The sequence below is a fragment of the Lycium barbarum genome, chromosome 5 (genome assembly GCF_019175385.1).
Source record: "Lycium barbarum isolate Lr01 chromosome 5, ASM1917538v2, whole genome shotgun sequence".
NCBI lineage: Eukaryota > Viridiplantae > Streptophyta > Magnoliopsida > Solanales > Solanaceae > Lycium > Lycium barbarum.
Window position 1 is genome coordinate 33350362 of NC_083341.1, and position 144179 is coordinate 33494540.

A 144179-nucleotide genomic window follows, 5' to 3' on the forward strand; every position below is an offset into this window, starting at 1 on the left:
TGAAATTCATGAAAGGAGGTGTGTGTGAGTTGTGGCCGAACATAGAGAGTATGTTGATAAGATGTGATGAAGTGATTTAATTTAGTATTTTAATTGTTGTTGTGGTAGATTATATGATGAAAAATGAGGATTTAATGGTTGGAAATGAAGTTGTAATCGTTTGTGGATTACGGAAGGAGTTAATGTGACATTAGTATGGTTCCTTATAATTATAAGAATAGAATTGCTAATGTGTAGGTTGTAAATATAATTCATGAATTTGGAAGTAAGACATGTGTTTGGAAGATTGTAAGTTGGGTTGTTGTGATTGAATTTGAAAGAAGGAAATGTGTCGCTATTGTTTTTGTTGAATTTGGAAGGTTTCGGGTGAAGTAGTATGTTGAATGGGTTGTTTTGAATATTATGTGAATTGTTTGAAGTATTCTTGAACCATGTTAGAATGATTTCGGATTAATATTTGAATGTAGGATCATTGGTGTTAGCTTGAATATATGTGATTAAATTGGATATAAATGAAATGCCGTGAATTGTGTGACAAGAGTTGTTAATGTTAGAATATATTTTGGGATTGGTTGTTGAAGTTGTTAGTATGATTGTTGGTAATGTTGTTAATAATTTGGCCGAGTTGAATTCTCGGATTGTTAATTGTTGATTTGGCCGAGTTGGATTCTCGGGGATGGTGTATTTACAGGGGAAATACTGCCGAAATTTCTGTAGACAAAGTGTTAGTTCAGGATAAGGTTCTTGGACATCTACATCTAACGTTTGTCATTCACTAATATTGTTATAGATTTTGGAAAGGCCAAGACTTAAGTTTGGATTAGCTAAGGAAGGAGACAAGGTATGTAAGGCTTACCCTTTCTTTCTTTTGGCATGATCCTTATGAAACGAGCAAATGACGTATATGTATGATTTTAAAGAAATTCCTATTCTTAGAGCCACTAGGATGGCTAACGTTCTTGATTTCCATAAGCTATTTCATATGATTTTGATGCGTATCTATGATGTCCGAAGTTCTGTTTGATATGTTTCCGAATGGTATTCGAAAGATAATCGATATGACTAAAGTCTTGGTTTTTCAAATGCTAGCACGTTCGACTATTCCATTGAGTCTTTGATATATTTCGACATGTACATATGGTTCCAAAGGCTCTATTTGATTTGATCCGTAACAATATCCGAAAGGTACTTGATATGATTGTTGCTTTGATTTTCCAAAAAAGGCTTCTAAAACGTTCGTAGAAGGTTCTGTACTTCAAACGCTCATAACTTTCTTATACTAAATCGGATTGACCCGAAACTTGTTTCAGAGCCTTCAGATATCGGTAAGTATACTTGTCTATCGAGTCTTGATTTATGTGCATATGGTTTCACACTACTCTGTTCGTGCAAGTCTCAGTATGTCCTTCACTGCGTCCCGGGCCAGGGTATGTTCTTGTGCGTACTTCTCTGCATTGTTCACCGCGTCCCTCTCACTTGCGGGCCGGGGCATGTTATATATGATATGATGACATTATGATATGATGACGGGGTGGTGGCCAGGATGACATATGATGACTCTATTCACCGCGTCCCGCAAAAGAGGGTCGGGGCACGTTACATGCATATATGATACATGACATTGGCATACATGATTTCATTCACCGCTTCCCTCAATGGAGGGCCGGGGCACGATATATGCAAATATGATATATAATGATGACATACATGATCCCATTCACCGCGTCCCTCAATGGAGGGCCGGGGCACGTTATATGCATATATGATATATGGTGATGACATGCATGAATTTACTCACCGCGTCCCTCACTAGAGGGCCGGGGCACGTTATATGATATATGATATACGATGATGGTATACATGATTTGCATTGATGATTTATGATGACATACATGATTTTCATTTGAAAAGGCAAGTGCTTTGATGTTTTAAAAGTTCGTACTTAATTCTGGTAGGTCTCTGTTCCAGCGATGATTCTCTTTTACTGTAAAGGGCATTGCTAGAAGATTGGCGAGCTCCACTTCCCTCCGGAGTGTTGCCGAGTCGGAATTTGTATGTCATGATTTCTGGATTTATGTTAGAGACTTTGCAGACAGAGTCGTGGGTATAGAATGTCAGTGTTGTAGGTGGCTCCATCAGCCGATATGTCATTCTGTGTTGTGTGATAGACTCTACATGATTATAGATTTTGTTTGATTTGAGAATAACGACGAAAAAGAATATTTCTGAAAGTTGTACTATGTATTTCATCTTAATTTGATTTAAAAGTTTAAAAAGATTATGTGTGCACTAAGGGTCAGAGGGTTCGCTCGGCCCTAAGTAAGAGTCGGGTGCCCATCACACCCTAGGGAATTAGGGTGTGACATATAAGAACCTGAGGTAAATGTTACGGGTATTGTGATCGCCCTGTGAGGCATTGGATGTGTTTTCTGGGCTGTGTGCATGAATGAGGTAGTAAGAAGTATAGAGGAAACTCTGCCGAGATTTTTACAAATTGAATTGTTTGAATGTCTAGGCTATAGAGAAAGAATAAAGGGAAACTATGACAATCGGATGTTTGGTAAGTTATGATTGAATGAACAAGTATAAGACACTTTCAAAGAGAAGTTTTAGAATGATTTTAATTCAAGGGAAGAACCCTGGAGGGGAAAAATTATTAGTAATTAAAGGAGCTGGAATGAGTGCATTCGAGATTTCAGAAAATTAAGATTTATTGAAGACATTGACACTAAGAATTCAAATGCAGTATTATGACTTATAGATTGGTGAGTAAGAGATAACAAAAAGATATTGATATGGGAAAGGAAGTTAACGAGTGGGGGAAAGTTTTACTCTAGAAGTTTATACATACATAAGACCAGGACGGGTTGATGACAGGCGCACAGATTCGTTTTATCGGACTTTCCTATATTATGTGAGTTTACATTGGGATTCAGAAGTAATCAGTCATTCGACTTCAAGGGTTTTTTTTAGTATTTGATAGTTGGTACAATTCTGAGAATCATTATGGCTAAGTTACTTCGGGTATTAATGATGACCTTGAACTCAAGAATTAGAAATGGATTGGTAAGTTGGAATGTACTTATGATTGTCTTCTAGATTGCTTATATAACTTGAAAATGTGATGTTGCGTGGCCGACGAAGGAAGTAGAGATTGTATCAACCTTAGGAATATGTGGTGTATTTCTAGCTAATCCTTATAAGAAGGATTCACCTTAATTTTTTTAGACGGGTGTTGTGAAGGTTATTTGAGGATAGAAAAATTAGGTGCGATGTCAGCATATGTGTAAGGAAAGAAGAGAGTAGGTGTACAAGTGAAGATAAAATATCGCAAGGATCGATTCGGTTACTACAGGAAAGTAAAGGATGTGAGGTTGATTATTTTAGACAAAAAGGCAGGGTACAAGTATGAGTAAAGATTTTTAAGTAAAGTTATATCGCCAGGAGTTACAATTAGGACGTAGGAAGTATGCTAGGAAGGCTTACAAATTTAGACATACGAAAAGATAATACGAGAAAACCAGAATAGCCCGAGGAAATTTAGGAGCATATGAGCTTTATAATTAGAATTCCCAAGCTAGCTGGACAAAAAGAGAGGGCAGATGTATTAAAGCCATTGATTTAGGATAAGATCAAATGGTAATGGGATATCTGGCAAGAAAAAGGTGTTGAAAAGCGATAAAAAAGATAAGTCACGAGTAGCTACATCGAGTATTATGTATATCCTTATGATTGATGTTACGACATGTTAAAAATATTGATTGTGCTGTATGTCAAAATTGAGGTAGCAGGCGCTACAGAGAGAATCAGGATTGGGTTTTCTCGAGAATTAAAGTCAGATAGCGGTAACACGACCAACAATGTAAGAAAGAGCATTAGGAAAAAAAAAGTTATGATATCATAAAGGGGAGAGAAACTTGGACAAGGATAACGTATACCCATTGAGGGTCAGGTAATATATATTTGAGGAAAAGGTTAGGATGAAAGCAGAAAAGCAGATGATAGGATCAAATTTAAATAAATCAACGGGAGGTAGAGTAATATTATAAATGATAAGGGATGAACGTGAGGACCCTGGAACCAACCTACACGTCTTCATAATTAGAACCAAGAAGGTTGTAAATAATAAATAAAGGTGCATCCTTAAGAAGAAATAAACAGGATTTATGAGAGCGACGAGGAAATTTTAAACTCTTGAGCTTTAACCAGGAGAATGGATGTGAACCCATGATTGGTATGCCTATTTAAGGGAAGAAAGTACCTCAAGAAAAGATTTTCAGCGTCAAAAGGGATTCGCACTCGTAACGAAACACTCCAAAGTTTCCTAACCTAAGAGTAAAGGATGATGAATGGAAACAGGCGTTTTGTGAGTAAAAGAAAAAAAAAGAAACTATGAGGACTAAACAGAGGATGAGGTGTAATGAAATGGTTAAAGGGAATTATGTGGCCGCCAACAACAATGAGAAGGTTAATGAGTCAGTAGACTTGCCTAAAGGATTTTTTTTTAACTATAAGACAATTGTTGTGTGAAAAATGCAAAAATGCGATCATGAAGAAAACCGAAAAAAATTCGAGATATATATCTATATATGTGTGCACAAGTTGTGGTATCATAAAAGAAGATTAAGACTCGATGAAAGAAGAAAGGAAAGGGTGTACTTTGTGAGGATTTCACGATAAGGACAAGAACCAACAGAACACTAGAAGGACTATGACGCATAGCTTTGATACAAACAAGTAGTTAAGAAGAATTACAAGGCAAAATGAGCAAAGCTAATGAAAGGACGAGTCGTCGGAATAGATGGTGTGGAATATAAACGTTTAATGGTATATTATAGATATAAATCGGAATTGGGAACCCAGCGTAAGGAGAATTTCAATGATATTAAGAAGATAGTCGTGGAGAAAGACTAGGGCTAAAGGAACGTGGTATGGTCGGACACTCACCTAATGAATTCTGATGTCCCCTTTAATTCATTAACCTAGGGGACTACTAGTCATGAGAGGTAAAAGTTAAAAGATAATAAAGAAGGCATTTGCATTGTATCTGATATGTATATGCATTTTGATTTAATACAAGAACTCAAGTAGCAAAAAGGAAAATAAGTTAAACCATGCGATGAAAAGAACTGCAGCGTTATATAGAACAGAGGAGTTGATGGATCGCTAAGGTCGGCCAGATGACTATCAAAGATGGTTAACACTCAAAGGTTACGGTATATGAGAACATCCTTTAAAAAGGGGGAAGAACAAATTCAGTTCTAAGATGAACTACAATACTCCAAAGCTCAAGAGAGGGAAATATATTGGGCTGAAGGAGTCAAATTTCGAGATGAACCAATGTGTCAAGAATGTGCTAAAGAAAAGTGAGACTGGATTAAATGCAGGTATATCATGAGACAAATCTAAGAAGGAGAATGAGTTTCGTCAATGCAACATGTTATGTCTTCGGACTATGGTTCAAATCGCTCGTACATGAGAAATTTTGGTTACATTTAAGTATGCAGTAATGTACCCCGAGAGGTAACGAAAGGAAGTAAGCTGACCAAGGAGTAGTATAAAGGACAATCTGGTTTACAAAAAGGGAAATCTTAGCACTAGAAGAGATGAAAGTTTTAATAAGAGGAGTAATTATAGGGGATTCAATGATCTTTAAAGGAAAGGAAGAGTGTGTCTATGGATAGCAAGACAGCGGTGCTACTTAAGACTAGAAAGTACCTCGCAAGTCGTGGAGTCACAAGTCGCCAATCATATCAAATGTGAGAGTATATGTTATAGAACCATGTCGACAATTGTCATGATGCAATGGCCGACAAACATAGTGTAAGGACAACGATAGGAGTCAAAGAAGAACATAAGCTAATTTAAGTCTCAAATGATCACCGGTACAAGAGAATCAAAGACTTAAGAAGAAAGCATACTCGTATCAAAAGGAAGTTATCATTAAGTAGGATTTTATCTTAGTTCCATGTTTATGAGTTTATATTGCAATTATGCTAAAACTGAGGAGAGGAAATTGTATGAAAAGTTCAAGTATGAATAGGATGATATTGTAAGGAATTAAAGAGTCCGACCAAGGAATTAAAAGAAGATGATATGGTATGTATATAAGGTCGACGTGTACAAAAATGGGTAATCTAAAATAGCACCAAAGAAGCAAGCAAGGAAGGGTGCCATATCTAAACAAGAGAATTTGTCTACTAGTAGAGAAATAAGGAGCAAGGCAAAATAGTACAACAATTAAGAGTGCTCACAGATTGGCAGAGAGCCGTAGAAATCATAAGTTAAGACCATCTTAATGGCAACAGGTCCAAGGACAGTAACTAGATATCAGTTGATCACTGAGTACATACATAAGAACATGAGGATATGGAACTAATGAATGAATTCGACAGAGAATTGGGAGGATATGAAAGAAGACTAATGAGCCCATAGTATACGAGCATAGAGATCAGGAACTAAAGGAGGACAACCATTTCAAGAAACTAATAAAAGCGTCGTAAGCTCGTAAGCTACAACATTCGAGGATGAATGTTCCTAAGGGGGGAAGGATGTTACACCTTGCATTTTAAGAGATGAGCATTCCACGTACTTCACCATATTATTAGAGTATCATAGACGTCCCATGAATTTTTGGAAGGTACAAGCCATGGGAAGTACATAACAATGAAGTAAAGGATGAATTACAATCTCGTAAGTCGTAACCGGGAAGGACAAAATTGGAACCAAAGGACATGACTATTATCAAGTACAATTAATGATAAATATCATGTATGGAGAGTTTCGGAGGATTCCAGGACCAAGCAAATCGAAGAACATAAGTTTGTCCAAAATTTGGAAAAACGTTGGCAGAATTTCGGACAACATTTTGAGTTAACTTTAGAGGGATATATCTCTAGGTATATTAGGAGTTTTAAGGTGTTTCAAAAGCCTAAACTGAAGTTCGTCGAGTCTAGTTTCCAACTCAATAAACCGCTCATCAAAAAGACATCGGAGTAAGGAGTTATAGCCATTTTAAGATAACCCATCCAAGCTGCCAATTGGCTTTGGCAGGTCCCACTTAGGAAAGTCGGTGGAACCGACCTATGAGGGGTATAAAAACACCATCAACCCCACTTTTTCAACATTTTACATTCTTATGAGTCCTAGAAACTTCCTAACACATACCCTAAACATTTATAGCCCATTAAATCAAGAATTTAACAAGATTACACCAAACTAGTCTATGAAAAGTGATTGTTCTTGCTTCTACTTGAAGTTGTGGTGAGTATCGTCTTATATAAAGTTGGTGTGGCTAAATTTATTCAAGTATAAAGTATGTTCTTCATCCTATCTCTTATGTTGAGTTTATTTGAAGGTTTAGCAAGTCTTATTAGTGAAAATAGTTATGGAGGAAAGGTCATAAAGTGTTGTGTTGTAGTTGTTGTGTTTATGGACTGTTTTGAGCATGTTGTGGCCGTGTGGTTGGGATGATTTACATGTATATGGATGGTATTTAATGTTGTTGGTGTGTTGATGAGATTATGCTCCTTGATTGGGAAGAAAGGAAGTGTATATTGTTGTTGTATGTTGAAAAATATCGTGTGGGATGTTTTATGAAATATTTTGGTATTGATGATGATGTGGTTGATATTAGTATTGCTATTGTTGTTGTTTTGTTGGTATTGTGATTTCTGGCTAGGAATATAAACAGGAGAGATGTTGCCCGAATTTCGGCAGATTTTAAAAGGAATTAATTTGAGGGCTTAAGACAACCATATGACGATAAAGCCTAATGATAATATGAATTCTCTTGAATGTAGATTTGCGAGCTTGGGAGGATAAGCATTATATATTTAAAGTTAAGGCGACCGAAAAGGTATGTTAAGGTTAAACCTTTTCTTTTTAAAGGCATGATTCCTTTCTTATGAACCTATACATGTTTTCCATAATGTCCTTGTTCCCAAAAGCTAGAGATTCATGATTCTTAGAGTTCTTATGATGCTAAAGATAAATATGTTTTATTATGATATGTTGATGATGATGATCCTATTTCTAAAAATTCCAAAGTTTATGGTTTTGATGCTATCATGAGATTGTTGAGTATATTTCACGATTTCCTTCATTTTACTCATTGTTGTTGATCTCACCTCACGATATTGTTCCTTCAAAGTGAGATATAGCGATGATGATTGTTCCATAATATAAATCGGAGGTTACCGACCTTACGTCACTCTGATAGAGTCGTAGCTTTTATTTGGGCTCTCATGCATGCTACTTATATGGGGAAAGGTGCGGCATTATATATGCATAGCTACCTAATCAGTTAGTATATTATGACATCGTCTCGGACGCGGGATATATGGGTATGGATCGGGCTGCACGTTCCGCAGCAATATAAAATATTTATGGATCGGGCTGCACATTCCGCAGCACTATTAAGTTATACAAGTATGAGAATGGTTTTTATGAAATGACTAAGTATGCATGATATTCGCCCTAAGAAGCAATCAGACATACATGTTATCCTTATCTCATGTTTTGTGTTATATTTCTTATTATATTGTTATTCATGCCTTACATACTCAGCACATTGTTCGTAGTAACGTCCTTTCTTGTGGACGCTGCGTTCATGCCTACAGGTAGACAGGTACACGGATTTGACCCGTAAGTTATTTATTAGCGGATTCTCAGGAGCACTACCCTTACTTCGGAGCTGTAGTCTATTGGTATTGGTCCTTATGGTCACTTGTATTCTATGTAGGGGCACGTAGACATGTGTGTATAGCTAGACATTTCATGACCCTACCGGTCCATAGCATTGTATAAGATTTTAGTAGCCTTGTCGGCTGGTGATGCTGGATAAAACTGTTGAAGATTATATAGACATGTGTCGTTATATTGTGCTATATGTCCTTACAGATCATGATATCCAGGAGATATCTTTATGGTCCACCTAGAAATAATTATAAGATGTATGTTTACAGGTGCTCAGTGTGTTAGCTCCAGGTGCCCGTCATGGCCTTCTGGTTGGGTCGTGACAAGAATCCACAAATTATTAATGGATTCAATATTGTTAAAGACAGAAGAATTAGAACAAAGAAGAGGAACAAGTTAGGAAGGGGAATGACAAAGAGGCAAATGCAAGCATTAAGGAAATAGCTAGGAGAAATAGTTGTGTGCAGATAACAAACTCTTTTGATGCCTTAAATGGAAGGGATGAGGAAGAAGGAAATTCTGAAAGTAGTATGGTTGAAAATAATGGAGTTGTTAATCAGAAGCAAATTAGTATTGCCAATGAAACGACTAAGCCATGGGTGGAAGCATCATTTGGTAAACTGTTGATACACTGGTTTGATACATTGGCTGAGTGGACGTAAAAAAATCTAAAAATTTAAAATGACGCGCTGATATCGGTATCAAAATGTCGTATTCACAATCGAGTCTAGTCCTTTTTGAAGATGTGAACCCTGTCGACGGGCGGGTATTCTTCCCCGGAGTCAAAAAAAGGTGTCAGTCTTGCCACTGAGGTAAGCTTCATTCCTCAAAATTACGATATGGATTAAGCGACTAAGTACCGAAAGGGATGAGTCGTCATCCATATATAGCCTAAAATATGTAGCATAATTCTGAGGTTGATGTCCACATTCGTTGAAATACGAATGTGATTCCTACATCAAGATTTGCGGTCGCTATCGCAGTCTATTTCAAGTTAATGTAATCATGTTTCAGGGATAGTGATAGTCATAAGAAAAGGCTCCACACTTGAATATGTAGTATTTAAATTGAATATTTTGACTGAATGAAGTAATTATGAACATCAAGATAAGCGAGTATCATGAAGGAATATGAGAAAGCATTGCGGTGGACAGTAGTCATTTGGGTATTTTTACTATGGGTGATGTTAGACCAACTAGTATACCGCGGTCACCGTATACGGATAACAGGACATGCGACACCAGATTTGGACAGTCATCACGATATGCAAACATGATGTGATGCCAAATATTTTAGGGTAGCGGACGTCGTAAGAAATAAAAATGGCCCCGCATAAGAAAACATGGGTTTCATGATTAACATATCCACTACAAAAACTGACAACCGGACTGGGGTGTGTAGGTTCGCAGAAATGCGATATAGCCCGACCTAGATCCCAACAGAAGTTATCATTGAACAATGAAAACATCTGAAAACGATGAAAAAAGAGCTGGTCAAAGTATCGTGATTATTATCTAGAGTAAGTCACCTTTTCAAAAATATATATACACACAAACACACACACATATAGGAAAAGAAGAAAACCGACAAAGCATTCGCAAAAGACGGATACGACATCAGAAGTTGACGAATTGACATCGAAGAATTAACATTGACGAATGGCGAAAAATGCCGCTCAAGTATGACCACCTCAAAGTTAAATTCTTTAAGACTAACACGCAGGACTTAGCATTTGGAGACGAGCTGGAAGCTACTAAAGAAGGAAGAAAAAGCCAGACTCAAAACATGCGGAGCAACGTGGAACTTTTTATCGGCAGTGAATCGGGGCATTTCAGAAGAGAGGAACAGACTCTTCGGGCGAGAGTTGATGAACACCTTTTACCAACATCAAACTACACCCCTGTAGAAGGCGTGTCGGTATTTTCTTCAAAGTCAAAAGCACTTTCCAAAATGCAAGAGTCACTGTCTTTGAGTTTTGCACCCAGTATCTACACTGGGGCGTTATGATTCTTTTAAAATCTAGGTGACAACATACTTAAGATGTACGAAATTATGTTTGTGCAAGGACTTTATTATGAGTGTGAAGCATGCCACATTCATAACTTAAAAAATGCAACCCTCTTTCCGTACTCAAAAGTTGGATGTCATCTATCCCAAACCAAAGAGTACTTCCGCATAAGGAATACCCTTTTCTACTGATCGAGTCGAACTACATACGGCCTAATTCACGAGGGTAGGGATATGTAGGCAACCTCAATATCAGAGCTCGGCCGTGATCCAAACTCCCTCCAATCATGTTCCAAGCTGCCAATCTCATAAATCCCACATTGGGCCAATCTTTAAAATGTTTTCAAAATATGGTCAAACTACAAGTGGCCTGAGTTCTCGTATAGCCCGAGATATGTAGGAAACCCAGAGACCAGGGTCCGGCAATCATTTTTAAAAAAATTACATGAAAAAGAAAGGATTTTGAGTCGTTCGGTCAAAAATCAGGGTTCGTCAAATTTCATTGCCCGCAGATGGCTCTGCCATCCCCGCATAGTGAAGAAGCAGATGTTGACACCTAGTTTTTGACCTCCAATATTTTTTCTCAATTACTTGGAGTCCCTGGATTACAAACGGAGTAGAATATGCATTTTTATGAGTCAAATCGATTTTACAAAATTAACCGGGTGTCATTTTGCCATTATTTGGCAAGACACCGACAAAGGAACAACCACATGTCATTTTTATGTTTTTAGCATAATTTCAAGGAAATAAAAGAGTATTTATTTATTTTCATTTATGTTTTCTCCAAAAATAGTTAATTACAAGTTATTAGTTTTAGGCATTTACAATCCGTCATCATTTAGTGTTCTACTCCGTCAAAGTCGAGGGCTTTTAATTAATCAAGTAATTAGCAGTTTATTTTGGGTGAATTAAGTGTTAAAATAGAGTTTAATTATGTTTGGGGGAATATAACTTAGTTTTAATTAAAATAATTTAAGACAAATGAAAATGCTTTTATTTTACATTTGTGGTATTTAAAAGTTTGTTAAAATATCGTATATATACCATATATATATGCATGTATACACCGGTGATATACATTACGTATATATGGGCATATATGCAAGAATTGGGCCCCCTTTTAAACTTGGCCGGGTCCAGCCCAATAGGGACTAATCCGGCCCGCTTCCATTAAAATCCCCTCTTTCCCCTACTTCAAAAAAAAAAAGGGAAAAGAAAGAAGGGGCAGAACGCTACTATACCAACATACACATCAAGCTGGTCTATCAATAGTAGCATGTCCTTTTTCTTTTGAAATTGCAACGGATTATAGTTGGCCTCTCTTGTAAGTTTTGGGGATTTTTGAATTTCAATTTTAAAAAGGGCATGTTTCATTCGGGTTCTATAAATAGAAACCCTTGCTCGTCATTTTAAGGAGGATTTTTTTTAGAGTTCTGAGGCCAAAATTCTGGTCTTTGCACCTCAAAAGTTTTTTTTTTACACCTCTTACGGGCAAGAACACTCAGAACCCGGCAAAGCTGTTGAGTTTCGAGGGCGTTCTCGCTTGAATATAATATTTGGAAGTCGTTTCCATTCATCAGAAATGATTTGGTGAAAGGTAATTCTCCATCAACTCTCGTCGCCCCCATCGCTGTTCGACGAAAAGGCGACTTTCTTTCCACGTCTTAGTTTTGGTTGCGTATTCTGCGTTTAGATTAGTTGGTTTAAATCAGTAGGCTAAGTTATTAATTTTGTGATGAAATTGTCCCTTCTGTGTTTTCATCTTAGTTTTTTATGTTGTCTTTTTGTTGTGGTGTTGTAACATGAACTTGTATAACTCTACCCCTCCAATATTAAAAGCAGATAAAATCAGTACTCAATCAATTTGGTTCAAATCAAGTTTAGCTTCCTGATTAACCTTTCATATAGTTAAAGAAGTCCCTGTGTCTGGTTCTATGTTGGTTTATCTCTGAAGGAATCCTAATCAAAGGATTGTTGGTCCATTAATTCCTGTTATAGCTTACCTATTGCATTAGTATTTGGTTAATATGAGTCGTGACGATTGTAGGATGAAGGTAGTCTAACCTTCGGAAGTAAGAATATGAATATGATAGAGTATGAAGATTTAATTATATGTTTTGACAAGAATTAGTAAGTTTCAGAATTTAGTATGTTTGTTTGTTTGCTTTCCATAAAACCAGCAGTTTAGACTCTGAAATCCGTTATTTAATTAAATTTGTTGGGGGGACTTTGAATAGCTAACCTTCGCCTAGCTAAGTTTCAATAGGAATTGTCATTGTGCCTGTATTGATTGGAAGGAGAGCCTGATGAACACAATACTTCCTTTCATATTATATTGTGAGATTAGCTTAGGGCATGTCTATGTATAAGTGCTATTGGGTTGAAATTATTGTTTGTTGTACCTTTTTTGTTCTGATCATTTTTATCTCTTAAAGAATAGCCAACTTTGGCTTGAATGACTTCCTCTCAAACCTAGTTTAAGCTTCATATCTCTCCTTTTGAATAAAGTAAATTTGTAAGCTGGGGAATAACATCTGATTTGAAGTTAGTAAATGATTTCTATACTACTAGTCATTTCTTCTTTGGATAAACATTTTTTTCTCTCTCTCTCTCTCTCTCTCTTTCTACATCAAAGCAATCAAGACTTTAAGTTGCAACCTCATGTTCAGTACTATTTAAACTCCAGAATCTCAATGAGAAAAACTCTTAAACTCAACTTTCACCTATTTGTTTAAAGCAGTAAACAAGGGTTATTTCTGAATTTCACTTTTTTTTCGAAGGATGAATGATTTTTCAAGATATTTGTCCTCAAAGTAGTAAAAAAGTGTTTACCTTATTCAGGTTGTTTTGCTTTGAACTTTGGGGATTAGTGATATTGTGACATTAATCTCTCACTTTTAGTATAACTTTTAAGGCGCTTTAGTTCTTTTTTTTTTTTAATTAAGTTTAAGATAATAATTCTGAAGAGTTAAATGGTTTAGTGTATGTTTAAGTATGAACATGCAACACTGGTTTGAATCTTGTGTTTAGTATTCATACCACTGGTTTCTAAACTATCTGAGTAAATAATGACTTCTCAAAGTGTGTCTCACTTATTCGAATCATAGTTTGAAGCTCTTAATCTATTTAGGATATCTCAAAATATTTCTGTTAGAGTAAACACATAGCTTGAGGTTCTTTTAAAGCTCAAAGCTGAAGTAATTCAACCTTTCGCTGTAGTGAGACCCCTCCTCGCTGCAGCGGAAATCATTCTGCTGCAGCGATGCATTTTAGGCAGTGAGCACGAAATTTTTTACATTTTTATATTAGTCTCTCAAAATCATTCTAAGGCCCTATGAACACAAGCCAACAAACAAACCAAGTTAAAAACACATCACAGAGTCATTTATAAGTCACAAAACACAACATAAAACACACCCCAATTTATTTAGGTCTGCTCATTCCTAACCTCGGGAAAGTACTAGCAAGGGTAGAATGGTAAAATTAAGCATAATGACCAAGCGAGTCGTTACAACCTCAGCCTGAAATCTCCCTTATAAAGGCCTCGAGATCACTCGCGAGGCTGAGATGTGGATCCTATAACAAACTCTGCACTCAAAGTAAGAGTGCAACAAGACAAATATCAGTAGAACACTAGTACTGATAGGTATCATAGGCTGGCAACACTTAGTTCACACATATAATAGACAGAAAAGAACATGTAGACAGATAAGCAATCAATAATAGCAGCAATAATCAAGAAATTCCACCAAAACGGTAATTGCGAAGACAATTAATACCAGGAATCAGAAATAAAAATTCCATATGATGAAGTGGGATGAAATATAATGATATGCATGCACTGGCCAATTTTTGTTTTTTACCATACACACATGCGAAGGACAAAGTCTCATAGACATGACCCATGGGGGACCTGCGAAGTCCATGTACAGCTCGTCCCGGTTAATGGCCTCAGGTAGCGAGCACTCTCTCGTTCCCAGCAAGAGACCTCGAGCAACATGCACTCATTCCGCTCCGGTAACAACCTCGGATGACGGGCTCTCTCATCTCTTTTACGCTCTATGGCAAAGACCTCGGAGGCTACACTCTCTCACTTATTATCATTTCAAACCATAATTCATATCATATCAAACATATGGAAATAAGAATGTATGGCATGCATGATATCAATCACCAACTGTAAATCACATCATGATCTCATCCGTACAAGTCATAAAGTACACATCACAATATCATCCTTTTCCATTATGTTTCCTTTTCTGATGTTAAGTGAGATATTAAGAGAGAGATGAATGTAAACACATATCATAAAATATAGCACAAATGACGACAAGCTCACATAACAGTTGATGGAACTAACCTAATTGGATTTCATCTCCACGCCATACCTGAAGGCCTATCATGCTTTCCCAGTCAATTACTACTTGTACATATGGTTTACTAATTGAAGTCTAATCATAAGATAAACCGTAGCTTACCTCAACGCCGAGCAGGCACCATGAACTATCCAGTTGTCACGACCCAACCGGAGGGCCATGACGGGTACCCGGAGCTAACCCACGGTGAGCCACATGGCCTGCTAACAATTTCTACCCATCAATAATGCCATTTCCATTGGGCTAAGGCACTTTTATATCAACATCAACAAACATGCCCATATACATATATACAATTCGACGAGGCTGGCAAAATGATATACAAAATATTAGCCGACAAGGCTAAAAGACATCTAACTGTACACAGCTGTCTACGAGCCTCCAGAAAGAGTATGAAACATCATATAGATCGGACAGGGCTCCTCCATGCCCATATATACACAAAATAATAGTACCAACAGCTGCATCTACGAATTAAGTGGAGCTCCTCTAAGTAGTCTTTGAACAAACAGCCTAAGGATCAAGTCTATCTCCCAGTCCACCTGCGGGCATGACGCAGTGTCCACAAATAAAAGGACATCAGTACGGATAATGTACTGAGTATGTAAGGCATAATTAATAACATAATAGAAGCATGAACGATAACATAAGAAAGAAAAGTCATCGGATAATAGAGCCATTTATACCTCTAGCGACGTTCATCATGTTCACTTACCCTTTATCTAATGGGAACCTTCCATTACATACACTTATATATATAGTAGTATCATACCCGACCATATCGGTTCGGTGTCTTACATACCCGACCATGATAAGGTTCGATGTTATGCATACCTGGCCCTACCAAGGCTCAGTGTTATCCGTACCTAAATGCAGTGGTGCGCGCGCGATAGATATCATACCCGGCCATAGAAGCTCGATGTTCTTAATAGTCATACTTTGATACATGAATATATATACATAGGAGGACATACTTGTCCTCAAAATCATCATCATCATTATCACTTTCATTATATCCTTCCTTAGAAGATCAACTATCATAGGATGAGACCAATGGTATCGTGAGAATATCAAAATCATGAGCTTTAGTGATTCTAGAAATGAAATCATCATGGAAGATACTATGGATTTCACATGAAGGTCTGCATCAATGGGATCATGCCTTAAGAAAGAAGGGTTAGCCTCACATACCTTTTCGTCTCCTTAACTACTTAACGTTCCTCTCCAAAGCTTGAGAGATCTATATTTAAGAAGGATTCATATCAAGATCAAGTCTAGAATAATTCATGAGTTAACGAAAATTGGGCAGCATTTCCCCTATTTCATCGACTTCCACCATATGGCAAAACAACTCCCAAATTACTTCAATAACATCCACAATAGCATAATCAAGTAGTCATATTCCATTAAGTCTTAAAATTCATTCTCATATTTAACTTATATCAACAACTCTACACCAACCCTTTGCACAATTGCATACAACACTTCCTTTCATCATTAACACCTTTCATAACAAGATTATATCCATAGCATACTAAGAATCATGACGCAAGTTAGTTTACTACTCAAACTATCATAAATTCTACATTTGAGCCCCATTTTCTACTTTCTTCCCTCACCCAAGTTATTCAACAACCAACATGCTTAAAAACATGAAAACTAACCTTTTATCTCATAGGAATGAGATTTGGATCAAGTTACCAACTTGTATGAAAACCCTAGCTTCAATACCAAAGAAATTCTTGAAGTTTACAAACCCGAGTGAGTCTCTCCACACTTGATTCTCTTGACTCTTGGTATTTAATCTTTGATTTCTCTTTGGTTGAGTGGAATATATTTGGGAGAAGGTTCTAGAGATTTTAAGAGTTTGGGAGAAGTGGGAAATGAAAAATAGAAACAAGGGTCATCCATATATAAAAAGAAAAAAAAAACTGACCCGACCGATTATACGGCCACTTAAACGGTCCATATAACTTATACGGTCCGTATAAGTGGTCGTATAATCCCACCTGGGACTGTCCCTTCTCTGCAATGTTATACGGACCATTATACGGATCGTATAAAGTTATATGGACCGTATAAGTGGTCGCATAACCCATTTTTTTCCGAACTTGCTCTCGTTGATTCATTTGACTTCCAATTGTTGTGGAACCTTATTGACACATATACACTTCATTAACCATACAAGAGGCCCCATAGCCCCTCCTCAAGACATTACTAAATAAATATTAGCTCAATTATAGCGAAAACCTTTCCAAACATGACTTACATTTCACTTCCTTCGATGAACTTAGTTTCACATGTTCATATGACTTCAAAATCTTATGGTATTCACCTTAAGCTATCTAATACTCTCCTTAATCCCGTAAGGACTTCATATTCATCTTAAGCTCGCATTAATATACTCACAATGCAACAATCCGAAATCTCTGAGATGTAACACCAGTACGAGCCTTCCCTCTGTGAAGAGCTTCCGGATTGCCGATGTCTAATATATAAATTAATATACGTTAGAAACCGAGTCTAATGATACTCATATTACCATAATACGATTCAAACAAAAAATAACCCTTAAAAGGAAAACCCGGGTCCACAAGGGTAAAAACGAAAATTTCAAATTGGAAAAGGTCAACTCCAAGCTTAAGAAGCCCAAACGCTAATTATCAACACCAACTAGTCCCAAATTAACATCAATTGCATCATTAATTGAAAATCACTAATTTTCCATAATCAAAACCCTAGAAATTTAGAGAGATTCAACTTAGCAACTAGTTTTCCTGCAAGGTTTAGATGCTTGGACATTAAGAAACCTTCCCACAAAACTCATTAGAATTGAAAAGAATTCATAAAAACATCTTAGGGCTTTTAACCCATCTTCCCTACCTAAAAGATGAAAACTACCATGGATTCCAATCTTAATTCTTAAGTAAAACCCAAAGCGACCAATAAGAACTTACCCAAGGAAGAAATCACCCAAAAACTCTGCAAATCACCCACACCAACACTCTCTAAGTTCAGATTTTGGTGAATGGAAAGAATGGTTCGAAATTAGGAAAACATAGTTTTTTGTTCAGTGATTCTCGCATCCACGGACACCTTGTCCGCAGACACGGACTAGCCTCCATGAATAGTCGCTCGCATACGTGAAGCTACTTGACACCTCACTTCCTCGCGTTGCGGGCCAAGTCCCGCATAGGCGGGACTGCAGAGGCGAATACACATCAGCAGAAGCGGAACAGAAACAAGAAAAATTTGGTTTTCCAGCAAGTTCAACCCAAAACTCGACATCGATCCAAGACCTTCTAGATACAAACCAAACATGCATACTAATGTAAAAACACGCTACGAACTCACCCATGCCCTCAGAATTCCCAACAGATATCATATTGACCCGGTTGTCCCCCAAAACCCCAAAATTAAGTTTCCAGCCAAGTGACCAAAATGCTCCTGAGCACTTCGGGAACCAAACCAACCACCCCACTAAGTTATAAACGACTCTTCAGACTAATTGAATTGATAAAAATCACAAAAAAGTTCATTTACACAAAAGTCAACTATTGGTCAAGGGTTTTTACTTAAAGCCTCTAATTTCCTCAATCTTCAACCAAGACTCGCCCGACTACCTCGGGAACTGTTCCACTTGCCCCCACAAGTCAACCAGATTTTAACGAAGCTAGAAGAAAGGTCAACAGGGATAAAAGGGTCAACATGGCAAAATGACCAAATGGGTGGTTACATCAGATACTAATTAAATGACCGTTCGTTCTCGAACGGAGAAGAAGTGCAATGAAAGAAAGGTACCTGAGTCGGTAAAGAGTTTGGGATATCTGGTATGCATATCAGACTCAGCCTCCCAAGTAGCCTCCTCAACTGGATGGTGCTTCCATTGCACCTTAACTAAAGCTATCTCTTTTGATCTTAACTTTCTAACCTGCCGGTCCAAAATCGGTACCGGCTCCTCCTGGAAAGACAGATTTTGATCAAACAATACCAAGTCCCAATGAATAATATATGATCCGTCTAAATGGTACTTCTTCAACATGGACACATGGAACAGCGGATGAATGCCTGACAAACCTGGTGGCAAAGTTAAATCATAAGCCACCTCACCAATAAGACGGAAAATCTCGAAAGGGCCAATAAACCTAGAGCTCAACTTGCCCATTTTCCCAAATCGCATCACAACCTTCTTGGTTACCAACCATGAACTCCAAATCCCAAACCTTCCAATCTGCATACCTCTTTTGCCTGCTCTGAGCTGCAAGAAGCTTTTCTTGAATTAGCTTCACCTTATCTAAGAAATCTTTCAACAAATCAGTACCCCAAGGTCTCATCTCGAAAGCATCAAACCAGCCAATCAGAGAACGACATCTCCTACCATATATAGCCCTGAATAGAGCCATATCAATGCTCGAGTGATAACTTTTGTTGTACACAAACTAAGCCAAAGGTAAGAACTGGTCCCAATGACCACCAAAGTCGATCACACAAGCCAGCAACATATAGAGAATAGTCCTCTCGGACTGACCATCGGTTTGCGAGTGAAAAACGGTGCTAATATCTAATTGAGTCCCTAATTCCTTTTGCAAACTCTTCCAAAAATGATAGATGAATGGAGTGCCTCTGTCTGAAATGATAGAAATTGGCACACCATGTGATATGATAATCTCAATGATATAGATCTTTGCCAACCTCTCCGAGTTATAGGTAATCTTACATGGAATGAAGTGTGAGGACTTAGTTAACCTATCTACAATAACCCAAATGGCATCACACTTGCCCAAAGACTTCGGTGGAACAACAATCAAATAACTACCATACTCACTGCCTTTTGGCTCAACGCATCAACTACCACATTAGCTTTTCCCAAATGATAAAGAATGGTGATATCATAATCCATGAGCAACTCCATCCATCTATGCTGCCTTGAATTAAGATCCCTCTGACTGAACACATGTTAAAGACTACGATGATCTGTGAAGACCTCATAATGGACTCCAAGTCAATCTTATAAAAGATTGACGCACCCTGAATCTGATCAAACAAGTCATCAATGCGGGGTATCAGATACTTTTTTCTAATGTTAACCTTCTTCAATTGTCAATAATCGATACATATTGGCATAGAGCCATCCTTTTTCTTCACAAAAAACACAGGAGCACCCCAAGGGGAACACTAGGTCTGATGAACCTCTTACTCAACAAATCTTACAATTACTCCTTCAGCTCCCTCAAATCTGTCGGATCCATACAGTAAGGTGGAATAGAAATAGACGGAGGCCTAGCTCTAAGTCGATGCAAAAGTCAATATCCCGATCAGGCCACATACCAGGAAAGTCTATAGGAAAGACCTCCATAAACTTGCTAACTACAAGAACAAATGCCATGGAAGGAGTATCCACACTCGTATCCTGAATATGAGCTAAATAAGATAAACACCCCTTATCTACCTACTTGTCTGCCTGCAGAAATGATATAATTTTCTTAGGAGCAGGGTTAAGAGTACCTTTTAATTCTAATCTGGGAATGACGAGCATCGCTGACGTGACTGTCTTAGCATGACATTCTAGAATCGTGTGGCAGGAAGACAACCAACTCATACCCAATATCACATTAAAATCTACCATATCAACGATCACCAAGTCTACCCACGTACCATAACCCATAAAATAATTGACAAGACCGATAGACTCGATCTACCACCATAGAATCCCTGACCGAAATACACACATGAATAGGCATGCTAAGTAGATCACAAATCATATCCAAACTAGTAGAGAAATAGGTAGACACATATGAGAAGGTAGAAATCGGATCAAATAATATCAAGGCTGCTTGATGACAAACTGAAATAGTACCTTTAATGACAACATCGAACGTCTCCGCCTCTGGTCTGCCAGGGAAAGCAAAACAATGTACTTGTCCGCCCACCGATTGTGTGCCTCCACGGCCACCCTGGTTCGACTAATCTCCACCCCTCAATACCTGAGAACTGCCTCTACCGGACTGATGGCTACCTCACCCAGAATGATATCCGCCTCTACTAGGCTGGGACTCACCTCTACCTGAAGATCCACCTCGGCTAACTGAAGCTACTTGAGTCTTGGGAGTTTGAAACTTGGAACCTGGACCCCACTCTGTCTGGGTATGGGTCAATCTCTCACAAGATGTCCCGGGTCATCACACAAATAAAATAGTACTGTTATTTTCAAAATAAAATGTGCACTTGAGTTATGAAATTACCAAAAAAATATACTAATTTATAGTTAAAAGCTCAATAAAAAATACAAATTATATAGTATCTCTTGAAGAAAAAATAGTACTGTTATATATAAATATCATATTTTGCAATTTTTATTTATTTTTATAAAAATGAAAATTGAGTTATAGAATTACAAAAAACATAATTTTTATATATTTAAAGCACTACATAAGACAATTAATTTAGGAAAAAATATTGTTTAAATAGTGAAGGTGGGAAGGTGATTTTAAAGAAGAGAGAATCTAACCAAAAAAATTAAAAGGAAGAGAGAAGATTGAAATGGAACTAGGGTCCACATAAAGAGATTCAATGACTGAGTATTTAATAGCTTTGAATTTACTATTATGCCCTTGGTCGTTCCCTTACCACTCTTCTATATAATAGAAATACAAGTACTAAATAAGTGTGGAAATACAAGACATAACCCCAATAGATCTGGTCTATAATACAGTACAAGAGCCACTAACATAAGCAAGTCTAAATAATACTAAGTCTGAATATAGATAACCAAATCTGTCAATGAAATTAAAATTGACAGATAAGCAGAAGAGGGGATCCAGGTGTTATATCCCGCATTTTGTACATTCGGATAATTCAGGATAATTGCGGGGAGCTAAGAGTAAGGCTATATTTCGATCTTGTTTAATACACAAGTTGTTTATGAATATTATTATGAATATTATTGGCATGGAATATTGAGAAAGGCAAAGGCGAAAAGGGAAATTCGCAAGACGACTCATAGAAATATTGAGGAAGGCTAAAGGGAAAAATTGGAATTTCGGAAATTAGTTTCGTGAATTACAAAATGAACCAAAATAAGTTGGGCTTGGAAAAGAAAAAAAAAAGAACAAGAGAGGCCCAATTTTTGGTGGTGGCCGGCCATGGTCCAAATAAAATGGGCCAAGCCCATAAAAATCAAAACCATGTGATAAATAAGAGAAAAGGGGCCATAATTCTTCATTGCTCAAGAAACTTCAAGAAAACAAAAGATAGACCAAGAAAAAGAAAGGCCATTCAGCCATAGACAAAAAAAATTGAAGTTTCCAAACTTTGATCCAAAAATTCCTTTCTTCTTGAATCCTTACTAAGTTCAAGGTCCTCTACAACATGGAGTAGTTGTTGGAGCAAGAGAACCACTATTTGTTGCAAGTTCATGATTCTAGACAAAAGAAAAATGGAGGGAAAAAAGGTAAGAATTAATTCCCTTTTATATGTTATGGATGAATTATGTATGTTGAAGTGTGTAGAAAAGGATTAAATTCATGAAATATGTGTGTATATGTGTTGGCCGAATATGGTGGTATCATGTAGAATAAATGAAATGATTTTATTTAGCATTTTGATTGTTGTTGTGTTGTGAATTTTATGATGTTAAATGAAGATTTAATGATTGGAAATGAGGTTGAAATCGTTGTGAATTATGGAGGAGAATAATGCGATATTAGTATGGTTTCTTATGATTATAAGAATGAATGATATTGCTAAAGTGTAGAAAGAACGGGTTAATTTTATGTAGTGTGTTGGTTGTTGTGATGTATAGAAATGGATGGAAAATTCATGAAAAAAATGCATGTAGTTGTCGTGGACGAATGATGGTTGTTTTGGTAAGTTATGATGAATGGATTCTATTTGACATCTTAGTAGTAGTCGATGCGGATTCTATGATGAAAATGATGGTTTGGTAATTCGAAAGAAAGTTGTCGACGTGTAGGTTGTTGATCTAGTTCATGAATTTGAAAGTAAGGAATGTATTATTGATGTTTTTGTGTAATTAGGAAGGTTGCGGAGTGTGTTGTGATAATCGGTTGGAACCTAAATGAAATGCCGATGAATTATGTAAAGCAAGTTATTAATGTTAGAATGCTTTTTGAGTAAATTGTTGAAGATTGGAGATATGATTGTTGGCATTGTTATTGATATTTTGGCCGAGTTCCATTCTCGGGTTTGTTGTTGATGATTTAGCCGAGTAGACTCTCGGGGATGATGTATTTACAGGGAAGATGCTGCCGAAATTTCGGCAGAATATAAGCGAATTTATTTGAGAAGTTAAGATAAGTGAATGACGATAAATTTAATGATCATGTGAATTCTTTTGTATGTAGACTAGCAAGTTTGGACAAATAAGCGTACCTAGTTGGTCGTGGCACAGGTATGTAAGGCTTACCCTTTCTTTCTTTGGCATGTCCTAGAGCCACATAAGGTATGATATGAAATGCACTTTGGGGAAATTCTACTCTTGAATTCTGAGTTTTGTCCCTAAAGAGTTCTGTATGCGTAAATGTTCAAAGTTTTGTTTGATATGTTTCTGAATGGCATTTGAAAGACAATTGGTATGATTAACATTTTGATTTCCAAATGATAGTACGTTTAACTATTCCATTGAGTCTTTAATATATTTTGATATGTACATATGATTCTAAAGGTTATATTTGATTTGATCCATATGATATCCGGAAGAGATTTGTTTCTGAAGTTCTATTTAATATGTTTCCGAGTCTGCCTACGATTCTGATTCACTTCTGATATAAGTATGTCTGATATGATCCAGTTTGTTATACGATTGAGTAACGAGATAAGTATAAAGAATTTTGTAAGTCATAATGTCCCTAACCTTCGGAAAAGATCTCAGATTTGCTCTAAAATGCTTATAGAACGTTCTGTACTTCAAACGCTTGTAACTTTCTCATACGAAGTCGGATTGACCTGAAACTTGTTTCTGAGCCTTCAAATGTCAGTAAGTGTACGTATCTATTGAGTCTTGATTTGTGTGCATATGGTTTTGCACTACTCTGTTCGTGCAAGCCTCAGTTTGGATTTCACTGAGCCCGGGCCAGGATATGTTCTCGTGCGTATTCCATTGCATTGTTCACCGAGACCCACCAGTAGAAGGCCGGGACACGTTATATGATGATGGCGCCAGATCCGGACCGGATCCCCTCTACCGAGTCCCTCGTTTGAGGGCCGGGACACGTTATATGATGATGGCGCCAGATCCGGACCGGATCCCCTCTACCGAGTCCCTCGTTTGAGGGCCGGGACACGTTATGCATATGTGATATACGATGTTGACATACATGATTCTATTCACCGAGTCCCTCACTCGAGGGCCGGGACACGTTATTTGCACATGTGATATGTTATATGGATCGGGTTGCACGTTCCGCAGTGATATATATGTATATATATATGTATGGATCGGGTCGTACGTTCCGCGACATTATTATATTACGTATGACATTGGCATCCATGTTTTGTGTCTGGAAAAACAAGCCTTTTGATATTCTGGTGTTTTGGTATTTTGGATCTATACTTCTTCTGATACATGATTCGCGTTTGGAAATTAAGTATTTGGTGTTCTGGGTAATGTACGTACCTTTTGTACTGTTTGTTTCGATTATGGTTCCGTTTTCTGTATCTTATGCCTTACATACTCAGTACATATTCCGTACTGACCCCTTTTCTTCGGCGGCTGCATTTCATGCCACGCAGGTACCTACAGATGAATAGAAGATTTGTCAGAAGATGTTTCAGCAGGATTGGCGAGCTCCATTTACTTCTGGAGCGTTGCCGAGTCAGGGTACATGTATGTTCTGATTTCTGGATTGATGTTGGAGGCTTTGCAGACAGCGTCGTGGGTATTGGTTGTCAGTCTGTAAGCGGCTCCATCAGCCGATATGTCATTCTGTGTTATGTAATAAATTTTATATAATTACAGATTTTGTTTAATTTTGAGAACGATAAAAGAAAGATTTCGAAAGCTTAATATGTATTTTACTTTTATTTGATTTTCAGAGTCCGAAGAAATTATGTGTGTAATAAGAATCTGTGGGTTCGCTCGGCTCCGGATATGGGGTCGGGTTCCCATCACACCCTAGGGACATTAGGGTGTGACACCAGGGCTGCGGATCTGGCAAGGTTCACCCTGAAATCTCTGGTATGAAGGCCTCGGGATCACTCGCGAGGCTGAGACAGGAATCCTATAACAAACTCTGCACTCAAAGAAAGAGTACAACAAGAGTAGTATCAGTAGTACACTGGTACTAGTAGGTATCATAGGCCGACAAAACTTAGTTAACACATATAAAAGGCAGAAATGAAAAATTAGACAGATAAGTTTTTACAGTACACACATGCTAAGGACAAAGTCTCATAGCCATGACCCATACGAGACCCATGATGTCCATGTACCACTTGTCCCTGCAAATGACCTCGAGCAACAAGCACTATCTCATTCCCAACAAGAGACATCAGGCAACATGCAATCATTTTGCTTTGGTAACAACCTCGGATCACAGACTCTCTCATATCACTTTTACACTCTCTAATAAAGAACTCGGAGGCTACACTCTTTCACTTATCATTATTTCAAACCACAGTTCATATCTTATCAAACATATGGAAATAATAATGTATGCCATGCATGATATCAATCAGCAACAGTAAATCACATAAAGATCTCATTCGTACTAGTCATAAAGTACACATCACAATTTTAGCCTTTTTTGTTATCTTTCTGCTACCGATGATAAGTGAGATATCAAGAGAGAGATGAATAAAAACAAATATCATGAAATATAGCACATATGGTGATAAGCCCACATAACAGCTGACAGAGCCAACTTAATTGGATTTCACCTCCAAACCATGCCCGAACGCCTATCATGCTTTCCCCGTCAATTATTACTTCTTCATATGCTTCACTAATCGAAGTCTAACCATAAGGTAAGCTGTAACATACCTCAATGCCGAGAAGGTTCCATGAACTATTCAACACGAGCCTTCCTATTACACCCCATACTTTTATACGTTAAGTTTCGTCATGAGTTGGTTGCTAATAGATTAAGAGAGCCTTTGAGGTCATATGGGATTTTACATGTGTATCTTAAGTGTATAGAGTTTAACATCATATTTAGTAGGTATTGGAAGGTTTCAAAATCAAGCGAATAGAAGAAATTAAGTTTGTCAAAACTTTGGGAAAATTTGGCAGAATTCTGGATAGGATTTTTGGTACAACTTTGGGGAGATATATCTTCTAGCATATGATGAGTTATGGAATGATTTTCAAGTTCAGAGAGTTTTCTTTCCAATGCAACTGACAGATAGCAAATCCAATGTTACACCTCTCATTTTCATTGTAATGGAACCTATGGTTTCCTAGTCGGGTATGCCTTTGAAATAGAGACCCGAGCTCGAGTTTGGAGGTAGAAGGTGTCTTGCCCCATGTACAACGGTACCAGCAGGTATTCCTGGCAATTGCAGGATTAGAAGTTGAGCGAATCGAATCCACGCGATCCAAACTGAATCTGAGAAAATCTGCAGACACTAATCATCGTCTATGGGTCGTCGACATGGTCGACGGACCATTGATGTGTGGCATCGACAGGGTTCCACAGCCTTGCATCTGCAGGCACAGGTCGACAGAGCAACCCGTTCGTCGAACCGGACCGCTGTAGGCTTTTTATTCCAAATATAAATATCACAGCCACAACCTTATTTGTCATTTCCTCTATTCCAAATTAGAAAAAACTGTAATGTTTTCACTTACCAATATATCCTATCATAATAATGAAGATTTGGTAAGATTCGAGCCCCGTAAAAACCCGAGCTTGTGAAGAAGAAGGTTGCTTCTAGGGTTTCTTCAAGGTTGTGAAGCTTAGGGTGTTAGAGTTGAAGTGATTCTTGGGATCTTAGACCCCTCAAGGTATGTAAATAATTTCTACCCTTATATTTAAGTTGATTACCAAGAGTTTTAGTGATTTTAAGTAAAGAGCGGGTATTTGTTGGAGTGGTGAGTTGATGAAGGGCAAGATAGTGATTTGAGGTTATTTTAAGAGATGATTGGGGATAAATTTGAGTATATATTTATATATAAGTGTTGTCTTTGCTATTGTGGTTGATGTTGGATCAATTGTGAAGTTGAAGAGTTGTTGAGCTTACAAGGAAAATATTATCTACAATTCGTTAAGGTTTATATATATATGAGGATGGTTAGTAAGCGAGGTAAGTAGTCTAATTAAGGCCTATGTTATCTTAATTGTAAATTTACAAGTTCAAGAGGTAGAAGTTGGGAGATTTGATATACGTCGAGGTATGTAACGCTATCCTTTTCTTCTTTCGGCATGATCTTACGATATGAACCAACAAACGAGTAAGAGAGCTTCCATATTACTCCACTCTTATAAGCCTAGGGAGTACTGCAGTCTTTGATGTTCATGTACCCTGTTTATGATTGCTCCTTCTGTTCATGGGTCTAGCTTTATGTATTTAGTTATTCATGAATTACATTCATTCATATATATATATATATATATATATATATATATATATATATATATATATATATATATATATATATATATATATATATATATATATATATATATATATGTATGTATATTGACCTATGACCAGAAGGCGTTATATACGCAAGTGTTATATGTATACGGGGTATGGAAAATAGGTAGGCGTTATATACGCATTACCACCTGATCAGCTAGTGCACCTTGATGAATATATATGGATCGGGCAGTATGTTTCTCGGCATTACTATTATGTGATATATGGATCGGGCCGTACGTTCCGCAACATTACTATTATATGATATATAGATCGGGCCGTAATTCCTCGGCATTACTATTATATGGGATATGGATCGGGCTGAACGCTCTTCAACACTATGACCTATATTTATGTTTATGAGCATTGTTATCATTAAGAGCATGCATATTGTTCGCCCACTGAGGCATAGTCAGTTATACAGGTTTATGCAGATACATACAGATACTAGTTCATGCAAATACATACGGACAGTTATTTTAGCTTATGAGTTCAGATCCTATTCATGATTATTATATGTACATGATTGTTCTTATGCCTTCTATACTCAGTACATTATCCATACTGACTCTCCGTTGCTCGGGGGGCTACGTTCATGCCCGCAGGTTCAGGTAGACTGACAGGTGGTCCAACTTAGTAGGACTTCTATCCAGCAGTGGTCAGTGCGCTCCATTAATCCGGATTTGTTGTTTATTTTCGTATGCTAGACTTTTTGGATGTACATGCATATGGGTATGACGGGGCCCTGTCCCATCCTTTTTACTGCTTTCATTCCAGTAGAGGTCTATAGACAGTTGTATGTATTAGTCAGATGATGTAGCCTTGTCGGCTCCCATTCTTTTGTGTACATTATATGTAGCGGCCTAGCTGGCCTGCACTGTTCTTCAGTATGTATGTGTATGTACAGATTGTATGGAGTCTTGATGTTTCCCTTTTATGAGATCAGTTTATGCCAATTACGGGTCTATGATGGTCAGTATGGTTCAGATATGTATTTAGGGGTGTTTGGTCGCTAGAGGTCAGACACTCGTCATGACTCATTGGTTTGGGTCGTGACAGGAGTGGTATCAGATCATTCTATCTTAGGGTTGTTTACAACACGTGTCTAGTAGAGTCTTGTTTATGAGCGTGTTATGCACCACACTTATAAACAGGAGGCTACAGGACATTTAGGATGATGTCATTCTTTCTCTCTTAGATTGTGCGATAGAGCCCTGTGTTAAGCGTTCGCTTCTAATGAATTGTTCTGATTTCAGCAATGCCCTGCAAGAAAGCTATAGCTGCCCAGAAGGGAAAGAGAGCGATAGGTGAAGCCACTAGCCACACTCGACAAGCTACAAGGGCCCAGGATGAGATTCAAAGTGGGGCCATTTGAGACATCGAGTACCCCGCCTCCTGCACCTGCCCTAGTTTCTCAGTCGGATGCACCGGGACAAGATATGCGGGATGCTATACAATTATTAACCAGATTAGTAGCCGCCCAGGCTCAGCGGGAGGGAGTTGGTGCAAACCAGGCAGATAGGACTGGTAGTTCGACGGTTAAGACCTTCCTTGGGTTAGGTCCTCCCGAGTTTTCTGTGGTAAAGAAAAATATGGACCCTCAAGATTTCATTGATGGTATGCAGAGGACCTTGAGGGTTATGCACGTGGATGAGGTCGAGTCTGTGGAGTTGGCTTCGTATAGGCTTCGTGATATTGCAGTAAAGTGGTATCAGACTTGGTAGTTATCTAGGGAAGAGAATGGCCCTCCAGCTGTATGACGAGAGCTCTCAGATGCTTTTCTTCGCCATTATTTACCTCGAGAGGTCCGATGGGCCCGAGCAGACAGGTTTCTACATATTGAGCAGGGAAGCATGAGTGTCCAGGAGTATTACGTGTATTTTGATTCTATGACCATATATGCTCCAGCCATGGTGGCTGAGATAGAGGACAAAGTTCATCGTTTTGTGGCTAGTCTAGGGCCGCATTTGATAGATGCTTGTATGACTGCTGCATTACAGCCAGGCATGGATATCTCCCGTATACAGGTATATGCACAGAATCTAGAAGATCGCAAGCGTCAGAGGAGGACAGATCATGACCGTGACCGGGGCCATGGTAAGAGGCCCAGATCTTTCAAGATCGGAGGTGAGTCTAGGGGAGGACAGAGGCCGCAGTATACCCGGTATCCATTCCATTCGGCAGGGAGTGCACCTCCGCGATTTTCAGGTCTGACGTTTGACCGGCCTTCTTATTTCGGAACGGGCCATAGTTCCAGAGCATCAGGCTCTCAGTACTGACCGGAGTCAGGCCCCGCGGTGTTCCTAATGTAACAAGTTACATGCTGGTCAGTGTTGGCTGGGCTCAGATGTTTGTTATGCTTGTGGCCAGCCAACTCATAGGATGCGGCAGTGTCCGATGAGAGAGAGTGGGGGTAAGGTTCAGCCTACAAGATCTGTGGCTGGTTCTTCTTCTGTGGTGCTCCCTTCAGGGCATGTTTCTCAGACACCAGCAGGACGAGGTAGAGGGAGGAGTGTCACGACCCAAACCGATGAGCCGTGACGGGAGTCTGACCTATATGTGACACCTCGGAAATTTCATGTCGTCGTGTAATGAATGAACCAATGCGAGCTTAAGGGTAACAAGAAGTTCTTAAGACTATAAGACGGATATTTAGTGGTCTTAGAATGCATACGTTAAGATTTTGAAGTTATATGAATTGATGAAATAAGGGTTGATAAGGACAAGAGGAGTATAAGTGGGGTTTGGGAAAGGTTTCGTAAATGAATGCGTTAAGGATTGTTGGTAAGGCCTTGAGGAAGAGCTATAGGGATGTTTAGATTATTAATGAAGTATTAAACAAGTGTCAAGAAGGTTCCATAAGGATTGGAGATCAAACGAGTCAACGAGAACGAACTTCGGAGAGCTGGGCATTATACGACCAAACATACTGGCCATTTAAAACACGGACCGTATGTCCAACCATATGTTCTGCCTAGAATGAGGGTCTTCACTGGATCAAATATACGGTCCAGACATACGGTCAGTATAAAATATACGGACCGTATGTTCAGGTCGGGACAGATTTTTAACTTGATATAAGGACCCTCTCTCTCATTAATTCATTTCATTTTCTCCTCTCCACACTTCAAGAATCCTTTCCACTCTTCACCCACAGGAACCCAAGAGAAATCTATGATCAACTTCATCAAACCCACAAAATCAAGTGTATGAAACATATCGAAGTTCATCTAAGCCAAGAAATCCCAAAGGAGGTGGACTAGGGTTTTTGTGCAAGAAGAGAATTCGCACTCAAGGATTATTCTTCCATTATCTAAGGTGAGTTGTACGATCATTCCTTGTTGTTTAAGGTGTTGAAAGTTAAAACACTTGGATTGTAGAAAGATATAGAAAATGGGTCATAAATGTGGGAATAGTGTCATTGTTGGGTAAAGGCTTGGATTGAGTCATGATTATCGATATGTTGTGATTGTAAGTATGTTATGAACGACATTTAGAACATGGAATAAGTATTATATGTGAGAAAATGCAATAATGAACTATGACTATGATTATGGAGAAATTGGAGTGAAATTGTGAAATATGGGTAATGTAGATGAATGAAGATTGTTGCTTGTGATATTGTGAATGTTGTTATCGATGTTCGGGAGTTGATATGGAATATGGGGAAAGTTGTATAAACAAAGGAAATGCTGCCCAATTTTCTCTAGAAATAGTAATACGTTCTTATAATCGATTAACTGATGTTAATGCGAATTCTCTCGAAGGCAGAAATGTGGGTATTAAAGAAGAACAAGTAAGCGATAGATTAGTTAAACGAAAAAGGTATGTGAGGCTAGTCCTTTCTTTCTAAGGCATGAATCCTATGGCATGATTTTTCCTTTTTCCCCATGAATCTCCTACATCCCAGAAAAAACTATGAGTCTATATTCATGAATAGCCATATGAGATAAGAGATACATTATGAGCCCAATAATGATGATGATGAGCTTAAGTCTAAAGATTCTAGAGTTCATGATATGATGTTCCTAAAAAGCTAATGATGTTGTTTATTGTATACACTTACCTTATATGCTATTTCCTTCAAGGTGAGGGAGAATGCTTATAAATGCTCCATAATTGGATCGGGGGTTCATGACCTTATGTCACCCTGATAGAGGATAATTGTCTTAAGTTTCAAGTCATGCATTATGATAATAGTATGATGAGAATATGATAAGTCTATGAGATGTACATGAAGCTATCACACCGCGCCTACATGGACGGGCAGACACCGCTAAAGCGGGCAGCGTATACACCATGTCTAGATGGCATGGGCAGACACCACGAGTGGGCAGCATGAGATGGTACCCCGGACGCGGGAGGCCTGGACGCGGGCTAATGATTATCACACCGTACCTACATGGTCGGGCAACTTATACATATATGCATACATGATATGATGATGATTATGAAGTAAGTTGCATGCATTATTTCAATTCTAAGTGACAATCAGTTACAGATCACTCTTCATTCGATGTGTCCGTATTTCATTGATATATCATTATTGTTTATGCCTTACATACTCAGTACGATATTCGTACTGACTTTCGTTTTCTTTGGACGCTGTGTTCATGCCAACAGGTAGGCAGGGAGACGGTGTAGATCCATAGGTGCTATTAGCTGACTTGAGAGCACTCCATTGTTTCGGAGGTGCCTTTGATTATTCTTTTGTGTATATATGTAAATTTTGGGAACGACGGGGTCCTGTCCCGTCCCTATGTCTAGTGTTACACCCCGCGTTTTCAGAGCAGGAGTATGACATTTACCTCACCGTAGTAAGGGAGTGTCGGAGACGTCCCATAATATTTTGAAAAGCACAAGCCATGGAAAGTACGTAACAACGAAGAAAGAGGGTGAATTACGATCTCGTAAGTCGTAATCGGGAAAGAGTATTTTGAAACACGAGAACATGATCATTATTAGTATAATAAGTGATAAATATCATGTATGGAGAGTTTCGGAATATTTCGAGATCGAGCAAATTGAAGAAAATAAGTTCGATGAAAATTTGAGAAATGCTGGAAAGATTTTTAGTCAAATTTGGAGGGGTATATCTCCATGTATATTTGGAGTTTTAAGGCGTTTCAAAAGCCTAAAATGAAGTTCGTCGAGTCTAGTTTGTAATGCAACAAACCGCTCATCGATAGGGTGTCGGAGTAGAGAATTATAGACGTTACAAACTGAACTGTCGCGCAGAAACAGAGCTGCTACAGCTGCTACAGTACCGCTACAGTACTGCAGCAGTACTGTAGCTACAGTACGTCGGCCCACCCTCTATAAAAGGGCTAAAAACACCCATTTTGATCACAAAAAATGCTACAAAGTTCCAGAAAATTCAGCCATTAAAAGGCTCTTAAGCTCACATAAAAGTGAAGATTTTGGGCGAAATTTCAAGCTACGAAGTACTAATCGAAGTCCGGGCAACGCATAGTCACAAATATGATTTCATTTTGGAGTTGGAGTGGCTTGGAAAGAAGTAAATGTTGAAGATTTGGCTACCTTCATGAAAAACAAGGTATGAATTTGTTGAATCTCTTTCTCTATCAATATGAATTAAGAAATAATGGCAAGAACAAGGTGATAGTTTGTTGTATTGATGTTGTTAATTTGTGGGTTGAGCTTTGAAGAGAAATTGGACGAAATATACATATATCTATCTTGTAGGATGTTGGGGATGTTATTATTGATGTTGTTAGTACTAATTTCAACTTCTTTACGGAAATAAAGTTATTAAATAGTTGTATCACAAGTGGGTTGGTTGAGAAATTTGGAAAATAGTGTGTGGGTTGTTTTATGGCATATGTTGGTGTTGGAAATGATATTACGACTATTGGTATTGTTGAAGAATAATGAGCAAGTTATATTTAGTGTTTTAGTTGTTGTGTTGTAGATTGCATATAGCAAGTAAAGACTTGATAAGTGTGGTAAAGTATTGGTAATTGGAAGATTATGTATATTGAAGAATAATGTTCTTGCATGGATAGTATGTAATGATATTGGTATGATGTCGTTGGAATATATACTATAAGGTTGTTATCGTGTTCATTGGAGTCGGAAGGTTTTGAAGAAGGTAATAAATTGAAATCATGCATCTTGGATGAAATATGTGAATTGCTAGTCCGATTGTTGATTATGTTAATAGTTTGGCCGGGTTTGAATTCCCGGATTGTGATTGATGAGAATTTGGCTATGTTGAATGTTGAGGATGGTATATTTACAGAGGAAGTGTTGTCGAAATTTCGGTAGCCAAGTGGTTCCTTAAGATTCTAACTCTAAGTACCCTAATGAAAGTTTGGGTAAATGTGACCAATTTGCAGATTTTGACGAGATTGCAACGTGAATTCGGAATAGCAAAAGAAGCGGAAAGAGGTATGTAAGGCTTCACTCTTCTTTCTATGGAATGTCTTAGTTGAAATAAGTTGGGTATGAGCCTCGGGGACAACTCGGTTCCCCGGAATCCGCACCTAAAGTTTTCCACTTTTTGTTCAATAGAATTGAACTAGAAAGTGTGCAAATGATGGAAAGACCTCTTAAACCCTTAGAACTTGCACGAGTGGGACCTGATTACCCTAGAACCCTCACAAGTAATGACATGACATGTAATATATGTAAATAATATACATCACCCCATCTGGCCCGAGGTGGGCCCGTTACTCTCGGGTTTTTCCTTACAGTCTTGCTTGACTTACTTGAAGTGAATCCAAAGGGAACCTTTGATCCCGATTTCGATACCAAATGATAAATACTATGACTCCTCTAACGAGGGCACTTCCATGACGATAATGATAACAATGATGTTAGATAAGAGAATATGCCTATGATACGTACTACCGGAACGACTCTATGACTAAGATGACTAAGCTAAGTATCTTATGTAAACATGAAAATGATAAACTAATTTTCGAATCTTATTTATATTTCCTAGCTATGACTTTATTTTCTAAAAGATTTCAAAGTCTATGAACTGTCATCTATGATGCCCCGATTTCATTCTACGTTTACTTTAATATTATTCCCCGTTGGTAGTCTCACCTTAAAATACTCGTTCCTTCAAGGTGAGACAAAGCGATCACGAGTATTCTATAATATAATTGGAGGTCACCGACCTTACGTCACTCCGATGACTACATGATTCTTCTTTGGGCTTTCCTGCGTGCCTATGAGACATATGTATATAGGATACGTAAATGCATATAAGACATGTAAATGTATGTAAGATATGTGTATATATTTTTAAAACATGCACATGACGAAAGAGCTAGAGCGCTATAGACGCTGATACATGCACATGATACACGTATATGTATATGATAAAAGCACCAGAGCGCTATAGACGCTGATGTACCTACATGACACACGTATATGTATATGATAAAAGAGCTAGAGAGCTATAGACGTTGATATATGTACATGATATATGCATATGTATACGGGGGAAATGGAGGTAAGGGCAGAGCGTTATGAACGCATATCCACCTGATCAGTTGGCATTACATGATATGATATAGTCCCGGACGCGGGATGCCCGGACGCGGGATGTGTATATTTATGGTTAAATGGATCGGCTGCCGACGCCTCGACAATATGAGATGTCCTATTTTATATGTATATGTATATGAACAAGGAAAGATTCTTAAAGGAAAGCTAAGTACGCATAGCACCTGCCAAGGGTATATATATATACAGGTTATGTTTCTATCCCAGGACATGTGTTGTAACTCTCTTATGTCATTATACATGATTCATATTTTCTGTATATTACTATTCATGCCTTACATACTCGGTACACTATTCGTACTGACGTCCCTTCTTGTGGACGCTGCGTTTCATGCCGCGCAGGTCAGCAGACAGGCGGATTTGATCCTTAGAAGCTCTACCAGCAGTGTTGACAGTGCTCCAGATATTCCGGAGCCTCACTTCCTTGGTACTATTTTGTGTATATATATTGGGGCATGGCAGTACTCAGCCCTTTCTATGTATAAGTGTACTACGTCTAGAGGCTCGTAGACAGTTATGTACAGTCAGTTAAGTACAGTTAGATATATGGTGTTTTGGCATGTTAATGTTGTTGTATAAAGTGATAACGAAGTTTACTAGTCTATGTTCATAATGACGCTGCTAATGTTAATGTTCAAAAAAAAAATATGGCACCGTTCATACGGCTTGCTAAGAGGTAAAGGCAAAACGATAGACAAGGGGTGCTCGGTACAAGAATCGAGTACTCGTCACGGCCCCTAGTTGGGTCGTGACATCTAGCACTCTAGTAGAGGCTCGTAGATATGCATGTGTGGGTAGTATGGTCTCACGATGTTAATATTGTATCTATACTACTATTTTGATAGCCGAAGGGCTTATGTATATAAAAGTGATTATGTTTCCAAACGAAAAATGATTTTTCTATGATTTGAGTATGATGAGTAAAAGAATGAGTGGTGCTCGGTGGTTAGCCCCGAGTACCCACAATGGCCCCTAGTCGCGTCGTGACAAAAGTGGTATCAGATCAGAGCAGTTCTGTCCTAGGAAGTGTCGACGAGCCGTGTCTAGTAGAGTCTTGTTTATGGTGTGTTGCGCGCCACACTAATAAACAGGAGGCTACAGGGCATTTTGGAAAAATGACCATCTTTCATCTTAAGAGATCGTGCGATAGAGCTGTATTATAAGATTTTCTCCTCTCTAATAGTGTGCTATGATTTAGGAAATACCGCCAAAGGGAAAAGCTACAGCCGCCCAAAAGGGCAAAACTACGACGAAAAAACGGGTAGAAAGGGAGCCGCCAATGAATGTAGAAGAGGGTGAATCACATAATGAGGCTCCATCTAATGCTTCTTCCACCCCACCTATTACAGAAGAACAAGAAGGGGCTTCAGCTCCGGCTCCTACGCCTCCAGTTCCCCTACCGGCTACTTCGGGTCAACAAATGACCGAGACTATCCATTTATTGACGCAATTAGTTGCTGCCCAGGCACAGCGGCAGACTGCCGGTTCAAGTGATATGGCAGGTAGTACTAGAGCCCGTGATTTTATGAGTTTGAATCCTCCGGAGTTTTGCGGGTCAAAGTCGGATGAAGACCCACAAGGTTTTATTGATGAGATGTTGAGAACATTGAGGATTATTCATGCCTCTAAAACTGAATCTGTGGAGTTGGCATCATATAGACTCCGAGATGTGGCGGTATTGTTGTACAATAATTGGCTAGCATCAAGAAAAGAAAATGTGCCTCCTCCCGTGTGGCAAGAATTTGCAGATGCCTTCATTGGCTACTATTTTCCACCCGAGGTTCGCCGAGCTAGAGCGGATAGGTTCTTAAATCTAAAGTAAGGAAATATGAGTGCCCAGGAATATAGCCTTCAGTTTAATTCATTCGCTAGATATGCCCCGACTATGGTGGCCGATATGGGAGATAGGGTACACAGGTTTGTGAGTGGCTTAGGGCCACATTTATTTCAGGATTGTTTGACGGCTTCGTTACAAGATGGGATGGATATTTCCCGAATACAAGCCCATGCCCAGAATTTAGAAGGACAACAACCTCCGCAAAACGGTGATCGTGATGTCGATAGAAGGCAAAGTAAGAGGGCCAGATCTATCGGGGCAGGAAGTAATTATAGAGGGGGATCAAGGGAGACACATTCTAGACACTCAGGCAAATCGGTGACTAGTGCACCTCCACGATTAACGGGTAGAAGATTTGGTCACTCCTTTCGTTCAGGACAGGGTCAGAGTTCGAGGGCCTCAGATTCTCAGTTTGGGGGAGATTATAGCCAGAGGAGACCCCAGTACCGCGATACAGCCAGTGCGGTAGATTGCATTCCAGACAGTGTCGCCAAGGTTCAGATACTTGCTATTCCTATGGCCAGGTTGGGTACATGATGCGAGATTGACCGTCGATAAGTTGTAGAGTTGGGATTCATCCCATGGGATCAACGGCTGGTTCATCTTCAGTGTGCTCGGTAGGGTAGACTCCCCAGATTTCAGTAGGTCGAGGTAGAGGCAGAGGGGGAGCATGTAGTTCAGGTGCCACTTAGCCCCGTGTGTATGCTTTAGCCAGATGACAGGATCTCGAGTCCTCCCCGGATGTGGTTACAGGTACATTATCTGTATTTTTCCATGGTGTGTATGTATTGATAAATCCGAGTTCTACCTTGTCTTATATTACTCCGTATGTTGCTAGTTGTATTGGGGTGAAACCTGAGCCAATTAAACCTTTTGAGGTATCTACTCCAGTTGGTGATACCGTGATAGCTAGACAAGTGTATAAAAATTGTGTACTTGTGATATGCAATCGCCAGACCAAAGTTGATTTAATTGAGCTGGAATGTTAGATTTTGATGTGATTATGGGTATGGATTGGTTGGCCTCATGTTATGCTAATGTTGATTGTCGGATGAAAATAGTTTGATTCCAATTTCTGGGAGAGCCTGTGCTTGAATGGAAGGGTAATACTGTATCTCCAAGAGGTAGGTTTATTTCCTACCTTAAAGCAAGATAGATGATAGCTAAGGGATATATTTTTCACTTAGTCCGACTTCATGACACTGAAGCAAAGTCGCCAACTTTCCAATCCGTTCTGGTAGTGAATGAATTTCCGGATGTATTTCCAGATGAACTTCCTGGCCTTCCTCCAGAAAGAGAGATTGATTTCGCTATTGATGTGTTGCCGGATACCAAGCCTATTTCTATTCCTCCTTACCGAATGGCTCCGGCAAAATTGAAAGAATTAAAGGCGCAATTGAAAGATTTTCTTGAGAAGGGGTTTATTAGACCCAGTTCATCACCGTGGGGAGCACCAGTCCTATTCGTGAAAAAGAAATATGGTTCCCTACGAATGTGCATCGATTATAGGCAATTGAATAAGGTGACGAAAAAGAATAAATATCCTCTCCCAAGGATTGATGATTTGTTTGATAAACTACAGGGAGCCAAGTGGTTTTCCAAAATAGACTTGAGGTCAGGTTATCATCAAGTGAGCGTTAAGGAAGAAGATATTCCCAAAACGGCTTTCAAAACGAGATATGGCCATTATGAATTCCAGGTGATGTCGTTTGGGTTAACTAATGCTCCAGCAGTGTTCATGAATTTGATGAATAATGTATTCAGGCCTCACTTGGATTTATTCGTAATATTGTTCATTGACGCTATTCTGGTATACTCTCGCACAGAATCAGAACATGCAGATCATTTACGTATCATCCTTGGAATTCTTCGAACCCGAGAATTGTATGCAAAATTTTCAAAGTGCGAGTTTTGGCTGAATTCTAAGGTATTTCTGGGCCATGTTATTTCAGATGATGGTATTCGAGTTGATACTCAGAAAATTGAAGCCGTGAAGACTTGACCAAGGCCTACGACGCCTACAGAAGTCCGTAGTTTTCTAGGATTGGCAGGTTACTATAGAAGGTTCGTAGAGGGGTTTTCCTCTATTTCAGCCCCATTGACGAAGCTGACCCAAAAGTCAGTTAAATTTCAGTAGAATGATGCTTCTGAACGCAACTTCCAAAAGTTGAAGGACAGATTAACCTCAGCTCCAGTCTTAACACTTCCAGAAGGGCCAGATGGTTATGTTGTGTACTGTGATGCTTCCAGTGTTGAGTTAGGATGTGCGTTAATGCAACACGGTAGAGTCATTGCTTATGCTTCGAGACAGCTGCAGAAACATGAAAAGAACTACCCAACTCATGATCTCGAATTGGCTGCAGTCATTCATGCATTAAAAATGTGGAGACATTACTTGTATGGTGTGCATGTCAATTTTTGTACAGACCACAAAAGTCTTCTATATATTTTCAAACAGAAGGAGTTAAATCTGCGGCAGAGGCGGTGGTTAGAGTTATTGAAAGATTATGATGTGAGCATTTTATACCACCCCGGAAAAGCAAATATAGTAGTTGATGCGCTTAGCCGCCGATCAATGGGCAGCCTATGTGAAGGTCCTCCGGGAAAGAAAGAGATGATTCATGAGCTACACCAACTAGCTAATCTCGGAGTACGTTTAATTGATTCAGGTGGTGCAGGAATCGATATTAATGATCCCACAGTTTCGTCCTTGAATATGGAAGTGAAAGAGCGACAATATGAAGATCCTCATTTGAGCCATTACAGAGACACATTTCATGATAAAGAGAAGTCTCCATTTGAAACTTCTATGGATGGAATTCTTAGATACCGAGGCAGGCTATGTGTTCCGAATGTCGCAGAATATCACCGTTGAATCTTAGAAGAAGCTCATTATTCTCGGTATTCTATTCACCCAGGCGCAACAAAGATGTATCATGATCTCAAGTTGATATATTGGTGGGATGGAATGAAGAGAGACATAGCAGAATTGGTAGCTCAATGTCCAAATTGACAGTAAGTGAAAATCGAACATCAAAATCCAGGAGGGTTATTGCAAGCAATGGAAATCCCTACTTGGAAATGGGAGGTGATCAACATGGATTTTATTGTGGGGTTACCTTGTTCCCGAGGCAAGTATGATTCCATATGGGTGGTCGTTGACAGACTCACGAAAACGGCTCATTTTCTTCCAGTCAGAACCACATACTCGGCACAAGATTATGCAAGGTTGTATCTCAAAGAAATTGTGCGACTCCATGGTATTCCGATATCCATTATCACAGATAGAGGAGCGCAATTTACAGCCAAGTTTTGGAAATCCTTCCAAAAAGGTCTAGGTACTCAAGTAAAGCTCAGCACGGCATTCAATCCACAAACTGATGGGCAAGCCGAACATACTATTCAGACCTTGGAAGACATGCTATGGGCATGTGTACTAGATTTCGGTGGTAGTTGGGACGACCACTTACCTCTTATTGAGTTTGCATACAACAATAACTATCATTCCAGTATCCAAATGGCTTCGTATGAAGCTTTATATAGAAGGAAGTGTAGATCCCCTATTGGATGGTTTGAAATAGGAGAAGTACAGCTAATAGGCCTTGAGTTGATTCAACAAGCAGTAGAAAAAGTCAAAGTCGCCAAAAATCTTATGCGGACAACCGCCATCGAGACCTAGAGTCTCAAGTTGATGATTAGGTGTTCTTAAAGGTGTCACCAATGAAAGGGGTAATGATATTTGGTTAGAAAGGAAAGTTAAGTCCTCAATATGTTGGACCCTATAAGATTATCCGCAAGGTTGGTCAAGTAGCTTATGAATTGGACTTACCTCTAGAACTGGAATCAGTCCATCCAGTTTTCCATGTCTCCATGCTCCGCAAGTGTGTTGGGGATCCTACGAGAATTGTCCCAATAGATGATGTTCAAGTGACAGAAAAGCTAGCATATGAAGAAGTGCCCATTGCCATATTAGACAGGCAAGTACGAAGACTTCGAAATAAGGAAGTAGCCTCAGTTAAAGTCTTATGGCCGAATGACAACCGAGAAGAAATGACTTGGGAGGCGGAAGAGAAAATAAAATCCACATACCCGCACCTATTCCAACCCCCAGAAGAGATCTAAGATGGAACACCAAGAGTATGAGGTATGTATGCTTTCTTTTCATGCTTTTGGTCGTGTGTGGCCAATTTATATTGTTATTATGTTGTTGCCCTGTGAGGAAATGTTATTGTAGGCTGTTGTCACAGGATGGTAGTGCCATATTACAGGGGAAACTCTGGCGAAATTTTTGTAGAATTCCCGAGTGCTTAACATTCGAGGACGAATGTTCTAAAAGGGGGGAAGAGTGTTACACCTCGAAAATTTGTCGTCGTGTAGTGAATGAACCAATGCGAGTTTAAAGGTAACAGGAAGTTCTTAAGACTATAAGATGGATATTTAGTGGTCTTAGAATACATACGTTAAGATTTTGAAGTTATAAGATGAAATAAGGGTTGATAAGGACAAGTGGAGTATAAGTGGGGTTTAGGAAAGGTTTCGTAAATTAATGCGTTAAGGATTGTTGGTAAGGCCTTGAGGATGAGCTATATGGATGGTTAGATTATTAATGAAGTATTAAACAAGTGTCAAGAAGGTTCCATAAGGATTGGAGATCAAACGAGTCGACGAGAACGAACTTCGGAGAGCTGGGCATTATACGGCCAAACATACTGGCCATTTAAAACATACAGACTGTATGTCCAACCATATGTTCTGCTTATAATGAGGATCTTCAATGGACCAAACATACGGTCCAGACATACGGTCAGTATAAAATATACGGACCGTATGTTGGTCCGTATGTTCAGGTCAGGACAGATTTTTAAGTTGATATAAGGACCCTCTCTCTCATTAATTCATTTCATTTTCTCCTCTCCACACTTCAAGAATCCTCTCCACTCTTCACCCACAAGAACCCAAGAGAAATCTATGATCAACTTCATCAAACCCACAAAATCAAGTGTATGAAACATATCAAAGTTCATCTAAGCCAAGAAATCTCAAGGGAGGTGGACTAGGTTTTTTGTGCAAGAAGAGAATTCGCACTCAAGGATTATTCTTCCATTATCTAAGGTGAGTTTTATGATCATTCCTTGTTTTTTAAGGTGTTGAAAGTTAAAACACTTGGATTGTAGAAAGATATAGAAATGGGTCATAAATGTGGGAATAGTGTCATTGTTGGGTAAAGGCTTGGATTGAGTCATGATTATCGATATGTTATGATTGTAAGTATGTTATGAACGACATATAGAACATGGAATAAGTATTATATGTGAGAAAATGCAATAACGAACTATGACTATGATTATGGAGAAATTGGAGTGAAATTGTGAAATGTGGGTAATGTAGATGAATGAAGATTGTTGCTTGTGATATTGTGAATGTTGTTATTGGTGTTCGGGAGTTGATATGGAATATGGGGAAAGTTGTATAAACAAAGGAAATGTTGCCCAATTATCTCTAGAAATAGTAACACGTTCTTATAATCGATTAACTGATGTTAATGCAAATTCTCTCGAAGGCAGAAATGTGGGCATTGAAGAAGAACAAGTAAGCGATAGATTAGTTAAACGAAAAAGGTATGTGAGGCTACTCCTTTCTTTCTAAGGCATGAATCCTATGGCATGATTTTTCCTTCTTCTCCATGAATCTCCTACATCCCGGAAAAACTAAGAGTCTATGTTCATGAATAGCCATATGGGATAAAAGATACATTATGAGCCCAATAATGATGATGATAAGCTTAAGTCTAAAGATTCTAGAGTTCACGATATGATGTTCGTACAAAGCTAATGATGTTGTTTATTGTATACACTCACCTTATATGCTATTTCCTTCAAGGTGAGGCAGAATGCTTATAAATGCTCCATAATGGGATCGAGGGTTCACGACCTTATGTCACCCCGATAGAGGATAATTATCTTAAGTTTCAAGTCATGCATTATGATAATAGTATGATGAGAATATGATAATTCTATGAGATGTACATGAACCTATCGCACCGCGCCTACATGGCCGGGCAGACACCGCTAAAACAGGCAGCGTATACACCATGACTAGATGGCATGGGCAGACACTACTAGTGGGCAGCATGAGATGGTACCCCGGACGCGGGAGGCCTGGACGCGGCCTAATGATTATCACACCGTACCTATATAGTCGGGCAGCTTATACATATATGCATACATGATATGATGATGATTATGAAGTAAGTTGCATGCATTATTTCAGTTCTAAGTGACTGTCAGTTACAAATCACTCTTCATTCGATGTCTCCGTATTTGATTGATATATCATTATTGATTATGCCTTACATACTCAGTACAATATTCGTACTGACGTCTATTTTCTTTGGACGCTGTGTTCATGCCCACAGGTAGACAGGGAGACGGTACAGATCCATAGGAGCTATGAGCTGACTTGAGAGCACTCCATTGTTCCGAAGGTGCCTTTGATTATTCTTTTGTGTATATATGTATATTTTGGGCACGACGGGGTCCTGTCCCGTCCCTATGTCTAGTACTCTAGTAGAGGCTCGTAGATACGCATGTGTGGGTAGTATGGTTGCACGATGTTACTAGTATATCTATACTACTATTTTGATAGCCGAAGGGCTTATGTATATAAAAGTGATTATGTTTCCAAACGAAAAATGATTTTCCTATGATTTGAGTATGATGAGTAATAAAATGAGTGGTGCTCGGTGGTTAGCCCTGGGTACCCGTCATGGCCCCTAGTCGGGTCGTGACACTCTGGCAACAAAATACCCCTAAACAAGTATAAGGAACATACTGAACATCAAATCCCATAAATGGCATAAACTGGTCTCATAAGAGAGAGACATCAGAACTCTGTACAATCTGCATATATATACAGGACATGTGAAAGAACAGTGCAAGCCCGCTAGGCTGCTACATATACTGTACACAAAAAATTGAAGCTGAGAAGGCTACATTATCTAACTACTACATACAACTGTCTACAGACCTGTACTGGAATAAAAGCTGTAGAAAAGACGAGACAGGGCCCCGTCATACCCATATACATACATATCCAAAAAGGGCATACCAAAACTAACTGTAGCTCCGGATCAAATGGAGCATACTGACCACTGCTAGATCTAGAGGTCCTACTGAGCTGGACCACCTGTTTGTCTCCCTGTACCTACGGGCATTAACACAACCCCCCAAGCAACGGGGAGTCGGTACGAAAAATGTACCGAGTATGTAAGGCATAAGAACAATATATATACATAAGAATCATGGATAAGATGTGAAATCATAACTGAAATGATTGCCTGCATGTACTTGTATGAACTAGTATCTGCCTAAATATGCATAAATCTGAGTAACTGACAATGCCTCTATGGGCACATAATATGCATTCTCATACCTATCAATGATGATAGTGCATCTATATGAGTGCGTATATAATGCCTCATGTATGTGCGTATATAATGCCTATATCTCTTCTCACACTTTACATATATCTAATATTCGCGTATATAACGCCTGATATGAGTTCGTATATAACTGTTACACCTCAAAAAAATTTCCGTTCATGCACAGTGAATAGACTGACGAAGGGCACGACGTATGCGATGTTTTGATAAGTAAGAAATAAAATTTGATGATTCTAAATGAGATTTCAAAGACATTCGAAGTAACAGAAGAAAGTTTGCCAAGAGGAGGCAAGACATACGAGATGTATCAGAAATGATTTATGAGTAACGAGTTAATGATGACTTAGTGTTGCTTTGGAAAAGATTTATAACGACCCTTAGATTGGTATTGAAGTGTTAAACAAGTGTTAAGAAGGTTGTATAAGGATTGGAGATCAAACGAAACGACGAGAACAACTTCGGAAAAAAGCTCTGAGTTCCACGGCCATGTTTCACGGACCGTGAAACCTTCCACAGACCATATACTGGTCCGTAAAATACCCAGTAGAGATGATGTCTAGCCAGTGGTGAACCACGACCACTTCCACGAACCGTGAAGTGTTCCACGGACCGTGAAAGTGTCCGTGGAAGTCCCGACCAGTTAAATAAGTTCTGATTATATATATGTGTTCCCACTTCATTAAATTCATTTTCCCACATTCCTTCATCTCTCTCGAGACCTCTAGAAGGTTCCATACATTTCATCCACAAGAATTCAAAGGAAATTGATGATCAACTTCATCAAGCCAACAAGAATCAACAGTATGAAACCCATCAATGTCATCTAAGCCAAGAAATTTCAAAGGAAGTGAGTTAGGGTTTTTGGTGCAAAAAGAGTATTGCTACTCAAGGCTTGATCCTACAATATAAAAGGTAAGTTTTATGATATTTTCATGATATTTAAGATATTGAGAAGTTGAAACACTTGGATTGTTGAAAAATATAGAAAATGGGTCATAAATGTGGCAATAGTGCTATTGTTGAGTAGTAGTTTGGAATGAATCATTAATATGGATATGTTGTGATTGTAAGAAGATTATGAATGACATTTATAACATGGAATGAGCATTATACGTGAAAGAACCTAAAAGTGAATTATGACCATGATTAAGGGGAAATTGAAGTGAAATTGTGAATTGTGGATAATGTAGATAAATGATGATTGTTATTTATGATATTATGGATGATGTTACGGATATTTGGGAGTTGATATAGAATATGGGAAAAGTAGTAGACAAAAAGGAAATTCTTCCCAATTTTCTTTAGCCTTAGTAAGCACGTTTAAGTAATCGATATGCTAATGTTCATATGACTTCTCTTGAAGGTAGAAACGTGGGCATCAAAGGAGAACAAGCAAGTGATAGATTAGCTAAACGGAAAAGGTATGTAAGGCTAGTCCTTCCTTTCTAAGGCATGAATCCTATGATATGATATTCCCTCCTTCTTCATGATTTTTCCTACATATCAAAAACTATGAGTCGACGACTATAAAAAGCTTCATCCAAGGTAAAGAAAAGAGATACGTTACAAGCATGACAATGTCGAAGATGAATCTAAGTCAAGAAGTCATAAAGCTCATGATATGATATTCCTACGAAGCTAATGATCCTTATATGATTCCTATGATAGTATTTTCCTTACCTCTCCATGACTTTCCTACCTTCCGGAAAACTAAGAGCCTATGTTCATGAATAGCCATATGGGATAAGATAAGAGGTAGGTTACGAATGCGATAATGATGATGATGAGTCTAAGTCTAAAGATTCTAACGCCTATAATATTATGGTTCTACAAGGCTAATGATCCATATTATGATCCTTTGATGTTGTTCCTTGACTATACTCACCTTATATGCTAATTCCTTCAAGGTGAGGCATAATGCTTATGAATGCTCTATAATGGAATCAAGGGTTCTCGACCTTATGTAACCTCGACATTGTTATATATTTATAAGTTCTAGTACATGTCCTATGACCAATGTTCCGAAAGTTATGAGTCTATGTTCATAAGGGATTCCATATGTGATTAAGGTAAGAGATATGCCATAGATACGATGATAGTAATGATGAGCCTAAGCTAGACATTATAAAGTCTATTATGCGATATTATTACGAAATTCATGCTACGAATACGATGCGATTCTCATAGATTGTCTTTAAATCCAAATGTATGTTCTATGAATGGATATGATAAGTTTATGAGATATATGTGATGATAATGATGACGATGTTGATAGTGATGATGATAATGATGACGATGTTGATAGTGATGATTATAATGATGACGATGATAATAGTGATGACGCTAAAGATATTTATGGGCATTTATGTATATATCTATATATATATATATATATATATATATATATATATATATATATATATATATATATATATATATATATATATATATATATATATATATGCCTATGTATGACTATTATGAAACCCCGAGCTTATAAGGCCGGGTAGAATATGTATATATTTATGTAACGCACGCATACCTCTACAGTTGAGTACGGATAACACTGAACCTTGGTAGGGCCAGGTAGATATAACCCTGAAGCCTTGGTAGGGCCAGATAGATATAACCCTAAAGCCTTGGTTGGGCTAGGTAGATAGAACCCTGAAGCCTTGGTAGGGCCAGGTAGATATAACCCTGAAGCCTTAGTAGGGCCAGGTAGCTATAACCCTGAAGCCTTGGTTGACCAGGTATGTATATGATATAAATATGTATATGCTATGATTATATATATGATATATGTATGAAAAGCCCGGAAGATATGTATGTGATAATGTCGAGCCACTACGTGGCCGAATACGGATAATGTTTTATGTGTATGAGCAGATACTGTACTATGATGACGAATGACATGACATAATGATGTATACGCTATGATGATTCATGTACGACGATTATGTATATATGATACATGTATGAAATGTATTCATCCTTAAAGGTCGCGCAGGTTTTTCCTTCACCTTATGACTTATGATTTCTCTATCATGTTTATTTCTTTCATGCCTTACATACTCAGTACAATATTCGTACAAACGTCCGTTTTCTTTGGACGTTGTGTTCATGCCCACAGGTTGACAGGGAGACGGCACAGACCTTTAGGAGCTATCAGCAGATTTACAGGAGCACTTCATTATTCCGGAGGTGCTAATCGGGTTATACTTTTGTGTATATATATATATATGTATATGTATTTTGGGCACGACGGGGTCTTGTCCCGTCCATATGTCTAGTACTCTAGTAGAGGCTCGTAGATACGCAGTGTGGGTTATATGGTCTCACGAGGTTGCTATTATGTATGTATATATGTGTATAATTTTGGTAGCCTAAAGGCTTATGTCTATAGAAGAATTTATGTTCTCAAAAGAAAATGGTTTTCATATGCTTTGAGTATGAATTTGATAAAAGAATGTTTAATAAGTATGATGAGTAGTAGAACGAGTAGTGCTCGGTGGTTAGCCCCGGGTACCCGTCACGGCTCTTGGCCAGGTCGTGACAATAACGCCTTCTAGTCACGGGTCAATATACATAATATATAATGAATGTAAATGCATGAATAAATTGTATGCACAGAACTAGCCACATAAGACTGGACCCATGAACAGAAGGATTACTCGTAAATGGGGTACATGAACATCAAAGACTGAAGTACTTTTAATGCTTCTAAGAGTAGAGTAAACGTGGAAGCTCGCTTATTCGCTTGTCGGATCATATCATATGAGCATGCCCAAAGAAGGAAAGAATGACCTTAACATACCTGGAAGTATACCCAATCGCCCAACTTCTACCTCTCGAACTTGCAAGTCTACAATTAAGATAACGCAGGGCTTAATTAGACTATTTACTTTGCTTACTAACCATCCTCAAATACGTATAAAGCTCAACGAACTATAGACAATAATTTCCTTTGTAAGCTTACAACTCTCCAACTTCTCATTAGATCCCACATCCACTACAATACTCACATCAGCAATGCCAACACATATATATATCAAGATATACGTAAACCCACTTCCAATCATCTCTTAAAATAACCCTATATCACTACATTTCCCTTCATCAACTTAACACTTCCACAATTACCTTCTCTTCACTTAATATCACTAAAACCCTTGATACTCAACTTAAATATAAGGGTAGAAATCATTTACATACCTTGAGGGGTCAAGAATCCAAAGAATCACTTCAACTTCAACTTCAACTCCCTAACTTCACAACCTTAAAGAAACCCTAGAAGCAACCTTCTTTTTCACCATCTCGGGTTTACGGGGTCCGGGTCTTGTCAAATCTTCGCTAATATGATGGAAAATATTGGGAGAGAATATATTAGGGTTTTTCTGATTTTTTTGAAGGAGGAAAATATGAAATAGGGTCATGGACCACCTATTTATACTTAGAAGCCAAAAAGGCTACAGCGTCCAATTCGACGAGCGGGTCGAACGCCCGTCGACGTGTTGTCGGTCAGTCGACTTGCCCCGTCGACCTGTGCTTGCAGATATATGGCTGCGGGATCCTGTCGACACCGCACGTCGACGGTTCGTCGAACATGTCGACGACCCATCAACGATGACTGGTGTCCTGGAGATTTTCTGATTTAGTTCAGATCGCATCGATTCAATTCGTCCAACTTCTAACTCTAAATTGATAGAAATATCTACTGGTATCCTCGTACAGAGAGTAAGATATTTTCTTCTTCCAAATTTGGGCTCAGGTCTCTATTCCAAGGGCATACCCGACTAGGAAAACATAAGTTCTACTACAACGAACACGAGGGGTGTAACAAGTAGTGGAGCATCCAGCTCGAGCGGTCCTCAACACCGTGTATATGTACTAGCCGATAGACAGGATCGTGAGACATCCCCTGATGTTACAGGTATATTATCAGTCTCCTCCTATGATGTGTATGCATGCACTGATTGACCTATGTTCTACCTTATCATATGTTACGCCTTTTGTTGCTGGTAAATTTGGGATAGAGCCTGAGTTGATTAAACCTTTTGAGGTGTCTATGCTAGTTGGTGATCTAGTTATAGCTAGGCGAGTATACCGGGACTGTGTTGTTATAGTTTGTGACCGCCACACAGTAGCAGATTTGATTGAGTTAGATATGATTGATTTTGATGTTATTATGGGCATGGACTGGTTGGTTTCTTGTTATGCTAATATTGATTGAAGAGAAAAGATGGATCGATTTCAGTTCCCAAGCGAGCCAGTCCTAAAGTTGAAGGGAAATGCTGCTTCGCCTAAGGGTAGGTTTATTTCCTACCATAAGGCAGAGAAGATGATCAGAAAAGGGTATATTATTCACCTATTTCAAGTTCAAGATGTTCAAGCAGAGTCATCGACTCTTCAGTCTGTTCCTGTGGTTAATGAGTTCCCAGAAGTGTTTCCAGACGAGCCTCCAGGCATTCCCCCAGAGAGGGAGATTGATTTCACTATTGACCTATTGCCAGACACTCAGCCAATATCTATCCCTCCTTATAGGATGGCACCTGCGGAGTTGAAAGAATTGAAGGAGCGGTTGAAGGATTTGCTTGAGAAGGGCTTTATTAGGCCCAGTACATCGCTGTGGGGAGCGCCGGCGTTATTTGTAAGAAATAAGGATGGCTTTTTGTGAATGTGTATTAATTATAGGTAATTGAATAAAGTGACTATAAAGAATAAGTATCCGCTCCCGAGGATCGATGATTTATTCGATCAGTTGCAAGGCGCTAAATATTTCTCGAAAATAGACTTGAGATCGGGATACCACTAGGTTAGGGTGAAGGAAGAGGACATTCCAAAGACGACATTCTGGACTAGATATGGCTACTATGAGTTTCGTGTTATGTCGTTCGGGCTAACTAATGCCCCAGCCGTATTCATGAATTTGATGAATCGTGTATTCAGACCCTTCCTAGATTTGTTCGTGATTATGTTTATAGATGATATTCTGGTTTATTCACCGTCAGAGGCTGGTCATGCAGAACATCTACGAACAGTGCTTGGAATTCTTCGAGGTAGAGAGTGGTATGCCAAGTTTTCCAAGTGTGAGTTCTGGTTGAACTATGTGGCTTTTCTGGGTCACATTACCTCAGGAGAATGAATTAGAGTGGATGCCCAAAAGATTAAGGCCGTGAAAAATTGGCCAAGGCCCGCAGCACCAACAGAGATACGTAGTTTCTTAGGCCTGGCAAGATATTGTAGGAGGTTCGTAGAAGGATTTTCCTCTCTTTCAGCCCTATTGACTAAGTTGACTCAGAAATCGGCTAAGTTCCAATGGACAAATGCCGTGAGCAAAGTTTTCAGACGTTGAAAGATAAGTTGACTTCAGCACCAGTTTTGACTCTTCCAAAAGGAACAGATGGCTATGTGGTATATTGTGATGCTTCAGATGGATTGGACTGTGTGTTGATGCAACACGGTAAGGTTTTCACTTATGCTTCTAGGCAGTTGACGAAACACGAGAAGAGTTATCCAACCTATGATCTTGAGCTAGCGGCATTGATTCATGCTTTGAAGATATGGAGGCACTACTTATACAGTGTCCATGTAGATATCTATACTGATTAAAAGAGTCTCCAGTACATCTTTAAGCAGAAGGACTTGAACTTACGTCAAAGGTGATGGCTAGAGTTGCTAAAGAATTATGATATGGATATTCTTTACCATCTTGGGACAGCTAATGTAGTAGCTGACACCCTTAGTTGTAAATCCATGGGTAGCTTTTCATATGTGCCGCTAGAGTAAAGAGAAATAGTCCATGAAGTTCATCAATTAGCTAGCCTCAGAGTTCGATTGATAGATTCAGGTGATGTAGGAGTTACCTTTCAAGCCACAGTGGTGTCATCATTGGTAGTAGAGATAAAGGAGCATAAGTATGAGGATCCTGTTATTGTTCATTACCGAGATACAGCACCTCAGAAAGAAAAGACACCCTTTGTGATTACAAGTGATGGAGTACTCTGGTATCCAGGTAGATTGTACGTGCCTAATGTTGAAGGGCTCCGGCAGTAGGTTATGGGGGAGGCACATTACTCCCACTATTCTATTCATCCAGGCTCAACAAAGATATACCATGATCTCAGGGAAGTTTATTGGTGGGATGGCATGAAAAGAGATATTGCAGATTTTGTTACTCAGTGTCCAAATTGTCAGCAGGTCAAAATAGAGCACCACAAGCCCGGAGGTCTATTGCAGGCTATAGAGATTTCGACATGGAAGTGGGAGGTAATTAATATGGACTTTATTACAGGGTTGCCCCGTACTCAACGAAAGTGTGATTCGATATGGGTTATAGTTGATAGGCTTACAAAGTCAGCTCATTTTCTGCCTGTCAGAACTACTTCTGCAGCTGAGGATTGCGCGAATCTTTATCTCAAGGAAATTGTACGACTTCATGGTGTTCCTACGGCCATTATTTTAGATAGGGAAGCCTAGTTCACAGCTAAATTCTAGAAGTATTTTCAGTAGGGATTGGGGACTCAAGTGAGTCTTAGTACTGCGTTTCATCCACAGACAGATGGACAAGCAGATCGTACCATACAGACCCTTGAAGATATGCTTAGAGCTTGTGTGCTTGACTTTCAAGGCAGTTGGGATGATCATTTGCCCCTTATCGAGTTTGCATGTAACAATAGTTCCCATTCCAGTATTCAGATGGCTCCTTATGAGGCCTTATATGGGCAGAGATGTAGATCGCCCATAGGATGGTTTGATGTCAGGGAGAATCAGTTAGTAGGCCCAGACTTGATTCAGCAAGCAGTTGATAAGGTGAAAGTGATTAGAGAGAGATTGCTAACAGCTCAGGGTTGACAGAAATCCTATGTAGATAATCGGCGATGTAAGTTAGAGTTTGAGATACGCGATTGGGTGTTCCTGAAATTTTCGCCTATGAAAGGAGTGATGAGGTTTGGCAAGAAGGGTAAGTTGAGCCCTCGATATATTGGGCCATATAAGATTATTCGTACAGTGGGCACGGTGGCATATGAGCTAGAATTTACTACTGGGTTAGAGTCGGTACATCCGGTATTTCATGTATCTATGCTTCGTAAATGTATCAGAGATTCTTCAAGAGTGGTACCAGTGGATGATATCCAGGTGACCGAGCAGTTGTCATACGAAGAAGTTCCAGTGGCTATATTGGACAGGCAGGTCCATCGGTTGCGAACTAAGGATGTGACCTCCGTTAAAGTCTTGTGGAGAAATAAGAATGTTGAGGAAGTGACTTGGGAAGCAGAAGAGGCAATGAAGACTAAGTACCCGAATTTGTTCCTAGCAGTACAGGAGGTGCAGTCAGAGGTATCATATCCCCCAGGTATCATTTCATTTCGGTTATCGTGATTGGTCGTGTGAGGCCCTAGTTTTGTATGTTATAGTATATGGCCCTGTGTGGCCTTATTTTTGGGTTGTTGTGTACAAGACGGATTGGTATAAGTACAGGGGAAACTCTACCATAATTTTTACAACCCATGACTGTTCGAACATTCGAGGACGAATGTTCCTAAAGGGGGAAGAATGTTACACCTCTCATTTTCATTGTAGTGGAACCTATGGTTTCCTAGTGGGGTATGCCTTTAGAATAAAGACCTGAGCTCGAGTTTGGGGGTAGAAGGTGTCTTTCCCCATGTGCAAGGGTACCAGCAGGTATTCCTAGCAATTTGCAGGATTAGAACTTGAGCGCATCGAATCGACGCGATCTGAACTGAATCTGAGAAAATCTGCAGACACCAGTCATCGTCGACGGGTCGTTGACATAGTCGACGGACCGTCGATATGTGGCATTGACAGGGTTCCACAGCCTTGCATCTATAGGGGCAGGTCGACGAAGCAAGTCGACGGATAGTCGACACGTCGGCGGGCCGTCGACCCGCTCGTTGAACCGGACCACTGTAGCATTTTTATTCCAAGTGTAAATATTGGAGCCACGACCTTATTTTCTCATCTTCCTCCATTCCAAATTAGAAAAACCCTAATATTTTCACTCCCAACATATCCTATCATAATAGTGGAGATTTGGTAAGATCTGAGCCCCATAAAAACCCGAGCTTGTGAAGAAGAAGATTGCTTCTAGGGTTTCTTCAAGGTTGTGAAGATTAGGGAGTTGCAGTTGAAGTGATTCTTGGGATCTTAGACCCCTCAAGGTGTGTAAATGATTTATACCCTTATATTTAAGTTGATTATCAAGAGTTTTAGTGATTTTAAGTAAAGAGCGGGTATTTGTCGGAGTGGTAAGTTGATGAAGGGCAAGGTAGTGATTTGAGGTTATTTTAAGGGATGATTGGGGATAAATTTGAGTATATATTTATATATAAGTGTTGTCTTTTCTATTGTGGTTGATGTTGGATCAATTGTGAAGTTGAAGATTTGTTGAGCTTACAAGGAAAATATTGTCTACAATTCGTTAAGCTTTATATGCATTTGATGATGGTTAGTAAGCGAGGTAAGTAGTCTAATTAAGGCCTACGTTATCTTAATTGTAGATTTACAAGTTCTAGAGGTATAAGTTGGGCGATTTGATATAGGTCGAGGTATGTAAGGCTATCCTTTCCTTCTTTCGGCATGATCTTACAAGATGAACCAATAAACGAGTAAGCGAGCTTCCATATTACTCCACTCTTAGACACCTAGGGAGTACCGCAGTCTTTGATATTCATGTACCCCGTTTATGATTGCTTCTTCTGTTCATGGGTCTAGCTTTATGTATACAGTTATTCATGCATTACATTCATTCATATATATATATATATGTATATTGACCGATGACCAGAAGGCGTTATATACGAAGTATTATATGTATACGGGGTACGGAAAATAGGTAGGCATTATATACGCATTACCACCTGATCAGCTGGTGCACCTTGATGATGATATATTGATCGGGTTGTACGTTCCTCGGCATTACTATTATATGATATATGGATCGGGCCGTACATTCCTTGGCATTACTATTATATGATATATGGATCGGGTCGTAAGTTCCTTAGCATCACTATTATATGGGATATGGATCGGGCTAAACGTTCTCAATATTATGACCTATATTTATGTATATGAGCATGATTATCATTGAGAGCATGCATATTGTGCGCCCACGAGGCATATTCAGTTATACAGGTTTATACAGATACATACAAATACTTGTTCATACAAATACATGCAGACAGTTGTTTCAGCTTATGAGTTTAGATCCTATTCATGATTCTTATATGTACATGATTGTTCTTATGCCTTCCTTACTCAGTACATTATCTGTACTGACTCCCCGTTGCTCAGGGGGCTGCGTTCATACCCGCATGTTCAGGTAGACCAACAGGTGGTCCAGCTTAGTAGGACTTCTATCCAGCAGTTGTCAGTGCGCTCCATTGATCCGGAGTTGCTATTTACTTTGGTATGCTAGACTTTTTTTATGTACATGCATATGGGTATGACGGGGCCCTGTCCCGTCCTTTTTACAGCTTTCATTTCAGTAGAGGTCTGTAGGCAGTTGTGTGCATTAGTCAGATGATGTAGCCTTGTCGGCTCCCATTCTTTTGTGTACAGTATATGTAGCAGCCTAGCTGGCCTGTACTATTCTTCAGTATGTATGTGTATATACAGATTGTACAGAGTCTTAATGTTTCCCTTTTATGAGATCAGTTAATGCCATTACGGGCCCATGATGTTCAGTATGGTTCAGATACGTATTTAGGGGTGTTTGGTCGTTAGAGGTCAGACACTTGTCACGACATATCGGTTTGGGTCGTGACATTCAAGAAGTACGGTGCAAAATACGGCCCGTACAAATATATACGATTTTAAGTACGGATCGTATTTCCTTAGGCAGAATGTGAGATTTTTGGACTGAGAATTGCGGCCAAGAAATATGGACCCTATTTAAAAATACGGTCCATACTTTTGGCTGTATTATTAGGTCGGCTGCAGTTTTTTTTTTTTTAATATAATTCGTATACCCTTCATTTTGTTTCATTTTCTCCACTTCCCCTGATCTCTAACCCTCTAGAAAACTCTCTCCAACATACTTATCAAACCCCTAAGGGAAATCAAGGATCAAAAGAGAAGATTAAGTGTTTAAGGGTTCTGAAGAGAGTATGGAAGCTTGTTTCTCCTCTTGGTAGTAGTTTTGGAGGATAATTCAAGGTGAAGCACTCTTGGAATTGATTTATTCTTGAGTTTTGAGGTAAGATTCCATCGTATTTCTATGTTTATGAGTCTATATGATGATTATGTTAGTTTTGGAAAGAAAGGAGTTGGAGGGAAGGTTCAAACATGAATTTGGGTTTATGTTGAGACGTAATCTAACTTGAGTAATGCTGTAAATGTGTTTTTAAGCTAAAAACTTGTTGTAAGGATAGTAGTTGGTATTGAGATTGTATTGAGGATGTTATACTTCATATAATTGGAAGAAGAAAGTGTAAAAGTGTTGTATACAAAGCGTATATTGGTCTATTTTGATATAAATCTTGAAGTGTGTAGTAATGTGGAATTGAAGGGACTTATATGAGGAGGTTGTTATGCTGTTGACTATTAGATGTGCTGTAGTGATGAGGGATATTGGAATACTAGTCGACAGTTTCATTGTGGGATTTTGGTGATTACTTGAGGTATGTTAAGGCTAGCTTTCCTTCTTTTGGCATGATCCTTATGAACGAAATCTAAAGGTAACGCTATTCCATAATGATTCTATTCTTAGTAGCTACGTATGTTCCATATTGATTCAGGTTCTAGAATGTTGTTTTCAGTAAGTCTTTCTTCAGATTCAGTATGATTCATAGAGTCACTTGTTGATGAAAATGCTATTGCATAACGATGTTCGTAGGTATAACGGCCTTATGTCACTACGATAGATTCAAGATGTGCTCTTATCATATTCATGCATTGCCTTATATATATATATATATATATAAACCTATGACCTCTCAGGCGTTATATATGCGTATATGATGTATGATATCTATATATACCATAATCTGCAGGATTGCACATAGGGATGGCTCTACTGGGGGACTTTTATAGGTTAATAACCCTGGCGATGGGTTTGTTCAGTTCCAGAAAAAGTCCAAAAACAAGCCCTTAACGCCACCTCGGCTAAGCGGGCATAATAACAGGACCACTGCCTGGATATGAACAGTCCGCCTGGGTTATTCTCTCCCTGACCTCAACACCACCTTTAGTGAATCCTTGCTAATTAAAGCATTTTCACCATAGTATATAGTAGTCTAGTGTGACATAGTTCAACACAGGGTATTTAGCCTTTCATTTAGGCTAAAGATATAAAGATAATTTATTTAAATAAAACAAAAGAAAAGAAAATTACCTAGATGAGTTAGGTTGTGACCAGAGGAGAGAGATATCGCAAACTTCAAACTTCTGCAAAAAGGGCTGGTAAACCATCTATAAACTTGGATTTCCAATGGTTATCATTACATTCGAGTTATTCCAAAACTTGACAAAAGAATATATCCTTATACCATCTGAACGAAGTAAGGGTTTTACACCTCAAATTTTGAAGTAAAATTCGAATGGTCTCATTATTATCTGACCATCTTCCTGCAAAATGTTCAATAATATTAAGTTAGATTTTTGGGTCATAATATTGAAAAAAGAAAAATTATTCCTATGAATAGGAGCATAGAATTTGCTTCTAAATTTCCTGATATTATTACTGATATGACTTAGCTTTAACGATTTCTTTGGAATTTAAATTATATTTCCACATTTTATAAAGATTTAGCAAAAGATATAGCTATTTTATATGATAGATTAAACAAGATTCCAAAGCCTTGGATTGATGATCGTACCCAAGACATTCATAGGATGAAGGAAAAAGTTCATAATCTTCCTTGTCTTACTTTAGCCAATCCTACTTGGAAAAAAAATTATTGAAACAGATGCTTCTGATATTGGCTATGGAGGAATATTAAAACAGTATTCCCCAGATGATAAACAGGAATACCTAGTTCAATTTTACTCTGGTAAATGGAATAATAGCCAGAAAAATCATGCTACTGTGGCTAAGGAAATCCTTGCTATAGTAAAATGTATTCTTAAATTTCAAGGAGATTTATATACTCAAAAGTTTTTGATAAAAACTGATTGCCAAGCTACAAAACTTATGTTTTCCAAAGATTGCAAGCATGATGTTTCTAAACAAATGTTTGGAAGATGGCAGGCATTATTAGCCCCATTCGATTTTGAAATTCATTATAAAAAAGGAACAGATAACAGTCTCCCTGATTTTTTTAACAAGGTATTATTTGAGCTCATAACTTTGATTCATCTTATTTGCAGGATGCGACCATAATTTAACCCAACTCTAATAGAGGACGGGGAAGGGGAACAACATCAAAAGGAACAGGTCGTGGAACTGTTCTTGCTCAAATGGGCAACCAAAGGCTAATAGCTGCTAATATTGCAGAATCCTCTTCCAATAATACTAAGGAAGAAATGACGTATCAACAACATTTGGATTATATCCGATCCCAAAAACAGAAGGATAATATGCCTCCATCATACTCGGGTGTTCTTGCAGATGATGATCACGAAGACACAGATTCATATGAACAAAATGATAACCGAGAATTAATAATTCTCAAATGATGTTCTCCAATGGAGAAATGAACCTTGGAAAATAATGTGGAGGTATTTTGATCAAGCATCATATGCTACAGTTACTTATAAATACCGCATGAATTATGAAATGGTCCTTTCATCTTTAGGATCTGCAGAATTTCAACATTTTTATCCTGCTACTACCAAAAAAGTTTATAACTTTTCAAAAATTATCATAAAAAAAGATTTTCTCTCCCAATGAATGAAGACTAAGTACTTTAAAAAAAAAATTATATTCGTCCTAAACAAAAGGTTCCAGTTAAATTTAATTACTGGGATTATGTTGAAGCTTTTAATAAGGTCTTTTTATATGAAAATCCTAGTAAAAAGCATTCTTGGTTTATAAAGCTTTGTATCAATGTTTATAAACAAGGCATACCTCATTGGTTTTGTTAGTGGTGGATTAATTATGGTCCAAACACAAAGATTTTACCCGAACCATTCAAAAGTTTGTATAATGAATGGGTTGAAGTCTCTCCAAAAATCATAGATTTGGAAACTATTAATGTTTTCTTTGAAGGAATTGCTAATATGTATTTCTTCATTGAATTTTCTATCCCATGGATAATGAAATGGCCAGTGGAAGTGGGTAATACCTCGCACAATATACCTTGTCTTCACATAATTTTTTATACAAAATTCGGGAAGAAATTGCTTAACAATCACATGATAGGACTATTCCAGGCGTTAATAGACCAGATTGAAACTACCATTGCAAGTTATAGAGAATCCATAAATTCCAGAAAAAGGGAAGTTCTTAGCCCTTTCCAGCATATTGCTCGAAGAATTAAAATGAGGAAACGGATTATATCCAAAGAAGAAATGATTGCTCTTTATATGGAGGAATTTAAAAAAGATTTATCTAAGAATCTTGGAGTTGATATCTCTCAAATTTCCCAGATATATCTATGGCATCGGTTGGTCATACCACTGATAATGAAGAAAATGACGAAGAAGATGAAGAAACAGGTGATAACCATGTCTTAGCTGGAGAATCTCAGAGTCCTAAAAATACGGAGGACTTTTCACAATTTTTGGCACAATTCAGCAGCTAATAGGAAGAATTTTCTAGCCCCAATAAAATTAAGGCAAGACCAAAAAGAAGTAATAAGGTGATGGACCCCGCCACAAGGAATCAGCTTTTATAAAAGCAGAGCTTTAATAAAGCGAAGTAGTTTGTTTTATTTAATTATTGTACTTTTGCTTTATTAAAAGTAAATTTTTCTTTTTACTTTGTCGGCCAGACTTGTCGGCCATGTTTACTTTATTAAAAGTAGCTTTTCTTTGTCGGCCACTCTTATCTTTTTAGTTTTGTCGTTTTGTGTTTTGATCCGTTATAAAAGGATCACTTGTAATTAAGATGAGGTAAGCTTTCATACACTACCTGCTCTCTTCTGTAAAAACGTCTCTCCTAAATAAAAGTTTGAAGTTTGCGATATCTCTCTCCTCTGGTCACAACCCAACTCATCTAGGTAATTTTTTTTTTTTAATTTAAATAAATTATGTTTATATCTTTAGTCTAAATGAAAGGCTAAATACCCTCTGTTGAACTATGTCATACTAGACTACTATTTACTATGGTCAAAATGCTTTAATTAGCAAGGATTCACAAAGGGTGGTGTTGAGGTCAGGCAGAGAATAACTCAGGTGGATTGTTCAGATTCAGGCGGTGGTCCTGTTGTTGTGCCCGCTTAGCCGAGGTGGCGTTAAGGACTTGTTTTTTGATTTGTTCTAGAACTGAACAAACCCATCGCCAGGGTTATTAACCTATAAAAGCCCCCCAGTAGCGCCATCCCTAAGTACGATCCTGCAGATTATGGTATCAGAGCCCAACAATTGGATCTTCTTAATAAATGGACAATTCCTAAAATTCAGCCCAGACTAATATATCAAATGGGTACTTTTGAGAAATTAGGACTCAAACAAGAGGTTAAAACCACTGAAGAAACTATTACGGTTGATAGTGACCATGCTACGTTTAGATTATTATCTGAAAGTGATTTAGCCCCTTATAAGGACACCCATAGATTTATGCATATTGGGTTGGTACAAGTTGCATTCAAACCACTTACATTAAGAGGTTTACAAGAAAGTTTTATAGTAGCATTAAGAGATGGGAGAAATACAAATTGGAAAAAATCCCTTATAGGGACAGTACAAACTAATTCGGCTTATGGTCCTGTATATTTTAATGCTTATCCTAATTTGTAGGTATCATTGCAGGATGATAATTCTTTAGATGCTTTAATATTAAGCATTAAATTACATGGTTATGATTATATGCCAGGTACAGAGGTTATATGTATCTGTTATAGAGTATATTTTAAACCATTATATACTATGAATCCTATGTGTAAAATCATGAATTTTAAAAAAGAAACTATTTTGATAGAAACGAATTTTGGTAAATCCAAAGTAGTTACTAGAAGACCTATCAAATGTGATGAAATTGATTTTCCCAAAGAGTGGGTCATAGAAGGAGCTGCACCTCCTTAAAATAATATAAATACTGATATCTCTGAAATTGAGCAAGCCCCAGATGGGACTATTAAATTAAGATTTTATGAACCACCATCTTTATTAGATAAAGATGATAGTCATAGTATCAGTAGTATAGTATACCTAGACTGACTACATCAAATTCTTCATGTCATTCTTATATTTCGCCAGTTGATTATATTGTCAAGTCTCCATCTAGGGCTTCTACTTCTCAAATTAGAGAAACTGATTCTAATTGAGTTAGTGGTCTTAAGATCGACAAGGATAATATTGTTAATAGTATTCCAAACATAGAATTGACTGCGTCTGATAATGAATTTAATGATTTTTGATGGATTTAGATAAAAAAAATTAATTTTAGTCGGGGATCACCCGGAAGATTGGAAATTAGCAAAGAATTTTATACTCCCAAATGGGAGCCATTTAGAAAATGTTTTTTCGCAGGTTTTACTAATAGTGAAACAACAGATTTTCAAAATGAATTTTATAAAGATCTTTCTCAGATTAATCAGACTATATTCTTTGTTCCTTGGTTTATACACAAATATGTTGACAATGATATTTCTGTTTTGGAATGTAAGTATGAACTAACTACTAGAGAAGTGGTTAGTGCGGTATTTCCTCCACAACAATCTTTTAAAATAAGTAAAGATGATAAAACTCTTCATTTTGCAGCATTTTCAAAATAATTTGAAAATGATACTTTAAAAATAACTGTTAAGCATCTTAATAATATGCTTAAACAGCAAAACTATGCTAATATTTACATAACTATCTTGGGTGAACAAATTCTTTCACTACATGATAGAATTGATAAACTATTTTCTCAAATAGAGATATTACAAAGTTCCACCCTTAATAAAGGGAAAAAGGAGGAAGTTGTTGCTACTCCAAGTATACAACCTCCACCTGAAATCAAAGATTTTAAATTAAAACCTTTTTCAGAAGTTGAGCAAATGCTTGATGAAAAATTTAAAGGTTTAAATATTAGTCCTTTAATAGTGAAGAATGATGATCATTTTCCTAATATGGGTTATAAGACCCAGGTTGCTGCAGATATTAATAAAATAGATGAATATTATGCTGACAAACCTGTTCAAAGGATGTACTATTATCCTAGTCCTACTCCTCAAGATGTCTTACTAGAGGAGAATGAACATATTATTGCCAATAGTTATAGCGGTAAAGAAATCTATGAATGGAACATATATGGTTATAGTGAAAGACAAATCTATTGTACCATATATAGAATGTTGATGTATAGTACAATCAGTAAGGTTAGTAAGAATAATGAGCGTACCAATGCAGATATGATCATAGCAGGTTTTACTAGCCAATTAAAAGGCTGGTGGGATAATTATCTTACCCAAGACCAGCGTGGACATATCCTTAATGCTGTCAAAAGGGAACCTGATGAAAATACCCAAAATATGAAATATGTTTCAACTGCTGTTTATACACTAGTTCTTAATATTATTGAACATTCTTCAGGAAGATGTTCAGATAATAATGAGACCATTCGAACTTTACTTCAAAATTTGTGGTGTAAAACCCTTACTTCGTTCAGTTGGTATAAGGATATATTCCTTTGTCGGGTTATGGAATTACCCGAATGTAATGATAACCTTTGGAAATCCAAGTTTATAGATGGTTTACCAGCCCTTTTTGCAGAAAGAGTAAGGAAAGCTCTTAGGAAAGGGGAGACGAGTATAAATTATAGTAATTACACTTATGGTAAACTAATAGGCACATGTATGCAAGAAGGTTTAGCCTTGTGTAATGAAAGTAGACTAAATCAGTAAATTAAGAGACGTCGTCTAAATGAAAGACAACAATTGGGAGAATTTTGTGGACAATTTGGGATGCATATTCCCCAGGCTAAGGCACCTCATAGGCGCAAAAAGAATAAGGAGAATTTCCAAGAATGGAAAGAGAAGTGTTTGCAAAAGAAAGCAAAGCGGAAAAAAGAATTCAAAAAGAGCAAGGATTTTGTTAAATCCAAAAATCCAAAAGCCTGTTATAAGTGTGGCAGAGTTGGTCATTTTTATAAAAATTGTAAAGTTAAGGAAAAAATCAAGAACCTTGACATTGATAACGACCTAAAGGAGTCTTTATACAAGATTTTGTTAAACTCAAAACCAGAAAACTCTGAGGTTGAATCAAGTCAATCAGAGGACTCTTCATCAAATGAAGACATTAGAGTTCTAGATAATGAAAGTTTGGCTTCAACAAGTTCAGAGGAAGAATGTCTTCGTTGCCAAATACGACAACCCTGTACTAGTAAGGGAAAAGAAGATGATGAGTTTTATAATCTCTTTTCACAGTTTCAAGAAACCAGTATCAATAGTCCTCATTCATTGGGAGAGAAAATATTTTTTATGATAATTTTTGAAAAGTTATAAACTTTTTTGCTAGTAGCAGGATAAAAATGTTGAAATTTTGCAGATCCTAAAGATGACAGGACCATTTCATAATTCATGCGGTATTTATAAGTAACTGTAGCATATGATGCTTGATCAAAATACCTCTGCATTATTTGCCAAGGTTCATTTCCCCATTGGAGATCATCATTTTCTATGAGAACTATTAATTTTCGGTTATCATTTTGTTCATATGAATCTGTGTCTTCGTAATCATCATTTGCAAGAATACCTGAGTATGATGGAGGCATATTATCCTTTTGTTTTTGGGATTGGATATAATCCAAATATTGTTGATGGGTCATTTATTCCTTAGTATTACTGGAAGAAGATTCTGCAATATTAGCAGCTATTAGCCTTTGGTTGCCCATTTGAGCAAGAACAGTTCCATGAGCTGATCCTTTTGATGTTGTTCCCCTTCCCCGTCCTCTATTAAAGTTGGGGTTGAATTGTGGCCGCATCCTGCAAATAAGATGAATCAAAGTTATGAACTCAAATATTCCTTTCTTAAAATATCAGGGAGACTATTATATGTTCCTTTTTTATAATGAATTTCAAAATCGAATAGGGCCAATATTGCCTGCCATCTTGTAAACATTTGTCTAGAAACATCATGCTTGCAATCTTTGGAAAACATAAATTTTGCAACTTGGCAATCAGTTTTTATTAAAAACTTTTGATTATATAAATCTCCTTGAAATTTAGGAACACATTTTACTATAGCAAGGATTTCCTTAGCCACAGTAGCGTAATTTTTCTTGCTATTATTCCATTTACCAGAGTAAAATTGAACTAGGTATTCCTGTTTATCATCTAGGGAATACTGTTTTAATATGCCTCCATAGCCAATATCAAAAACATCTGTTTCAATAATTTTTTTCCAAGTAGGATTGGCTAAAGTAAGACAAGGAATATTATGAACTTTTTCCTTAATCCTATGAATGACTTTAGTATGATCATCAGTCCAAGGCTTTGGAATCTTTTTTAATATATCATATAAAATAGCTGTATCTTTTGCTAAATCTTTATAAAATGGGGAAATATAAATTTAGATACATCTTTAGCCTAAATGAAAGGCTAAATACAATGTGTTGAACTATGTTACACTAGACTACTATTTACTATGGCGAAAATGCTTTAATTAGCAAGGATTCACCAAGGGTGGTGTTGAGGTCAGGCAGAGAATAACCCAGGCAGACTGTTCAGATCCAGGCGGTAGTCCTGTTGTTGTGTCCGCTTAGCCGAGATGGAGTTAAGGGATTGTTTTTGGTCTTGTTCTGGAACTGAACAAACCCATTGCCAGGGTTATTAACCTATAAAAGTCCCCCCAGTAGTGTCATCCCTAAGTGCGAATCTCTTTTCACAGATTCAAGAAACCAGTATCAATTTTTTAGATGGTAATAACCTCATGGATCTATTAAAAATCTTTAAATATCTAGAGCTATATATATATATATGTGTGTGTGTGTATGTGTGTGTGTGTGTGTGTGTGTGTGTGTGTGTGACTTCTATGCATGCATGCACAATATTTATACATATCATTGGCCCTCAGAGGCAATTCAGACGTACAGGTTGCATTAATTTCAACCTATGTACTTTTATGTGTCTTTTATGTTATTCTCATGCGTAACATACTTAGTACTTTGTCCGTACTGACGTCCCTTTTTCTAAGGGCGCTGCGTTTCATGCCGCGGGTTCAGGTAGACATGTTGACGATCCGCCCCTGTAGCTTGCCGTTCACCTGATATTGGAGCATTCCTCTTGTTCTGGAGTTACTGTTGTGTTTTTGGTATGTTACACTTTGTGTGCATACGGGTATAGCGGGGCCCTGTCCCGACCTTATTGTGTCAAATGCTTCAGTAGAGGCTTGTAGATAGTCATAATATAGTTAGACGTTGTCAGAGCAGTTGCGTCCTAGGATTGTCTACAAGCCCTGCCTAGCAGAGTCTTGTTTATGGTGTATTGTGCACCACACTTATAAACAGGAGGTTGCAAGGCATTTAGGAATATTGTCCTTCTTTCTTATCTTATATCGTGCGTTAAAGCCATACGAATAGGATTTCTTTTCTAATAAATTACTGTGATTTCAGTGAGGCATGTGACGAGGAAAGCTTCAGCTAGTAAAAGAGGAAAGATTGCGACAGATGAGGGTAAAAGTCGGGTGCCACTAGTAGATGTGGGCCAAGGTGAGTCCCAAAGTGAGGCCCTATCTCAGTCTTCTCAGAGCCCTTCCGTCCCAGCGAATCCCGGAAGGGCAATAGTTACAATACCCCCACTTCCTCCATATGATGCATTAGGCCAGGAGATGTGTTACACCCTAGAAAATTTCGCGGTGCTAAGTCTGCAGACGGCTTAATGTGAGCACAAGGAGGAGCAAATATCACAAGTATAAAGGTGAAAATTCTACTGTATTAGCATGAGGATAGCATGAGTATGATATTTAGAATTCGTACAATATGATTGGAATGATACGTTAAAAGATATATAGCCCTCGTAACCGTAAGCTGAGGTAGGGCCCACATGATGGGGTTTTTATAAAGGACATATGAAAGTTATATGAACGGTATATGTAAAGTTAAACACAACTCAAGAAGGACCCTTGAGCAAAATCTAAGTGTAAGCCCTCCAAAACGATGTTTTTAAGTTATGTTTTCGGGTGATCTGACTTCGGGAGGCCATAGCCCAATCATTGTTTGGGAATTGGGGAAAACTCCACAAATGAAAGTTGTAGATAATTGCATTAGCTTTCCAACCATATATTTTCCGCCTTCACACGACATAGGGATAAAAGGTTATGGACGGTTTAAGGCAGAAAGGTCAAGCTGGGCAGTGGGCTCGGCCCAACCCGACTCCAAGTCGGGTCAGACCCACTTCCCTTGCTATTTAAGGAATATTTTCACCCTTATCTGCCTCATTTTCATACCAAAAGATCCATAATATTTTAGAGAGAGGGAAGAGAGCCCTTAGAGAGAGAAACCAAGTTTTGATCAAGTTCGAGGTTCCGAATTCCGAGGCTCGTGAAGAGTAAAGTGTAGTACAAGTTGTTTCCGTCTTTTTAAGCTCAAATTTGAACTTGGGGGACGTTGGTTTCGTGGTGGCTGCTCATATAAGGTATTTTTAAAATGTTAATGATGTTCTTATCATGATCATTGATAGATTTGATGGGTTACAATAGAGAAAATGACGTTGAAAGTTCGGTTATCATTTTTGGATATCAAATAAGTTGGGGTCTGTTTTGGTATTATTAACTGGACAAAATTAGTTGTATATTGATATAAAATGATTTTTTATATTTTTCTTGATGTTGTTGATAAGTTGGTGTTCTTGAATTTGGGAGAATAAAGTGAATGTAGATATCGTATACAAAGCATATACTGGGCTGTTTTGGTGTATATCTTTGGGAGTTCATGCTTTGAGTTTAAATAGGCTTATATGAGATGGTTGTTGTTGTTATTGGTTTCTGATTGCATTGTTAAATTGAATTTGAATTACGGAAGATTTCAGGGAAAATGCTGCCCGAATTTACGGAAGTTCATTACGAGCTTAGAGAAGTATATGAACCTCTTTCAAGTTGTCTACTGTTTCCTTTACCTTGATTTTATATTGCCCAGCATTTGGAAGCATAAGTTAAGCTAATCACGTAAGCGACAAGGTATGTAAGGCAAACCTTTCTTCCTTTGTCATGATTCTTGTTGCTATTCATTCTATATGTACTCCATATGATTCCATTCTTAGACGAGTAAAGTCTAAATGTTTCTTGTGATGGCTTATTGATATTGCACTCCTATTCTGTTCCAAAGGGAACACCCATAAGGTGCCAAGTTGATTTTTTTATATGGTTTTACTAATGATTTCGAGGAAATTAGTTTTATACTAAAGGAAACATAAAGTTTGATTTTCAAAACCACTCCGAAGGGGGTGCGAGATTTTACTACTTCATTTCATTTACGATTTATGTTTACATTCCATAGTATCATCCCTTTGTATTGATATGATCATTTATTCTTTGAGTAGGGTTATAAGATGAAATTGAGTAGAATATAAGTAGTAAGAATTTCATAACAATTCTACCCTCAAACCTGGAAGTATGTCCTCCTAAGTCTAGTGAGATACAAATTTAATAACTTCTTATGAAAGACTAAGGCTAATAACGTGATTGTGATGAATTGATTAGTGACTTATGATATGAATTGAAATTGATATTTGTGAATTGGGTTTTTCTTGATATGATGGAGATATTAAGCCGGAATCGGCTGCCCGAAGGGGCCATCATTATGAAGCCGGAAGCGGCTGCCCGAAGGGGCCATCGTTATTAAGCCGGAAGCGGCTTTCCGAAGGGACTATTGTGATACTAGACGGAAGCGGCTGTCCGAAGGGACCATTCTGTTAACATGTCGGAAGCGGCATATGTGTTGGATTTCATAATTTACTTAAAGATTATTTTGAGACTTCGTGTGCACATTTATGTTTCTTCCAGCGAAGGCTGCAGGTATTGAGTTAGATTGTGATTTCTTCTCTCCTAAGTTAAATTATGATTATGACTTGTTACCACCTTACATACTCAGTACATTGTCCGTACTGACGTCCTTTTGCCTTGGGACGCTGCGTTCATGCCCGCAGCCCCAGTTTCTTTGGCAGGTTAAGTGTGTAGCTAGAATGCTTGGATGTCAGCTGGGATTGGCAAGTTCCACCTCATTCTGGAGCTGTGCTGAGTCATGTATAGATATGCATGATTATGGGTACGTCAGGGCCCTGTCCTGACTCATAATGTTCAGTTAACTTCTTAGAGACTTCTGCCGACAGTGTCCTGTGGTATATTTGTCGAGATGTCGACAAAGTGATGCCAGTTGAGTCATTTGTGGATTTTAAAAGAGTATGTATTTTAGATGATTTCAATTGGTTTAAAGTACTTATTTGATTGAAAGTTTTCATAATGGTTATAAAGATAATGATTTCTATTTGGAAAAGTTTCATGTTTTTAAAAGTTTTTGAAATGAGAGGTTTTGATAGAGCGAATGTCTAAGGGTTCGCTCAACTTTGATGAGAGTCGAGTGCCCGTCATACCCAACCATTGTTCGGGCGTGACAAATTGGTATCAGAGCAGTTCGTTCTAGGGGTTGTCTGCAAAGTCGTGTCAGGTAGAGTCTTGTTCATGGGTGTGTTGCCGACCACACTTATGAACAGGAGGCTACAGGGCATCTAGGATGGTTTTCCTTCATTCAGATCATAGATTGTGCTATAGAGTTGTGTTATAGACCTTAAATCCTTGCTAGTAACTTTAAGATTTGAATTTTGATTAAGTGATTGCAAGGTGCAGCTATGATTGCGAAATTGGAATTGTTCGTAAGAAAGGTAAGTTCTCTGATGATTAATGATTGCTATGTGAGGTAAGTGCTGCAGGTTAAAGATTGCAGTAAGAAAGGTATGCTTCTTATCGAATTGAGAATGCCATTTGTGAAGAGAATTTGTACAGGTATGTATAGGGTATTGTAATATGATTGTGGCCCTGTGAGGCATGTTGATATATTTTGATTGTTTCCTTGTGAGGCTTGTTGGTTAGCTGTATACAGGTGGGTAGTACAAATTACAGAGGAGGTTCTACCAAAATTTGGTTAAAAATTGATTGTGATCAGTATATATATGTGTGCTATGATCAGTAAGATACACAAGTGTAAACTGAAGAATGAAAGGTTAATAATAGTTGTAAATCGGCTGAAAGGAGGGTTATGAGATGGGTTTAGAATGAGTTTGAGAGTTAGGTTGAAATTACTCGATTATATAGAAGTGAGTCGAGGGTTAAGATAAGTTCTCTCGGGGATTAGAAGTAAGGTTGGCGAACTAAGATTAATATGATTCGAATAATGTGATCAGATTATGAGAAGAGACTTAAGAGGGGAAGCAATGATAAGTAAGGAATCATTCGAGAGGTGAGTTAGTATACAAATGTCACGACCCAACCCCGTGGGCCGCGACTGGTGCCCTACTTAGGCACCCCAAACAGACTCACAGCCAGATCATCGTATTCAGACTCATTCAAACTCAACATACGTTATTCGAACTGAAAATGAACAACAGACGCCAGACACAAACATTTATCGAACACTTATCTTAAGCGGTCGCCCGTTCAAATTAGTCAAATCAAAATCAGAAAGGTGGCGGAATATACGTCGCCCAAATGCACACACACGTACAAACTCAGGGGCCGTCTTGGCCATAGTAGCGTACGGGCCGCTTAAGAAAGCACAACAGATTCACATACAAACACACCGGACCCACGACCCACAAATGTGACTACAGGCCTCTAAACAAAACAGAACATACGAACATATGACGGGACAGGGCCCCGCCGTACCCACACATCCACAAATGTACAGAATACCCACACAACAAAAGGTATGTACCAAAAGTTAGGCTCCGGATCAAAGGGAGCTCTCCAACACAACAGAATGAGTAGCCTAAACCGGAGGACCACCCAAACGAGCTTCTGTACCTGCGGGCATGAAACACAGCCCCCGAAGAAACGGGGGTCAGTACGGGAGAAGTACTGAGTATGTAAAGCAGAAGGTACAGAAATCGCAAACACAACTGGAGTCAGAAGAAACAAACACAAACGTCAAAGTAGCAAAGCAAACCTGTGCGGAAGGCAAATGTACAAATGCAAATGAAATCATGTATAGGGTTTAGGAACGTGGTCACCCCCGACGCTAGTGCCACAACACATCATAACTCCAGAAGTTTTCAAATCTCCGTACAGTCTCCAGACACATCATATCACACACATATCACATCATCAGAACATATCAAATGCCATATCACATCATAACTCCATAGACGGTAACCGGCCCTATGGCGAGGCCTCGGAAACCGTAACACATCATAACTCCCGAATATGTTATAGCGCGCACGATCACAAAGTCGGCCCGGGTACCGACGAACGAAAGGATAACAAATAGCACGAACGGAGTAGTGCAGAAACCATATACATATCAAAAGTAAATTAACGGACTCAACATATAGTTACAGATGAGCACATACCGACGCCAGAGGGCTCGGAGTAGGAATCAGATTGGTCAAAATTTGTGTATAAAAGTTACAAAGTTCCAGACTGCCAGATTTTTAGAAAGCCGTTCATAGGTCATTTTCCGAAAATTTCACATTACTCGAAGTGCAAAACGTTCACTAACGGCATAGGAAGTTTCAAACGCACCATTGAGTCACAAACAAACGATCGTTGATCATAGCGGACACAAGCGAACCAAACAAACCGAATAAGGGAAGCCTCAGGGCTTGCGGGCCCACCTCGGGTCGAATTGAGGCGGCGAACACAAATCACAGACCTTAGGCTCCCTAGAGCCATCTACGAAAGTTTCGGAGAGTTTCGGACACAACAGCAAAAGTTATGACGATTCGAACATTCTTTTGACCAAATGCCACAAAAGGGTTCAATTGCGCTGGATGAATAGTACCCAAACTTGAACCTAAATTTCCAAGAGCAGAGTTACCCCCGAAATTCCGATCTTAACCTAGTATGACTAGGACATGCCAAAAGAAGGATAGGTAGGCTTTACATACCTGGTTGGCGCCTTACGCTCGCCAAATCTCAACTCCCGTTTCGTCCGAAAACTGCAAATGGTCACTTTTACCAGTTACTATTCATGAAAGTTAACATTTTCATCTTTGGGCTATACTTGGCTACCGAAATTTCGGCAGCACTTCCCCTATAAATCTAACATCCCCGAGACTTAGCTCGGCTCAAAATACAACAACAACAACAACCCAAACATCATCAAACAACAAAACCCATAATCAAACCACTCTAGCTTCACAATCCTACCTTACTACACAAGTTGACAATTCTTGATTCAAACTCCAAAATTCCAAATCTACATCCATATCATTCAAGATTATTCATTCACATTACAAACAAGTTCCAAACCATATACAAACTTTCCCAAAGTTCATTACTTTCCATATTTCATTCAAAACATCAAAAGTCACGACGAACATTCTAACTTGCGTCGTTTCTTTCCGAATTCATTATCATCAACCCTAAATCATATTTAAAGTCTTTAGTATCATAAATATACTATGATATACACAAATATACCAAAGGTATACACTTTCTGACAACGTCCGAAATCATTTTCTAACGCCAACTCCATTCTTTAATCAATCCTTTACGACATAAAGATCACAACAACACATTATTCAAACTAAACAAGATAAAATTCCTATGCCTTGCACCTCATGAACTCACGGCCAAACACACCCTTCCTACACACACCCGCCATGCACACACGCAACACCATTCCGAAATCTTCATGCTAATCCAATCACTAACACATATATATCCATTTCATAACATAAAAACATAGAAATCTTACCTTGATCTTAAGATTCCGATTCGCCGCAAACGTCGCCCTTTCGTCAAACTAATTGTACCCCGTTGAAGAGGGGCTCGAGTACTTCATAATATGTGAAGAACAAGAATTTTTGGATCAATAAACAAGCTTGGAAATTTTCTTTTTCTCTCTTTCTCTCCTACGGCCGAATGCCCCTATTCTTGGTGTTCTTGACTTTTCATCGAAGTTCTTGATAATTACAAGTAAAAGATGATATTTATCCTTTTTAAGAGTCATGTGCTATGCACATGACATCAAAATAATGGGTTGGGCCTTGCAAAGGCCGGCCACCCTAATCCCTTGGGCCTAAATTTTTGTGTTGCATTTTTCTTGGCCCAATTCATTAAACGTCCCGTTTTGTAATTCCCGAAACTAATTTCCAAAATTCCAAATTTACCCTCGGCCTTCCCCGAGGTCTTGACATTAATGATTCCATAACCAACATAATCATAACAACTCGAATCAAAATATTTCCTCAACTCACACAAGTCTTCTTTATTTCTCAATTTCCCGTTATACGAAAACACGGGACATAACATTCTCCCCCCCTTAAGAACATTCGTCCCCGAATGTTAAATTGATCTCATGGGGCGTCACACTACTCTGGGAGGGTTCTCTTTATAGTTGTCCTTTACTGAATTTTCTGACACGGCTTCTTTACCAACATTAGAGGGCAAATTTTTCACATCACTGACTCAAATACCTTCATAATACATTTTTCTCATACCCTACGTAATCCCCGAACCCTACACTATATTCTTGTAATGGACGAACGCTTTCCAGACATCATAGCCAATATCATTTTTCGTTACACTTCTGAATTCCTTACCACATCGTCGTACTCTCCCTTTACTTCATACCAGACACTTCATGCTAAACAGATTCAGAGCTAAAGCCGGACGCGCATAAGCATATCGGACGGATTCATAGTCAACATCAAAGGTACGGAAGTATATCAGACAGACTGAAATGTATCAAGCACACGCGCGGTCAAAATCAAACGCACAGAAGCATATCAAACGGATTTATATCCAGAGTCAGACATACAGAGGTGTGCCAGACAGAAACGTATTCAGGATCAAACACACAAAGATTCATCAGACGGGAACATAATCGAGCTCAGAAATACAGAGGCGTACTAGGCAGAGTCCCATCGGAATCGGAAGTACAGAAGCACCACAGATAGAATGTCAATTTAGAATCGAATCGTTCATATTAAGGCTCCAATGCTTCATGGGAATTTCGTTTTATTGGTAAACCTATTCGCCAAGTTGTCACACAAATTACCTTGCGTCTCGCGTATCGATTCTTTCAAAGATTCTATTTATTCACACTGCTTACTTTCCATCTGTCACAACATTAGTTGCCGGGGCTCGGCTCTTAACCCACATGGCACCGAATGAAAATCATACGCACACACACACACACACTTACTAATACCGTACTAGCGAACGTCTCTGACTGTTATTCAAATTCGTTCAATTTCCCAAGCGGTGATGTACCCTTTTCTTTTTGCCCATTTAGTCCGCCTCGTTCCGCGCGACTCCCAAAAGGGCACTAATTACTCCACACACATTCTATTTACCTCTTGGTTACCCCAAATTTCCATTTATTTTTATCATATTCTCACTTATGAAGAACTTTGCATTACTTCCCAGGGGGGTCACCCATCCCAGAATTGCTCTGGCTTGAGCACGCTTAACCCCGAAACTTTCATGCATTTTGACGCGTTAGGACTGATATAATTTCATCGATTGCCCCACACGACCTTGTCACATAATTTTAGGGCCAAACGGTGTCTTAGCAAATTTTTTTGGAAGTTTTCGTATCGGGTCCCACTCTGACCCAAAGAGGTCGTTTGCTTTTCTTGCTGTGTGGTTTATCGTTCTAGCCTTCCAAATTCCATATATTCGCCTCCCACATATACAAATAACTGCCTCAGCTATTTTCATTAATTCGGATTCTTACCCTACTTTTACTGACACACAAAAAGAGAATATCGCATAATACTGAGATACAGACCTATTATTGCACATATTCATTCAGAAAAAGGTTAGTAATATACCTGGGTCTGTGTCTGGGGATGCCTCTGGGTCCCGCCGACGAGTCAAAGCATAGATGCGGTTCGAGGGATCGCTAGAATCTGAACCCCCACCACGGCCACTACCGCGGCCCGCCGGTGCTGGCATACCTCGCCCCGTGGAGCGCGTGGCCGAGGGGGTAGATGACGAACCAGCAACGGATCTCATCGGCGGTGCTGCACTACCGGAACCGCCCGCCCACGGACAATCCCGCATGATGTGGCCCTGGCGGCCGCAAGCAAAACAGGCCCCTGTGGCCCTGAAGCACTCACCTGGGTGCGATCTTCCACAATACGAACACGGGGGCATAGGTGGCCTAGTCTGACTGGGACCCCTGCTCGCCTGAGGACCTGGGGCTCTGGAACTCTGGTCTGCCCTGGACGGTCCTGCGCCATCAAACCTCTTACTAACAAACTGTGTGTCCCGGCCTGACGGAGGGAAGTACCCACTGGACTGATACTGAGGCTGCCCGCCCCGAAAATCTCCAGAATACCTCGCTGATCTGGCCCTCTTGGGCCGTCTCCCATCATACTCTCTGCCGGGCCGATCTGCTCGGTGCCGGTTCTCCATCCCCTGGGCGTAGGCCTGTAGACGGGCAATGTCCATATCTGTCTGCAATGACACCGCCATACAGCCGTCAATCAGGTAACGATCCAACCCCATAACATATCTATGCATCCGATCTGTCATATCTGCCACCACGGCAGGGGCATACCGGGCCAGGGAATCAAACTCCAAATTATATTCACGAACGCTTCGACCCCTCTGCTGTAGATGTAAAAACCGATCAGCTCGCTCCCGTCGTAACTCTGGGGGCAGAAAGTGGCGGGTGAAAGCAGTCACAAACTGATCCCATACAGCTAGAGGAGCACCCTCACCCCTGGATAACTCCCAAGTCTCATACCAATGCGCGGCAACATCCCGAAGTCTATGCGAAGCCAACTCAACCGACTCGGTCTCTGAAGCCCTAACCAAGTCTAATGCACGCCGCATCCCCCGAATAAAGTCATGGGGGTCCTCATCGGGCTTAGACCCGAAAAACTCTGGAGGGCCACATAATAAGAACTCCCGAACTCTCAGGCTGTCCCGCCTGTCCTCATCATCATCGTCCCTCCGCCCGCGTCTGCGAGCCTGCCCCGCTACTATCGTGGTCAACAACTGTACAGCCTCCCTCAGGGTCCTATCCTCCGCCCCTGGCTGAGGAGCTGGAGTCTCAGGAGCGGGTACACGGACCTCTGGAGCTGCTGAAGGTCCTGTTCCAGGCTGTACTAAAGGGGGTGTAGCAGACCCCTCAGAATGAGGTGCAACCTCAGGCAAATCATAGACACGAGCCCGGGTAGCTCGCTGTGCCTGGCTAGTCTCTCCCATCTTCGCCTTGCCCTTCTGGGCCGCCGTTGCCTTCTTCGGAGGCATCACTACAAACACAACAACGGGTCAGATCAGAATGACTCTAATAGCACAGCTCTATCGCACGATCTAAGATTCCAAAGAAAGTAACATCCTAAATGCCCTGTAGCCTCCTGTTTATAGATGTGGTGCACAACACATCGATAAATAAGACTCTACTAGACACGGACTGTAGACATTCCGAGGACAAACAGCTCTGATACCACTTTTGTCACGACCCAACCCCGTGGGCCGCGACTGGTGCCCTACTTAGGCACCCCAAACAGACTCACAGCCAGATCATCGTATTCAGACTCATTCAAACTCAACATACGTTATTTGAACTGAAAATGAACAACAGACGCCAGACACAAACATTTATCGAACACTTATCTTAAGCGGTCGCCCGTTCAAATTAGTCAAATCAAAATCAGAAAGGTGGCGGAATATATGTCGCCCAAATGCACACACACGTACAAACTCAGGGGCCGTCTTAGCCATAGTAGCGTACGGGCCGCTTAAGAAAGCACAACAGATTCACATACAAACACACCGGACCCACGACCCACAAATGTGACTACAGGCCTCTAAACAAAACAGAACATACGAACATATGACGGGACAGGGCCCCGCCGTACCCACACATCCACAAATGTACAGAATACCCACACAACAAAAGGTATGTACCAAAAGTTAGGCTCCGGATCAAAGGGAGCTCTCCAACACAACAGAATGAGTAGCCTAAACCGGAGGACCACCCAAACGAGCTTCTGTACCTGCGGGCATGAAACACAGCCCCCGAAGAAACGGGGGTCAGTACGGGAGAAGTACTGAGTATGTAAAGCAGAAGGTACAGAAATCGCAAACACAACTGGAGTCAGAAGAAACAAACACAAACGTCAAAGTAGCAAAGCAAACCTGTGCGGAAGGCAAATGTACAAATGCAAATGAAATCATGTATAGGGTTTAGGAACGTGGTCACCCCCGACGCTAGTGCCACAACACATCATAACTCCAGAAGTTTTCAAATCTCCGTACAGTCTCCAGACACATCATATCACACACATATCACATCATCAGAACATATCAAATGCCATATCACATCATAACTCCATAGACGGTAACCGGCCCTATGGCGAGGCCTCGGAAACCGTAACACATCATAACTCCCGAATATGTTATAGCGCGCACGATCACAAAGTCGGCCCGGGTACCGACGAACGAAAGGATAACAAATAGCACGAACGGAGTAGTGCAGAAACCATATGCATATCAAAAGTAAATTAACGGACTCAACATATAGTTACAGATGAGCACATACCGACGCCAGAGGGCTCGGAGTAGGAATCAGATTGGTCAAAATTTGTGTATAAAAGTTACAAAGTTCCAGACTGCCAGATTTTTAGAAAGCCGTTCATAGGTCATTTTCCGAAAATTTCACATTACTCGAAGTGCAAAACGTTCACTAACGGCATAGGAAGTTTCAAACGCACCATTGAGTCACAAACAAACGATCGCTGATCATAGCGGACACAAGCGAACCAAACAAACCGAATAAGGGAAGCCTCAGGGCTTGCGGGCCCATCTCGGGTCGAATTGAGGCGGCGAACACAAATCACAGACCTTAGGCTCCCTAGAGCCATCTACGAAAGTTTCGGAGAGTTTCGGACACAACAGCAAAAGTTATGACGATTCGAACATTCTTTTGACCAAATGCCACAAAAGGGTTCAATTGCGCTGGATGAATAGTACCCAAACTTGAACCTAAATTTCCAAGAGCAGAGTTACCCCCGAAATTCCGATCTTAACCTAGTATGACTAGGACATGCCAAAAGAAGGATAGGTAGGCTTTACATACCTGGTTGGCGCCTTACGCTCGCCAAATCTCAATTCCCGTTTCGTCCGAAAACTGCAAATGGTCACTTTTACCAGTTACTATTCATGAAAGTTAACATTTTCATCTTTGGGCTATACTTGGCTACCGAAATTTCGGCAGCACTTCCCCTATAAATCTAACATCCCCGAGACTTAGCTCGGCTCAAAATACAACAACAACAACAACCCAAACATCATCAAACAACAAAACCCATAATCAAACCACTCTAGCTTCACAATCCTACCTTACTACACAAGTTGACAATTCTTGATTCAAACTCCAAAATTCCAAATCTACATCCATATCATTCAAGATTATTCATTCACATTACAAACAAGTTCCAAACCATATACAAACTTTCCCAAAGTTCATTACTTTCCATATTTCATTCAAAACATCAAAAGTCACGACGAACATTCTAACTTGCGTCGTTTCTTTCCGAATTCATTATCATCAACCCTAAATCATATTTAAAGTCTTTAGTATCATAAATATACTATGATATACACAAATATACCAAAGGTATACACTTTCTGACAACGTCCGAAATCATTTTCTAACGCCAACTCAATTCTTTAATCAATCCTTTACGACATAAAGATCACAACAACACATTATTCAAACTAAACAAGATAAAATTCCTATGCCTTGCACCTCATGAACTCACGGCCAAACACACCCTTCCTACACACACCCGCCATGCACAAACGCAACACCATTCCAAAATCTTCATGCTAATCCAATCACTAACACATATATATCCATTTCATAACATAAAAACATAGAAATCTTACCTTGATCTTAAGATTCCGATTCGCCGCAAACGTCGCCCTTTCGTCAAACTAATTGTACCCCGTTGAAGAGGGGCTCGAGTACTTCATAATATGTGAAGAACAAGAATTTTTGGATCAATAAACAAGCTTGGAAATTTTCTTTTTCTCTCTTTCTCTCCTACGGCCGAATGCCCCTATTCTTGGTGTTCTTGACTTTTCATCGAAGTTCTTGATAATTACAAGTAAAAGATGATATTTATCCTTTTTAAGAGTCATGTGCTATGCACATGACATCAAAATAATGGGTTGGGCCTTGCAAAGGCCGGCCACCCTAATCCCTTGGGCCTAAATTTTTGTGTTGCATTTTTCTTGGCCCAATTCATTAAACGTCCCGTTTTGTAATTCCCGAAACTAATTTCCAAAATTCCAAATTTACCCTCGGCCTTCCCCGAGGTCTTGACATTAATGATTCCATAACCAACATAATCATAACAACTCGAATCAAAATATTTCCTCAACTCACACAAGTCTTCTTTACTTCTCAATTTCCCGTTATACGAAAACACGGGACATAACATTCTCCCCCCCTTAAGAACATTCGTCCCCGAATGTTAAATTGATCTCATGGGGCGTCACACTACTCTGGGAGGGTTCTCTTTATAGTTGTCCTTTACTGAATTTTCTGACACGGCTTCTTTACCAACATTAGAGGGCAAATTTTTCACATCACTGACTCAAATACCTTCATAATACATTTTTCTCATACCCTACGTAATCCCCGAACCCTACACTATATTCTTGTAATGGACGAACGCTTTCCAGACATCATAGCCAATATCATTTTTCGTTACACTTCTGAATTCCTTACCACATCGTCGTACTCTCCCTTTACTTCATACCAGACACTTCATGCTAAACAGATTCAGAGCTAAAGCCGGACGCGCATAAGCATATCGGACGGATTCATAGTCAACATCAAAGGTACGGAAGTATATCAGACAGACTGAAATGTATCAAACACACGCGCGGTCAAAATCAAACGCACAGAAGCATATCAAACGAATTTATATCCAGAGTCAGGCATACAGAGGTGTGCCAGACAGAAACGTATTCAGGATCAAACACACAAAGATTCATCAGACGGGAACATAATCGAGCTCAGAAATACAGAGGCGTACTAGGTAGAGTCCCATCGGAATCGGAAGTACAGAAGCACCACAGATAGAATGTCAATTTAGAATCGAATCGTTCATATTAAGGCTCCAATGCTTCATGGGAATTTCCTTTTATTGGTAAACTTATTCGCCAAGTTGTCACACAAATTACCTTGCGTCTCGCGTATCGATTCTTTCAAAGATTCTATTTATTCACACTGCTTACCTTCCATCTGTCACAACATTAGTTGCCGGGGCTCGGCTCTTAACCCACATGGCACCGAATGAAAATCATACGCACACACACACACACACTTACTAATACCGTACTAGCGAACGTCTCTGACTGTTATTCAAAATCGTTCAATTTCCCAAGCGGTGATGTACCCTTTTCTTTTTGCCCATTTAGTCCGCCTCGTTCCGCGCGACTCCCAAAAGGGCACTAATTACTCCACACACATTCTATTTACCTCTTGGTTACCCCAAATTTCCATTTATTTTTATCATATTCTCACTTATGAAGAACTTTGCATTACTTCCCAGGGGGGTCACCCATCCCAGAATTGCTCTGGCTTGAGCACGCTTAACCCCGAAACTTTCATGCATTTTGACGCGTTAGGACTGATATAATTTCATCGATTGCCCCACACGACCTTGTCACGTAATTTTAGGGCCAAACGGTGTCTTAGCAAATTTTTTTGGATGTTTTCGTAGCGGGTCCCACTCTGACCCAAAGAGGTCGTTTGCTTTTCTGGCTGTGTGGTTTATCGTTCTAGCCTTCCAAATTCCATATATTCGCCTCCCACATATACAAATAACTGCCTCAGCTATTTTCATTAATTCGGATTCTTACCCTACTTTTACTGACACACAAAAAGAGAATATCGCATAATACTGAGATACAGACCTATTATTGCACATATTCATTCAGAAAAAGGTTAGTAATATACCTGGGTCTGTGTCTGGGGATGCCTCTGGGTCCCGCCGTCCAGTCAAAGCATAGATGCGGTTCGAAGGACCGCTAGAATCTGAACCCCCACCACGGCCTCTACCGCGGCCCGCCGGTGCTGGCATACCTCGCCCCGTGGAGCGCGTGGCCGAGGGGGTAGATGACGAACCAGCAACGGATCTCATCGGCGGTGCTGCACTACCGGAACCGCCCGCCCACGGACAATCCCGCATGATGTGGCCCTGGCGGCCGCAAGCAAAACAGGCCCCTGTGGCCCTGAAGCACTCACCTGGGTGCGATCTTCCACAGTACGAACACGGGGGCATAGGTGGCCTAGTCTGACTGGGACCCCTGCTCGCCTGAGGACCTGGGGCTCTGGAACTCTGGTCTGCCCTGGACGGTCCTGCGCCATCAAACCTCTTACTAACAAACTGTGTGTCCCGGCCTGACGGAGGGAAGTACCCACTGGACTGATATTGAGGCTGCCCGCCCCGAGAATCTCCAGAATACCCCGCTGATCTGGCCCTCTTGGGCCGTCTCCCATCATACTCTCTGCTGGGCCGATCTGCTCGGTGCCGGTTCTCCATCCCCTGGACGTAGGCCTGTAGACGGGCAATGTCCATATCTGTCTGCAATGACACCGCCATACAGCCGTCAATCAGGTAACGATCCAACCCCATAACATATCTATGCATCCGATCTGTCATATCTGCCACCACGGCAGGGGCATACCGGGTCAGGGAATCAAACTCCAAATTATATTCACGAACGCTTCGACCCCTCTGCTGTAGATGTAAAAACCGATCAGCTCGCTCCCGTCGTAACTCTGGGGGCAGAAAGTGGCGGGTGAAAGCAGTCACAAACTGATCCCATACAGCTGGAGGAGCACCCTTACCCCTGGATAACTCCCAAGTCTCATACCAATGCGCGGCAACATCCCGAAGTCTATGCGAAGCCAGCTCAACCGACTCGGTCTCTGAAGCCCTGACCAAGTCTAATGCACGCCGCATCCCCCGAATAAAGTCATGGGGGTCCTCATCGGGCTTAGACCCGAAAAACTCTGGAGGGCCACATAATAAGAACTCCCGAACTCTCAGGCTGTCCCGCCTGTCCTCATCATCATCGTCCCTCCGCCCGCGTCTGCGAGCCTGCCCCGCTACTATCGTGGTCAACAACTGTACAGCCTCCCTCAGGGTCCTATCCTCCGCCCCTGGCTGAGGAGCTGGAGTCTCAGGAGCGGGTACACGGACCTCTGGAGCTGCTGAAGGTCCTGTTCCAGGCTGTACTAAAGGGGGTGTAGCAGACCCCTCAGAATGAGGTGCAACCTCAGGCAAATCATAGACACGAGCCCGGGTAGCTCGCTGTGCCTGGCTAGTCTCTCCCATCTTCGCCTTGCCCTTCTGGGCCGCCGTTGCCTTCTTCGGAGGCATCACTACAAACACAACAACGGGTCAGATCAGAATGACTCTAATAGCACAGCTCTATCGCACGATCTAAGATTCCAAAGAAAGTAACATCCTAAATGCCCTGTAGCCTCCTGTTTATAGATGTGGTGCACAACACATCGATAAACAGGACTCTACTAGACACGGCCTGTAGACATTCCGAGGACAAACGGCTCTGATACCACTTTTGTCACGACCCAACCCCGTGGGCCGCGATTGGTGCCCTACTTAGGCACCCTAAACAGACTCACAGCCAGATCATCGTATTCAGACTCATTCAAACTTAACATACGTTATTTAAACTGAAAATGAACAACAGACGCCAGACACAAACATTTATCGAACACTTATCTTAAGCAGTCCCCGTTCAAATTAGTCAAATCAAAATGAGAAAGGTGGCGGAATATACGTCGCCCAAATGCACACACACGTACAAACTCAGGGTCCGTCTTGGCCATAGTAGCGTACGGGCCGCTTAAGAAAGCACAACAGATTCACATACAAACACACCGGACCCACGACCCACAAATGTGACTACAGGCCTCTAAACAAAACAGAACATACGAACATATGACGGGACAGGGCCCCGCCGTACCCACACATCCACAAATGTACAGAATACCCACACAACAAAAGGTATATACCAAAAGTTAGGCTCCGGATCAAAGGGAGCTCTCCAACACAACAGAATGAGTAGCCTAAACCGGAGGACCACCCAAACGAGCTTCTGTACCTGCGGGCATGAAACACAGCCCCCGAAGAAACGGGGGTCAGTACGGGAGAAGTACTGAGTATGTAAAGCAGAAGGTACAGAAATCGCAAACACAACTGGAGTCAGAAGAAACAAACACAAACGTCAAAGTAGCAAAGCAAACCTGTGCGGAAGGCAAATGTACAAATGCAAATGAAATCATGTATAGGGTTTAGGAAAGTGGTCACCCCCGACGCTAGTGCCACAACACATCATAACTCCAGAAGTTTTCAAATCTCCGTACAGTCTCCAGACACATCATATCACACACATATCACATCATCAGAACATATCAAATGCCATATCACATCATAACTCCATAGACGGTAACCGGCCCTATGGCGAGGCCTCGGAAACCGTAACACATCATAACTCCCGAATATGTTATAGCGCGCACGATCACAAAGTCGGCCCGGGTAGCGACGAACGAAAGGATAACAAATAGCACGAACGGAGTAGTGCAGAAACCATATGCATATCAAAAGTAAATTAACGGACTCAACATATAGTTACAGATGAGCACATACCGACGCCAGAGGGCTCGGAGTAGGAATCAGATTGGTCAAAATTTGTGTATAAAAGTTACGAAGTTCCAGACTGCCAGATTTTTAGAAAGCCGTTCATAGGTCATTTTCCGAAAATTTCACATTACTCGAAGTGCAAAACGTTCACTAACGACATAGGAAGTTTCAAACGCACCATTGAGTCACAAACAAACGATCGCTGATCATAGCGGACACAAGCGAACCAAACAAACCGAATAAGGGAAGCCTCAGGGCTTGCGGGCCCACCTCGGGTCGAATTGAGGCGGCGAACACAAATCACAGACCTTAGGCTCCCTAGAGCCATCTACGAAAGTTTCGGAGAGTTTCGGACACAACAGCAAAAGTTATGACGATTCGAACATTCTTTTGACCAAATGCCACAAAAGGGTTCAATTGCGCTGGATGAATAGTACCCAAACTTGAACCTAAATTTCCAAGAGCAGAGTTACCCCCGAAATTCCGATCTTAACCTAGTATGACTAGGACATGCCAAAAGAAGGATAGGTAGGCTTTACATACCTGGTTGGCGCCTTACGCTCGCCAAATCTCAATTCCCGTTTCGTCCGAAAACTGCAAATGGTCACTTTTACCAGTTACTATTCATGAAAGTTAACATTTTCATCTTTGGGCTATACTTGGCTACCGAAATTTCGGCAGCACTTCCCCTATAAATCTAACATCCCCGAGACTTAGCTCGGCTCAAAATACAACAACAACAACCCAAACATCATCAAACAACAAAACCCATAATCAAACCACTCTAGCTTCACAATCCTACCTTACTACACAAGTTGACAATTCTTGATTCAAACTCCAAAATTCCAAATCTACATCCATATCATTCAAGATTATTCATTCACATTACAAACAAGTTCCAAACCATATACAAACTTTCCCAAAGTTCATTACTTTCCATATTTCATTCAAAACATCAAATGTCACGACGAACATTCTAACTTGCGTCGTTTCTTTCTGAATTCATTATCATCAACCCTAAATCATTTTTAAAGTCTTTAGTATCATAAATATACTATGATATACACAAATATACCAAAGGTATACACTTTCTGACAACGTCCGAAATCATTTTCTAACGCCAACTCAATTCTTTAATCAATCCTTTACGACATAAAGATCACAACAACACATTATTCAAACTAAACAAGATAAAATTCCTATGCCTTGCACCTCATAAACTCACGGCCAAACACACCCTTCCTACACACACCCGCCATGCGCAAACGCAACACCATTCCAAAATCTTCATGCTAATCCAATCACTAACACATATATATCCATTTCATTACATAAAAACATAGAAATCTTACCTTGATCTTAAGATTCCGATTCGCCGCAAACGTCGCCCTTTCGTCAAACTAATTGTACCCCGTTGAAGAGGGGCTCGAGTACTTCATAATATGTGAAGAACAAGAATTTTTGGATCAATAAACAAGCTTGGAAATTTTCTTTTTCTCTCTTTCTCTCCTACGGCCGAATGCCCCTATTCTTGGTGTTCTTGACTTTTCATCTAAGTTCTTGATAATTACAAGTAAAAGATGATATTTATCCTTTTTAAGAGTCATGTGCTATGCACATGACATCAAAATAATGGGTTGGGCCTTGCAAAGGCCGGCCACCCTAATCCCTTGGGCCTAAATTTTTGTGTTGCATTTTTCTTGGCCCAATTCATTAAACGTCCCGTTTTGTAATTCCCGAAACTAATTTCCAAAATTCCAAATTTACCCTCGGCCTTCCCCGAGGTCTTGACATTAATGATTCCATAACCAACATAATCATAACAACTCGAATCAAAATATTTCCTCAACTCACACAAGTCTTCTTTATTTCTCAATTTCCCGTTATACGAAAACACGGGACATAACAACAAAAGTGTAAGCTTAAACGCGTAAAGACTAAAACAAGGAAGATAAAGAAACATGATTATATGTGTTTGGGGAAAAGGAGTAGTGTCCCTCATAGAAATCAATACAACTGACATCATCGATAAGGTTAAGGGAAGTTGAAGCTTATAGAGGAAAGATAACTATTGAAAAGGACTTTAGGAATTGTGAAGGGTTGAGTGATATTAGTAAGCATTGGAATTGGATACGAGTATTCGTCTTAATTTAATATTCGAGGACGAATGTTTCTAAGAGGGGAAGGATGTTACACCCTAGAAAATTTCGCGTTACTAAGTCTACAGACGGCTTAATGTGAGCTCAAGGAGGAGCAAATATTACAAGTATAAAGGATGAAATTCTACAGTATTAGCATGAGGATAGCATGAATATGATATTTAGAATTCGTACTATATGATTGGAATGATACGTTAAAAGATAGATAGCCCTCGTAACCGTAAGATGAGGTGGGGCCCACATGATGGGGTTTTTATAAAGGACATATGAAAAGTTATATGAATGGTATATGTGAAATTAAACACAACTCAAGAAGGACCCTTTAGCCAAATCCAAGTGTAAGCCCTCCAAAAAGATGTTTTTAAGTTACGTTTTCAAGTGATCTGACTTCGGGAGGCCATAGCCCCATCATTGTTTGGGAATTGAGGAAATATCCAAATATGAAAGTTGTAGATAATTGAATTAGCTTTCCAACCATATATTGTGAGCCATCACACGATGTAGGGCTAAAAAGTTATGGACGTTCTAAGACAGAAAGGTCAAGCTGGGCAGTGGGCTCGGCCCAACCCGACTCCAAGTCGGGTCAGGCCCACTTCCCTTGCTATTTAAGGAATATTTTCACCCTTATCTGCCTCATTTTCATACCAAAAAATCCAGAATATTTTAGAGAGAGGGAAAAGAGCCCTTAGAGAGAGAAACCAAGTTTTGATCAAGTTCGAGGTTCCGAATTCTGAGGCTCGTGAAGAGTAAAGTGTAGTACAAGTTGTTGCCGTATTTTTAAGCTAAAAGTTGAACTTTGGGGACGTTGGTTTCATGGTGGCTGCTCATATAAGGTATTTTTAAAATGTTAATGATGTTCTTATCCTGATCATTGATAGATATGATGGGTTACAATAGAAAAAATGACGTTGAAAGTTCGGTTATCATTTTTGGATATCAAATAAGTTGGGGTCTATATGTACTCCATATGATTCCATTCTTAGACGAGTAAGGTCTAAATGTTTCTTGTGATGGCTTATTGATACTGTACTCCTATTCTGTTCCAAAGGGAACACCCATAAGGTGCCAAGTTGAGTTGTGTATATGGTTTTACTAATGATTTAGAGAAAATTAGTTTTATACTAAAGGAAACATAAAGTTTGATTTTCAAAACCACTCCGAAGGGGGTGCGAGATTTTACTACTTCATTTCATTTACGATTTATGTTTACATTCCATAGTATCATCCCTTTGTATTGATATGATCATTTATTCTTTGAGTAGGGCAATAAGATGAAATTGAGTAGAATATAAGTAGTAATAATTTCAAAACAATTCTACCCTCAAACCTGGAAGTATGTCCTCCTAAGTCTAGTGAGATACAAATTTAATAACTTCTTATGAAAGACTAAGGCTAATAACGTGATTGTGATGAATTGATTAGTTGCTTATTATATGAATTGAAATTGATATTTGTGAATTGGGTTTGTGTTGATATGATGGTACTATTAAGCCGGAAGCGGCTGCCCGAAAGGGCCATCATTATTAAGCCGAAAGCGGCTGCCCGAAGGGGCCATCGTTATTAAGCCGAAAGCGGCTTTCCAAAGGGACTATTGTGATACTAGTCGGAAGCGGCTGTCCAAAGGGACCATTCTGTTTACATGTCGGAAGCGGCATATGTGTTGGATTTCATAATTTACTTAAAGATTATTTTGAGACTTCGTGTGCACATTTATGTTTCTTCCAGCGAAGGCTGCAGGTATTGAGTTAGATTGTGATTTCTTCTCTCCTAAGTCAAATTATGATTATGACTTGTTACCACCTTACATACTCAGTACATTGTCCGTACTGACGTCCTTTTGCCTGGGGACGCTGCGTTCATGCCCGCAGCCCCAGTTTCTTTGGCAGGTTAAGTGTATAGCTAGAATGCTTGGACGTCAGCTGGGATTGGCAAGTTCCACCTCATTCTGGAGCTGTGCTGAGTCATGTATAGATATGCATGATTATGGGTATGTCAGGGTATATAGTTCACTAGTCCGAAAAATTTCAAGGACAATACACAAGTGGTCTGCATGCTCTGTTTCTGACCGAGAATATACCAAAATATCATTGCTGAACACGATCACAAATAGATCTATAAAAGGCCTAAATACATTATTCATCAGATTCATAAACATTGCTGGAGCGTTAGTTAACCCAAATGACATCACCCGATATTCATAATGGCCATATCTACTTCTGAAAGCCATTTTCAGAATATCTTCTGCCTTGACTCTCACTTGGTGGTATCCCGATCTCAAATCAATCTTGGAAAACCATTTAGCACCTTGTAGTTAATCAAACAAATCATCGATTCTCAGAAGAGGATATTCATTCTTGACCGTCACCTTGTTCAGCTATCTATAGTCAATGAACATTCGTAGGGAGACATCTTTCTTTCTTACAAATAGGACAGGTGCTCCCCATAGCGATGCACTGGGTCTGATAAATCCCTTCTCGAGCAAATCCTTCAGTTGTGCCTTTAGATCCTTCAATTCTGCAGGAGCCATTCTATAAGGGGGAATGGATATGGGTTCGGTGTTCGGCAGTACATCGATAGTAAAATCAATTTCTAGTTCCGGTGGAAGGCCCGAAAGTTCATCTAGAAATACGTCCGGAAACTCATTTACTACCGGGACGGATTGAAGTGTTGGTGGCTTTGTTTCAGTGTCAGAAACCCAGACCAAATGATAAATATAGCCTTTTGCAATTATCTTCCTCGCTTTGAGATAGGAAATAAACCTACCTCTTGGAGATGATGTGTTACCCTTTAATTCAAGCACTGGCTCTCCCGGGAATTGGAATCGAACTATCTTTATCCTGCAATCTACATTAGCATAACAAGAGGCCAGCCAATCCATGCCCATAATTACATCAAAATCTCAAAATCTAACATTTCCAGCTCAATCAAATCAGCTATAGTATGACGATCACATACCACAATCGCATAATTTTTATACACTTATCTAGCTATTACCGGGTCGCCAACAGGAGTAGATACCTCGAAAGGTTTGATAGGCTCGAGTTTCACCCCAATACGACCAGCAGTATAACGAGTGATATACAATAAGGTAGAACTCGGATCAATCAGCGCATAAACTTCACAAGAGAATACGGATAGTATACCTGTTGTTACACCCCGTATCTTCGAAAAAGCACCTATCAAATTTGAAACATAAGTACATGGAGTTATGACTAAGTAAAACCACTTTGGAATATAAGGAGCAAGCAGTATTAAGTATATTTAATGGGTAAAGGATGTATATAAGGTATACCATAAGGTTTTATAAGGAAATGAGTGGAAGAAATAGAGTAGTACGACTTTGGAGAAAGGATGGGTAATGTCTTGTGTAAAAATTTTGGTCCTACTTGGGGGACGAATATCTATTAGCACATGAAGTGTTTTAAGGTGTTTCAAAAGCTTAAAATGAAGTTCGTCGAGTCTAGTTTCGAACGCAACAAACCGTTCATCGATAGGACATCGGAGTAAAGAATTATGGACGTTACAAATTCAGGTAACAGAGCAGAAACGCGTGCTACAGTAATGCTACAGTAAAATGCTACAGAGGCCCGACCCAAATGTGACCCCTATAAAAAGGGTAATAACCCCCTTTTCACCAGATTTCAGCCCAGAAATTTCCAAAAATTATAAGAGAGGGAGTGAGGGAGTCAAAAAAAAGCAATTTTCAAGCAGCGGAGTAGTGATTTAGGTCCGGGTAGCGCATGGTTGTGACTCTAGTATTGTTTTGCGGTGGATTTTAGCATGGATATTGAGGATATTTCTGTCTTAACAAGGAAAAAGGTATGAATCTTTCTCTTTTGGTATTATCTAAGGCTTATTCTCGGAGACAAAGTCGTTAAATAATTGTGTAGTAAGTTGGTTAGTAATGGATGTTGAAAAAATAGTGTGTGGGCTATTTTCTGATATATATTGGTGTTGGAAATGATATTATTGATGTTGGTATTGTTGTTGTTGTTATTGGTTGTTGGATTGTGATTTCAGGCTAGGCATATAAACAGGGGAGGTGCTGCCCGAAATTCGGCCGATTCTAAACGGAATTAAATTGAAGGCTTAAAATGAGCATATGACATTGAGCCTAATAATAGTATGAATAGTTCATATGTAGATTTACAAGCTTGGAAGGATAAACATTGAACGATTAAGGAGACCGAAAGGTATGTTAAGGCTCGTCCCTTTCTTTTAAAGGCATGACTCCTATGGTACGATTTCATAAGTATTTCCATAACCTCCTTGATTTCAAAAGCTAGAAGTTAAATCCTTGGTTCAAAAATCCATTTCTTGTGGGATTATTACTAAGTGCAAGATTCTCTACAACTTGGTACAATTATTTTGGCAAGAAACTATCTTTGGTAGCAAGGAGAATTTGTTGGTAAAAAGGTAAGAATCTTATGTTCTTTTCATGTTATGAAGCTTTGTTTATGTTGTGGAATGTAGGAATGGGTAGAAACTATGGAAATATGGATGTTTGTATGGTATTGGTATGTATGCATATGTATGGCCGTGTGTGTGCATAATTGTCTGGTTGAGATGTGTTGAATTTTGTATTGTATCCTAGTTGTGATTATGATGGAATTTATATTGGAAGTGAAAGTTGAATGAATTAGGGGAAGTTGGAAAATATAGCATGTGGCCGTGTGGTGTGATGTGGATGATGGAAGGTGAATTAAATCTTGTTAGTATGTTAAGTGTATTATTGTGAAGTGAATGAAAGAATAATGGTTTTTGTTATCATGGAAGAATGGTTGTTAAGTTGTTGTAGGAAATTATGCAAATTTATTGTCACTTATGTAAAAATGGAAATGAAAGTATTAAGAGGCAAATTATGGTTGTCATTGATGAAGTTGAAAGATAGAAATATATCATGAACACGTTTGCTAAAAGATTGGAAGTTGTGGGTGAATTATGCTTTTGGTAGGAAACTTGTATATTGTGCATACTTTATGTATATTTGGTGAAAACGATAGGATATGCCTTTGAATCATGTTGTAGTGATCTTGATGAGTGATGAATATGAAAATAATATGTTTGGTTTGGAAGTGTAAGGTCGGAATGAAAGATGTTAAACTATGACGGAAAGATGGCAAATTGTGCCATATTATGTGTTTTGAAATACTTGTTGTCATTATGGATATTGTTGTTGGGTTGCGTTGATTGTTTGGCCGTGTTTAACTTTTGGGGATGTTATATGTATAAAGGAAATGCTGCTGAAATTTGGGTAGTCAAATATGTAATGAATTTGGAGTCTTAAGTCTTGAATTTGACAATTGGTAAACATGACCATTTGTAGATTCTGGACGAGATTGGAATCGAAGCCAAGCGAGCGTAAGGCGCAATCGAGGTATGTAAAGCCTACCCCTTCCTTCTTAGGCATGTTCTGAACATAATAGGCTCGGCCGCGAGCCTTAAATACGACTTCGTTCCCCGGAATTCGAGATGGAAACCCGCTCCAATTCCTTCAGCGAGACTGAATCACTTTTCTTATAATTTGTCCCTAAAGTGAGTTTTTGTATGAAACCTTCCTAAACGAAGTCGGAATACTCCCAAATGATTATGGATGACCTCTTAAGGTCTATTATCAGTAATTTACGTATGTCGCCTCAAGTTGGTCCGAGGTGGGCCCACAAGGCCCCGACACTTTTTATATGACCTGAATTGCCCTATTTCTGTCAGTTTCTCACAGGCAACATCTGGACTATTATTCTGATCACGATATGACTACTTTTTATATAAATTTTACAAAATGGCTTTGACATCTAAAAAAAATCTGATTCTGGTAATAATCTGTCGTGCCTTCCCAAGCAGGATATAGGCGCACATTATGAACGCTATCCGAATACTCTGATTGGACTCGCCATTTGGCCTACTTCAGTTTGATTGAGTCGGTATAACGATCTGTATGTATGTGGTTTCTCATTAATCTGTTCATGGATGTCTCAATGCTTCCTTTCACCGGATCCCGGGCCGGTTTATATCGTGTGGATGGGCCGCCGAGTCCCTTGTCGGGGGCCGGGTCCCATGTATGAATTGCGAAGTATGATGTGTCCGGTTCCGGGGTGATGTGGTATATGTCGTCCCCGGTTACCGTGTATATGTTACGAAGTATGATGTGACCGGTTTCCCGGCGTGTGATCTGTCCCCGGGGTTACCGTGGTTATGATATGATGTGTTATGTGACAGAGATGTTCGAAGATGTGAAATCTTCTGAAATATGATATGTTGTGGCGCCAAAGGCAGGAGTGGCGACCACGTTCTTGTGCCCTATTATGATTCTGTCTGTCTGATTGGATTCTGATTCTGTCTGTCCATATGGATTATGATTCTGTCTGTCCGTCTGGACTATGATTCTGTCCGGTATCCTTCCGTCTGTCTGTCTGGACTACGACTCTGTCCGGTATATCTCTGTCTGTTCGTTGGATTACGATTCTGTTTGCTATATTTCTGTGTTTCCGGTTCAGACTATGATTATGTTTGTTATGTTTCTGCTTTACATACTCGGTACATTTTTTGTACTGACCCCCGGTTCTTCGGGGGCTGCGTTACATGCCCGCAGGTACAGACGCACCTGAAGATACGCCGCCAGTCTAGGGCTCAGACTCTGCTATTTTGAAGAGCTCCTTTGGTCCGGAGCGTGTACTTTTGGTATATATCTTCTGTCTTCTGTATATTCTGTATGTATGGCAACTCCGGGTACGGCGGGGCCCTGTCCCGTCATATGACTCTGTCGGTCTGTTTAGAGGTCTGTGGACATGTATGTGGGTTAGGGTCTTTCTGTACGGATGGGTGTATATGTTGTGTTTGGGGCGACCCCATTCGCCGCGGCGGCCGGTCCGCATATGTTTATATATTGCTTTGTTGGCCGGTGTGGCCTTTGTTGGTATTTTCTGTGCGCAGGGTTATTTTGGATAGTATGTAAAACAAAGGAAACTCTGCCAAAAATTTTCTAGAAATTATCTAAATTTGAAATATAGCCTTGACGACTTCTGCTTTATACTTGAATGCGTTTGATAACAGTTGAGATAGCGTTGGATAGATGTGTTTGGGTGCCCAGATCGGGTACTAGTCACGGCCTACGGGGTTGGGTCGTGACAGAAGTGGTATCAGAGCGGTTAGTCCTCGGTATGTCTACAGGCTTTGTCTAGTAGAGTCTTGTTTATCGGTGTGTTGTGCACCACATCTATAAACAGGAGGCTACAGGGCATCTAGGATGTTACCCCTCTTTGAATCTTAGATCGTGCGATAGAACTGTATTAGTGGGATGATCCCCTCCTGACGATTTGTTATGTTTTCAGAAATGCCTCCGAAGAAGGCAACAGCTGCCCAGAAGGGCAAAGCGGGGGTGGAGGTAGGAGAAACCAGCCGGGCCCAGAGAGTTACCAGGGCCAGTGCGTGGTTAGCGCTTGAGGATGAGCCTCTGTCAGCCGGCTCTGTTACACCGCCCTTATCAGAGGAGATTGCAGTAGCAGCAGCTACTGATCAGAGGGAGGCTCCACCGCGAGCTCCCAAGGTTCTAGTGCCCGAGCCTCCAGCTCCACAGCCAGGGGTGGAGGACAGGGCTATGCGAGATGCGGTTCAGTTATTGACCATACTGATGACGGAGCAGGTTCGTAGGCATGGATTTGGGGGTGGTCGTTCGGACATGTATGAAAGCTCCAGGGCTCGTGAGTTCTTGACATCTAATCCTCCAGAATTCTCCGGGACAAAACCCGAAGAGGACCCCCAGGAGTTTATTAGAAAGATGGAGAGCACGATACAGTTGATTAAGGCGTCGCCGACTGAGTCCGTTGAATTGGGCTCGTATCGGTTATATGAGGTAGCGGCGAACTGGTATGAGTCCTGGCAGCTATCCAGGGGTGACGATGCTGCCCCAACAGTATGGGCCGAGTTTACTAAGGCCTTTCTTGATCATTTTCTACCTCTAGAGCTACGGAGAGCCAGGGTTGATCGATTCTTGCATCTGAAACAGAACGGTAGAAGTGTTCGAGAGTATAGCCTAGAGTTCGACTCGTTGGCTAGGTATGCACCCGCTATAGTAGCCGAGATGGCCGATAGGGTGCACCGGTATGTGATGGGGCTAAACCCTTATTTGATCGATGGTTGCTTGGCGATGGCTTCTCAGCTAGGGATGCATGTTGCCCGGGTGCAGGCATACGCCCAGGGCATGGAGGACCGGCGTAGGGAACGTCGGCCTGATAGGGGCCATGACGGGAGCCGGCCTAAGAGAGCCAGATCGGCCGGGTACTCAGGGGGATTTCAGAGTGAGTTTTCTCAGCGGCAGGGTAACAGGTATTCGTCCCAGCCAGCATACAATACGCCCCCACAGTTCTCGGGACAGAACTCCATGGCTTCGAGTTCGCAAGTAAATAGGAGTTTCAGTCAGATGGGTCCATCCATACCTCGGTGTCCTTATTGCAGGAGGCGTCACCCTGGTGAGTGTTATCGTGCCACTGGTGCCTGCTTTTCTTGTGGCCAACAAGGCCATACGATGAGAGAGTGTCCGTATAAGGGTGGTCCAGGTGGTTCATCCCAGCTTACCGGGTCAGTTGCTGGCTCGTTTTCTCCTTCGGCAGCCATACACCCCACAGGGCGAGGAGCACCAGCACCAGCGAGTCGTGGCCGAGGTCGAGGTGCAGCTTCTGGTTACAACGGTCCTTCGAACCGCGTATTTGCTTTGACCGGCCGGCAGGACCCAGAAGCGTCTTCAAGCGCACACCCAGGTATGTTAGTGATCTTTTCTTGAGGGATATGTGTATGAATGGGTCTATCCTTTATCATATTATGTGATTTTCTTCTTCTGGGTATTAGTAAGAGTAGGGTAATTGTCAACTTGATAGATATTGAAGATTCAGAGAGACAACATGATAATTGTATGGTTTAGCCCGGGGTGGGACCCGCTACGAGAACTTTTCGAAAATTTACTAAGATCCCGATCTACCCTAAATTATGTGACAAAGGTCGTGCGGGGCAGTCGACGCAATTATATTAGCATTAACGCATCCAAGTGCATGAAAGTTTCGAGGTTAAGCGTGCTAAGGCCAGAGCAATTCTGGGATGGGTGACCCCCTGGGAAGTAATACAAAATTTTTCACAAGTGTAAGTATGATATATATAAATGTGGATATTAGAAAAGATGAAGGATAAGAGATGTGATTAAGCAGAATCTTTGAAAGAGTCGATAAGCGACACGTAAGACGATTTGTATGACAACTTGGCGAACAAGTTTATGAATGAGTGAACAGGTTTCGGTGAGATAATCGGTGATATAATTGTCGAGGTGAATAATGAGAGGTCGACAAGGGGAAATTTTCGTAAATCACTGGAGCCTTAATAGAAGTGGTCTGGTCCTAATCAAAACTCTGTTTGTTGCACTTCTGCACCTCTGATTCTGATAAGGCTCTGTCCATTACGCCTCTGTACTTCTGAATCCGATTACGTTTCTGTCTGATACACCTCTGTCCGATTGACTCGGGATATGAATCTGTCTGATGTAACTCTGTATGTCTGACTCTGATTACGAATCTATCTGATACTTCTCTGTACGTCTGACTCGGATCTGTCTGATACCCTCCCATACATCTGACTTTGACTACGAATCCGTCCGCCATAGTTTAGTACGTCTGCCTTCGATTGCGAATCCGTCCGATATGCTTCTATGCGCCCGATCCCAGTTGTGAATCTGATTGGTATGACATGGGGATACTATGATGGGGTAAAGAACCGAGGAGCGTAACAAGAAGGGATATGGATTATGATGTCTGAAAAGCTTGGAAGGAAAGGAAGAAGGGACATAACGTCCGTGAAAGAGCGAAAAGCATTCATTTGTTACCAGAATATAGTTCATGGCCCAGTGACTGTGTGGGATGCGAGGAAATACGTTGTGAAAGCATATGAGTCAGTAATGTGAAAAATTACTCCATCATATTGGAAAAGAATCCATATCGGAAAGTCAACAAAGGACGATTATAAAAAGAACCTTCCCGAGGTAGTATGACACCCCATGAGGTCAATTTGACATTCGAGGACAAATGTTTTAAAGGGGGGGAGGATGTTACATCCGGTATTTTTGCATATTCGAAAAATTGGAGATAACTTGGCTTGTAATGAATGAGGCCATAATTGGACCTTACTTGGTATGAATGTGTTGGCTATGAAATTATTGGTGTGAAATACGGAGGAAGGCCAAGGGAAAAAAATGGAATTTCGGAAATTAGCCTCGGGAATTTTAAATTAGCCATAAGTAATTGGGCTTGGGGAATCAAAAAAAAAAAAAGGCCCAAATATGCAAAGGGTGGCCGGCCATGGTAATTAAAATGGCCCAAGCCCACAATAAATTTAACTCATGTATTAATAAGAAGATGATCCATAATTCTTTCCTTTTCAAGAAGTTTCAAGAACATAAAATTGAGAGGAAAAAGAAAGAAGGCCTACGGCCAAGAAGAGAAAGAGAAAAGAAAAGAAAAAAAAAATCTTGGAGTTAAATCCTTGGTTCAAAAATCCATTTCTTGTGGGATTATTACTAAGTGCAAGATTCTCTACAACTTGGTACAATTATTTTGGCAAGAAACTATCTTTGGTAGCAAGGAGAATTTGTTGGTAAAAAGGTAAGAATCTTATGTTCTTTTCATGTTATGAAGCTTTGTTTATGTTGTGGAATGTAGGAATGCGTAGAAACTATGGAAATATGGAAGTTTGTATGGTATTGGTATGTATGCATATGTATGGCCGTGTGTGTGCATAATTGTGTGGTTGAAATGTGTTGAATTTTGTATTGTATCCTAGTTGTGATTATGATGGAATTTATATTGGAAGTGAAAGTTGAATGAATTAGGGGAAGTTGGAAAATATAGCATGTGGCCGTGTGGTGTGATGTGGATGATGGAAGGTGAATTAAATCTTGTTAGTATGTTAAGTGTGTTATTGTGAAGTGAATGAAAGAATAATGGTTTTTGTTATCATGGAAGAATGGTTGTTAAGTTGTTGTAGGAAATTATGCAAATTTATTGTCACTTATGTAAAAATGGAAATGGAAGTATTAAGAGGCAAATTATGGTTGTCATTGATGAAGTTGAAAGATAGAAATATATCATGAACACGTTTGCTAAAAGATTGGAAGTTGTGGGTGAATTATGCTTTTGGTAGGAAACTTGTATATTGTGCATACTTTATGTATATTTGGTGAAAACGATAGGATATGCCTTTGAATCATGTTGTAGTGATCTTGATGAGTGATGAATATGAAAATAATAAGTTTGGTTTGGAAGTGTTAGGTCGGAATGAAAGATGTTACGTTATGACGGAAAGATGGCAAATTGTGCCATATTATGTGTTTTGAAATACTTGTTGTCATTATGGATATTGTTGTTGGGTTGCGTTGATTGTTTGGCCGTGTTTAACTTTTGGGGATGTTATATGTATAAAGGAAATGCTGCCGAAATTTGGGTAGGCAAATATGTAATGAATTTGGAGTCTTAAGTCTTGAATTTGACAATTGGTAAACATGACCATTTGTAGATTCTGGACGAGATTGGAATCGAAGCCAAGCGAGCGTAAGGCGCAATCGAGGTATGTAAAGCCTACCCCTTCCTTCTTAGGCATGTTCTGAACATAATAGGCTCGGCCGCGAGCCTTAAATACGACTTCGTTCCCCGGAATTCGAGATGGAAACCCGCTCCAATTCCTTCAGCGAGACTGAATCACTTTTCTTATAATTTGTCCCTAAAGTGAGCTTTTGTATGAAACCTTCCTAAACGAAGTCGGAATACTCCCAAATGATTATGGATGACCTCTTAAGGTCTATTATCAGTAATTTACGTATGTCGCCTCAAGTTGGTCCGAGGTGGGCCCACAAGGCCCCGACACTTTTTATATGACCTGAATTGCCCTATTTCTGTCCGTTTCTCACAGGCAACATCTGGACTATTATTCTGATCACGATATGACTACTTTTTATATAAATTTTACAAAATGGCTTTGACATCTAAAAAAATCTGATTCCGGTAATAATCTGTCGTGCCTTCCCAAGCAGGATATAGGCGCACATTATGAACGCTATCCGAATACTCTGATTGGACTCGCCATTTGGCCTACTTCAGTTTGATTGAGTCGGTATAACGATCTGTATGTATGTGGTTTCTCATTAATCTGTTCATGAATGTCTTAATGCTTCCTTTCACCGGATCCCGGGCCGGTTTATATCGTGCGGATGGGCCGCCGAGTCCCTTGTCGGGGGCCGGGTCCCATGTATTAATTCCGAAGTATGATGTGTCCGGTTCCGGGGTGCTGTGGTATATGTCGTCCCCGGTTACCGTGTATATGTTACGAAGTATGATGTGTCCGATTTCCCGGCGTGTGATCTGTCCCCGGGGTTACCGTGGTTATGATATGATGTGTTATGTGACAGAGATGTTCGAAGATGTGAAATCTTCTGAAATATGATCTGTTGTGGCGCCAAAGGCAGGAGTGGCGACCACGTTCTTGTGCCCTATTATGATTCTGTCTGTCTGATTGGATTCTGATTCTGTCTGTCCATATGGATTATGATTCTGTCTATCCGTCTGGACTATGATTCTGTCTGGTATCCTTCCGTCTGTCTGTCTGGACTACGACTCTGTCCGGTATATCTCTGTCTGTTCGTTGGATTACGATTCCGTTTGCTATATTTCTGTGCTTCCGGTTCAGACTATGATTATGTTTGTTATGTTTCTGCTTTACATACTCGGTGCATTTTTCGTACTGACCCCCGGTTCTTCGGGGGCTACGTTACATGCCCGCAGGTACAGCTGCACCTGAAGATACGCCGCTAGTGTAGGGCTCAGACTCTGCTATTTTGAAGAGCTCCTTTGGTCCGGAGCGTGTACTTTTGGTATATATATTCTGTCTTCTGTATATTCTGTATGTATGGCAACTCCGGGTACGGCGGGGCCCTGTCCCGTCATATGACTATGTCGGTCTGTTTAGAGGTCTGTGGACATGTTTGTGGGTTAGGGTCTTTCTGTACGGATGGGTGTATATGTTGTGTTTGGGGCGACCCCATTCGCCGCGGCGGCCGGTCCGCATATGTTTATATATTGCTTTGTTGGCCGGTGTGGCCTTTGTTGGTATTTTCTGTGCGCAGGGTTATTTTGTATAGTATGTAAAACAAAGGATACTCTGCCAAAATTTTTCTGGAAATTATCTAAATTTGAAATATAGCCTTGACGGCTTCTGCTTTATACTTGAATGCGTTTGATAACAGTTGAGATAGCGTTGGATAGATGTGTTTGCGTGCCCAGATCGGGTATTAGTCACGGCCTACGGGGTTGGGTCGTGACAGTTGTGGTGTGTATATGTATGGCACAGTTGACATGGGGTGACGCTGTGGCCTTTGTTGGGATGCGTATATGTATGACACAGTTGACAGGGGGTGACACTGTGGCCTTTGTTGTGATGTGTATATGTATGGCACAGTTGACAGGGGGTGACGCTGTGGCCTTTGTTGCGATGTGTATATGTATGGCACAGTTGACAGGGGTGACGCTGTGGCCTTTATTGTCGTGTGTATATATATGGCGCGGTAGACAGGCGGTGACGCTGTGGCCTTTGTTGTGATATTTATATGGATATATGTGTTTCTTGTATATAGCTGTACTGATGCATTTATTTTGCCCATACATTGACATGTCTCAAATATTTTCTGGGATTTTATGTACATGTTGATTTCATGCCTTACATATTCAGTACACTATTCGTACTGACCCCCTTTCTTCAGGGGCTGCCTTTCATGCCCACAGGTACAGACACTCAGTTTGGTGATCCTGCAGTTTTGGACTTCAGCTCAGCTGCTTGGAGGGCTGTAGTGTTCCAGAGCTCGAGCCGTTTTGGTATAGATCCTTTGACATAGGCTTTGTTATACTCTTAGAGGTCTGTAGACATATATAGGTTGCGTATATACAGTTTGATCAGCTATGCAGATGTAGTTTGTTTTGGATATTCTTATGCATAGTGGCAACCTTATCGGCTTGCGTATTTTGTTATGTTTGGTTAGCTGTGGCTTCTCAAGAGACAAGTTATTTTTGATGTATGATATGATGAGTTTATAGCGTGCTTTTATAGTTTTCCATATTGTTTGCAGTTTCGATCTCATCATATCGAGCAGGTTCGTATACGGGCACTGGTCATGGCCCATCGGTTTGGGTTGTGACAAAAGTGGTATCAGAGCAGTTCGTCCTAGGGATTGGCTACAAACCGTGTCCGGTAGAGTCCTGTTTATGGGTGTGAAGCCGGACACACTTATAAACAGGAGGCTGCAGGGCATTTAAGAATCATTTACCTTTCCTTCTGTCTTAGATTGTGCGATAGAGCCAGAGTCTAGGAAAGATCGCTTATGACCTCTTTTCCCTGTAGGTAGGTGTAGACTGACAGAATATGAAGAGATCAACCTCGAGCAGTGGGGGTGCTAAGAAGGCCTCCAGTGTAGATCCAGGACCCCGGGCTCCGGGACCGAGTAGGAGGAGCCTCAGTTATTCCATTGAGACTGATCCGTCGGATGACCCAATGACGATTCCTCCAGAGTTTTTGACATCCAGGGAGGAGGACCCCCCAGGGGACAATTGTGACGCAGATCTGTCTGAGTATTCGTCTGGGACACCGGAGGAGGAGATCCCCGAGGTTGTACCAGCTGCTCCTATTGTAGAGCACTACTGTTATACCTCGAAAATGTTTCGTGAGCCAACAATGAATAGACCAACGAAGGGCATGAGTGTGCGATGATTTATTAAGTAGGGAATGACTATTTATGAACTTTGGAATTAAGAAAGTTGTAGAATTTCATTTCAGCCAGTGGTCGTAAAATGGAATATGGCCCGTAAAGTGATTTACGGACCGTAAAGTGCCATCGCCCTTCAACATTTCAAAAATTTCAACTTTCTGTCAAATGCTTCAAATGGTTAAAAACGACTTGGAATACGGACCGTAAATTGAAATACAGCCCGTAAACTGAGTCGTAAACTGCCATGATCTTCAACCAACCTTTCTGTTTCTGATATGCTTAAATACGGTCGTGAAGGACGGACCGTAAACCAGTTTACGGCTCGTAAAGTGGGGTTTACGACCACTGTGCATTTCGACCACTGTTCATAAAAATCAGATTTTAGCTATTAAAAAGGAGGGACCCAAGTTCATTTTCTCATTTCATCTTCACGAAATTCCTCCCTAGAAATCTCTAGAACACTCCAAACACTTCAACCACAAGAATACCAAGGAAATCAATGATCATCAACACAAAATCTATGAAACAAAGTGTATGAAACCTAATTGGATGTCATCTCCTTCAAGAAATTCCAAAAGAGGTGAAGAAGGGTTTTGGTGCTAAAGAAGTGATTCCACTCTAGGCTTGTTCCACCATCATCTAAGGTATGTTTCATGACTTTATCATGTTATTTAAGGTATTGGAACGCTAAGATGATTGAAATGTAGAAGAACATAGAAACTGAGCCATTACTGAGTGAATAGTGTCACAATTGAATGACAGTTGAATGGAATCATGAACGTTGATATGTTGTGATGATGAATATGTTATAAATGGCGTATAGACCATGGAATAGGTGTGAAGTAAGAAAAATTATGATGATGAGCCAAAACCATTAAATGTGGAGAAATTGGAGAAAAATGGTGGATTTTGCTAAATATAGATAAGTGATGAATGTTGATACGATATTGTGAGTGTTGTTGTAAATGTTTGGGAGTTGAAATAGAACATGAGAAAAGTAGTAGAAACAAAGGAAACGCTACCCAATTTTTTCTAGAAATAACGATGCATTCTTATGCTCGATTGTCTAACTATAATGCGTATTCTCTCGTGAAGGTAACAACGTGATATTGAAGGAGAACAAGTAAACGATAGCTTAAATAAGCGACAAAGGTATGTGAGGCTAGTCCTTTTCTTTCTATGGCATGAATCCCATGATATGATTCTTTTCCCTATCCATGATTCTCCTATACTCCGGAAAGCCAAGAGTCTAAGATCATGTATAGCTATATGAGTCAAGAGATATGATATGGTGTTCTTATAAAGTAAATGATGTTGTTCCTTGTATACACTCACCTTACATACTAATCCCTTCAAGGTGAGGTAGAATGCTCATATATGTTCGTAATGGAATCGACGGTTCACGACCTTATGTCACCTCGATACAACACAGTTGTTCTAGAGTCCTTATGCATGCATGATGATAAGCACATTATTATAAGTATTTTATAATAAGCATGTTATCATCACATTACACCCGGCCTAGTTAGATGGGCAGTCACCGTGAAAGCGGGCAGCTATACGATACACCATGGCCAGTTGGCATGGGCAGACACCACTAGTGGGCGGCATGAGATGGTACCCCGGACGCGGGAGGCCTGGACGCGGGCTAATGCTACTGATTGTCACACCGTACCTATATGGTCGGGCAGTTTAGATATATATACATATGATATGCATACATGAGATGATGATAAGCATAAAAGTAAGTCAGCATGCATTACTTTTCATATGATTCCCAGTCAGGTACAGTTGCTCCATACTTGATACCTCTTTTACTTTCTTGATGTGTTGTTTTTGTTCATGCCTCTCATACTCAGTACAACATTCGTACTGACGTCCGTTTTCTTTGGACGCTGGGTTCATGCCCACAAGTAGACAGGGAGGCGAGCTCGATCCGGATTCTTAGGAGCTATCAGCTGATTGAAAGCACTCCATTGTCCGGAGGTGCTTATGATTATCCTTTTGGTACATATGTATATTTTGGGCATGACGGAGTCTTGTTCCGTCTACATGTATAGTATGTCAGTAGAGGCTCGTAGATGCGTAGTGTGGGTTAGATGGTCTCACAAGTTTATTACAGCATTCATGTATATATTATATATATTATTTTGATGGCCTAATAAGGCATTTGTATATATATATATATATAGACTAATTGTGTTTTCCACCCAAAAATAATTTTCGTACAATCATGAATTATAGAGAAGCGTAAATGACTATGACAAGTGAGGAAATAAGGGGTGCTCAGTGGTCAGCCTCGGGTACCCGTCGCGGCCCCTAGCTGGGTCGTGACAACTACGTCAGACCAGCTTCCCCGGTAAGTGTTACAGATTACTCTAGCCCCCTATCCTGGCCGTTGGTAAACCAGGAGTTGCCCAATTATCGATATCCCTTGGACTCGGAGGAGAGAGATTACGAAGGCCAAACAAGCAGATGATGGGTAGACAATAATGAAGAGCACACTTCACCTTATAGATCACCAGATCAGACTAGAGACTGATCGACTATAGGTATATGAGACTTTATTAGAATTTCCTATGTATGTGCATTTGCTATAAATTATTACCTAATAGCTGCGAGCGGAAATCAAAAGGGGCCGACAACCAAGTATTTATAAGTAATGGTGACCAAGGTGTTTTCGTCACCATGGGGAATTTTGAAATCTAGGATGGAAAGTAGTCATACATACAGGTGAAAGTTGGATATTGAGGATTAAAAAGGCCAAGGTAGTAATTGTGTAGTCGGAAGAATAAGAGATCCTTTCTAATTCGGAGGGAGAGGCGCTACGAGAATGTTTTGGAATCTGTTAAGACCTCAACTTGCTCAAGATTAGGCGATGAAGGTCATGCAGTAAGGTGGGTGCAATTATATCAGCACTAACACACCAGATTTTATCAGAGTTTCAAGGTTAAGCGTGCTGGGGTAAGAGAAATACTAGGAGGGGTGACCCCCTGGGAAGCATACTAAAAGTTCTATAAATTCAGACATAAGAGACAAAGGAGAATCTAGAGTAGCCTAAGGGAAAATGGAGTATGCGGAGTGGTTAGAAACTCTAAAAGATCGTGAAGAATTAGGCGGACTAGATCGGCAAAGAGAAGGAAGGCGCATCATAGTTTTAGGATTAGGATAGGTTTGAAAAGTATTCGGATGTACTTGTGAGCAAGGAGTTAGAAAATATATGCGTATGCGTATGATATCTCATATGTGGCTGTACCAACGGGTATGTGTATCCCAGCAACCGACGTTGCAGTATATGGAAGGCATTGATCGAATAAGGTAACGAAGTTCAAGTGGCAAAAATGGTACGAACGTTACAAGGTAAGTTAATGTTATTCTTACTGCAGGTTAGATTTGAAAGGTCCTAATGCAATAACCTTGGGGAAAGGAAGAAAGTGAGTATATATAGGAAGAGAAGAGATTAGAATGTCTTGAGAAAAGAAGAGAGAAGCGACAAATGCGGGTGAATGAAGCTTCCTAGAGAGATGGCGGGCAAAGCAAGGGACTATTTGGATAAAGTTTTTTTTTTAAAAAATACGGTCAGTGGGTTTTTGTCCCCGCCAACTATTTTATTAAAGAATCAAAATAGAGTCTGTACACAAATAAGTAAAGAAAAGGAAAGTAAAGTAATTGTCCAGAAAGAAGAGAAAAAGACCAAGAGTTCCGATCTTCTTCTTCTCATCTGCTACTTCACTGCTCAAGATCGTCAATCTTCTTGGTTTTCTTCGATTCCAGATAAGTTCCTATTGATTTGAATCCCATTTTCCTTTTTTGATTTCCACTCTCTTAGCTGAATGCTTATGCTTTGTAGATCTTCCTTCTTAATGAAGATCCAGCTGAGATTAGTCATCATTCTTCCAATTAGAAGCTGTAGAGGAGCAATTTGAGGAATTTCTTGAGGTATGTGCCTTTCTTTATCAAAATCCCTCCCTCCTGTTGAGTTAGGTCAGATTCCGATGTGCAATTTTCATATCGTTGATATGTTGTTATCATCTTCACATACCTTGAGTTTATATTGAAACCAATAGATTTTTTAGCAATAGAATGAGCAACATAAGACACTAATACCACACAAAGCTCAAAGACCTGTCAATTCAGTATATTCCCAATTATATGTGTCTTCCACATTACCCAAAATATTTGTTCTCTATTGTATGTGTTATGATACCACTTATGCAATGTGTGATATGTCTTCTTGTTGTTGTTGTTGTTGTGATGTCCCTTCTTGATTTCCTGACTTTGCGATTCTTGATGCTTTATCGCTTAGATGGATGATTAGTTTAAAGGATCGAGTGGATTTGAGTGTTTGTTGGTTGATAGTGATAAAGAGATTTGAAATGAAATATGGGAACTGAAGGATTGCATTGAGGCGTCTTGCTATCGGTTCTGGGGATTAAGGATCGTAAGACTTAAGGTGAGGTAATATGGGTACTTGAGTCGTGTTTGGATTGCAGGAACATTATATCATAAGGTACAGTAAGGGGTGCGACCGATGAGGTTGATAGGTGTCTTCGCAGAAAGGAAATTGTTGAAGCAAGAGTTAGTGATGTGGGAGCTTGGTAATGATTGGATTGCGTAGACTAGGCTTGAGAGTTTACAGATGAGTTGTATGTTCGGTTATGTCATAGACTAATAGAGGTCAGTGGTGGACTAAAGTTGGGAACCTTGTATTCATTATGTACATCTGACTAGATCCCGCTACTAATGGTGTTATTACTCAGCTTATGTGATTGAATAAAAAAGGATTGACGTGCGAGTGGTTAGAGGTTTCAGATTCAATAATTTAGGTAAGAGGTGATTCTTCGAGGACTAGTAATGTTAAGGATTTGAGTAAGGGATTCGTAAACATGGGTACTTGAAATGGCAGACCAATGAGTGGTTAACTGATTTAAGTTTGGAATAACAATTCGGAAAGTGAGTAAGGAAATTCGGGCAAGGACGCTTCAATGAGATACATGAGGATATTAGTAAGATTGTTATGTGATACGCCGGATTTAAAGAGTGTTCAGTTTAGAGTGGTAAGCGTTAAGGAAACTCTAAGGCAAAAGTCATAGATAGCCCTCTAAACTTTGCCACATTTTCCTCTGGGGTACCTAAATCGAGGGTTGTACCTATTGGGTACCTAAACCAGTCCAAATTTGATCCCATTGGGTACCTTTTTCACAATAATCAGCAAAATTAGTAGGAGAGTGTATTACACTCTCCATGACGTGGCAACTTTATCAAATGAAAACATGACATGTGGCGGTGTGGGGGGGGGGGGGGGTCCATAATAATAATAATTAAAAAATAAATTATACAACCCCCCCTCCAAATTTCATCTCCTTCGCCGCCCCTCTCCCCTCCCCCCCAACTTGTTGCCGCACCACCACTGGCCGTCCCCCCCCCACCCTCAACCGCCGTCCCCCCACCCCACCAATAATTTATTCCCCTTTTCTTCTCTTATTTAGGTCTATCAGTGTCTTTATATAAGTTAACCAATGAAAGGTGAGTTAAAAAACAAAAATCATAGTAATGTTGAATCCCCTTTTTTTCCGGTGAATAAGATGGTAATGTTACTTTTCAGATCTAAAAAGGACAAAGAAAATGGTGGTAAGATATAACATCCAATTCACAAATAAATTTTACATGAATAATTAAAAGAAATGAAGTGTTTTAATGAAGAAGAAGAAGTAGAAGAAGAGGAGGAAAACAAAAGGAAGAAGAAAAGGAGAACATACAGTGGAGAAGAAGAAGAAGAGAGAAAAAAAAGGAAGAAGAAGAATAAGAAAAGAGGAGAACGTACAGTGGAGTGGTGAAAGGGAAGGGGTGGGATGGGGTCAGGGGACAGACGCGGGGAGGGGCAGGTGGGTTATTTTTTATTTATTTATCTATTAAATTTTATTTAAAATAGGTAAAAATTTAATCAAGAAAAACAAATTTAAGGAAAAAAAGGGTTGTCCACGCGCCCAACAAAAAGTGGACCTAATTGTTATGCCACGTAGGCAAAAGGTACCCAACAGGATCGAATTTGGACTGGTTTAGGTACCCAGTAGGTAGAACCCTCGGTTTAGGTACCTCAGAGGGAAATGTGGCAAAGTTTAGGGGGCTATCTATGACTTTTGCCAAATTCTAATGTGCAGAATGTGTGCTACGATCCTATCTCCATGATTAATTCGGTTAGTTTACAAGATTTATGATTATGTGGTATTCGAGGGTTGATTACGGTATCAACGATGGTGAAGTGATTAGAAATTTAGAAATTAACTAGTCGATAATAGGTATAGTTGATCGAGAGTCGACAAGAATAGGGTACATCTTAGGGTTACTTTAGTCTATTTAGATTGTTGCGTCATTGTCTTGCAGATTCAGATAAGGTGTGATTGTTGCGTGAGCTTAAGAAGGAAATCTATAGGTATGGACTACGTGATATGACAAAGTTTCGTGAGGTTCGTGATCAGAGACTAGTGAGAAGCATATTTCAGGTAATCGACATTTTAAGGCTAGAGTTATATTTCCTCGATGAGACCATATTCGTGGTAGTGTATTATATTACTGGCAATATTGACTGAACAACTTGGGTGAGCATTTTGGATATTAAGGACTTGGGAACGATTGTGCTGAGTTGGCGCAAGAGGTTGCGAGGTCTGATACTTTTGGAAATGTTATGGGTTGCCGAGGTATTACAATGGAAAGGTTGATGGTTAAAGGGTTGTTATATGAGACAGTAGGTTTTTAGCGTCGAAAGGTTCGGGTTGTATCAGATGTGCGTATTGGGTAAAGTTGAGAAGCTTGAAGTTACATTCACAAGATTTAGTTCTTCGGTACTCAGTAGACAAATTGGTTATGATTTAGCTTTTGGGAGTCGAAAGTGATAAACATGATTTGTTATGCATAAGGAAAGGATTAGAATTGGCTGCCCAGATGGACGATAGGACCGTGATTGGTTTCGAAAAACTGGAGTCAGTTCAAGTAACAATTAGTGGTAATCAAGGGTGGTACATTCATTCAGGGTCAAAATTGTTCTAGTTAAGCTCGTTGGGCTATGTTATCTTCCCAAGATGATCTTGGGGTTTACAGTAAAACACCTATAAGGATGTTTCTGCTCAGATATGACGTATGAAAGGTTTATCGAGTTTTATCAGGGCTTATAAGTGAATTGGAGGATATTGTTACTGAGAATCGTTATTCGGGTATTATATGGTTACAATGGGCTTGGTAAAGATTGTGTAGGTACCACTGCTGCGATATGTCTTTAGAGTGATCCAATAGCTTGCGATAGACCTGGTTGGTAAGGAATTCAGTGGTACGTCCCTTTATTGTGATCTGAGGGTTAAAAAGACTTGGAACTAGCCATGTTGGCTGTGAGTAGATAAGTTTTGATAGAAATGTGTAGAATTCTCAGATGGAGCAAGGATTCAATTCTGGCAATAGTAACTCATGGTTTCGGGCTTGTGGTGTGTGTTCATGTGTTTCTAAGAAATCGCGGTGCAAGTAACGGCTTTAGAAGATATGGGAGAAAGAGTTAGCAGAATCAGATTATTTTATCGGTTCAGAATGGGCTATGGTTTGTGTCCATAGTTCAAATGATTGCAAGGGTTTCAGAAAGTATTTGAGGGGCCTACTGATCGGGTTCAAAGTTGCGATTTTATCAAATCCGAGAATTCAAGCACCATTCGTTTATTTGAGGATCAGTTGTAAAGGAATTTTGAATACGGAGATACGAGTGTTGAATCTTGAGCTAAGTTTAAAGAGTTGTGACTAATTAAGTGAATGTGCAGGTTCTTCTAAAAGTTACACCGTTGTAGGGTGTCATATGATTTGGGGAAGAAGGCCAAGTGAGCCCAAGGAGTATTAGCCTGTTTGAGACTATCAGCTGTATTGATCCCGTGTTTTATAAGTTAGTTTTTCACCAGGCTAGTCAGGTGTTCATCTGATCTTCCATGTTTCTATGTTGAGCAAGTGCCATTCTGATAGTTCCTATATTATTCTATGGGATTCAGTTTTGTTCGATGAGCATCTTCCCTATAAGGAAAAGTCCGCCATGCGTAGCCAATAACCTCAGTTATTGTCGATTTAGCTACTTTTCTGTCCTCTCTTCCTTGTTGCTCGAGGATGAGCGATTGTTTAATTGGTATCTGATGTGACGACTCGTTTGGTCGTTATTGCGCTGTAGACTCTTTTGATCCCTTTCAGAGCTTTATTAGCCCATATTTGACCGCGGGGGCCATTAGCAGGCTTCCTGAGGTCATTGGAGTTTATGTGGGTAAGTTTTGGAGAAATTTGGCTAAAAAGCAAAAAATGGTTGACTCAAAGTTGACATTTGGGTAAACGGACCTTTTTTTGGAATTCGTCGATTCCAAGAGGTTTAGATGGTCTTTTAGAACTTGTGCGTATATTTTGGGACTTGGGTTGGGAAGTTAATTTTGAGGTATCGGGGGTTGACTTGATCAACGAGACCTCCGTTGGGAATTCCAAGGCCACGAGTGCATTCGTAGCCTGTTTTTATGTGAGTCTGTATATGTGGTATGTGAGCAGATGGCCTAGGGTGATAGTCGGGATTTCGGGTTGAGATTGTAATTTTTGGGGAGTTTCTGGTTCTAATGCCCCGCTATAGCGGCATTAGTACGGTAGCAGCGGCTCATTGCATTGATTGGTTAACTGTCGCAGCGGTCTGGGGGAATGCCGAAGTAGCACTGCCCCAGCGGTCTCATTGTCGCAGAAGCGGGTATCGGGCAGATTGATTCATTAAATGAGTGATAAAAGCCCTAAGTCCCTCATTCATTATTATATCTACTTTAGAGTTATTGGGAGCATATCAAGGTGATTCTTGGGGGAAAACTTTTGTGGTAAGTCCTTCTATCTTCCTTACTATTCCATTTTCCTTAATCACCTTAGGATTCCCATATCATGCTAGTTCACTAAGAGTTTAAGCATTAAAAAGGGTTCAATGGGTTCTTCATTCTAGGCTTTGTAGTCATGATTTATTGATTGGGCTAGCATCATTAAGCATGGAATTGATGACTAGAATCTATTATTGCATGATTCCTTCCTAATTAGTGCTAAATTAAGGAAGAGGAAGTTAGGATTTATACCCCAATTTGGGGTTTTTGCCTAAAATCTGAATTTAAGTAATTTCTTGGTTTTTCTAGCTTGTAATTGATGGGAGCTTAATTTCATGTTGTGACCTATAGATTCCTAATTTAACCTTTCTAGTTCATAAACCCTATTACATAGGTTGGGGATTTGGGTCTTGAATAGAAGTAGGGTTTGAATGATGTTCTTTTTTATTCTAACTTCATGAGTCGGATATGTTTAGACTTTCATTATTTCAAGGATCAAAGATAGAGAATGACTAAGGCTTGATTATTGGAGACTTTGTTGTTCGGCTCTCCAGGTAGGTTATGGTTTACCCTATGGTGAGACTTTGATTAGCGTAACATATATTTAGATGATATTTTTGGAGAATGCATGTAAACCTTCAGGTATGAAGTGGGGTTGGATATTGCCTTAGGTTGGGGCTAGCCACCCCATTGTGTTGTGACTTATCTTGTTTTATATGTTGTTGCCTCGTCGCCACGTGGAGATAGTAGATATTAGGGACTAGTGATATATCTTCATGATGGTATTGCAGCACCTTGCTTGTTGCTGTTTTGAGACGAGGATTGTGATATTATTTTGGCTTATTCTGTAGCCTTTTTATTGATGTTGGTGGTGTGCGCATTTGTGGTACTATTGACATTGATTTGATTATTGACATTTAACTCATACATTGCACCCATTCTCATCCTTCATAATATATTGTTGATACATTGATGATATACAATGAAACACAGTTATGAGCTGCGCTCAGTTGGATGAGAGTGACGTGAGGACCGATGTCCGATGTTTATCTCGGAATCAAGGTATGAGTGCTGGCAGCCATTGCCGAGGACCTTTTCGGAATCGTGAGGAATGGTAGATGGACTTTGAGGGTCCCCCATGGGTTGTGATGTTCCATCATCGGAGTAGATGTGTATTGGTGCATATGCATTGCATCCATATTTCATACATTATTGCTTTGCATTATACTTTGGGTTCTTGTGATATAGTTGAGATATAGGGATTCGGATTGGATGTACTAAGACTTGGCACAGTAGGGTTTAGATGGTATAACATAAGTGATGGCTTGTACTTGGTTACTGGCTCGTGTTGACTTATACCTTGTTGATTTACCTATATATCTTACTTTATTGTCTTGGTATGTGTTAGCTAATCTTAGTCAGCCTATGATACCTACCAGTACGTGCTGTTTGTACTGACCTGTACTTGTTGCATTCCTTTATGAATGCAGAGTATCAGGTGGGATCGACGTCTACCCCTCGTGGCTGTGAGTTCGAGGTTGCTGATTCGAGTCTGTTGGGGTGACCATGTGGACGCTTCGCTACCCGGAGACTCTTCTTCCATTATGTCTTACTTTGTTATTCTGAGACATTATTGAGACTATTTATGTATTATTATTTCTTCTAGACTTATAGATTTTAGTTAGATTCTCTTGTATGATCAGACCAAATACTGGGGTAGTTTTTTATTTACTTCTGCATTTATTATATATTCATATGTCAGACTTACGTTACTTTATCTTCTTCTGCTATTTATACTGTGTTTGCGAATGCTGGGTTAAGGGTTTTCCTACCGAGGTGGGATGGGTAGGTGCCCGCGCGACTTTGTGAATTTGAGTCGGGACAGCTTCAGACTCGTCTAGAGGGGCCAATACACCCCCAAGAGTATGGTAGGAGTTCACTGACCTTCCTTTGACATTATTTTCCAGCGGAGGCTCGACGGGCTCGAGTTGATACATTTTTGAATTTACGCCAGGGGAATCAGGGGGGGGGGGGTACAGTCTTCTTTTTAACTCACTAGCCAGGTATGCTCCCACAATTGTAGCTGAGATAGAGGATCGACTACACCGATCTGTGATTGGACTTGGGTCGCACTTCATTAATGATTGTATGACAGCCTCACTTTAGGAGGGTATGGATATCTCTCATATCCAGGCATATGCTCAGGCTTTAGGGGAGCGAAAGCAGCAGTAGTGAGCTGATCGAGAGCGTGATAGGGGCCAGAGCAAGAAAGCTAGATCTTCTTGGTTCTTTGGTGAGTACCGGGGTGTTCATAGACAGTAGTTGCCTAGGCGTTCAACCTATTCAGCAGCTACTATGCCTTCATAGTTTCCCGTGAGGTTTGATCGACACACTTATGTTGAGTCAGGCCAGAGCTCCAGGGGTTCCAGTTCCCAGTCTAGGGGTTGTTTGGGCCAGATGAGGCCATCTCTGCCATGATGCGCTTAGTGTGATAAGTTGCATGGCAGATAGTGTCATTTGGGTTCAGATGTGTGTTATACCTGTGGTCAGCTAGGCCATATTATGCGAGATTGTCCATCAAGAGGTGCTGGAGGTGTAGTTCAGCAAACAAGATCTGGTTCTTTGTCATTAGTAAGCCCTCCTGGGCAGGGTTCTCAGACATCAGTTGGACGTGGTAAAGGCAGAGGTGAAGCATCTAGTTCGAGTGGTCCTCAGAAACACATTTATGCTTTGGCTGGTTGGTAGGATCTTGAGTCGTCGCCTGATGTTGTTACAGGTGTATTATCAGTCTTCTCCCATAATATGTACGCATTGATAGACCCAAACTCTACTTTATCGTACGTCACCTTGTTACTGGTAAGTTTTGGATAGAACCTGAGAAGATTAGGCCTTTTAGGGGCCTACATATGTTAGAGACCCAGTGATAGCCATACGAGTATATAGGAAATTTGTAGTTATAGTCCGTGTTCATCATATCGTAGCAGACCTGATAGAGTTGGACATGGTGGACTTTGATGTTATTATGGGTATGGACAGGTTGGCCTCTTGTTATGCTAATGTTGAGTGTAGAAAAAAGATTGTTCGGTTTTAATTTCCAGGAGAGCTAGTGCTAGAATGGAAAGGTAAAACAGCTTCGCCGAGAGGTAGGTTGATATCATGGCGAGTCGCCCCAGCGGACGAATCTCCATTGTGGCATACTCGCTATAGCGGAAGGGAAACCGTTATAATGGCCTTATGAGTTGTATTGTTGGCCGCCATAGCGGACCAAGTAGTGCCGTGGCAAGCTTGCTGCAGTGGGTAATCTGACCGCTGCAGCGGATGACGGGCAGATTATTTCCTTCCTTTTTAAGTTAAAACCCTTGAACCCTATCATTTTCCTTCTTCACCCTCTAAGCACACTTTGGGCGAATTGAATAGCTTTTGGACTGAATCTTCGTGGAGGTAAGATCTTTGACCCTAGTCATCATCATTTAACTTCCTAAATCCTTAATCCATGCTTAGATTCACTAGAATCAAAGTGGCAAAAATGAGTCTTATGATAATTTCTTGAAATGGGTTTTATACTTCCTAAATGGACATTGATGGTGAAATTGACTAGTATGACCATAGAATTTGATGAATTCATTGTTGTTAAAGTTATTTCTTCTATTATTATTGATTAATTTGAGGATCGAATGTCGGGGTTCTTACCCAAAAATGGGGGTTTCACTTTAAATCCGAATTAGGCTTTATCTTAAGTTGATTTAGCAATTGATTAGTGGGTTTGATCATCTAGAACATGAATTGCATATTCCACCTTTCAATTTCCCATTTTACCCTTGTGGGCCCGTTTCCCCCATTCCATGAGTTAGAATTCAACCTAACTAGGAGTATAGCAATATGGGTATTGTTCTTCTTGATTTCTAAAATCAAACTCGAATATGATTGGACCTTGAGTATTTAGAGGCGCAACGAAAGGGCGAGGCCAAGGTTTGATGATTCGTGGCTTCTGTTCGGCTTTTCATGTAGGTTACGTCTTACCTTTTGGTTAGACTTCGGTTAGCGAATCATATGTAGAGTTAGTGATTTTTGGAGAAAGCACGTAAACCTTCGGGTATGATGTTTGGGATGGAATACTTAGGTTAGTGTTGTTGTTGACTTTGGCTTATTGCCTTATGGAGTTGTTGCCTAATTCTGATTTGTTCGATTATCGTCACGTGATTGATTCTAGAGTTGATTCTTAGTGATTGCCTTATGATTTAGAGAGCATAATTATCATTGTTGAGGTTATTGGAAAGAGAGGTATAATATTTGATAGTCCTAAGTGCATTCGTATTTTGATGATTGTTAAACTGTTTCAAAACAAGAAAGAGACCTGATTTGTAATATGCACTCTGTGCACCTTACACTGTCGGTGGAGACATTTATAAAGTGTTACACCCCGTAGTTTCGTACGTTGAAATTTATAAGTATCGATTGTTGTTTTAAGTACAGTTACTGGAGTTACCTTCAAGGATATATGAGATTATATGCGCCAACCTTATGGTTACGAGGGTTTAAGTTCATATAATAAGCTACGGAAGGATTAGAGGGCAAGCGGATCAAGGAAATTAAGTTTGTTGGATTTTATGGAAATATGAGGGGCAATTTGGGTCGAATTTTCTAAAGAATATCTTTTAGTATATGAGGAGTTTTGAAGCAAAGCAAAAGCCTAAATTGAAGTTCATGAAGTCTAGTTTCCAACGCAACAAACCGCTCGTCGATACGACGTTACAGTAGAGAATTACGGATGTTACAAGTTATGTGGGCAGAGCAAGGCGTGCTGCTACAGTGCTACCATGCAAAAGTGCTAACCGACTTTAACCCATTATATAACGGCTAAAACCCCTCATTTTCAGTCCAACACACTCCAAATATTTCCCAAATTTTCTAGAAAATTCTTCCAACTTCCGCCCACTAACTTTTAACGCGAATTAAGTGAAATCTCTGGAATTAGGTCCGGATAGCGAATAGTTGTGATTATAATATTGTATTGCAATGAATCTTGGCTTGGATTAAGGGTGATAATTGGAGATACTGCGGCTCTAGTGGGTGAAAGGTATGAATCTTCCCTTAATTATATTGGTTGAGGCTTATTTACGGAGGAAAAGTTATTAAATGATAGTATAATGTATTTGTTGGTTTGAAAATTGGAGAAACATCGTGTGGAATGTTTTATGGAATATATTGGTATTGATAATGTTGTTGTTGATATTTGTATTGTTTTTATTATTGTTGGTTGCTGGATTATAATTTCGGGCTAGGCATATAAACAGGGGAAATACTGCCAGAATTTCGGCAGATTCTAAAGGGATTTTATTCAAATGCTTAAGAAAAGTGTATGATGGTGAGCCTAATAATAGTATGAATGGCTTTACATGTAGAGTTACGAGCTTGGAAGGATAACCATTGAGTAACTAAAAAGACAGAAAGGTATGCTAAGGCTAAACCCTTTCTTTCTAAAGGCATGATTCTTTTGTTATAAACCTTTGCGCCATATCCATAATGTCATTGCTTCCACATATGTTAGAATCTATGAGCTGCATGACCCGTATAATATTGTTGAGCTATTCATGACCTTCGAGATTATTCATTGCTGTCCATCTTGCCTTATGATTTGTTCCTTCAAGGTGAGATGTGTTCATGATGGCGGTTCCATAAGAATAATACAACGAGATGAGAAATGTGTACTTAGGTAATGTCTAGTGGGACATGAACAGTGTGCTTGCGGAGGATTCCTAAGAAGTCCTAATGGCCAGAGATATGCTTATAAGGTTTATATGATTATGCAGACACTATGGGTTAAGTGATGACCATGAGAAGTGAATATATATTACTTGTAGAAGTGTGATTATGATGTCGATTATAGTTACCACTGGTCTACGACCAGTCGAGGAGATGTTACCATCGGGCTACGGAAGGTTGGGAAGATATGTACTTACCAGTGGTCTATGACAAGTTGGATAGTTATGAATTACCACCATGCTACGGCTGGTTGGGCAGTTATTACCACCGAGCTACAGCCGGTTGGGCAGTTACCATTGGTGTTACACCCCGGGAATTTTTCGTTAACGTACAGTGAGTAGACTAATGAAGGGCACGACGTATACGATGTTTTAATAAGCAAGAAATGACATTTAATGATTCTAAATGAGATTTCAAAGACATAGGAGGTAGGAGACAAAAGTTGTTAAGGAAAACAAGATATATGTTGTGTACCGGGCAGAATTTATGAGTATCGAATTAAAGACGGCTTAATAATGTTTTGGAGAAGAGTTATAATGTCCCTTAGATTGTTAATGAGGTGTTAAACAAGTGTCAATAAGGTTCCATAAGGATTGGAGATGACGAGAACAAGATCAGTGAAAGGATGAGTTATACGGTCCATTATAAGGTCTGTATAATGTTATACGGTCCGTATAATGGACCGCAGAATTGTCCCAATGAAGTCCCTCACTGATGGGATTATACGGTAAGTTATACGGACCATACAAAATTATACGGATCGTATAATGTGCCGTATAATGAACACAGAAGCTAGAAGTTGACGGGGTGATTTCACGGTCACTTATACGGACCGTATAAACTTATACGAACCGTATAATGTGCCGTCAAATTGACACAGAAAGGGATGCTTGTTGAAGCAGTTTCACAGTCACTTATACGGACCGTATAAATTTATACGGACCGTATAAGTGGCCGTATAATTTCGTCGGGACAGATTTTTAAAAGTTGATATAAGGACCTCAACACATTTATTTCATTTCATTTTTCTTCTGCACAACTCAAGAATTATCTAGAACCTTCCACAAACTCCATATACAAGAACTCATGAAAAATTGATGATCAACTTCATCAAATCAACAAAACTAAGTGTGAGAAAACTATTAAAGTTCATCCAAGCCAAGAAATATCAATTGAGGTGAACTAGGGTTTTGGTGCAAGAGAAATATTTCAACTCAAGGCTTAATTCTACACTATCTAAGGTAAGTTTTATGGTATTTCCATGTTATTCAAGGTATTGAAAAGTTGAAACATTTGGATTGTGGAAGGGTATAGGAAATGGGTCAGGAAAGTGAGAATAGTGTAAACTTTGCGTAGTAGTTTGGGGTCAATCATGAATGTTGATATGTTGTGCTCTTTATTACGTTATGAATGATGTCAAGAGCATGATAGAAACATTAGATGAGAATGAATGTAATGTTGTACTATGATCATGATTATGGATGACCTTGAGGGGAAATTGTGGGAATTGGATAATGATGAATTTGATAAAAGTTATTGATGATGGTATTATGAATGTTGTTATTGACGTTTGGGAGTTCATATATGATATGGAGAAAGTAGTATAAAGAAAGGAGATGCTGCTCAATTTTCACTAGCTTAGTTCAAACGCGCTCATGTTATCGATTATCTAACATGAGTATTAGCTCTCTTGATGGTAGAAACGTGAATATTGGAGAGGAACGTTCAAGCGATAGAGTAGCTAAACGAACAGGTATGTAAGGCTATTCCCTTCTTTCTAAGGCATGAATCTATGGTATGATATTTCCTCCTCCTCTTCCTCCATGAATTTCCTACATTTCGGAAAAACTAAGAGTCTATGCTCATGAATAGCCATATGAGTTAAGAATAAGAGATAGTACGAACATGATAATGATGAGTCTAAGTCTAAAGAGTCTAAGGCCCATGATACTATGTTTCTACAAATTTAATGATTCTTATTATGATCCATTGATGTTGTTCATTGTATACACTCACCTTATATGCTAATTCGTTCAAGGTGAGGCAGAATGCTTATGAATGCTCCATAACGGAATCGGGGGTTCACGACCTTATGTCACCCCTATAGAGTAGAGTTGTCTTAAGTCCCAGTTATGCATTATGATAATAGTATGATGAGAATATGATAAGTCTATGAGATGTACATGATGCTATCATACCGCGCCTACATGGCCGAGCAGACACCGCTAAAGCGGGCAGCGTATACACCATGTCTAGATAGCATGGGCAGACACCACTAGTGGGCGGCATGAGATGGTACCCCGGACGCGGGAGGCCTGGACGCAGGTTAATGATTATCACACCGTACCTATATGGCCGGGCAGCTTATACATATATACATATATGACATGATGATGATTATGACGTAGGTTAGCATGCATTATTTCAGTTTTAAGTGACAGTCAGTTACAGATCGCTCTTCACTCAATGTCTCCGTATTTCATTGACATATCACTATTGTTTATGCCTTACATACTTAGTACAATATTAGTACTGACGTCCTTTCTTCTAGGACGCTGTGTTCATGCCCACAGGTAGACATGGAGACGATGCAGATCCATAGGGGCTACCAACAGATTTACAGGAGCACTTCGTTATTCCGGAAGTGCTATTTGGTTTATTCTTTTGTGTACATACATGGTGTTTTGGGCACGACGGGGTCCTGTCCTGTCCATATGTCTAGTACTCTAGTAGAGGCTCGTAGATACACGTGTGTGGGTAGTATGGTCTCACGATGTTACTATTGTATTTATACTATTATTTTGATAGCCGAAGGGCCTACGTATATAAAAGTAATTATGTTTCGAAATGAAAAATGGTTTTCCTATGATTTGAGTATTATATTAATGAATGTACACTTAATGAGTATGATGAGTAATAGAATGAGTGGTGCTCGGTGGTTAGCCCTGGGTACCCGTCATGGCCCCTAATTGGGTCGTGACAAAAGTGGTATCAGAGCAGTTCAGTCCTAGGAAGTGTCTACGAGCTGTGTCTAGTAGAGTCTTGTTTATGGTGTGTTGCACGCCATACTAATAAACAAGATGCTACAGGACATTTTGAAAAAATGACCATCTTTCCTTAAGAGATCGTGCGATAGAGCGGTGTTATAAGATTTTCTCTTCTTAATAGTGTGCTATGGTTTCAGAAATGCCGCCAAAGGGAAAAGCTACAGCCGCCCAGAACGACAAGACTACGATGAAAAGACGGGTAGAAAGAGAGCCGCCAATGAATGTAGAAGAGGGAGAATCACATAACAAGGCCCCATCTAATACTTCCTCCACCCCGCCCTATGTAGGAGAACAAGGAGGAGCTTCAGCTCCAGTTCCTCCACCGGCTACTTCGGGTCAACAAGTGACTGAGGCTATTCATCTATTGACGCAGTTAGTTGCCGCCCAGGCACAACGGCAGAATGTGGGTCCAAGTGATCGGGCAGCTAATACCAGAGCCCGTGATTTCATGAGTTTGAATGCTCCAGAATTTTTCGGGTCAAAGCCGAATGAAGACCCGCAAAGTTTTATTAATGAAATGTTGAGAACATTGAAGATCATTCATGCCTCGGAAACTGAATCCGTGGAGTTGGCATCTCATAGACTCTGAGATGTGGCGGTATTATGGTACAATAATTGGTTATCATCAATAAGAGAGAATGCGCCTCCCGCCGTTTGGGAAGAATTTGTGGATGCCTTCATCTGCAACTATTTGCCACCCGAGGTCTGCCGAGCCAGAGTGGATAAATTTTTAAATTTCAAACAAGGAAATATGAGTGCCCAGGAGTATAGCCTTCAGTTCAATTCATTGGTTAGATATGCCCCGACTATGGTAGCTGATATGGGAGATAGAGTGCACCGATTTGTGAGTGGCTTAGGGCCACATTTGGTCAAGGACTGCTTCACGACTTCGTTACAAAATGGGATGGACAGTTTCTGCATTCAAGCCCATGCTTGGAATTTGGAAGGACAACAACATCCGCAAAGGGCTGATCGTGATATTGACAGAAGGCAAAGCTAGAGGGCCAGATCTATGGGGGCTGGAAGGGATTATAGAGGGGGATCAATGTGTTGCTGGACACCAAGCCTATCTCTATTCCTCCATACCGAATGACTCAGACAGAATTGAAAGAATTAAAGGCACAGTTGAAACATTTGCTTGAGAAGGGGCTTATTAGACCTAGTTCATCACCGTGGGGAGCACCAGTCCTATTCGTGAGAAAGAAAGATGGTTCCCTACGAATGTGTATCGATTATAGGCAATTGAATAATGTGATGATAAAGAAAAAATATCCTCTCCTAAGGATTGATGATTTGTTTAATCAACTATCGGGTGCCAAGTGGTTTTCCAAAATAGACTTGAGGTCAGGATATTACCAAGTGAGAGTTAAAGAAGAAGACATTCCTAAAACAGCTTTCAGAACGAGATATGGCCATTATGAATTCCGGGTGATGTCATTTGGGTTGACTAATGCTCCGGCAGTGTTCATGAATTTGATGAATAATGTATTCAGGCCTCTCTTGGATCTATTCGTAATAAGGTTCATTGACGACATTTCGGTATACTCTCGCACAGAATCAGAACATGCAGATCATTTACGTATTGTTCTTAGAATCCTTCGAACTCGAGAATTGTATGCAAAATTCTCAAAGTGTGAGTGTTTGCTGAATTCTGTGACATTTTTGGGTCATGTTATTTCAGATAATGGCATTAGAGTTGATACTCAGAAAATTGATGCCGTGAAGACTTGGCCAAGTCTTACGACGCTTACAGAAGTTCGTAGTTTTCTAGGATTGGCAGGGTACAATAGAAGGTTCGTAGAAGGATTTTCGTCTATTTCAGCCCTATTGACGAAGCTAACCCAAAAGTTAGTTAAATTTCAATGGAATGATGCTTGTGAACGCAGTTTCCAAGAGTTGAAGGACAGATTAACCTCAGCCCCAGTCTTGACACTCCCAGAAGGGCCGAATGGTTACATTGTGATGCTTCCAGTGTTGGGTTAGGATGTGTGTTAATGCAGCACGGCAAAGTCATCGCTTATGCTTCGAGACAGCTGCAGAAACATGAAAAGAACTACCCAACTCATGATCTCGAATTGGCTGCAGTTATTCATGCATTAAATATGTGGAGACATTACTTGTATGGCGTGCATGTTGATATCTATACAGATCACAAGAGTCTTCAATACATTTTCAAATATAAGGAGTTGAATCTGCGGCAGAGGCGGTGGTTAGAATTATTGAAGGATTATGATATGAGCATTTTATACCACCCCGAAAAGGCAAATGTAGTAGCTGATGCGCTTAGCCGTCGATCAATGGACAGCCTACGTGAAGTTCCTCCGAAAAAGAAAGAATTGATTCATGAGTTCCACCAACTAGCAAATCTTGGAGTACGTGTAATTGATTCGGGTAGTGCATGGATTGGTATTAATGATCCCACAGTTTCGTCCCTGAATATGGAAGTAAAGGAGCGTCAATGTGAAGATCCTCAGTTGAGCCAGTATAGAGACGCATTTCATGGAAACGAGAAGTATCCATTTGAAACTTCTATGGACGGAATTCTTAGATACCGAGGCAGGCTATGTGTTCCGAACTTTGCAGAATTGCGCCGTCAAATTATAGAAGAAGCTCATTATTCTCGGTATTCTATTCACCTAGGTGCAACAAAGATGTATTATGATGTCAAGTTGATATATTGGTGGGATGGCATGAAGGGAGACATAGCAGAATTTGTAGCTCAATGTCCAAATTGCCAGCATGTAAAAATCGAACATCAAAAGCCAGGAGAATTGTTGCAAGCAATGGAAATCCCTACTTGGAAATGGTAACTGATCAACATGGATTTTATTGTGGGGTTACCCCGTTCCCGAGGCAAGTATGATTCCATATGGGTGATCGTGGATAGACTCACGAAAGCGGCTCATTTTCTTCCTGTTAGGGCCACATACTCAGCAGAAGATTATGCGAGGTTGTATCTCAAGGAGATTGTGCGACTCCATGGTATTCCGGTATTCATTGCCATAGATAGAGGAGCGCAATTTACAACCAAGTTCTGGAAATCATTCCAAGAAGGTCTAGGTACTCAAGTAAAGCTCAACACGACATTCCATCCGCAAACTGATGGGCAAGCCGAACGTACTATCCAGACCTTGGAAGATATGATACGGGCATGTGTACTAGATTTCGGTGGTAGTTGGGATGACCACTTACCTCTAATCGATTTTGCATACAACAATAACTATCATTCCAGTATCCAAATGGCTCCGTATGAAGCTCTATATGGAAGGAAGTGTAGGTCTTCAATTGGATGGTTTGAAATAGGAGAAGTACAGCTAATAGGCCCTGAGTTGATTCAGCAAGTTGTAGAAAAAGTCAAGGTGATCCGTGACCGATTATTGACAGCCCAAAGTCGCCAAAAATCTTATGTGGACAATCGCCGGCGAGACCTAGAATTGCAAGTTGATGATTGGGTATGCTTAAAGGTGTCACCAATGAAAGGTGTGATGAGATTTGGTAAGAAAGGAAAGTTAAGTCCTCGATACATTGGACCCTATAAGATTATCCGCAAGGTGGGTCAAGTAGCTTATGAATTGGACTTGCCTCCAGAACTTGAATTGGTCCATTCAGTTTTCCATGTTTCAATGCTCTGCAAGTGTGTTGGAGATCCTACGAGAAGTTTCCCAATAGATGATGTTCAAGTAACAGAAAAGCTAGCATATGAAGAAGTGTCCATTGCCATATTGGACAAGCAAGTACGAATACTTCGAAATAAGGAAGGAGCCTCAGTTAAAGTCTTATGGTGGAATGACAACCGAGAGGAAATGACTTGGGAAGCAGAAGAGAGTAGAAAGTCCAAATACCCGCATTTATTTCAGTCCTCAGAAGAAATCCACGATGAGACACCAAGATTATGAGGTATGAATGTTTTCTTCTATGCATATGGGCCGTGTGTGGCCAACTTATATTGTTATTGTGTTGTAGCCCTGTGAGGCAATGTTATTATGGGCTATTGTGACAGGATGGTAATGCCATATTACAGGGGAAACTCTAGCGAAATTTTCGTAGAATTCCCGAGTGCTTAACATTCGAGGACGAATGTTCCAAAAGGGGGGAAGAATGTTACACCCTGGAAATTTTGCTTTAACGTATAGTGAGTAGACTAACGAAGGGCACGACGTATACGATGTTTTAATAAGCAAGAAATGACATTTAATGATTCTAAATGAGATTTCAAAGATATGGGAGGTAGGAGACGAAAGTTGTTAAGAAAAACAAGATATATGTTGTGTACCGAGCAGAATTTATGAGTATCGAATTAATGACGGCTTAATAATATTTTGGAGAAGAGTAATAATATCCCTTAGATTTTTAATGAGGTGTTAAACAAGTGTCAAGAAGGTTTCATAAGGATTGGAGATGACGAGAACAAGATCAGTGAAAGGATGAGTTATACGGCCGATTATACGGTCCGTATAATGTTATACAGTCTGTATAATGGACCGCAGAATCGTCACAGTGAAGTCTCTCACTGATGGGATTATACGGTCACTTATACAGACCGTATAATGTGCCGTATAATGAACACGGAAGTGAGAAGTTGACGGGGTGATTTCACGATCACTTATACGGACCGTATAAACTTATACGGACCGTCTAATGTGTCGTAAAATTGACACATAAAGGGATGCTTGTTGAAGCAGTTTCATGGTCACTTATACGGACAGTATAAATTTATACAGACCGTACAAGTGTCCGTATAATTTCGTCGGGACAGATTTTTAAAAGTTTATATATGGACCTTAACACATTTATTTCATTTCATTTTTCTTCTACACAACTCAAGAATTCTCTAGAACCTTCCACACACTCCATGTACAAGAACTCCTGAGAAATTGATGATCAACTTCATCAAATCAACAAAACGAAGTGTGAGAAACACATTAAAGTTCATCCAAGCCAAGGAATATCAATGGAGGTGAACTAGGTTTTTGGTGTAAGAGAATTATTTCAACTCAAGGCTTAATTCTACACTATCTAAGGTAAGTTTTATGTTATTTCCATGTTATTCAAGGTATTGAAAAGTTGAAACATTTGGATTGTGAAAGGCTATAGGAAATGGGTCATGAAAGTGAGAATTGTGTAAACTTTGAGTAGTAGTTTGGGATGAATCATGAATGTTGATATGCTGTGGTTGTAATTACGTGATGAATGATGTCAAGAGCATGATAGAAACATTAGATGAGAATGAATGTAATGTTGTACTATGATCATGATTATGAATGACCTTGAGAGGAAATTGTGGGAATTGGATAATGATGAATTTGATAAACGTTATTGATGATGGTATCATGAATGTTGTTATTGACGTTAGGGAGTTGATATATGATATGGAGAAAGTAGTATAAAGAAAGGAGACGGTGCTCAATTTTCTCCAGCTTAGTTCAAACGCGCTCATGTTATCGATTATCTAACATGAGTACAAACTCTCTTGAAGGTAGAAACGTGAATATTGGAGAGGAACGTTCAAGCGATAGAGTAGCTAAACGAACAGGTATGTAAGGCTTGTCCCTTCCTTCTAAGGCATGAATCTACGGTACGATATTTCCTCCTCCTCCATGAATTTCCTACATTCCGGAAAAACTAAGAGTCTATGCTCATGAATAGCCATATGAGTTAAGAATAAGAGATATTATGAACATCATAATGATGAGTCTAAGTCTAAAAAGTCTAAGGCCCATGATACTATGTTTCTACAAAGCTAATGATTCTTATTATGATCCATTAATGTTGTTCATTGTATACACTCACCTTATATGCTAATTCGTTCAAGGTGAGGTAGAATGCTTATGAATGCTCCATAACGGAATCAGGGGTTCACGACCTTAGGTCACCCCGATAGAGTATAGTTGTCTTAAGTCCCCAATCATGCATTATGATAATAGTATGATGAGAATATGATATGTCTATGAGATGTACATGATGCTATCACACCGCGCCTACATGGCCGGGCAGACACCGCTCAAGCGGGCAGCGTATACACCATGTCTATATGGCATAGGCAGACACCACTAGTGGGCGACATGAGATGGTACCCCAGACGCGGGAGGCCTGGACGCAGGCTAATGATTATCACACCTTACTTATATGTTTGGGTAGATTTTACATATATGCATACATGATATGATGATGATTATGAAGTAAGTTAGCATGCATTATTTAAATTTTAAGTGACAATTAGTTACAGATCGCTCTTCACTCTATGTCTCCGTATTTCATTGATATATCATTATTGTTTATGCCTTACATACTCAGTACATTATTCGTGCTGATGTCCTTTCTTCTTGAACGCTATGTTCATGCCCACAGGTAGACAGGGAGACGGTGCATATCCATTGGAGCTACCAGCAGATTTACAGGAGCACTCCATTAGTCTGGAGGTGCTATTTGGTTTATTCTTTTATGTACATACATGTTTTTTTGGGCACGACGGGGTCCTGTCCCGTCCATATGTCTAGTACTCTAGTAGAGGCTCGTAGATACGCATGTGTGGGTAGTATGGTCTCACGATGTTACTATTGTATTTATACTATTATTTTGATTGCCGAAGGGCTTACATATATAAAAGTAATTATGTTTCGAAATGAAAAATGGTTTTCCTACGATTTGAGTATTATATTAATGAATGTATGCTTAATGAGTATGATGAGTAATAATATGAGTGGTGCTCGGTGGTTAGCCCCGGGTACCCGTCATGGCCCTTAGTTGGGTCGTGACAAAAGTGGTATCAGAGCAGTTCTGTCCTGGAAAGTGTGTACGAGCTGTGTCTAGTAGAGTCTTGTTTATGGTGTGTTGCGCGCCACACTAATAAAAAAGATGCTACAGGGCATTGAGGAAAAATGATCATCTTTCATCTTAAGAGATCGTGCGATAGAGCGGTGTTATAAGATTTTTCTTCTTAATAGTGTGCTATGGTTTCAGAAATGCCGCGAAAGGTAAAAGCTACAGCCGCCCAGAAGGGCAAGACTACGATGAAAATGTGGGTAGAAAGAGAGCCGCCAATGAATGTAGAAGAGGGCGAATCACATAACGAGGCCCATCTAATACTTCCTCACCCCGCCCTATGTAGGAGAACAAGGAGGAGCTTCAGCTCCAGTTCCTCTACCGGCTACTTCGGGTCAACAAGTGACCGAGGCTATTCATCTATTAACGCAGTTAGTTGCCGCCCAGGCACAACGGCAGAATGCCGGTCCAAGTGATCGGGTAGCTAGTACCAGAGCCCGTGATTTCATGAGTTTGAATCCTTCGAAATTTTTCAGGTCAAAGCCGAATGAAGACCCGCAAAGTTTTATTGATGAAATGTTGAGAACATTGAAGATCATTCATGCCTCCGAAACTGAATCTGTGGAGTTTGCATCTTATAGACTCCGAGAAGTGGCAGTATTATGGTACAATAATTAGCTATCATCAAGAAGAGAGAATGCGCCTCCCCCCATTTGGCAAGAATTTGTGTATGACTTCATCTGCCACTATTTGCCACCCGAGGTCCGTAGAGCCAGAGCGGATAAATTTTTAAATTTAAAACAAGGAAATATGAGTTCCCAGGAGTATAGCCTTCAGTTCAATTCATTGGATAGATATGTCCCGACTATGGTGGCCGATTTGGGAGATAGAGTGCACCGATTTGTGAGTGGCTTAGGGCCACATTTGTTCAAGGACTGCTTGATGGCTTCGTTACAAGATGGGATGGACATTTCCCGCATTCAAGCCCATGCTCAGAATTTAGAAGGACAACAACATCCGCAAAGGGGTGATCGTGAGATTTACAGAAGGCAAAGCAAGAGGGCCAGATCTATGGGGGCCGGAAGGGATTATAGAGGGGGATCAATGCAGGCATATTCTAGACGTTCGGGCCAATCGGCGACTAGTGCGCCTCCACAGTTTGCAGGTAGGAGATTTGATCGCTCCTTTCGTTCAGGACAGGGTCAGAGTTCGAAGGCCTCAGATTCTCAGTTTAGGGGAGATTATAGTCAGAGGAGACCCCCAGTACCGCGGTGCAGCCAGTGCTGTAGACTGCATCCCGGACAGTGTCGCCAAGGTTCAGATGCTTGCTATGCCAGTGGCCAGGTTGGGCACATGATACGAGATTGCCCGTCGATGTGTGGTAGAGTTGGGAATCAGCCCACAGGATCAATGGCTGGTTCTTCTTCAGTGCGCCCTGTTACACCCTAGAAAATTTTTGCGTTACTAAGTCTGCAGACAGCTTAATGTGAGCTCAAGGAGGAGAAAATATTACATGTATAAAGGATGAAATTCTACTATATTAGCATGAGGATAGCATGAGTATGATATTTGGAATTCGTACAATATGATTGGAATGATACGTTAAAAGATATATAGCCCTCGTAATCGTAAGCTGAGGTGGGGTCCACATTTCGAGATTTTATAAAGGACATATGACAAGTTATATGGATAATATATGTGAAGTTAAACACAACTCAAGAAGGACCCTTGAGCCAAATCAAAGTGGAAGCCCTCCAAAAAGATGTTTTTAAGTTACGTTTTCGGGTGATCTGACTTCGGGAGGCCATAACCCCATCCTTATTTGGGAATTTGGGAAAACTCCTAAAATTAAAGTTGTAGATAATTGAAATACCTTTCCCACCATAGGTCGTGGGCCTGCATGTGACATAGGGATAAAAAGGTATGGACATTTTAAGGCAGAAAGGTCAAGCTGGGCAGTGGGCTCGGCCCAACCCGATTCCAAGTCAGGTCAGGCCCACTTCCCTTGATATTTAAGGGAAATTTTCAGCCTTGTTGTTGTTGTTGGTTGCTGATTGTACTGTTAAATTGAATTGGAATTAGAGGGAAGCGAAGATTACAGGGAAAATGCTGCCCGAATTTACGGAAGTTAATTACGAGCTTAGAGAAGTATATGAACCTTTTTCAAGTTGTCTACGGGGTTTCCTTTACCTTGATTGCTGATTGGCCAATGTTTGGAAGCATAAGTTAAGCTAATCACGTAAGCGACAAGGTATTTAAGGAAAACCTTTCTTCCTTTGGCATGATTCTTGCTGTTATTCATTCTATATGTACTCCATATGATTCCATTCTTAGACGAATAAGGTCTAAATGTTTCTTGTGATGGCTATTGATATTGTACTCATATTCTGTTCCAAAGGCAACACCCATAAGGTGCCAAGTTGAGTTGTGTATATGGTTTTACTAATGATTTCGAGGAAATGAGTTTTATACTAAAGGAAACGTAAAGTTTGATTTTTAAAACCACTCCGAAAGGGGTGCGAGATTTTACTACTTCATTTCATTTACGATTTCTGCTTACATTCCATAGTATCATCCCTTTATGTTGATATGATCATTTATTCTTTGGGTAGGGCAATAAGATGAAATTGATTAGAATATAAGTAGTAAGAATTTGATAACAATTCTACCCTCAAACCTGAAAGTATGTCCTCCTAAGTCTAGTGTCACGACCCAGCTAGGGGCCGTGACGAGTACCGGGGGATAAACACTGAGCACCGCTCGTTCTACCACTCATCATACTTATTAAGCTTCCTTTTTCGATCATAAACTCATAATCATAAGAAAATTATTTTTTTGAAAAACATAAACACTTTTATATACATAAGCCGTTTTGCTATCAAAGATAATGTACACATATCTACGTATATACAATAGTGACCTTGTGAGACCATATAACCCACACATATGTATCTACGAGCCTCTACTAGAGTACTAGACATATGGACGGGACAAGACCCCGTCGTGTCCAAAATACATATACATATATATACACAAAAGTATAAACCCAATTAGCACCTCCGGAATAATGGAGTGCTCCTGGAAATCTGCTGATAGCTCCTATAGATCTGCGCCGTCTCCCTGTCTACCTGTGGGGATGAACACAACGTCCAAAGAAAACGGACGTCAGTACGAATATTGTACTGAGTATGTAAGGTATATTGATTTTTCCATTGATGTGTTGCTGGACACTAAGCCTATATCTATTCCTCCGTACCGAATGGCTCCGGCAGAATTGAAAGAATTAAAGGTACAGTTGAAAGATTTGCTTGAGAAGGGGTTTATTAGACCCAGTTCATCACCGTGGGGAGCACCAGTCCTATTTGTGAGAAAGAAAGATGGTTCCCTACGAATGTGTATCGATTATAGGCAGTTGAATAAGGTGACGATAAAGAACAAATATCCTCTCCCAAGGATTGATGATTTGTTTGATCAACTACAGGGTGCCAAGTGGTTTTCCAAAATAGACTTGAGGTCAGGATATCTGTCACGACCCGTCTAGGGGCCGTGACGAGTACCCGATACTTGTACCGAGCACCCCTTGTCTATCGTTTTACCTTTACCTCTTAGCAAGCCATGTAAACAGAGCCATTTTTTTTTTTGAACATTAACATTAGCGGCGTCATTCTGAACATAGACTAATAAACTTTGTTATCACTTATACATCAACATTAGCATGCCAAAACACCATATACCTACTATACTTAACTGACTGTACATATCTATCTACGAGCCTCTAGACATAGTACACTTATACATAGAAAGGGCCGGGTGCTGCCGTGCTCGAATATACATACACAAAATAGTACCGCAGAAGTGAGGCTGCGGAACAACTGGAGCGCTGTCAACACTGCTGGTAAGGCTCCTAAGGATCAAATCCGCCTATCTGCTGACCTGCGCGGCATGAAACGCAGCGTCCACAAGAAGGGACGTCAGTACGAATAGTGTACTGAGTATGTAAGGCATGAATAGTAATATACAGAAAATATGAATCATGTATAATGACATAAGAGAGTTACAACACATGTCCTGGGATAGAAACATAACCTGTATATATATATACCCTTGGCAGGTGCTATGCGTACTTAGCTTTCCTTTAAGAATCTTTCCTTGTACATATACATATACATATAAAATGGGACATCTCATATTGCCGAGGCGTCGGTAGCCGATCCATTTAACCATAAATATACACATCCCGCTTCCGGGCATCCCGCGTCCGGGCATCCCGCGTCCGGGCATCCCGCGTCCAGGACGATATCATATCATGTAATGCCAACTGATCAGGTGGATATGCGTTCATAACGCTCTGCCCTTACCTCCATTTTCCCCGTATACACATGCATATATCATGTACATATATCAGCGTCTATAGCGCTCTAGCTCTTTTATCATATACATATACATGTGTCGTGTAGGTACATCAGCGTCTATAGCGCTCTAGCTCTTTCGTCATGTGCATGTTTTAAAAAAATATATACACATATCTTACATACATTTACATGTCTTATATGCATTTACGTATCCTATATACATATGCCTCATAGGCACGCAGGAAAGCCCAAAGAAGAATCATGTAGTCATCGGAGTGACGTAAGGTCGGTGACCTCCAATTATATTATAGAATACTCGTGATCGCTTTGTCTTACCTTGAAGGAACGAGTATTTTAAGGCGAGACTACCAACGGGGAATAATATTAAAGTAAACGTAGAATGAAATCGGGGCATCATAGATGACAGTTCATAGACTTTGAAATCTTTTAGAAAATAAAGTCATAGCTAGGAAATATAAATAAGATTCGAAAATTAGTTTATCATTTTCATGTTTACATAAGATACTTAGCTTAGTCATCTTAGTCATAGAGTCGTTCCGGTAGTACGTATCATAGGCATATTCTCTTATCGAACATCATTGTTATCATTATCGTCATGGAAGTGCCCTCGTTAGAGGAGTCATAGTATTTATCATTTGGTAACGAAATCGGGATCAAAGGTTCCCTTTGGATTCACTTCAAGTAAGTCAAGCAAGACTGTAAGGAAAAATCTGAGAGTAGCGGGCCCACCTCGGGCCGGATGGGGTGATGTATATGATTTACATATATTACGTGTCATGTCATTACTTGTGAGGGTCCTAGGGTAATCGGGTCCCACTTATGCAAGTTCTAAGGGTTTAAGAGGTCTTTCCATCATTTGCACACTTTCTAGTTCAATTCTATTGAACAAAAAGTGGAAAACTTTAGGTGCGGATTCCGGGGGCTAGGGTTGTCGCCGAGGCTCGTACCCGACTTATTACATCTAAGACATGCCATAGAAAGAAGAGTGAAGCCTTACATACCTCTTTCCGCTCCTTTTGCTATTCCAAATTCACGTCGCAATCTCGTCAAAATCTGCAAATTGGTCATGTTTACCAAAACTCTTATTAGGGTACTTAGAGTTGAATTCTTAAGGAAACATTTGGCTACCGAAATTTCGGCAGCACTTCCCCTATAAATACTCCATCCCACCAAGTTCAACTTGGCTAATTTCAATCAACAACAATCCCGGGAATTCAAACCCGGCCAAAATATCAACCACAATTCCAACAACAACAATATTAACAACTTCCATAATCTATATTCCAACAACATCATACTAAATAAAATTAACTCATTCTCTTCCATTTTTTCACCATAACCACACGGCCAACACCAACATACACACTACAACTTCTCAAAATTCATTCAACTTCCATTTTCCACATATCATTCACAACAATAACAACCAAACACTAATTAAAATAATTGAAGCATGACTCCTACACATATATACATACACACGGCCATGTACTATATTTCTCTCCTTCATGAATTTCATCCATTTTAGCATACTACAACACATAAACCATATATAACACACATAACAAGATCAAAACTCACCTTTCTTCTTCAACTTCTCACTTGACTACAACTTGACAACTTGTATGATTTTCAATTTTTCTTGCTCCAACAACAACTCCACCTTGTTAATCACCCTTTACTTGGTAGAAAATGGTTTGGTCCCGAGTTGGGCCTAGCCCACTGACCTTTCGACCTTAAAACGTTCATATCTCCTTGTACCGACGTCACCTGGGCACCTACGACTTATGGTTGGAAAGCTAATTCAATTATCTACAACTTCTATATCTTGATACTTTTCCAAATTCCAAACTTATAATACCGTTTTTGCCCCTTGAAGTCAGATCACCCGAAAACGTTTTCTTAAAAATATTCGTTTGGAGGACTTCCACTTTGATTTGGCCCAAGGGTCCTTCTTGAGTTGTGTTTAACTTCTCATATGTGATTCATATGAATTTTCAGATGTCCCAAAAAAAATCTCGATGTGTGGGTCCCACCTCAGCAATTAATGTGACGTTCAAAAATACGGGATATAACAATATCATCAAGTGAGTTAAAGAAGAAGACATTCCCAAAACAGCTTTCAGAACGAGATATGGGCATTATAAATTCCAGATGATGTCATTTCGATTGACTAATGCTCCGGTCGTGTTCATGAATTTGATGAATAACGTATTAGGCCTCTCTTGGATCTATTCGTAATAGTGTTCGTTGACGATATTCTGGTATACTCTCACACAAAATCAGAACATGCAGATCATTTACGTATTGATCTTGGAATCCTTCGAACTCGAGAATTGTATGCAAAATTCTCAAAGTGTGAGTTTTGGCTGAATTCTGTGACATTTTTGAGTCATGTTATTTCAGATGACGGAATTAGAGTTGATACTCAGAAAATTGAAGCTGTGAAGACTTGGCCAAGGCCTACGACGCCTATAGAAGTTCGTAGTTTTCTGGGATTGGCAGGGTACTATAGAAGGTTCATAGAAGGATTTTCATCTATTTCAGCCCCATTGACGAAGCTAACCCAAAAGTCAGTTAAATTTCAATGGAATGATGCTTGTGAACGCAGTTTCCAAGAGTTGAAGGATAGATTTACCACAGCCCTAGTCTTGACACTCCCAGAAGGTAATGATTCTTATTATGATCCATTGATGTTGTTCATTTTATACACTCACCTTATATGATAATTCCTTCCAGGTGAGGCAGAATGCTTATGAATGCTCCATAACGGAATCGGGGGTTCACGACCTTATATCACCTCAATATAGTATAGTTTTCTTAAGTCCCTAGTCATGCATTATGATAATAGTATGATGAGAATATGATAAGTCTATGAGATGTACATGATGCTATCACACCGCGCCTACATGGCCGGGCGGACACCGCTAAAGCGGGCAGCGTATACACCATGTCTCGATGGCATGGGCAGACACCACTAGTGGGAGGCATGAGATGGTACCCCGGACGCGAGAGGCCTGGACGTAGGCTAATGATTATCACACCGTACCTATATGGTCGATCAGCTTATACATATATGCATATATGATATGATGATGATTATGAAGTAAGTTAGCATGCATTATTTCAGTTTTAAGTGACAGTCAGTTACAGATCGCTCTTCACTCTATTTCTCTGTATTTTATTGATATATAATTATTGTTTATGCCTTACATACTCAGTACAATATTCGTACTGACGTCTTTTTTTCTTGGACGCTGTGTTCATGCCCACAGGTTGACAGGGAGACGGTACAGATCCATAAGAGCTACCAGCATATTTACAGGAGCACTCCATTATTCCGGATGTGATATTTGGTTTATTGTTTTATGTACATACACATTTTTTTGGGCACGACGGGGTAGATACGCATGTCTAGTACTCCAGTAGAGGCTCGTAGATACGCATGTGTAGGTAGTATGGTCTTACGATGTTACTATTATATTTATACTATTATTTTGATAGCCGAAGGGCTTACGTATATAAAAGTAATTATGTTTCCAAATGAAAAATAATTTTCCTATGATTTGAGTATTATATTAATGAATGTACGCTTAATGAGTATGATGAGTAATAGAATGAGTGGTGCTCGGTGGTTAGCCCCGGGTACCCGTCATGGCCCCTAGTTGGGTCGTGACAATTGGTTTGTTTGGTAGATAGATATAGCACTAGAGGGACATGCTAGCTAGGACCATAGTATAATACACATATATAGTTAAGGATATGAGAGCATGAAGAGACATGTGTACTAGATTCTCATTGATAAGTGAGAAGTGCCAAGTTAATGCCTATCTTTCCTTCCTGCAGTTTACATATATTTATTATGTTACATTTCCACCTTACATACATGGTACATTATTCATACTGACATCCTTTCTTGTAGACTTTGCGTTCATGCCCGCAGGTGTAGATAGACGGGACGAGGATCTTCCGCAGTAGGCTGCTTTTAGGTACTAGTTTTGATTGGTGGGCTCAACTTCTTCCTGGAGCATTGCTGAGTCTGGGTCTGTATATATATATATACACACCTACACACACATATATATATACATAACTTGTGTTAAGGGTATGTCGGGGGCCCTGTCCCGGCTTGTATATTTCAGTCATGTTCATAGAGGCTTTGTAGACAGTTACTGTGTATAGCTTAGTTATGTTGTGTTGGTAGTTATGTTGGCATCGTATCCCATTGCACATATATTTACATTTATCCCTTAGGCGTATTTATACCATTCGAGACAAGAAGGATGTAAGTTATAAGTTGGTTCGCTCGGTTCTTGGAGGGTGTCGGGTACCAGTCACGCCTTACCAAGGGTGGGGTGTAACAAATTGGTATCAAATAAGTTCTATCCTAGGATTGTCTACAAGCCATGCCTAGCGGAGTCTTCTTTATGGTGTGCAGTGCACCACACTTATAAACAGGAGGCTACAGGGCATTCAGGAATGATTGACCTTATTTTCTCATCTTAGATCGTGAGATAGAGCTATGTTGTCAGGATTTCCTATTTCCTAATTGTGTGTTATGCTTCCAGTAATGCCTATGAAGAGAAAAGCAACAGTTTCCTAGAAGGGTAAGACAGTGGCTGAAAGAAGGACTGAGCGGGAGCTGCCGGTAAATATAGAGGAAGGCGGGCCCCAGAATGAAGTTCCATCCCGGACCTCTTATTCCTCAACCGCTCCAGAGGGGCATACAGGAACTTCAGCACCCTCAGTTCCCCCACCTGATGCCTCAGGTTAGGAGGTACGAGAAGCGATTCGGTTGCTGACTCAAATAGTTGCCGCTCAGGCCCAACGACAGGGTACAGGTTACGGTGACAGAGCCGTTAGTGCCAGAGTTTGAGATTTTCTTAATTTGGATCCTCCAGAGTTGTTACACCTCGGAAAGTTTTTCGTTGATGCACAAGTGAATAGGATAGTGAAGAGTACGAGCATACGATATTTCCATAAGTAAGAAATGACATTCGATGACCCTAGTTATGATTTCAAAGATGTTAGAGATAGAGGAAGAAAGTTGGCCAAGAGAAGGCAAGGCATACGATAGGTATCGGAAAGGAATCATGAGTAACGAGTTAATGAGGACTTAATGATTTCTTGGAGAAGAGTGATAACGTCCCTTAGATTGGTATGGAAGTGTTAAGAAAGTGCTAAGAAGGTCCCACAAGGATTGGAGATGAACGAGTCGACGAAAACGAGCTTCGGAATCACTGGGGATTATACGGCCAAACATACTGGCCGTATAAATTATACGGTCCGTATGTTAGGACTGTATAATCAGCCCAGAATGGCATACTTATCTAGACCAAATATACGGCCAAACATAAGGCCCGTGTAATATGTACGGACCGTATGTTGGGCTGTATACCTTGTCGGGATCAGTTTTGGATCATTAAATAAGGGACCAAGTCTTATTTCATTTCACTTCCATATCACACCCCTTCTCTCTAAAACATCTCTCTACATTTATTCCACAAGAATTCAAGAGGTATTAGTGATAGAAGCCGGCAAGGCTATCATAATTTACATAACGAACCATATATACTGCATAGAAGCCGGCAAGGCTATCATACTTTACATAACGAACCAAAGTATACATACACGCGGCCGATAGGGCTGCCACGGTGGATGAGCCGCCCAAACACAATTCACACAACGCGTCCAAACAAAACTATACATTACCCATGTCTATGTCTACAGACCTCTAATACGGAACAACAGAATCAGATGGCGGGACAGGGCCCCGCCGTACCCTGAATAAACATAAGCATATACATCGGAAGAGTATGTACCCAAAATGTCGGCTCCGGAACAAAGGGAGCACTCCGAACCGCAGAATGGAAATCCTACGCCAGTGGGTCACCAAAACGTGAGTCTCTACCTGCGGGCATGAAACGCAGCCCCCGAAGAAAGGGGGTCAGTACGAAAGATGTACTGAGTATGCAAAGCATGAAGTACAGAAAACGAAGTCATAACCGAAGTACAATGTACAGAAGGTGAGCACAACAACCAGAATACCAAAGTGTTGCATCTGTTGTACAAATCATACATAAGAGGTTCCGGAAGACAAATACGGCAATCAGAATGCTAAAATGCTTTGCTTTCCTTTGAAAAACATTTCCATCTCATACACATAGAAAGTCAAACACACAATTGCCGCGGCCAAAAGTCCAGCGGTCACTATCACACATACCGCGGCCAAGTACCCAGCGGTTAACATCCCAAACCCGACATACCGCGGTCAGGAGTCCAGCGGTCAATGTCGCAGATACCGCGGTCAGGAGTCCAGCGGTCAGTGTCACAAGTCCGGCATACCGCGGTCAGGAGTCCAGCGGTCAATGTCGCACATACCGCGGTCAGGGGTCCAGCGGTCAATATCGCATAGTGCGCACGATAATATAACCGGCCCGGGACTTGGCAAAAGAGGTAATAATAGAATTCCAAATTTATTACTTTCCAAACCTAAATCACACATGCCAGGATCATGCATCACACAAGGTTCATGTATGCCAAAATCGTATATCAGAAAAAATACAGAAGGTAAGTAGCTTATCCAGAATATCAGAATAAGATTTCCAAAAACGTTCCAGGTGTCAAAAATATTTTATAAGACTCATAGAGGTAGTCATAACACTTATCGCATAGTAAACAGAATAATAACCAAAAGCTACCCGTGAATTCCGGACAGAAATGAGTTGGCTAAAGCCATACAGAAAGTATCAGGATTTGTGGGCCCACCTTGGGCCGAACCGAGGTGGCGTACGTAAATTATGGATCATAAGTCTTATGGAGTCATCCGTGAGAGTTTTAGGGCATTCCGACTTCATTTGTGAAAGTTGCATATATATAGGTCATTTTGCCGACGAAATGTTAAGAAACCAATTCAATCTCATTGAATGAAATGGAGCCAATTTCAATCTCGGATTTCTAGGAACAGGGTCGTATCTAAGGCTCGCGGCCGAGCCTATTATGTTTAGAACATGCCAAAGAATGAAGGGCAAGGCTTTACATACCTTAGCTGCGCCTTACGCTCGCTCAAATTCAATTCCCGTTTCGCCCAAAATCTACAAATGGTCATATTTACCAATTGTCAATAGTATGACTTTTAGCATTCAAATCTTTAATTCATTACTTGTCTACAAAAATTTGGGCAGCATTTCCCCTGTAATTTCGCCGCCCCGAGAATATAACTCGGCTCAAAATATCAACACAACACCCATAACAATATCAAAAACATCAACACTTACTACAAAACACATTCTAACACAAATAGTCTTCGTTTCTTCATAATGCCACAACTTCTACTCCAACTTCATACTTTCAAACTAAGATCAACATTTTCATATTCATCCACAAATTCAAGATCATTCAAATGCAATTCGGAAGCATTTCACATTATTCTTACAAAGTATACAAAATTTCCACCGAAACCATAATTCATCCAAAACTTCCAACCTTCGACATAAACATTCACAATGCATTTTTACCTTCCAATTTCATTAATAACAATCATAATTTACACCTTACCACTTTCGTTTCCATATTTACATAAACTAGAATAAAGTTGCATATTTTCCTACAACAACCTTACAACAAGTTTTCCATAACAACAAGAACCATTAACCTTCCATTTTCATCACAAGACTACAACAACACAATTAACATACAAAATAATTTAATTCATATTCCTTCATACTAGGTACCACAAGGCCACACATACACACACACTTACACCACAATTCCATGATTTCCATTCAATTCTACTCACTCTAACATCTATAAATCTTCTATAACATAAAAGAAACAAGAAATCCTTACCTTTTTCCAATAAGTTCTCCTTTCCACCAAAGTCACTTTCTTGCCAAGACAATTATACCACTTTGTAGAGAATCTTGAACTTAGTAGGATTACAAGAGAATTATAATTCTTGAATCAAAGTTGAAGGCTTGGAATTTTTTTTTCTTTTCTCTCTATGGCCGTGAGCCTCTCTTTCTCCTCTCTTCTATGATTTTCTTGAAACTTCTTGAATGAAAATGACAACTTATGGGGAAATTTACCTCTTATAGCCATTTAAATTAAAAGCCCAACTGGGCTTGGCCCATGGTTTGGACGACCACACCCTCCAAATTGGGCCTTTGTTTCCCTTTTTTTTTAGCCCAATTACTTATGGCTATTTTGTGCAATTCATGAAACAAATTTCCGGAATTCCAATTTTGCCCTTGGCCTCCTTCCATATTTCCACATCAATATTTTCCATGAACAACTTATATATTGAACAAAATCAAAATATAGCCTTGTCTTTAACTTGTCACAATTATTTTCAAATTTTTTCAAATATGAAAAATTACGGGATATAACAGCATGATTACCACTAGTGGGCGGCATATGATGGTTACCCTGATGCGGGTTAACGACGAGGACTATGATGTGATGATTCATATGATGTGATGACATGTATACCATGATTATATAAAATGTGATATATGTAACTAATGCGATTGCTAATGACACTTGTGAAGGTTATACCTTTGCCTCTCGACTCATGATCTTCCTTTTATGTTTGTTTATTTCATTCCTGCCTTACATACTCAGTACAACATTCGTACTAACGTCCGTTTTCTTTGGACGCTGTGTGCATGCCCACAGGTAGACAGGGAGGAGATCTTGCTCCAGATTCTTAGAGGCTGTTAGCTGACTGAAACCACCCCATTGTCCTGGAGGTGCCTATGATGATTCTTTTGTGTACAATTGTAAATGTCATCACATAGAGGCTCGTAGATACTTAATGTGGGTCATGTGGTCTCATGGCGTGGCCATTGTGTAAATATATACATATATATTATTTTGCTAGCCTAAGGGCTCATGTATATAAACACATTATGTTCCTAAAGGAAAACGGGTTTTCTTATAAATCGAGCCTGAATCCGATAAATGATTGTTAAATAAGCCTAAGGAGTACTAGTACGAGCGGTGCTCGACGGTTAGCCCCGGGTACCCGTCGCGGCCCCTTGCCAGGTCGTGACAAAAGTGGTATCAGAGCGGTTCGGTCCTAGGAAGTGTCTACGAGCCATGACTAGTAGATTCTTGTTTATGGTGTGTAGCGCGCCACATCAATAAACAAGAGGCTACCAGGAATTTAGGAAAAATGACCATCTTTCTTCTATGAGATCATGCGATAGAGCCGTGTATAAGATTTTATCCTCCGTAATAGTGTGTTATGATTTCAGAATGCCGCCAAAGGGAGAAGCTACAGCCGCCCAGAAGGGCTAGACTACGACAAAGAGGCGGGTAGAAAGAGAGCCCCCAATGAATATTGAAGAGGGTGAATCACACAACTAGGCCTTGTCTAATACTTTTTCTACCCCGCCTAATGTAGAAGAGCAAGGAGGAGCCGCAGCTCCAATTCCTCCGCCGGCTGCTTCGGGTCAACAAATGACCGAGACCATCCAGTTGTTAACACAATTGGTTGCCGCAAAAGCACAACGACAAAATGTGGCTTCAAGTGACCAGGCAGCAAGTACCAAGACCCGTGATTTTATGAGCCTAAATCCCCCGGAGTTCTTCGAGTCAAAGCCGGAGGAAGACCCACAAAGTTTCATTGATGAAATGTTGAGGACATTGAAGATTGTCCATGCTTCTGAGACCGAATTCGTGGAGTTGGCGTCTCATAGACTCCGGGATGTGGCGGTGTTATGGTACAACAATTGGGTATTATCAAGAGGAGAGAATGCGCCTCCTCCGGTTTGGCATGAGATTGAAGATGCTTTATTCATTACTATTTGCCACTCGAGGTCCGCCGAGCTAGAGCGGATAGATTTTTGAATTTGAGGAAAGGAAACATGAGTGCCCGGGAGTATAGCATGCAATTCAACTCTTTGGCTAGATATGCACCGACTATGGTGGCCAACATGGGTGACCGGGTACATAGGTTTGTGAGTGGCCTAGGGCTACATCTATTCAGAGATTGTCTGACCGCTTCCTTGCAAGACGGGATGGATATTTACCGAATACAGGCCCATGCTCAGAATTTGGAGGGGCGACAATAACAACAACAAGGTGATCGCGATAGTGATAGAAGACAGGGCAAAAGGGCTAGATCTATGAGCACAGGCAGTAATTATAGAGGGGGATCGAGGCAGACTTATTCCCGACATTCAGGCCAGTCAGCGACTAGCGCACCTCCCAGATTTCCAGATAGAATATTAGACCGCTCCTTTCGCTCGAGACAGGGTCAGAGTTCGAGGGCAGGGCCATGTCGTCAGGACACTGATGCCTTCTATGTTTGTGGGCAGACCGGACATTTGATGCGAGATTGTCCCTCGTGATATGGCAGAGGTGGGGTTTAGCCCACAGGCTCAGTAGCGGGTTCCTCATCAGCACGCTCAGCTGGGCAGACTCCCCAGATGACAGCAGGCCGAGGTAGAGGCCGAGGGGCAGCATGTACTTCAGGTGTCACTCAGCCCCATGTACATGCTTTAGCCGGATGGCAGGATCTCGAGTCCTCCCCGGATGTGGTTACAGGTATATTGTCTATACTCTCCCGTGATGTGTATGCGTTGATAGATCCGGGTTCTACATTCTCTTATATTACTCCATATGTTGCTGGTTGTATTGGGGTTAAACCCGAGTCAATTAAACCCTTTGAGGTGCTTACTCCGGTTGGTGATCCCGTGATAGCAAGACGAGTGTACAAGAATTGTGTCATTGTGATATATGATCGACAAACCAAGGCTGATTTGATTGAGCTGGAAATGGTAGATTTCGATGTAATCATGGGTATGGATTGGTTGGCTTCGTGTTATGCAAATGTTGATTTCCGCTCAAAAGTGGTTCGATTTCAATTTCCGGGAGAGCCCTTGCTTGAATGGAAGGGTAATACAGCATCTCCAAAGGGCAGGTTTATTTCCTACCTCAAGGCAAGAAAGATACTAGCCAAGGGTTATATCTATCACCTAGTTCGGGTTCACGACACCGAGGCAGATCCGCCGACTTTCCAGTCAGTTCCGGTAGTGAATCAATTCCCAGATGTGTTTCCAGACGAACTTCCAGGACTTCCTCCAGAAAGAGAGATTGACTTCGCCATTGATGTGTTGCCGAATACCAAGCCTATTTCAATTCCTCCTTATCGAATGGCCCCGGCGGAATTAAAAGAGCTAAAGGCGCAGTTGAGAGACTTGCTCGAGAAGGGTTTCATTAGACCCAGTTCATCACTGTGGGGAGCACCGGTCTTGTTTGTGAGAAAGAAAGACGGTTCCCTACGAATGTGCATCGACTATAGGAAATTGAACAAGGTGACGATAAAGAACAAATATCCTCTCCCAAGAATTGATTACTTGTTCGACCAATTGCAAAGTGCCAAGTGGTTTTCCAAAATAGATTTGAGGTCGAGTTACCATTAAGTGAGAGTTAGAGAAGCAGATATTCCTAAAAAAGCCTTCACAACGAGATATGGCCACTATGAATTTCAAGTAATGTCGTTCGGGTTGACTAATGCTCCGACTGTTTTTATGAATTTGATGAACAACGTATTCCGGCCTCTCTTGGATCTATTTGTGATACTATTTATTGATGATATTCTGGTGTATTCTCGCACGGAAACGGAACATCAGATCATCTGAGAATTGTTCTTGGTATTCTTCGAGCCCGAGAATTGTATGCAATATTTTCAAAGTGTGAGTTCTGGCTGAATTCTGTGACGTTCCTGGGCCATGTCATTTCAAATGATGGTATTCGAGTTGACACCCAGAAAATTGAAGCTGTGAAGACTTGTCCAAGGCCTACGACGCCCACAGAAGTTCGTAGTGTTCTAGGTTTGGCAGGTTATTATCGAAGGTTCATAGAGGAATTTTCATCTATTTCTGCCCCATTGACGAAGCTAACCCAGAAGTCAGCAAAGTTTCAATGGGATGATGCCTATGAGCGCAGTTTCCAAGAGTTGAAAAACAGGTTGACCTCAGCCCCGGTTCTAACACGTCCAGAAGGGCCAGATGGCTATGTTGTGTATTGTGACGCTTCCGGTGTCGGATTGGGATGCGTATTGATGCAGCATGGTAAGGTTATTGCATATGCTTCGAGAAAATTGCGGAAACATGAGAAGAATTATCCAACTCATGATCTCGAACTAGCTGCGGTCATTCATGCCTTAAAAATGTGGAGACATTATTTGTACGGTGTGCAAGTTCATATCTATATAGATCACAAAATTCTTCAGTACATCTTCAAGCAAAAAGCGTTGAACCTGCGACAGAGGCGGTGGTTAGAATTATTAAAAGATTATGATGTTAACATTTTATACCACCCCGGGAAGGTGAATGTAGTAGCCGACACCCTTAGCCGCCGATCAAGGGCAGTTTATGTGAAGTCCCTCCGGAAAGGAAAGACATGGTTCAAGAACTTCATCGATTGGCTAATCTTGGAGTGCGTGTAATTGATTCGGGCGATGCCGGGATTAGTATAAATGATTCCACAATTTCGTCCTTCGATATGGAAGTGAAAGAACGGCAGTGCGAAGATCCACAGTTATGTCGTTATAGAGACACATCTCATGGGAAAGAAAAGTCTCCGTTTGAAGTTTCCATGGATGGAATTCTTAGGTACCGAGGCAGGTTATGTGTGCCGAATGTGGCGGAAATGCGCCGACTAATTTTAGAAGAAGCACATTGCTCTTGATATTCTATTCACCCAGGTGCAACCAAAATGTATCATGATCTCAAGATGATGTACTGGTGGGATGGCATGAAGAGAGACATAGCAGGATTCGTAGCACAATGTCCAAATTGCCAACAGGTAAAAGCTTAACACCAGAAGCCGGGAGGCTTATTGCAAGCAATGGAAATCCCTACTTGGAAATGGGAAGTGATCAACATGGATTTCATCGTGGGATTACCCCGTTCCCGTGGCAGGTATGACTCTATATGGGTGATCGCGGATAGGCTGACGAAAGCAGCCCATTTTATTCCAGTCAGGACCACGTACTCGGCAGAAGACTATGCAAGGTTGTATCTCAAAGAAATTGTGCGACTCCATGGAATCCCATTATCTATTATTACAGATAGAGGAGCACAGTTTACAGCTAAGTTCTGGAAGTCTTTTCAAGAAGGTTTGGGCACGCAAGTGAAGTTTAGCATGACATTTCATCCGCAAACCGATGGGCAAGACGAGCGCACTATGCAGACCTTGGAATATATGCTACGAGCGTGTGTGCTGGATTTTGGTGGTAGTTGGGATGATTATTTTCCACTAATTGAGTTTGCATATAACAACAACTATCATTCTAGTATACAAATGGCCCCATATGAAGCTTTATATGGAAGGAAATGCAGATCTCCAATCGGATGGTTCGAAATAGGAGAAACACAATTAGTGGGCCCCGAACTGATCCAACAAGCGATAGAAAAAGTCCAGGTGATCCAAGATCGGTTGTTGACAGCCCAAAGTCGCCAAAAATCCTACGCGGACAACCGCCGATGAGACTTGGAATTTCAAATTAATGATTGGGTATTTTTGAAAGTGTCACCCATGAAAGGGGTGATGAGATTTGGTAAGAAAGGGAAGCTAAGTCACAGATACGTTGGACCCTACAAATCATTCGCAAGGTGGGCCAGGTTGCCTATGAATTGGATTTGCCTTCAGAGCTTGAATCAGTCCATCTAGTCTTTCATGTTTCGATGCTCCGCAAGTGTGTTGGAGATCCCACAAAGATTGTCCCGATAGATGATGTGCAAGTAACGGAAAGGCTAACCTATGAAGAGGTGCCTATTGCCATCCTAGATAGGCAAGTGCGAAAGCTTCGAAATAAAGAGGTAGCGTCAGTCAAAGTATTGTGGCGAAACAACAATCAGGAAGAAATGACTTGGGAAGCGGAAGAGAATATGGAGTCCAAGTACCCACACTTATTCCAACCCCCAGGAGAGATCCAAGATGAAACACCAACATTATAAGGTATGTATCCTTTATCTTTATGCTTTTGGTTGTGTGTGGCCATAGATATGTCGATGTTGTGATGTAGCCTTGTGAAGCAGTGACGCGATATTATGGGTTGTTATGGCAGGATGGTAGTACCATATTATAAAGGAAACATTGGCAAAAAAATTCTAGAATCCCCGATGATCTAACATTCGAGGACGAATGTTTCCAAAAGGGGGAAAGAATGGGACACCTCGGAAAATTTTTCGTGAGAATACAATGAATAGACCAACGAAGAGTATTAGTGTACGATGTTTTACTAAGAAGGGAACGACTACCAATGAGTTTTGAAAACGCGAAGGTTGCAGATTTGCATTGCGACCCAGTGGTCGTAAAACACAATATGGCCCGTAATGTGATTTACGGACAGTAAAGTGCCATCGTCCTCCAACTATCAAAACTTCAACTTTCTGTCAAATGTTGAAATGGTTAAATACGACTCAGAATACGGACCGTAAATCGAAATACTGCCCGTAAACTGCGACCGTAAACCACCATGGCCTACAACAAACCTTTATGTTTCTGATGTGCTTAAATACGGTCGTGGAGGACGGACCGTAAACTAGAATACGGCCCGTAAACTGGGTTTACTGCCACTATGCATCCCGACTACTGTTCACAAAAATCAGATTTTTAAGTTAAGTATAAGGGACCCCAAGCTCATTTCATTTCATTTCTCATCTTCACAATTCAAGAATTCTCTAGAATACTCCAAAACACTTCATCCACAAGAATTCAAGGGAAAATCAAGATCAACAATGCCAAATTCATGAAAACAAGAGTGTGATACCTAGCTCAAGTTCAACTTCCTCAAAGAAAACCAAAAGAGGTGAAGTAGGGTTTTGGTGCTAGAGTAGAGACTCCACTAAAGGCTTGTTCCACCATCATCCAAGGTAAGTTTCATGACCATTTCATGTTGTTTAAGGTATTGGAAGGTTAAGATACCCGAATTGTAGAAAAGCATAGCAAATGGGTCATAAATGAGTGAATAGTGCCATGAGTGAATGGTAGTTGAATTGAATCATGAATGTGTTATATCCCGTATTTTGCATATTCGGAAAAATTTGAAATAATTGTGACTAGTAGGAGATAAGACAATATTTTTTATCTTACTTGATGGGTAAGTTGTTCATGGAAAAAAATATTGATGCGGAAATATTGAGGAAGGCTAAGGGCAAAATTGGAAATTCAGAAAATAGTTTCATGAATTACTAAATATTAACCATAAGTAATTGGGCTTGGAATAAAAAGAAGAAAAAAAAATTGGGCTTGCAAAGGGGCCAAGGTGTGGCCGGCCATAGGACTTGGGCCAAGGCCCAAGTGGAATTTAATCCTAGTATATATAAAAGAGAAGGCCTATTATTTGTATTCATCTAGAATTTTCAAGAGAAAGAAAGAAGTGAGAGCAAGAAAAAGAAAAGGGCCATTTCGGCCAAGAGCAAGAAAGAAAGAAAAAAAAAATCTTGAGCCATCAATCTTGATCCAAAAAACAAAAATGATTCTTCTTGTATTCTTACTAAGTTCAAGACCCTCTTTAACGTGGCATAATCATTGAAGTGAGAAAACTATTTTGTGGCAATCCAAGAATTATAGTCAAGTGGAAAAAGGTAAGGATTTCTATTCTTTTATATATTATAGAAGGTTTATGAATGTTATTGTATGTAGCAATGAATGAAAAGCATGAAAATGGTGTATTGTGGATGTGGCCGTGTGAGTGTGTTGTGTGTGTGTGGCCGTGTGGTTGTGAAATGGTGGAGGTAGGTGAACAAATTTTATTTAGCATGTTAGTTGTGTTGTTAGGGCCTTTATAATGTAAATGGATGTTTAATGATTCAAATCGGCATTGAAATTGGTTGTGGATTGTTGTAGGAAATTATGTGATTTTAATATGGTTTTATGTAATTGTGAGAATGAAGTTGCTAAAGTATGAATTGTTGTTGTAGTTATGAATTTGTAAGAAGAAGATGTAAAGTTGTAATGGTTAGAGACTTGTTTTAAAAATTAATGTGGATTGAGAACAATGTTCTTGTATTTAT

General features: G+C 40.0%; 1 long non-coding RNA gene across 1 annotated transcript; it reads left to right on the plus strand.

Annotated features, from left to right (window-relative positions):
• The first annotated feature begins 88848 nt into the window (after positions 1–88848).
• LOC132642434 (uncharacterized) lies at positions 88849–91191 on the plus strand. The gene is made up of 3 exons (XR_009583158.1): positions 88849–88976; positions 89887–89937; positions 91150–91191. It is a non-coding gene; the product is annotated as an uncharacterized LOC132642434 (long non-coding RNA).
• The last annotated feature ends 52988 nt before the right edge of the window (positions 91192–144179 follow it).